Source organism: Anomaloglossus baeobatrachus, chromosome 10, assembly GCF_048569485.1.
Source record: "Anomaloglossus baeobatrachus isolate aAnoBae1 chromosome 10, aAnoBae1.hap1, whole genome shotgun sequence".
NCBI lineage: Eukaryota > Metazoa > Chordata > Amphibia > Anura > Aromobatidae > Anomaloglossus > Anomaloglossus baeobatrachus.
In genome coordinates this window covers 46,970,968-47,090,381 of record NC_134362.1, presented here as the reverse complement: position 1 = coordinate 47,090,381, position 119,414 = coordinate 46,970,968, and the positions used below count along the sequence as shown (strand labels likewise).

Sequence of the window (119,414 nt, the reverse complement as noted above, 5' to 3'; positions counted from 1 at the left end):
GATATATATATATATATATATATGTAACAAATTCACTACCTTGGTAGGTGGTCCAGTGATTCTGCACGCTGCGAAACCCAACGCGCGTTTCGTGCGTATTCTCCCTTAGGGGGTTCTAATAGGGGATAAGGTGTTGGGGTCTTTGTACCATAAAGTGCCGTGTGGAATGCGGACGCTGCCGGAACCGGTAGTAGCGGCGCATGAGTCACATGACTGCTACTGCATCATGTGACTTCCGGTCGCTGTTCATAGGGCGCAAAACAAGCCCCGCCGTCATGGAAACACGCAACGCCGACTGTTTACGGTACATTTTATATATAAAAGGATCCAACAGCTTATCCCCTATTTGCACCCCCTGAGGAAGACTACGCATGAAACGCGCGTTGGTGTTGACAGCTCACAGGATCACCTACCAAGGTAGTGAATTTGTTACACACATACATATATATATATATATATTAGTCATGGGGTTGGAGGTGAGCTGCTAGGTATAGTGAAATTCTGCCAAGACTTGGAGATTCGATTTTTCGTAATGATGATTATTACAGATTCATGAATATAATAGGAGCCGGGCCTCTTCCTACAGCTTTTATTTTGCAACTTTTATTTGACATCATGACCTATATGTCCCTCCACCCCATTGCTGTATACTTGTAATGCCTGCCTGAAGCCACAGACTCAGACTGGCTGTAAAGAGAGGCTAGAGGAAAGCCGCTCGCAAAGCAGGACCCTGAGAACTCTGCAACCCTTTAACCCCTATACAGGGATTTGGAATTACACAGAGCCCCAGAGATCACCACCTGTGGTAGGCTGTAGTCCATGGTAGTCAGGGAGGGTCAAAAACCAGGAAATACAATACAGGAACAGAATCGGCAGGCAAGGACGTAATCAGAAAACAAAGCAGAGGTCAAATCTGGATCGGGCAGCGAGCTACATAAACAGCAGGCAGGAGGGTAGTCAGGAAACAAGCAGAAGTCAGAACACTAGAATCACTAAACAGAACAGGGTGGGACAGGAACCAAGAATACAGGACTATCTCTGGCAGTGGTCAGCAGACAGAAGGGGAAATAAGAAGGGTGTGGTGTCTTCCCATTTGTTGTAGCTGAATGATGCTACTTCAGCTGGAAGACACACGCCACCCACAGACAGCCAGTGGTACTTAAGATCCCAAGGAAAAGGAAACCCAGCCCAGTGGATGAGCAGAGCCTGCGCCCACCAGCGCTGCTGGCATCGACTCCTCTCCCATCACCAGCACTATCCACGGCAGGAACACAGCGTCGCCTGGTGATCGAAGTACTGTAGAAGTCGCTGGTGGTGACGTAACAATACCCCCTGAAAGCTGTGTGTCCCCCAACCCCAGTGCTGTATAACCTCAAGAGCTGTATGTTTCCCCACCCCAGTGCTGTATACCCCCCTGAGCTGTATGTTCCCCCACTCTTGTGCTATATACCCCCAGAGCTGTATGTTCCCCCCAGAGCTGTATGTTCCCCCCAGAGCTGTATGTTCCCCCCAGAGCTGTATGTTCCCCCCAGAACTGTATATTCCCCCCCCCACAGAGCTGTATGCCCCCTCTAGTGCTATATGCCCCCCCAATAATGTGTACGCCCCCCCCCCCAGTGATAATATGTACCCAGCCTCTCCTGGGATGTATATACAGCAGTGTCAGTGTGCGCGGCCATGTCTGTTAGATGGCGACCGGACAGAGCTGGACGGGAGAAAAACAGGGGAGGTGAATGAGGCTTGCTGCTGGCTTCCCCATATTAAAAATACCTCTAATGTGTCTGTGTGTGCATGTATGGTGTGCATATCTGTTTCTCATTGTGTATGATTGTGTATAGATTTATGTCTATTTATATGCGCTTTTGCAAATTTGTCTTTAAATATGTATATGTATGTATGCCTGTATGTGTACGTATCTGTGTAGGTGCGTGTCTGCGTGTGAATGTGGCCCACTTAGATTCTTTCGTCCTGGGCTCACAAAATCCACACATGTACTGTACTACTCTAAAAGGGGCCCACCAGAGGATTCTCCAGTCCCCCGGTGGGCCAGTCTGAGCCTGGTGACATGTGCCTAATTCACGTTTCATCTGAATTCTGGGACAGCTTTTATACACAGAAACTTCTTAGGGATCTTATTCCATTGTATTATCGGGTTTAACAGGCCTACACATTATAGTCAGGTTAGGTACATTGTTGTATCAATGAATCATATAGTCTTCCCAGAGTGACTGTCCCGGTAAAGTACAGCAGTGAAAGTGACAGAGGAAATGGCAATCACAGGGTGTGGTAGTTATGGGAGTGCATTAGCAAGTTGCTAACAGGGTCATTATGGTATTAGAGAGCTGGCATCTGTTAACAAGATTGTGTCCCTGGTAATCAGGGAGGAGATACCTGTCAGACAAGCTGGATGGTTATAATAGGATGACTATGGGATGAAAGGCCTAATAACTGCATGTATGCACAGTAAGGTCTAATGCAAATAATATACTTCCCTGCAATATGAAAGCATTTATTTAGACCTTTGTCATTAGTGGTGCCATCATTCCTCACGGCGCAAAGAAACAAACAGTGCAGGTCGTCACAGACATAAAATAAATGTCAGCCCAATGCTTAATTGCAACTTTTTTTTCCTATTTATCATTCAAGATAGAAGGAAAAAGCCGAGCACAACTTCCAGCATTTATCGCGCCTCATTCACCTGTCACGATGAGCAGACTTTTCACTCCTAAGTATGGATCTGCAACTGGCGGTGCAACTTCATAGAGTAAGCATATAATAATCAGAACAAAAAACGCGAGAATGGAAGGCACTCACCAGTTTTTTCTTGCAGAAAAAATCTTATTTATTCTTTATAAAAGGACCAACATCCTAGGAAGGAGGGGGAGTGGGAGACACGGACCACACATAGACGACAGCTATTTCGCACCGGCAGTCGGCGCTTTAACAAGTCTTTTCTGCAAGAATAAAATGGTGAGTGCCTTCCATTCTCACTTTTTTTTCCCCTATTTAGTTTATTATTTTCTGACAATACCAAACAATATCAAAGTTTGATCCATAGTGTTGAAATAGTTGATGGCGGATTGTAGCACAACGTTCCATCTATGGTAACTAATTGGACGTCCATCCATTCGTCAGCTGAAATGTCATCTCTATGGCCTGATAACCAAAATACTGTGATTCTCTTGCCTTATAAATTGTCACGATTCTCTGTGCAGAGCATCTCACAGACCTGAACATGCTCTGTGGCGCTTACAGATCTGGCAGTGTGTCCATTCCTTGTGCAGAGCATCTTGCCCTTGGAGATGCTCTGCGGCGCTGTCCTTGATAATGAGCTAGCAGCTTGGTCACTATACTGGATTCCAGGTTGGTTCTGGGAGGTGCTGGTTAGGCTATGTTCACACATCAGTTTTTTTCCCTCAGGCACAATCCGGAAAAAAACGGATAAAACGGATCCGGCGCCGGATCCGTTTTATCCCCATTGATTTGTATTAGTGCCGGATTGTGCCTGATGGCCTTGCGTTGCATCCGGCTTTTGACGGATCAGGCGTAATTACTCAATGTGGCGGCCGGATGGAACGTCTCATTGAACGTTTTTTGTCTCTGAAAAAAAATGCATTGCACCGGATCTGGAGCGATACGGCATAATTTACAATAAAAGCCTATGGACGCCGGATCCGTTTTTTTTAAACTGAGCATGCTCCAATTTATTGTGAAAAACGAATCCAGCAAAAAAAACAGATGAAACAGATGCAAAAACGGATGCGCCGGATCCCATTTTTGACGGATCAGGTATACCGGATGCGTAAAAAAAGGATCCGGCGCATCCGTTTTTGCATATTGTGCGCCGGATCCGTAGCACCAGGCACACGCCAGATTGTACCTGATGCCAAAAAACTGATGTGTGAACATAGCCTTACTCAGCTGTTCCATCCTCCGGGTAATTGCTCAAGCTTCTTTACTGAGCATGCTCCCCCAGAACTCTGCCAGTTGTATTCTCTGGCTCTGTGGTGTTGCCATAGGTTGTGTGTCTGCTAGTATTCTGACCCCGGACTGTTACTGGACTTCCCTCTGCCCGCTCCCTATTCCTGCTGTGAATTCCTGTCTTGGACCCTGGACCGTTATCTCACCATGTCTTTGCTTGCTCTCTTTATCTATTATGTGCTCTTCTGGTATTGTGACCCTCGGATTGTGCCCTGACTATGTCTCTGTTTACCCTTTATGATTATACGTGACCTCCTGTTACCAGACCCCGGCTCTCCTGACTACCCTTCGGTTCACGCCACCCCTTAAGGTAGTGACAAGTGTTACATAAATGATGGTTGTTGCTGAATCAATCCCGTACTTTCCAAGAAATAATGGTTATTTGAAGTGTATGAACGTTTGATGGAAACATGCACAGGACACTGAGGTTAACAAAGAGACAGGAGGGCAGGAGGGGAGCGCTCTAAGAAGTGATTGTCAGAAGAAACAGCTGAGTGCTGGATTATGGACTGGCTAATCCGATTTTCTTTCCACCTCGAACTCTCCCTGCTCCCTTGTTTTACATTAGGATCCTACGGGTGACTTTCTCTATCACCCCCCCCCCATATTCAACCCCTCTAGGGGTAACACACAGGGGTCCTTTTCCAGAACCCATTTCCAGGATGGCCCTCTTCAAGACCAAATTTACTTTCCAGAAGCGGGTGAAGCTAGCTCAAACTCTATGGCTTCTATCGTGGGCCAGTGTTTTTATAGGGTGTGTGAGCTTCGGATTGGGGATCTTCCTAAAGGTACAGCTATGGATACACAACGAGGTGATGGACAACACTGTGGCCCATGCCGTTCCCAACACAGTAATAACAGCTGGACTTGTGGGAGCCATTCTTGGCGTGCTGGCAGGCAAAATTAGTCAAGATTCACTCGATATGGCCAAATACCCACGCTGGAAGACATTCTTGCTTCCTTATATTTTTATATCCGTGCTGAGTTGTTTGCTTTGTCTGGCGGCATTATTACTTAGTATTATATTGAGAGGAAGTCTGGAGGAATCTCTGAAAATCGGTTTGAGAAATGGGATCAGGTTCTACAAGGACACGGACACTCCAGGTCGCTGCTATCAGAAGAGGACAATGGACAAATTACAAATAGACTTCCAATGCTGCGGAAACAACCACTATAAAGACTGGTTCGAGGTGCAATGGATCAGCAATCGCTACCTGGACTTCTCCTCCAAAGAAGTAAAAGAGTGAGTCACAATTTTAATAAATTAATCTTGTAATTTGGTAAATGTGACTGCATTTGCCCCAAAATACTGACTTTTGGAACTATTAGCATAGTAGGAGTTATTGGCTAGGCTTAAACTTTTAGCTCCTATTTATGTATTATATTATGTATTATTATTATATATTTTATATTCTATATTTTCTGTTGAGAAAAGAACAATATGAATAGTTATTGATAAAACATTAGAAAAAGTTATAAAATATTGTAATTAATATAAATGTTGAGTCGAACTTGCATTTAGGCCTCATTCTGACACCCTTTTTATTTTTTTTTCTCGTAAGTAAAAAAAAAATAGCAATTTTCATCAGTGTTTGTCCATTTTTACCTTCAGTGATTCTTCTCATCTTAAGAAAACTGTATAAAAAAAATGGCAAAGCTTCTCCTACCCGTTACTGTGCTGTCATTAATTTTCACAGACCCATAGACTTGAAGGGTGACTTTTGATCTGCATTTCTGATAAAAATTGGATATTCCTCTTATGATCTTTTGAGGACACACAGTATGCGGTATAATAGTTACATGTTCACGTACAGTTGCATGTAAACGGTTGAACACCCCTGGTCAAAATTACTGTTATTGTGAACAGTTAAGCAAATTAAAAATGAAATGATCTCTAAAAGGCATAAAAGTTAAAGATGAAATATTTCCTTTGTATTTTAGGCAAAAAAACAAACATTTTTTTTTTTACATTTTAAAATTAACAAAAAAACGAAAATGGCCCGATGTAAAAATTTGGGCACCCTGCATGGTTAGTACCTAGTGGCACCCCCTTTAGTAAGTATCACAGCTTGTAAACACTTTTTGTAGCAGCCAAGAGTCTTTCAATTATTGTTTGAGGAATTTTCATCCATTCTGGCTTGGAAAAGTCTGAGATTCCTGGCTCGTCTTCCAGTTCTTTGAGATTCCTGGCTCGTCTTCCAGTTCTGTGAGATTCCTGACTGGTCTTCCATTTCTGTGAGATTCCTGACTCATCTTCCAGTTCTGTGAGATTCCTGGCTCATCTTCCAGTTCTGTGATTTTCCTGGCTCGTCTTCCAGTTCTGTGAGATTCCTGGATCGTCTTCCAGTTCTGTAAGATTCTTGGCTCGTCTTCCAGTTCTGTGAGATTCCTGGCTCGTCTTCCAGTTCTGTGAGATTCCTGACTGGTCTTCCATTTCTGTGAGATTCCTGGCTCGTCTTCCAGTTCTGTGAGATTCCTGGCTCGTCTTCCAGTTATGTGTGATTCCTGGCTCGTCTTCCAGTTCTGTGAGATTCCTGGCTCGTCTTCCAGTTCTGTGAGATTCCTGGCTCGTCTTCCAGTTCTGTGAGATTCCTGGCTCGTCTTCCAGTTCTGTGAGATTCCTGGCTCGTCTTCCAGTTCTGTGAGATTCCTGGCTCGTCTTCCAGTTCTGTGAGATTCCTGGCTCGTCTTCCAGTTCTGTGAGATTCCTGGCTCGTCTTCCAGTTCTGTGAGATTCCTGGCTCGTCTTCCAGTTCTGTGAGATTCCTGGCTCGTCAGCTAGTTCTGTAAGATTCCTGGCTCGTCTTCCAGTTCTGTGAGATTCCTGGCTCGTATTCCAGTTCTGTGAGATTCCTGGCTCCTCATCCAGTTCTGTGATTTTCCTGGCTCCTCATCCAGTTCTGTGATTTTCCTGGCTCATCTTCCAGTTCTGTGAGACTCCTGGCTCATCTTCCATGCACTGCTCTTCTGAGGTCTAGCCACAGATTTTCAATGATATTCAGATCAGGGGACTGTGAGGGACATTGTAAAACCTTCAACTTGCACCTTATGAGGTCATCTATTGTGGATTTTGACTTTGTTTAGGATCATTATTCATTTGTAGAAGCCATCTTCTCATCAACTTCCCGCTATTTAACAGATGGAGTTATGTTTGCATCAAGAAGTTGTTGAAATTTGTAGATAAGTTGTATCATTTATTCAAAATATCAACAACACCCATAAAATAATCAGCACTTATCAGGTATTGTAATTCCTTTTATTACTATTAGGATACAAACATCTCACCCTAGTCTATAATAGACTCCTAAATTACCCCCCCCCTTTTTTTTGTTATCTTTTCTTTCTCCAGACAGATTCTTGTAAAAGTCTCTATCATTAACCCACTAAAGGCAGTTTCCTCTTAAATCAGATAGGACACGTTTTCCTACAGGCAAATACCCCATTATTGCTAGCAACCTTGTTAGCTTTCATCTTAGAAGCGTGGTAGACCCTTAATATTTATAATTTTAATTTGCATCCATTCTTCCCTCTATCCATTAACTGTTCTTCATGCCATTGGCTGCAACACAACCCTAAAGCATGATAGATCCACCCCCATGCCTAATGGTTGGTGAGATGTTCCTGAAATTCTGTGCCCTTTTTTCTCCACACATACCTTTGATCATTGTGACCAATCATTGTGACCAACGAATTCTATTTTAACCTCATTGGTCCACAGGACTTGTTTCCAAAATGTTCAGCCTTGTTAAGATGTTATTTTCCATATTTCTTCTGATGCTGAATTTTATGGTGAGGATGCATGAGAGGTTTTCTTGTCAGGACTCTTCCATGAAGGCCATATTTATGCAGGTGTCTCTGAACTGTAGAACAATGTACCACAACTCCAGAGTCTGCTAAATATTCCTGAAGGTCTTTTGCACTCAAGCAGGGGTTCTGATTTGCCTTTCTAGCAATCATGAGCAACACTTATAGAAATTTTGCTTGGTCTTCCAGGCCTTATTTTGACCTGCACTGTTCCTGTTAACTGCCATTTCTTAATTACATTTCAAACTAAGGAAAGGACAGCTTTAAAATGCTTCGCTATCTTCTTGTAGCCTTCTCCTGCTTTGTGGGCCTCCACCATTTTTATTTTCAGAGTGCTAGGCAGCTGCTTAGAAAAATTTTATGCTGCTGTTTTTGTGGCACAAAGCTGTGAAATTTGCATCACCTGGGCTTTCCAAACTATGATAATAAACATGGCATAACCCTAACAGGCTAATTAAGGCTTAAAACCCTAGTCAAAGGTATGTGAGCACAGAAATCTTCAAGGGTGCCCAAACTTTTCCATCGGCCCAATTTTCCTTTTTGTCATTTTTAAAATGCAAAAGATGAATATATATATATATATATGTATATATATAAAATATACAGTACAGACCAAAAGTTTGGACACACCTTCTCATCTCTAGAACAACTGTTAAGAGGAGACTCTTTGTACAGCAGGCCTTCATGGTAAAATAGAACCTAAAATGTGTAGCCCCAAAATACCAATAGGTTGTATAAAGGGGGGGATACAAAGAGAAGGACCACAAATAATCAAGGTGAAATACAAAAGTTTTTATTAAATATGAAATGGTGATACAGGGTGCACAGTAGTTGCAGGCTAGATGGAAAAAGCCTGCCAGAAACAACCCACAGCAGTTCCAGGACAATCCACCAGATGGCAATAACCTGATGACAGGCAGCAATGTAAGTAAAAATTTACAAGGTGTAATAGCCCGTAAAAGATCAAATGGGGACAGTGTGAAGTTAATTATGTACAGAGGAGATCTGTAGAATCTCACCTAAGTCCCAGTGGCTAAAGGGCATAACGGTTAGGAGATATTACCTTGCGTCATGTCAGAGCAGGAATGGTGGATATGTCCAGGCGTGGGGGCGGGGCCTCGACGCGCGTTTCACCAAAGGCTTCGTCAGGAGGCGTGTACATCTACGTCTTCATGGTAAAATAGCTGCTAGGAAACCACTGCTAACGACAGGCAACAAGCAGAAGAGACTTGTTTGGGCTAAAGAACACAAGGAATGGACATTAGAGCAGTGGAAATCTGTGCTTTGGTCTGATGAGGCCAAATTTGAGATCTTTGGATCCAACCACCATGTCTTTGTAGAAAAGGTGAATGGATGGACTCTACATGGCTGGTTCCCACCGTGAAGCATGGAGGAGGTGTGATGGTGTGGGGGGGCTTTGCTGGTGACACTGTTGGGGATTTATTCAAAATTGAAGGCATACAGAACCAGCATGGCTACCACAGCATCTTGCAGCGGCGTGCTATTCCATCCGTTTTGCGTTTAGTTGGACCATCATTTATTTTTCAACAGGACAATGACCCCAAACACCCCTCCAGGATGTGTAAGGGCTATTTGACTAAGAAGGAGAGTGATGGGGTGCTACGCCAGATGACCTGGCCTCCACAGTCACCAGACCTGAACCCAATTGAGATGGTTTGGGGTGAGCTGGACCGCAGAGTGAAGGCAAAAGGGCCAACAAGTGCTAAGCATCTCTGCGAACTCCTTCAAGGCTGTTGGAAAACCATTTCCGGTGACTACCTCTTGAAGCTCATCAAGAGAATGCCAAGAGTGTGCAAAGCAGTAATCAAAGCAAAAGGTGGCTACTTTGAAGAACCTAGAATATAAGACATATTTTCAGTTGTTTCACACTTTTTTGTTAAGTATTTCATTCCATATGTGTTAATTCATAGTTTTGATGCCTTCAATGTGAATCTACAATTTTTAGAGTCATGAAAATAAAGAAAATTCTTTGAATGAGGTGTGTCCAAACTTTTGGTCTGTACTGTATATATATATATATATATATATATTTATATTTATTTATTTTTTATTCTATTTTTTTTTTTGCTTAAAATACAAAGGAAATGTGTCATCTTTAACTTTAAGCCTTTTAGTTATCATTTCATCTAACTGTTCACAATAGCAGTAATGTTGACCAGGGGTGCCCAAACTTTTACATGACGCTGTAACCGAAAAGTGGACGCCTGAAATAGCCCTTAGGATTTATATGAGCAAAGTTAATGGATCAAATATATCTGAATTATTTTCTGAAACATTTGCCTGATTTATCTACATTTTACAATGTTTTCAAAATAAAATAGAGCGTTTGTAGCACAAGCCTTTATTTCCAAACTAACGGAATTCACGGAGTACATTCTAAAAAGTGTAATTTTTCACGATAGGTGAGATTTGAGGTCTTATCCAATGACTTCCTACTATTGATTAGTAACTGTATCTGCTCCATTTATGAAACATGTAACCACATTGACTTTCAGGTTCCTCATTTTACTGTTAATCCCATTAGGAGGGCCGGTTGCCAGAAACACCAGGTCTGCTTTGTCTGGCAGCCCTGGGAATGTAAATTCAGCCCTGTTATTTCAATAGACGTTAGACGTGCTATACTATGACATTTGACTGCATGTCAATAATATAACTATGTCTGTTACTAAAATTTGCAAATGAGGAAGTGGAAAAATGGCTATCTCCGCTATGTGGCAGAGAAACCCTATTGTGCAATTTGTCAATATTTGTAGACTGTTACTATAGGAACTAAAGCAGATTTTGAAGCCTCTTACATCATTTGCTTCCATTTAACATTGTCCCCTAATTTCTACCTTTTATTGTTCAGCCGCATTAAGAGCAATGTGGACGGCAGATACCTGATGGACGGCGTCCCATTTAGCTGTTGTAACCCAAGCTCTCCCAGACCTTGTATCCAAATGCAAATCACCAATAATTCAGCCCATTACAGCTACAACTACCAGTCTGATGAACTGAACATTTGGGTGAAAGGCTGCCGGGAAGTCCTGTTAAGCTACTACACTGGAATTATGGCCACAAATGGGGCGGCTGTAACCTTATATTTCCTTATTCAGGTAAGAAATGCATTATCAGCCCCTGATAACAATGTAGACAAAAACCCCAAACTTCTCATAGTTAAAGGGGCTCTCCAAGAATAGCGAAAATCTAAATAACGAAAAGGAAATGTCCAAAATACTTTTAATTAGAAAATCACGCTCATTTTGTCTATATACCTATAATTATATAATACTATAAAATAAAAATGGACCCCGTCTTGCTACACTGACAAACACCAGTCCTAGAATGTTATGACAGAAGCCTGTGAGCATGTGCAGTAGTAAGCTCTACCCCCATCCTTCATGTGCTGTGATCCCAGTGGCTATTCTGATCACCTTGTCAATCTGATCTAATACTGAAGATATCAAGCGTGCTGAGGTAAAAAAAAAGGCCATTCACACTGCTGTCCATTCCAGTCTAATACTGATATCTCCATTATTAGATCAGATAGACAAGGTGGACAGCAGTGTGAGCAGCCTCTTCTTACCTCAGCATTACCAGTATCTAGAGTGTTATATCAAATAGTGTGGAAAGAAATGTGAGCAGCTCCTTTTTAACTCAGCATCACTGATATCTCCAGTATTAGATCACTTAGAGAGGGTTGACAGCAGTGTGAACAGACTTCTATTACCTTGGTCCCCCTGGTATCTCCAGAAATTAGATTACACAGACAGGGAGGACAGTAGTGTGAGCTGCCTCTTCTTATCTCAGTGCCCCTGGTATCTCCAGCATTAGGCCAGATATACAGCAGTGTGATCAGCCTCTTCTTACCTCAGCATACATGGTATCTACAGTATTAGATCAATTAGACAGGGTGGACAGCAGTGTGAGCAGTCTCTTCTTACATCAGGACACCTGGTATCTTCACGAATAGAACATATAGACTGAGTGAACAGCAGTGTGAACAGCCTCTTCTTACCTCAGCACACCTGGTATCTCCAGTATTAGATCATATAGACAGAGTGGACAGCAGTGTGAGCAGCCTCTTCTAATATCAGTACATCTGGTATCTCCAGTATAAGATCAGATAGGCAGGGTGGACATCAGTGTGAGCAACCTCTTCCTACTTATCCACCCCTGGAATCTCTAGTATTAGATCAGATAGACACAATGTGGAGAGCAGTGTGAGCATTCGCTTCTTACTTCAGCACTCCTGGTATCTCAACTATTTGATCAGAAACAGGGTGGTCGACAGTGTAAGCAGCCTCTTCTTTCCTCAGCATCCCTGATATATCAAGTATTTGATCAGATACTGGGTGGACAGCAGTGTGAGCAATCTCTTCATGCCTCGGCACTAAATTCAGAATCTCCACTGGGATGACATCTTCCTACAAATGGGAAATTATTGCCTCCACAGAAAAAATAAGTCTGAGTTTCAAATTGTCAGAAATGTATTTACACTGACATTTCCTTTTTATTTTATTTTTTTTTCTATTTCTGGAGAACTCATGTAAATAAATTCCCAAAGGTTTATATACAATTTCAGATTATGATGTAAACAAGATGTTGCTGCATGAAACAGTAAATTAAAAGCAGAATAATCTTTTTTTTTTTTTTTTTTTTTTACCTTTTTTGCTTTTCCCGAATAAAGTATCGCTATCTAGCTTTAAAGTTTTCACCACTTATAGGTAACACTGATTTAACTCTTTAGCTGACGCTAGACTGCGACCTCAGACTCCACACATGTCGCACCGTCGCATATTACAGGATCGCAATGTTACATTCTTAGCATAATGAGAGCAGGCTGCAAGTTGCCACAGCTGCAATGTGCAAATAAAAATCTGCTAGGAGCTAACAGAGGCGCTGCAGACTGCAAATAAAGGAATAATAATTTATTTTATTTCGCCACGTGTTTCGAGGACTGTGCTGTCCTCTTCCTCAGGTGCTCTTATAGCAGCCTGAGGAGGATGCACACCTTCCCTGTCACACGTGCAGACACTGTGCTCCACCAGCATCTGCAGATCTCTGTGTGCCAGTGTCTGAGTCCAGGCGATCACTGTAGTTGTGCAGGGGTGCACAACCATTGGGGTGAGTAGTACTTCTCATTTAATTTATGCTCACCACTTTTAGCAGGTTCACACAGGAAGACACCCTGTTTTTTTATTTTATTGCTACATGCAATAAAAATCTACTGGATTTCTCTTGACTTCGCTTTCATTATGTTGCAATTGTAGCATCACCATACTTTGGCCACGACATGTTTAAGGCCTCTTTCACACGTCCGTGTCTCCGGGACGTGTTTGGTCCGTTTCCTCACGTACCGAAGACACGGGCACACGTAGACCCATTAAAATCAATGGGTCTGCACTCAGGTGCACATTCTGCCATGGACCGTGTGTACGTGTGGAGCATACGTGTGCACGTGTGCTACACACGTAGACATGTCAGTTTTTCTCTGGCATCTTGGGTGTCATACAGAACACAAACGGGTCACACGTAACGCAAACGGACCACACGGATGTGTTCCGTGTGACACGCACCGGAGACAACACATGTGTCTGTGAGAAAAAACCCCCCAAAACTTTACTCACCTTCTCCTGCCCTGCTGTCACTGCCACTGCTGTCACTTGCGTCCGACCCCCGCTCATTATGCTCATTGCATATTCACTTCACTGCGGGCCGGAAGCAGCAGTAGCGGGGAGTCGGCAGGACCGGAGACCGAAGATCAGCACCACGGACAGCGACGTCAGGGGCTGGTGAGCAGAAAGTTCCCATTCTCCGTGATAACACACAGAGAACACACGTGTGCCATAAACACGGCTCACAGAGGGCAAAACGCACCTTTTGACACGTCCGTGAAAAACGTGCGTGGTTTTTCATGGACGTGTGAAAGAGGCCTAAGATAAGGACGCTGTGCAGTACCAGCAGTGAAAGGGTCAGGCTGGTTTCAGACGTCCGTGTTTTAGGTTCGTGTGACATCAGTTTTTAAAACAGATGCCACATGTACCCATGTTATTACTTTCTGTTACTCACATGGACCGTGTGACCTCTCATGACCCTGCGCACACACACGTGGAGACATGTCCGTTTTTTCTCCGACAGCACGGGTGTCACACGGATCGCACACTGATGTGATCCATGTGACATCAGTGTGACACGTACCGGAGAAAACAAGGGTCTTTTTAATAAAAAGATTTTCTTTATTTACCTCTCTCCAGCGATGCTGTCTCCAGGTGGCTTTACACACTGCAACATCGCAAACGACATCGCTGTAACGTCACCGGTTTTGTCACGTAATAGCGACCTCCCCAGCGACATTGCAGTGTGTGAAACACATCAGCGACCTGGCCCCTGCTGTGAAGTTGCTGATCGCTACAAATCGTTCAGGACCATTCTTTGGTCCTTTGTTTCCCGCTGTGCAGCATGATCGCTAGAAAGTCTCAGTGTGTAAAGGGGACTTAAATGTGCAGGCAGCAGGAGCCGGCTTCTGCGGACACTGGTAACAACGGTAAACATCGGGTAACCAAGAAGCCCTGTCCTTGGTTACCCGATATTTGCCTTCGTTACCAGCCTCCGCTGCTCTCACTGTCAGTGCCGGCTCCTGCTCCTTGCACGTGTAGCAGAGTACACATCGGGTAATTAACCCGATGTGTGCTGTAATTGGAGAGCAGGTAGCCAGCGCTAAGCGGTGTGCGCGGCTCCCTGCTCTCTGCACGTGTAGTGTGGCGCCCTGGACAAGCCAGGGGCCACAGAGAACAACACCCACGCACCCCACACTCCCGGTCAGGCACACCTAAGTCAGACACAAAACCCTTGTTGCCTTCCTCCAGGGGCTGATGTTCACACCAGGGGGGTGGGCCAGGCGGTTGGCCCCGCCCACCGAGGAGTACACAGTCCTGGAGGCAGGAAAAGTAAGACAGTTTAGTTTAGTTGTGGAGTTTGAAGTTGGAGGAAGGAAAGTGTGGTAGTGGAGCAACTATCTGACAGCGTCCGGGTGTGTGGCCCGGGCGGTACAGCAAGGTTGGCAGACGGTGGTGACCGTCTGCAGGAGTGGCCTATCGGAGTCTACCGCAAGGACCGTGGATGGGCAGTGGCCTGGCGGTACCGGACCGGTACACAAAGAGAAGTCAGCACCATCTGGCAGGGGCTTACGGACCCCGGCAAGGCTAGGAGTCGCCGTGAATTTGCCAAATCCGTCAGCGAAGGGAACCTCCTGGGTTTCCCAGCAGCCAAGTCCCGACAGAAGGCAACAGTCCAACCGTGAGAGGGAAACACAGCCACCGCCAAGGCTACCGTTCCCAGGGCCAGAGCCTGCGGGCAAAAGGGGCTCCTCCAGCCCATATCCAAGCTGGGGAGCGGGTTACCGGTGGGAACCCATTGGAACCATCTACCGTACATAGGTGCAGGGAAAGGCAGTCACCATCAACCTGCCGGGAGAAACAACACCGCAGCCGTCTGTGGGACCCGTCCATCCAGCCGTGTGTTTTAACGAGAACTGTGTCCTCATCATTGGCTGAGTGAGTACCACCGTGCCGTGCGGCACAGCGCTGCTCCCGCGACCCTGCACCTCACCAGGCCCCGTAACCCACCTGCCATCCATCCCTACCCCATCACCGGGCCCCGGGACAACCAACCCCCCTACCCACGGAGGGGAGAACCAACATCCAAGCTGCTCCCTGTCACCGCTCCCAGGATCCCCGTCCAGAGCAGCGGTGGTGTCACCAATCTCACCACAACCGTGGGTGGCGTCACGGACAATTACCAAATCCCCCACCATCCAAACAATCTCCCTTTTCACTCACGGGCGAGGAGCGCCGCTCGAGTCCCCAGGATCCGGCCCACCGCTCGAGCCACCACCGAGTAGCGGCAGCCGCAGCAGCGTCCGGACCCGAGCAGTGGGAGAGCGTAGCGTCCCCTCCTCCGCCCGCGACATGTAGCTGCAGTACACATCGGGTAATTAACCCGATGTGTACTGTAGCTAGGAGAGCAGGGAGCTAGCGCTAAGCAGTGTGCGCTGCTCCCTGCTCTCTGCATGTGTAGCTGCGTGTGCTGGTAACCAAGGTAAATATCGGGTTGGTTACCCAATATTTACCTTAGTTACCAAGCGCAGCATCGCTTCAGTGCGTCACTGCTGGCTGGGGGCTGGTCACTGGTTGCTGGTGACAGCTCACCAGCAACCCGTGTAGCGATGCTCCAGCGATCCCTGCCAGGTCAGGTTGCTGGTGGGATCACTGGAGCGTCTGACTGTGTGACCTCTCACCAGCAACCTCCTAGCAACTTACCAGCGATCCCTATCAGGTTGGGATCGCTGGTGGGATCGCTGAAAGTCTCAGTGTGTAAAGGGGCCTTCCATCTCTGCTGCCTCCCGCTCCTTATCGCCTCTCATTATACTCACCGATTATTCAGTGCCCTGTGGAGCTGGAAGCGGGAGCAGCGCTGGGGACTTCAGTTCCGGGGACCGCATCGCTGGGTGAGTATACAGCAGAGTGTGTGTGCGTGTGTGTGTGTGTGTGTGCGCGTGTATATACATGCATGTGCGCTATGTGTGTGTATGTGCATGGTGTATCCATGTGTCTCTGCTATGTGTGTATACATATGTGTGTATATGTGCTCAGTGTATACTTGTGTCTGTGTGCTGGGTGTGTGTGTAGTGAGAACCTGGAAGCCGGAACATCGCGGGGACAGCAGCGGGGACTCATCACAGTTCCCAATGAACTCTGATGAACTCGTGAAGCTGTAGCGTGGGTGTCGCGGGGGTCATCAGGATGTCATCAGAGTTCATTGGCAACTCCGATGACCTCCTGGATGTCACTGTGCTGGAAGAATACTCACCTGTCCCCGCGGTACTGTCCTCAGCGGTGCTGTCCCCAGCGCTGCTCCGGCTTCCAGGTCCTGAGTGCTGTGAATAATCGATGAATATAATGAGCGGCGGTCAGGAGCGGGAGGCAGCAGAACCGGAGACAGCAGGTGAAATCTTTTTATTTCACAGACCCGTGTTTTCTCCTGTACCTGTCACACGTATGCTAACATGGGTGTCATATGTGTGCCACATGTATGACCATAACCATGCGTGTGACCGGTACCTGATTAAACACGGATGTCTGAAACCAGCCTCAAAGGGGATTTAATATGGGAGTATATATGAGGGTCCTCACACTAAAGGATTAGGAAATCTAGATATTTACTGCACCCGACCAAAAAGGTAGCGTACTGGGAGGTAATCACAATTGGTGCCTACTAAGGATGTGTTCACATTTGCACTGAAAGCTCATATGGATGATTCCATCAGATTTGAGGTGGGGTTTGTCTTATTGTCAGTATACAGCATTGAGTCGTGGTTTTAAACAAACAGCACTATAGAATTGAATTGATCCATACACACATCTGGATCCGTGAGACTCAGAGCAAGTCCCATTTTCATCTATTTTTTGTTCTGGTATTAAGCCATTAAAGTCTATGGCAATCTGTTAAAAATGCTGTATTTCAGAAATTAATCCAAGTTTCATTTGTTTTTTTTTGTTTTTTTAATGTTCTATTGTTAAAGAGTTTGGCCACAACTTTTACACTGATGACCTATAAAAAAGAAATCTTTATTTTTATATAGCGCTAACATATTCCACAGCGCTTTACATACATCAGGAACATTGTCCCCATTGGGGCTCACAATCTAGAGTCCCTATCTGTATGTCTTTGGAAAGTGGGAGGAAACCGGAGGAAACCCATGCAAACATGGGGAGAACATACAAACGTCTTGCAGATGGTGTCCTTGATGGGATTGGAACCCAGGACCCCAGCGCTGCAAGACTGCAGTGCTAACCACTGAGCCACCGTGCCACCCACAAGGATATGTCATCAATGTCTGATCGGTCGGGATCGTCCCAGCACCCCCACCAATCAGATGTTGCTGCAGCAGGCAGCCGGAAATGCTCAGTCCCAGAGCTATCCGTTTTATGATAGCGTCCACGGACAGTTACCGTACATCTGTCCCCTATTGATTTGAATGGGAGGCGGATGTGCAGTACCTGGCCATGGCCACTATCAGTTAACGGAGCAGCTCCGGAACTGAGCATTTCCAACTGTTTGCTGCTGCCGCCGGTACTGAGAACAGCTGATTGTCAGGGGCACAGGGTGATCAGACATTGCCTATCCTTGGGATAGTTTATCAATCAATGTAAAAGTAGTGGACAACCTCTTTAACCCCTTCACGACCATGGGCGGATCTTTCCGTCATGGATCGTGTCCCGGTAAGCCCCGCCCCCTGCCGCGGGCAGGTGGCGTGGATCGGCACACATAGCTGTTTTCAACAGCTGACATGTGTGCCTACATGTTCCGAGTGGAATCGCATTCCACCCGGAACATTAACCCCTTAGATCTCGCTGCCAAAGTCTGGCAGCGAGATCTATATGCGCGCGGCCATGTTTTCTACTTACCGCCGCCCCCTCCGGACGTCATGTGAGTGATCACGTGACGTTCGGTGGTTGCCACCGTAGCACAGGGTCATGTGATGACGCCTGCTGCTAAGAAGTTTCACTTTCCTTTTTCCTCGGCACGGAGCAGAGGAAAAAAGAAAGTGACTATTTCTGCTGTTTACAGCGGTATAGCTGTGATCAGCAGATAGCGATCAGCGATCGGATTGCTGATCGCTATAGCCCCCTAGGGGGACTAGTAAAATAAAATAAAAAAAGTAAAAAAAAAGTTTTAAAAAATTAAAAAAAAACAAAAAACCTAAAAGTTCAAATCACCCTCCTTTCCCCCCATTGAAAATTAAAGGGTTAAAAAAAAAATAAATATACACATATTTGGTATCGCCGCGTTCAGAAATGCCGATCTATCAAAATATAAAATCAATTAATCTGACTGGTAAACGGCGTAGTGGCAAAAAAATTCCAAACGCCAAAATTACGTTTTTTGGTCGCCGCAAGTTTTACGCAAAATGCAATAACAGGTGATCAAAACGTAGCATCTGCGCAAAAATGCTACCATTAGAAACATCAGCTCGAGACGCAAAAAATAAGCCGTCACTGAGCCATAGATCCCAAAAAATGAGAACTCTACGGGTTTCGGAAAATGGCGCAAAACGTACGCCACTTTTATTGGACAAGCTTGTAAATTTTTTTTAACCCCTTAGATACAAGTAAACCTATACATGTTTGGTGTCTACAAACTCGCACCGACCTCAGGCATCATACCCACACATCAGTTTTACCATATAGTGAACACCGTGAATAAAAGATCCCAAAAACTATTGTGCCATCACACTTTTTTTGCAATTTTTCCACACTTGGAATTTTTTTGCTGCTTTCCAGTACACCATATGGTAAAACTTATGGTTTAATTTAAAAGTACAACTTGTCCTGCAAAAAACAAGCCCTCATATGGCAAGATTGATGGAAAAATAAAAAGTTATGGCTCTCGGAAGGAGGGGAGCAAAAAACAAAAACGCAAAAACGGAAAGTGCCCCGGGGCTGAAGGGGTTAAGTCACTGTGTAAAAAAGGTTCAGACATTCTGCCTTCTTCAGTTTTGAAAACAAATGAGAAGGAGTGGATGACGGGAGAAAAATTTTCAGTTTTAGGCCCCTTTCACACGTCAGTGATTCTGGTACGTTTGTGCTTTTTTTTAAACGTACCAGAATCACTGACATACGCAGACCCATTATAATGAATGGGTCTGCTCACACGTCAGTGATTTTTCACTGCACGTGTCTCCATGCGGCGTACCCGCGTGTGCGTGTTTGCCGCACGGAGATATGTCCATTTTTTTCTGGCATCACTGATGTTCCACGGACCACGCAGTGGTGTGGTCCGTGAAACACGTGCCAGAAAAAAACGTGCTTTTAAAATAAAAATCATTTTTACTCACCCGGCGTCCAGCGATGTCCTCTGCAGCCCGTTCTCCCTGCTGCTTCTGAGCCGGCTCATTACTGTCGCGCATATTCATTATGCGCGACACAGCCGACCCGGAAGCAGCTGCTGCGGGGGTCAGCACCGGCCGGATGCTGCGTTGCGGGAGGATTCAGCACCATGGACAGTGGGAGCGGGCACAGGTGAGTTGAATTCTAAGTGCAATCATGGGCCACGAACGGAGCCCGGATTGCACTTAGACAACCCACGTGTGCCGTGAATCACGGCACACGAAGGGACATGTGCGTGTTTTACACGCCAGTGAAAAACGTCAGTGTTTTTCACTGACGTGTGAAACGGGCCTTAAGCTGTATAGGAATAGACACGGATGTGTGGATGGGACCTAATTGGAAGCCACAACATAAATGTGAACAAAGGGATCCACCCATCGAAAATCAGCCTCTCAAGCCACCAGGACAGTTACAGATTCCCTATTATAATGTTCCTTTACATCTGTAGCATCAAACAGAAAAAGAATTTTAAAGGCTCTTCCGTCATCTCCAGAAAGTAACGCATGAAGCTTGATGAAGTTCCCGGGTCTGTGTGATGTCAATCAAGCCAGTATGGCTCCTTCCCGGTAACAGCTGTAGACAGGTTTAGGATCATAGCCTTCAAAGTCCTTTTTTTTTCCTGATGAAAGTGAAAGGTCTCTGGGAACCAGTTACCATCCTGCATAATTCATGGTGGGTTGTTGGGAGCGTAACGCGTGATGACAGGTCACCTTCATACATGCAGAATCGCTGTTTTGTTAGTCAGGCAAGGCCAATCATCAAGGATCACCATCTGTCTAGTGTGAGGTTCCTGACAACAACTCCCCATATGTCAACTTTTCCCCCGCACCTCGGTCAACATGGTTTTTTTAAGTTACCAGTGGAGTTAGATATCGATTACCTGTGTGTCGCTAAATATCGCAATCATCATAAAAGGGCTGACTTTATAGTGCTTGGCTTAGATCACACACTCAGGGTTACTTGGCAGCATTGATAAAAAAAAACCTTACTACGATTGAGCAATCACCCCCCGACTGTAACGTCTACACAAACCACATCCTGTATATTTAGGACTTTATCCTCAAAGCCTCTTTATCAGTAAAAAAAAAATGGACTGAAAAACACTGTTTATTAATTATATTGCTGTGTGTAAACCAGAGGAAAAAAAGATTTGTTCATGTAATTCACGTGTCCTATTATATTTTATGGGGTGATCCTGTCTGTTTGTTGTTTTTTTTCAGACTAATGCGGGCTTTACACGAGACGATCTATCGTGCGATGCATCGTCGGGGGTCACGGTTTTCGTGACGCACATCCGGCATCGTTCACGACGTCGTCTCGTGTGACACCTCCGAGCGACGCTGAATCGCTCACAAATCGTGAGTCGTGTACTCATCGGTAAGTTTTAAAATATTGTTTATTTTACATGGCGTCAGTTGTTCATCGTACCCGGGGTAGCACACATTGCTCTGTGTGACACCCCGGGAATGATGAACACAGCTTACCTGCGTTCCAGCTATGCGGAAGGAAGGAGGTGGGCGGGATGTTTACGTCCCGCTCATCTCCGCCCCTCCGCTTCTATTGACCGGCGGCTGTGTGACTTCACTGTGACACCGAACGTCCCTCCCCCTTCAGGAAGTGGAAGTTCGCCGCCCACAGCGAGGTCGCTCAGCAGGTAAGTACGTGTGACGGCGGTTTAATGACTTTGTGCGACATGGGCAGCGATTTGCCCGTGACGCACAAACGCCGGGGGCGGGTACAATCGCTCGTGCAATCGCACAATAGATCGTACCGTGTAAAGCCCGCATTAGGCCTTGTTCTGAAATCGGTGATTTTTCTGTTAGGCTACTTTCACACTTCAGTCTTTTCCCATCAGTCACAATCCATCGCCTTGAGAAAATACGTTTTTTTTTCCCATAGATTCAGTTTTTTCCCCATAGACTTGTATTAACGACGGATTGCGACTGATGGGCTTGCGTTGCATCCGCCGCGTGACGGATCAGTCGTGGAATGACTGACCGTTGGGCGGAAGGAACTGACACTGTAGGGCCATGTGCGCACGTTGCGTTTTTTCATGCGTTTCCGCAGCGTTTTGAGCTGCGGCGTTTTAATGCAAAATTGCATGCGTTTTGATTTTCAGGCAAAGTCTATGGAAAATAGGGCTTTCTTGTGCGCATGATGCTGTTAAAAACGCTGCGTTTTAGTCGCCTAAAATTTGTCAAAATCTCTGCGTTTGAAGAAGCAACATGTCAATTGTTTTTGCCATTTTGGCAGCGTTTTGCTAACATTTAAGTCAATGAGAATCACCAAAACGCATCCTTAAAGAAATTTGTAGCGTTTGACATGCTTTTTTTATGCTAAATGCATGCTTTTTGGACAAAATCAAAGCATGCGTTTTTGGCATTATAGTGAGGTCAAGAGGTTTCCATTTGCCCACAAATCCATTCCGACTTCAAAACATGAGTCAAACAATACTTTTACTTAATTATGAACATAATTAATAAATCTCATTAATCATTTTCGGTAAAATGTCATTATAGTGTATGAATTAATGGTTATTATTTATTTATTTATTTTTTTTACATTTTTTCATACTGTTTGAATTGTCAAACTTTATTTAGTAGTGTCTTTGTATTGAAAACGCATCTCAATTTAAGCACTGAAAATGCATGTAAAACGCGGTCAAAACGCGGAAAAAACGCTATAAAAATGCTTGCGTATTTCCAGCGTTTATATGGTCAAAACCAAATTTGACAATGACAAATTCTGCCAGAGGATGCATTCATTTCTGCAAGATACTGAACGCAACGTGCGCACATGGCCATAGGCTTTGCTGGGGAAGCAAAGTCATGCAGTTTTGAGCCCAAAAACGCACAAAAACGCACCCGAAAAACGCACTGTGCGCACAAAGCTTTAGGCCCCCTTCACATGTTAGTAATTCTGGCACGACTGACATCCGTTTTCACATGTACCGGAGACACAGACATATGCAGACCCATTAATATCAATGGGTCTGCGCACACATCAGTTTGTTCACAAGGATCATGTGTCCGAATGGAGAACACACGTGTCCAAGTATTCCTTTTTCTCTGATCGTGCTGACTTCACACACTGATGTGATCTGTGTGACACGTACCAGAAAAAAACATGTATCTTTTAAATAAAATGATTTTCTATACTCACCTGTCTCCAGTGCTGCTGTCACCTGCTTCTGGGTCCCACTCATTATGCTCATACATATTCAGTGCACTGCAGACACGGAAGCAGCAGCGCCGGAGACATCAGCACCAGTGACAAGTAAGTATAGAAGTACATGCAGTCTGTGTGCTAAAATGATTTTCTATACTCACCTGTCTCCAGCGCTGCTGTCACCTGCTTCTGGGTCCCACTCATTATGCTCATACATATTCAGTGCACTGCAGACATGGAAGCAGCAGCGCCGGAGACATCAGCACCAGTGACAAGTAAGTATAGAAGTACATGCAGTCTGTGTGCTAAAATGATTTTCTATACTCACCTGTCTCCAGCGCTGCTGTCACCTGCTTCTGGGTCCCGCTCATTGTGCTCATACATATTCACTGCACTGCAGACCCGGAAGCAGCAGCAGCACCGAAGACATCAGCACCAGGGACAGTTAAGTATAGAAGTACATGCTGCCCTTGTGATAAAATAATTTTCTATACTCACCTGTCTCCAGCACTGCTGCCACCTGCTTCTGGGTCCCACTCATTATGCCCATGCATATTCACTGCATCGCAGACCCGGAGACAGCAGCACAAAGGACAGGTAAGTATAAAAGTACATGCTGTCCATGTGCTATCTGGATGTGACACAGATAGCACAGGGATGGCACACAGATGGGCCACACGCACCTTCAACACGGCCGTGCAAAACATGAACGTTTTTCATGGACGTGTGAAGGTGGCCTAAATAAGTGTCCATTTTTATTCCCGTCACGGATCAAACTCAGCAATGCAAGTCAATGGTTCAGTGAAAAAGACAGCACCCTGATGGCATTTGTGCATTATGTGTGTGCTGTCTGTTTTTCTCTGACTGATAGAAGTTTGAGAACGTTGCACCAATTTTTTTTTGTTTTTTTTTTGCAGACAAGAAAAATTATTTAAATACTAATGGTAAAAAAAAAATGCCCTTTTTTTGCAATACAAGAAAAATCACCGAATTCTGAATGAGGCTTTACAAGTGATTTCCAACACAAATCTTATCCATCGTCCCATTTCATGTAGCTATCGGGAGTTTTCCCTCTATGGTTTCTCCAAAGTAAGATTCCCTACTGTGAAAGAGTGCCTATTAAATAAATGACTTGCTATATATGACCTCTTTAGGGTGCATCCATACGCTGCTGCTGACTACGTGGTCAAAACCGTACCCCACCTGCAATGAGCCAATGACTGTTTTGGTTTTTACACATTTGAAGGGATAAGCAGGGGTATGAACACATGGCCAGCTGCAGCATTCACTACAGATCAAGTCCTCTTCCTATCTCTAGAAAGGCAATATGCATATTTATTTTCACAGAGGAACATTGCATGGCCTATAAGGCCAGTTTCAGACGTCCATGTTTAATCAGGTACAAGCCACACACATGGTTATGGTCATACGGGTGTCATCTGTGTTTGCATATGTGTGACACGTACCGAAGAAAACACGGGTCTGTGAAATAAAAAGATTTTCTATATTCACCTGTATCCAGCGCTGTTTTCTTTGACTCTTCTGCCTCCCAATCCTGACCGCCGCTCTTTATATTCATTGATTATTCACCGCACAAGGAACTGAAAGCTGAAGCAGCGCGGGGACAGCATCACGGTGACAGGTGAGTATTCAGCAAGCCGTGTGTGCGCAATGACGTCCAGGAGGTCATCAGAGTTCCCAATGAACTCTGATGACCTCCTGATGACACCCCCACGACACCCGTGCTACAGCGAGTGTCAGGACGGTTACTTCACGGGTTCATCAGAGTTCACTGGGAACTCCAATGACCTCCTGGACGTCACTGCACACACACTGCTTGCTGGATACTCACCTGTCACCGGCGATGCTGTCCCTGGCGATGCTGTCCCTGCGATGCTCCGGCTTCTAGCTCCTCAGTGCAGTGAATAATCAATGAAAATAATGAGCGGCGGTCAGAAGCGGGAGGCAGCAGAGCCAAAGACATCAGTGCTGGATACATGTGAATATAGAAAATCTTTTTATTTAAAAGACCCGTGTTTTCTCCAGTACATGTCACACTGATGTCACACGGATCACATCAGTGTGTGGTGCGTGTGACACTTGTGCTGCCGCAGAAAAAACGGACATGTCTCCATGTGTGTGTGTGGAGCCACGAGGGGTCACACGGTCTGTGTGAAAACGTGTGTGTAACTTTATAGAATAACATGGGTACACGTGTTAAAAATGGATATCACACGTACCTGAAACATGGACGTCTGAAACCGGCCTAAGTCTCCTTACACTGGCAGGTCATTGTCCACAAAGTGAGCTGTTTCCCCTTACACCCTAGTCACAAACCTCTCAAACAGCCAGGTAAGGATTCTTGCTTTGCACTGATGATTGGGAAGAAGGGAATTTTGTTTACTTACCGTAAATTCCTTTTCTTCTAGCTCCTATTGGGAGACCTAGACAATTGGGTGTATAGCTTCTGCCTCCGGAGGCCACACAAAGTATTACACTGAAAAGTGTAACCCCTCCCCTCTGCCTATACACCCTCCCGTGCATCACGGGCTCCTCAGTTTTGGTGCAAAAGCAGGAAGGAGGAAACCTATAAATTGGTCTAAGGTAAATTCAATCCGAAGGATGTTCGGAGAACTGAAGACCATGAACCAAAGAACAATTCAACATGAACAACATGTGTACACAAAAGAACAACCAGCCCGAAGGGAACAGGGGCGGGAGCTGGGTCTCCCAATAGGAGCTAGAAGAAAAGGAATTTACGGTAAGTAAACAAAATTCCCTTCTTCTTTGTCGCTCCATTGGGAGACCCAGACAATTGGGACGTCCAAAAGCAGTCCCTGGGTGGGTAAAAGAATACCTCAATAAAAGAGAGCCGAAAACGGCCCCTTCCTACAGGTGGGCAATCGCCGCCTGAAGGACTCGCCTACCTAGACTGGCATCTGCCGAAGCATAGGTATGCACTTGATAGTGTTTTGTGAAGGTGTGCAGACTAAACCAGGTAGCTGCCTGACACACCTGCTGAGCCGTAGCCCGGTGTCGCAATGCCCAGGACGCACCCACGGCTCTGGTAGAATGGGCTTTCAGCCCCGAAGGAAGAGGAAGCCCCGAAGAACGGTAGGCTTCAAGAATCGGTTCCTTGATCCACCGAGCCAGAGTTGACTTGGAAGCCTGCGAACCCTTACGCTGGCCAGCGACCAGGACAAAGAGCGCATCTGAATGGCGCAGGGGCGCCGTGCGAGACACGTAGAGCCGGAGTGCTCTCACTAGATCTAATGAGTGCAAATCCTTTTCACATTGGTGAACTGGATGAGGGCAAAATGACGGTAAGGAGATATCCTGATTGAGATGAAAAGGAGATACCACCTTAGGAAGAAATTCCGGAACAGGACGCAGAACCACCTTATCCTGGTGAAAAACCAGGAAGGGGGATTTGCATGACAGCGCTGCAAGCTCCGACACTCTTCGGAGTGAGGTAATTGCCACAAGAAATGCCACCTTCTGCGAAAGACGTGATAAAGAGACATCCCTCAGCGGCTCGAAAGGTGGTTTTTGAAGAGCCATTAGCACCCTGTTAAGGTCCCAGGGTTCCAGCGGACGCTTGTAGGGTGGAACTATGTGGCAAACTCCCTGCAGGAACGTGCGGACCTGCGGAAGCCTTGCCAGGCGCTTTTGAAAAAATACTGAGAGCGCCGATACTTGTCCCTTGAGAGAGCCGAGTGACAAACCCTTGTCCATTCCGGATTGAAGGAATGAAAGAAAAATGGGTAAGGCAAAAGGCCAGGGAGTAAAACCCTTATCAGAGCACCAGGACAAAAAGATCCGCCACGACCTGTAATAGATCTTGGCGGACGTTGGTTTCCTGGCCTGTCTCATAGTGGCAATGACATCCTGAGATACCCCCGACGACGCTAGGAGCCAGGACTCAATGGCCACACAGTCAGGTTGAGGGCCGCAGAATTCAGATGGAAAAACGCCCCTTGTGACAGCAGGTCTGTGCGGTCTGGAAGCACCCACGGCTGACCCACCGTGAGATGCCACAGATCCGGGTACCACGACCGCCTCGGCCAATCTGGAGCGACGAGAATGGCGCGACGACAGTCGGATCTGATCTTGCGTAACACTCTGGGCAACATCGCCAGAGGAGGAAACACATAAGGGAGTCGAAACTGCGACCAATCCTGAACTAACGCGTCCGCCGCCAGAGCTCTGTGATCTTGAGACCGTGCCATGAAGGCCGGGACCTTGTGGTTGTGCCGTGACGCCATGAGATCGACGTCCGGCGTTCCCCAGCGGCGACAGATCTCTTGAAACACGTCTGGGTGAAGGGACCATTCCCCCGCATCCATGCCCTGACGACTGAGAAAATCTGCTTCCCAGTTTTCTACGCCCGGGATGTGAACTGCGGAGATGGTGGAGGCTGTGGCTTCCACCCACAGCAGAATCCGCCGGACTTCCTGGAAGGCTTGACGGCTGCGCGTGCTGCCCTGGTGGTTGATGTACGCGACCGCCGTGGCGTTGTCCGACTGTTTGCGGATCTGCCTGCCCTCTAGCCACCGATGGAAAGCCAATAGGGCTAGATACACTGCCCTTCTCTCCAGAACATTGATCTGAAGGGAAGACTCTATCGGAGTCCAGGTTCCCTGAGCCCTGTGGTGGAGAAAAACCGCTCCCCACCCTGACAGGCTCGCGTCCGTCGTGACCACAGCCCAGGATGGGGGCAGGAAGGATTTTCCCTGCGATAGAGAAGTGGGAAGAAACCACCACTGAAGAGAGGTTTTGGCTGCAAGGGAAAGAGAGACGTTCCTGTCGAGGGACGTCGACCTCCTGTCCCATTTACGGAGAATGTCCCATTGGAGTCGGCGCAGATGCAACTGCGCGAAGGGCACTGCCTCCATTGCTGCCACCATCTTCCCCAGGAAGTGCATGAGTCGCCTCAAGGGGTGTGACTGACCCCGAAGAAGAGTTTGAACCCCTGTCTGCAGCGAAAGCTGTTTGTCCAGCAGTAGCTTGACTAACGCTGACTGTGTATGAAACTCCATCCCGAGGTAAGTCAGTGATTGGGTCGGTGTCAACTTGGACTTTGGGAAGTTGATGAGCCACCCGAACTGCTGGAGAGTCGCCAGAGCGACGGTCAGGCTGTGTTGACACGCCACCCGGGAGGGTGCCCTGACTAGGAGATCGTCTAAGTAAGGGATCACCGAGTGGCCCTGAGAGTGTAGGACCGCCACAACGGATGCCATGACTTTGGTGAAGACCTGTGGGGCTGTCGCCAGGCCGAAAGGCAGTGCCACGAACTGAAGGTGTTCGTCCCCGATGGCGAAACGCAGGAAGCGTTGATGTTCGGGTGCGATCGGCACATGGAGATAAGCATCCTTGATGTCGATTGATGCTAGGAAGTCTCCTTGTGACATCGAAGCGATGACCGAGCGGAGAGATTCCATCCGAAACCTTCTGGTGCTCACATGCCTGTTGAGCAGTTTGAGGTCCAGAACGGGACGGAATGATCCGCCCTTCTTTGGCACCACGAACAAGTTGGAGTAGAAGCCGTGACCATGTTCCTGAGGGGGAACGGGAATCACCACTCCTTCTGTCTTCAGAACGCCCACAGCCTGAAAAAGTGCGCCGGCCCGAGAGGGGGGCGGAGATGTTCTGAAGAAGCGAGTCGGAGGACGAGAGCTGAACTCTATCCTGTAACCGTGAGACAGAATGTCTCTCACCCATCGGTCTTGGACATGTGGCCACCAGGCGTCGCAAAAGCGGGAGAGCCTGCCACCGACCGAGGATGCGGTTCGGGGAGGCCGAAAGTCATGAGGAGGCCGCCTTGGAGGCAGTGCCTCCGGCGGTTTTTTGGGGGCGTGACTTAGACCGCCACGCATAGGAGTTTCTCTGGCCTTTCTCTGGCCTGTTGGACGAAGAGGATTGGGACTTGGCTGAGGGCCGAAAGGACCGAAACCTCGGTTGTACTTTCCGTTGCTGAGGTCTCTTCGGTTTGGACTGGGGTAAGGACAAGTCATTTCCCTTGGATTCCTTAATAATCTCATCCAATCGTTCGCCAAACAATCGGTCGCCAGAAAACGGCAAACCGGTTAAGAACTTCTTGGAAGCAGAATCTGCCTTCCATTCGCTTAGCCACATGGCCCTGCGGACTGCCACAGAATTAGCGGATGCCACCGCTGTACGGCTAGCAGAGTCCAGGACGGCGTTCATGGCGTAGGACGAAAAAGCCGACGCCTGAGAAGTCAAGGACGCAACTTGCGGAGCAGAGGTACGTGTGACCGCATTAATCTCAGACAGACAAGCTGAGATAGCTTGGAGTGCCCACACGGCTGCAAAGGCCGGGGCAAAGGACGCGCCTGTGGCTTCATAGATGGATTTCACCAGGAGCTCTATCTGCCTGTCAGTAGCATCCTTGAGCGATGAGCCATCCGCAACCGATACTACAGATCTAGCCGCCAGTCTAGAGACTGGAGGATCCACCTTGGGACATTGAGCCCAACCCTTAACTACGTCAGAGGGGAAGGGGTAACGTGTGTCATTAAGGCGCTTAGTAAAGCGCTTGTCCGGAAATGCTCTGTGCTTCTGGACAGCATCTCTGAAGTTAGAGTGATCGAAAAACGCACTGCGTGTACGTTTGGGAAACCTAAACTGGTGTTTCTCCTGCTGCGAAGCCGACTCCTCTATAGGTGGAGGTGGGGGAGAAAGATCTAGCACCTGGTTGATGGACGATATAAGATCATTTACTAAGGCGTCCCCCTCAGGTGTATCAAGATTGAGGGCAACGTCAGGGTCAGAGCCCTGAGCTGCGACGTCCGCCTCGTCCTCCAGAGAGTCCTCAAGCTGAGACCCCGAGCAGCGTGAGGAAGTCGGGGAAGATTCCCAGCGAGCCCGCTTAGCCGGTCTGGGACTGTGGTCCGTGCAGGAGTCCTCCACGTGAGACCTAGAGGCCACCCCGGGAGCGCGCTGCGGCGCAGACCGAGAGGGGCCTGGAGGCGATGATCCAACAGTGCCCGGGGCCTGTGTAAGGACCGGTCTGGACTGCAAGGCTTCTAGTAGCTTGGCAGACCATTTGTCCATAGACTGAGCCATGGATTGTGAAAGTGACTCAGAGAGTTTCTCAGCAAAAACTGCAAACTCTGTCCCTGCCGCCTGGACAGTGGAAGCAGGAGGGTCTGCCTGAGCCGAGGGGCCCACTAGTGACCGAGGCTCCGGCTGAGCAAGTGCAACAGGGGTCGAGCATTGCTCACAGTGAGGGTAGGTGGAACCCGCAGGTAACATAGCCCCACAAGAGGTACAGGTTGCAAAAAAACCCTTTGCCTTAGCGCCCTTGCTCCTTGTGGACGACATGCTGTTGTCTCCTAGGAGAGAGATCACTGAGGGTATATAGCCAAAGGTAAACAACCCGGCCGAACAGAAAGAAATATATACATATATATATATATTCCGGCACCCTAGGGGGACCAGCACCGGGTGACCGGTGTGGCTTACCGATCGCCCAAAGCGGAGTGTGTGTCCACCAGATTCCCTGCCTTAGGTCTCCCAGAGCTGCAGAGCTCATTCCTGAAAATCCTCCACCGGCAGAATGTGTGTAAAAATGGCTGCTGGAGCTCTCAGGGGAGGAGGGAGCCATGGGCGGCGACTAGAAAAGTGCGGGAATCTGGGGCCCCACAGTGATCAGTGAGGGGGGGAGGAAACATAAAGTATGCTCCAGCCCTCACTGCCGACGTCAGGTCGGCCGTCCCGCCCTTACCCCTGACTGGCAGGCCCGGGGGCGGGAGTTATGGTACTAGGCCGCAATGAAGCCGGGGACTAAATTTAATACCGCGGCCGACAAACAGGCTCGGTCGGCGCGGAAGTCCCGGTCTTCACAAACCAGCAGCTGCTGCAGCGTCCGTGAAACAAGCGCTCCATGCACAGTCCCCATGGGGACACAGAGTACCTTATAGATGCAGGGCCCTGTCCCTGAGGATACATAGACTCCTGTCCGGCAGATTCCCACAGGGGCTGCGGAGGGAGCCCGGTCCCAGTAAATGGACGACCGGTCAGGATCCCACTTCTCCCAGAGCCTCTAAGGGATGGTGAAGGAAAACGGCATGTGGCTCCAGCCTCTGTACCCGCAATGGGTACCTCAACCTTAACAGCACCGCCGACGTAGTGGGGTGAGAAGGGAGCATGCCGGGGGCCCCGTGGGGGCCCTCTTTTCTTCCAACCGATAAAATCAGCAGCTGCTGCTGACTAAAATGGGAATGCATGAGTGGATGTGTGCCTCCTTCCACACAAAGCATAAAACTGAGGAGCCCGTGATGCACGGGAGGGTGTATAGGCAGAGGGGAGGGGTTACACTTTTTCAGTGTAATACTTTGTGTGGCCTCCGGAGGCAGCACCCAATTGTCTGGGTCTCCCAATGGAGCGACAAAGAAAAACCCTGAAACATGTGTCCGTAAATAGAGATTCTGACACTGAGTGGACACAAATAAATAAGGAATTTAGTTCAGCTCACAACTCCAAAGCAGGTATCTCCAACTTCTGGTCCGGTGCACGGAACAAGTGGTGTGGCTTCCACAGCTGAAAGATCAGTCACATCAAGAGGAGGACGGGAGAAGAGAAGATCCAGCGCCGACGTAATAAAAAAATTCTTTATTCAAAATTCATAAAAAAGGTAATTCCAACCAAGTGCAGAATATACCGTATTTACGCTTGACGCGTTTCGGAGAAAGTAGACTCCTTATTCATAAGTTGCTTATGAATAAGGAGTCTACTTTCTCCGAAAAGCGTCAAGCGTAAATACATTCTGCACTTGGTTGGAATTACCTTTTTTATGAATTTTGAATAAAGAATTTTTTTATTACGTCGGCGCTGGATCTTCTCTCCTCCCCTCCTCCTCTTGATGTGACTGACACTGAGTGGCACGGTGGCTCAGTGGTTAGCATTGCAGTCTTGCAGCGCTGGGGTCCTGAGTTCAAATCCCACCAAGGACAACATCTGCAAGGAGTTTGTATGTTCTCCTTGTGTTTGTGTGGGTTTCCTCCCACACTCCAAAAAGACATAGATATGGAAATTAGATTGTGAGCCCCAATGGGGACAGAGTTGCCAATGTATGTAAAGTGCTGTGGAATTAATATAAGTGAATAAATATATTATTATATTGACATGTAGCAAGGAATATTAGTCAATATTGACTTTTAGGATTGCTACTTCCAATAGATGGCACTAGAGTCCAAATCCTCTTCTTCGAGGCTATTTATATAGAAAAAATAGATTCCATGATGCAAAAAAAAGCCAAATAGCAATAATGATTCTCTGTTATCAGTTTCACAAGTCTCACAATGCTGCAGAAGTGAATGATCCAGCGAGAGGAGACCACGTGGGATGGTGTATTAGTACATGGGTGGAGTGTGGCTTTAAATTGGAAAGGCATTATAAATAAAGCACAGACCACTTGGCCTTCCCAGGCCTTGGAGACTTCACCCGCCAAGTATCATTTTTACTTTTCCCGTATAATAATAATGTGGCACATATCCAGACTACAGATATTTTCATGGCGCTGCATTGTGAGTACATGTTGTACAAATCGATATACGATTGCTGTGTTTGGCCGCTGACAGACAAACGTGCAGTACAAGTTCCAACAGTTTATTACAATTAGTCATGGCTGTACAGGGATACTGGGACGAGTGCGCGAGCTCCGAGCTAGAAATCTCACTAGAGCCACTTTTGAAAATAAATACGGTAGTACGTTACCACGATGGTGTAAATGCAAAATACCAAACTTCTGAATTGGTGCCTAGTGGACACTGAATATTATTGTATGGAAAGTATCTTGTTGAAGGGGTAACTAAAATGTTTGTAAATAAATAAAAAAAAAAATATATGTATTTTTTTTTAGACGTGATGAGCGAGCACTACCATGCTCAGCACCTGTAACTAGTGATGAGCAGGCACTACCATGCTCAGTACTCGTAACTAGTGATGAGCGGGCACTACCATGCTCAGTACTCGTAACTAGTGATGAGCGGGCACTACCATGCTCGGGTGCTCAGTACTCGTAACTAGTGATGAGCGGGCACTACCATGCTCGGGTGCTCAGTACTCGTAACTAGTGAGGAGCGGGCACTACCATGTTCGGGTGCTCAGTACTCGTAACTAGTGATGAGTGAGCACTACCATGCTCGGGTGCTCGGTACTCGTAACTAGTGATGGGCGGGCACTACCATGCTCGGGTGCTCAGTACTGGTAACTAGTGATGAGTGAGCACTACCATGCTCGGGTGCTCAGTACTCGTAACTAGTGATGAGCGGGCACTACCATGCTCGGGTGCTCTGTACTCGTAACTAGTGATGAGCGAGCACTACTGTGACGCCCCTGGACTATTCAGGGTGTCACAGGGTACTGCACTATCTGCTCTTTGGTGCAATATTCAACCCCTCATGGTTCTGGGTTCCCAACATGTGGTACTGCCTCCATCAGCATCCAAAATCCCAACTACACCTCACACCACACCCTGTCAGGCACACCAGTGGGCTGCTGAGCTGGAATAGGGCCACCCACCTAGGGTTCAGGCAGACTGGTGGGAGGGAAGTAGAGCAGTTGAGCGTTAGCCCTCGAGCAGTGAGGAGCTGGGGAGTGTGTGGCTCCCTGTTTTGTGGCAAGTTGGGTCACAGACAGTGGTCTGGGCCCGGAGGAGTCGGAGACCCGGTCACAGGGTATTGAGGCTATGTGCCTACACCTGGTCTTGGAGACGGGAGGCATCGGAGTCTAATAACCAGTCCGGGACCGAAAGCACAGCGGGGTACTGGACCCTACGTTGGGAAGTAGCTTCAGGCAACCCGGCAATTAACTTGTGGATGATAGTGACTTTATGGACTGTCCCCAAGAAGCTGAGAGATCAGGGGCACTGACGCAATGAGAGGGATAGGGCTTTCCAACCCAAGCAGCCCACGGAAATCCCAAGCGTGAGCCCTTGAGAGCACAGCTCCACTACCAAAAAAGAGGGAGCGGGGCCCAGACAGCTTTACGCCAACAGGCCACTAGGACACTTTCAAAATTTGTGCACGGAGGCAGGCTCCGGACCACCCAGCAGTACTATAGGGGACGGATACCCGGATGGGCTCCCCCAAGAGGGCAGCGGCACCCAGAGACTTGGTTTACCTTGTTGTCAGAGTCTGCTTTGCAGTTGCACCATCACCGATACTGCCTGAGTACGTCGTCCTCCCTTACTTCCAACTGGCCCTGCGCACCCCCATCATCCAGAGTCCCGGGGCCTCCCCTACCCGTGGAGGGAACATCATCTGGCTGCCCCACTCCATCTCCCCCGAGTACTCCCATCGGCAGCGGCGGTACTCCTTTACCGCGAACCACGGGTGGCGTCACGAACTCCCCTGTAAATAGCCCACTTTTTACATTTCAGTGCCTGTAAGCCCCCGGGTCTGGAGACCCTCGAGCCACAGCAGCGATCCCTGGATCCGAGCGGTTCGCCTGCTGCAGGTACGGCACACTACAATGCTCAGTACTCATAACTAGTGATGAGCGAGCACTACCATGCTCTGTTTCTTATAACTAGTGATGGGTGAGTACAACCTGGAGTGCTCGGTACTCGTAACAAGCAGTTAGCCGCTCAGATGGGCTTGACTTGAGTATAATGGAAGTACATTTTTTTGGTGTGTACATGTTAAAGGGAATTTATCAACAGGTTTTTATCACTTAATCTGAGAGCAGCATAATGTAGGGGCCGAGATCCTGATTCCAGCAATGTGTCACTTACTGGGCTGCTTAGTATAGGTTTGATAAATTCAGTTTAATCAGCAGTAGATTATCATTACAGGACTACTTGATGTGCTGCAAGGAGTCCAGCACATTCATAAGCTCTGTATAACTGCTAGATCTGCAGCAGAGAAAACAGTGATTTTATCAAAATGACAGAAAACAGCCCAGTAAGTGACACATCACTGGAATCAGGGTCTCTGTCTCTACATTAAATTTCTGCATCTAATGCGAAGTAAAATAGACGTGTTTTTGGTGAGGATTCTTCCCCACTCATGAGTTAAATCTGCACCAAAAAAAAACAAACAACTAAAAGAATTGGAGATTTAAATAGGCAGCATCTCAAGTAAAAAAAACATTGCATACATTGTTTTGTGACAAATCTGCGCAGGAAAAAAAAAAATGTGACAAATATGCAACATGTGCACTGGCTCTAACTGTATGGATTATTTCTCTTTCCAGGGATCTGTCCTGGTGAGCATGCGGTTCCTCCAGACGTCCATGGATAAGATCACTAGCGCCGAGGATGTGGAGACAGATTCGGAAGGATTTCTTCTGGAGAAGGGATTAGGGGACACAATCAATAGTAGTCTGGAGAAAACGAAAGCCCTCTTCAAGTCCAGTTCTGCAGAGGCAGGTGGCGGTGGAGAGGCCGCAGCCACCTAAATGGAGAGTCGAGGTGTAGACGGGCCAGAGGTTGTATAGGCTGTAGAGATGACGCAAGCCTGATTGTATAATTACTTACCCTATATACAAAAGGCCCAACTCCCTTTATGGAGGAGGCATGTACAATCTTAAAAAAAGGAGAGTTGGGGGGAGACCTCCACTTAAAGGGAACCTTTCAGCAGATTTGGCCCCTATAAGCTACGGCCACCACCAGTGGGCTCTTATATACAGGATTCTAACATACTGTATATAAGAGCCCAGGCCGCTGTGTAGAACGTAAAAATCACTTTATAATACTCACCTAAACGGTCTCCATTCTCCGGTGGCGACGCCTCCTCTTTCGGCCATCTTCTTCCTCCTTCTGAAGCCTGTGTGCATGACGCGTCCTACGTCATACACACTCGCCGGTCCCGCGCATGCACACTACAATAGTTCTGCTCAGGACAGATCAAAGTGCGCCTGCGCAGGACCTCAATGGCGGCGAGTGTGGATGACGTAGGATGCGTCATGCACCTAGGTTTCAGAAGGACGACAAAGATGGCCGAAAGAGGAGGCGCCGGCACTGGAGAGAGGAAACACCCATATAACCCAACTCCCCCGCAGCAACTGTGGAGGGGAGTATTAGGCCGGTTTCACACATCTGGCTTTTTGCCGTTTTACCGGATCCGGCGCTCTCCCGTACAGATAATACAGTACAATGACAGCGCTGTAACCTCCGGGTCACATGCGCCGGTCACATGACAGCATGTGACCGGCGCTTGTTGCTCTGTCATTGTACTGTATTAACTGTACGGGAGAGCGCCGGATCCGGTAAAACGGCAAAAAGCCGGATGTGTGAAACCGGCCTTATAAAGCGATTTTTACTTTCTACACAGCGGCCTGGGATCTTATATAGCGCATTCTAACATTGTATATAAGATCCCAGTGGTGGTGACTGCAGCTTATAGGCCCCAAATCTGCTGACAGGTTCCCTTTAAGTTCTAGATGCTGAAATGTAGATAAGAAAAATATATTTTTTTCTTCTTTATCATTCTTATTAATTATTATTATTATTATTAATAATAAAAAACAAAACTAATATAGTGTTTTATGTACCGTGGAGTGTGAGGAGGGTCCAACCACACATCAGGATAATGATGGAGGTTTTCTCAGTGAATCTTTATCATTATCCCATCTATAGAATATATTAATATAGTGAAAAAAGTGAATACTGAAAACCATGTAAACTGTAATGTGTGCACCTGACCTTAAACGCATAGCATGCACAATACAAATAAAAAGCCACAAGATTATATATGTTGTAAAATGTTTATTCACCGAGTGCACCCACAAATGACGGCAAAAATAATAAGGCTTTTGGAATAAATTATTAAAGTATATTGGAAAAAATGGCAGTCGCATAAATCATCTTCTATGTATTGTATAGCAGGATGTTTATGCCTTAAAGGGAACCGGTCACTAGATTTTGGCGACTATAAGCTGCGGCCACCACCACCGGGCTCTTATATACAGGATTCTAACCTTCTGTATATAAGAGCCCAGGCTGCTGTTTAGAATGTAAAAACATCTTTATGATACTCACGTAAGGGGCGGTGCAGACTGGTCAGATGGGTGTCTCCGGTACTGGCGCCTCCACTTTCAGCCATATTTGTCATCCTTCTTCTGAAGCCTGGGTGCATGACGCGTCCTACGTCATCCACACTAGCCGACATTAAGGTCCTGTGCAGGCCAGTGAATTTATAGCAAAAACAGTCTTAAAAAGGAACCTAAGGTTCTGCGCAGGCGCACTTTGATCAAAAGTATTGTAGTGCGCCTGCGCAGGACCTCAATGCTGACTAGTGTGGATGACGTAGGACGCGTCATGCACCCAGGCTTCGGAAGAAGGACAATAAAGATGGCCGAAAGAGGAGGCACCTGTACCAGACACACCCATCCGACCAGTCTGCACCGCCCCTTAGGTGAGTATTATAAAGGTGTTTTTTACGTACTACGCAGGGGCCAGGGCTCTTATATACAGCATGTTAGAATGTGTATATAAGAGCCCACTGGTGGTAGCCGTAGCTTAGTCACCAAATCTGGTGACAGGTTCCCTTTTAATGAAGTCCACTTGTGAACAATGAGCTGGGACACAACCATACATCTATGTAAACCATTCTATGGGATTTATTTGCACGCACTATTTGAGAAAATCTTGAGCATACAAGCCGAAACGCGTCATTGATGACCACTCTGTATAGAACTATGAAAATAAAAATCTAAAAAAGTAAAATGATGATTTATGCAAGAGTCAGTTTTGGCAATATACTTTGATAATTGGGTATGCCAACCCATGACATGAGCACCACTTCTTAAAAAAAGGAGTGCCCGCCTGAACACTTCTGTATATGAATAAATTATTAACAGACATTTATACAAAAGTAACATGGAACAACGTGTTTAAATAACATTAATATTACATGCACAGCAGATGTCCTCATTTTACTCTGAATTATAATGGACATACCCACTAAAAAGGGGTCTATGGAAATGATCCACTGGATAAATGATTAGACCAGTGTGGGGGTAATACTGCTGGGACCGCACCGATATCGCACGGCCGTAAGACTGGGGACAACAGAAGAGGAATGGAGCAGTTGGTCACACATGTGCCTGTAATACTGGGAAAGTGAAGAGAGTGCAGCAGTGCAGGGGACGATACAGTAATTGGTGGGAAAGATCAAACGCTAGGTGAGAAATTATAATTTTAATTCTCTGGCAGAATTACGCACACGTGGCAAAAACCGCACCACAAACGCACCCAAATCCACATGTGGTTTTGCCGTGGTTTGTTGCGTTTTTGTTGTGGATTTGCTGCGTTTTTTTCACGGGTTGGTCCCTTTGGTTTTTTTACCATTATCCATGGCAAAAACGCAGGTACCTGCGGAAAAGAAGTGACATGCTACTTTTTGCTGCACAAAACCTGCAGAAATTCTGCAGAAAAACCTGTAGGGGAAAAAAAGCGCAGTGTGTGCACAGCATTTTGGATTTCCATAGATTTTGCTGGAGAAGGACTGGAGAAAGATTATTAACAAAAACCGCACCTTTTCTGCAGCAAAAAGAACGCAGAGCCTTAAGCTATGTGCGCACACTGCGGACTTACCACAGAAAATGTGTCTAACATTGCTGCAGTCAATTCCCCAGCAAATCCTATGGGTTTTAAAAAATGCACACTGCGTTTTTTTATACCCGCGGATTTTCCGCTGCTGAATTAATGAGCAGGTCACTTCTTTTCTGCAGGTACTGCTGTTTTGGCCATAGATCATGGTAAAAATTTACAGGGACCAACTTGCGGAAAATCCACGGCAAACTGTGGTAAAACCGCATGCGGATTTCATTGCGGTTTTGGTGCAGTTTTTTTTACCGCGGGATTCTTTCAGAAGGTCCAGATTTTCGTTAAGAAAGTCATTTTCTAGTGCGCACATCGCCTTACTGTGTTTTAGCTTGCATTTTTTTATTTATTTTTTTTAACATTGTCAATGGCAAAACACAGGGGAAAAATGCAGAAAAGAAGTCACATGTGGCTTCTTTTTGCTGCAGAAAATCTGCACCAAAACCTGTAAAGAAAAAAGAAGCAACGTGCAGACAGGATTTTGGATTTCTCATAGACTTTGCTGGGGAAGGACTGGCTGCATGAAGCTTATGAACACAAACCACACCAATTCCGCACCTAAAACCGCAGCAAATCCGTGGCAAAAAACGCATTGTGCGCACAGGGCCTGAATGTAGACAGATGGGGGTTTGGAACATTTTTTATTTTTTTACAGATGGGGCTGGAAAATCCACAGTAGTGAACTGAAATTGGTCTGGGATGAGAGATATATATATATATATATATATATCTCTCATCCCAGACCAATTTCAGTTCACTACTGTGGATTTTCCAGCCCCATCTGTAAAAAAAAAAAAAAAAAATATGGTCCAATTTATTTTTAATTTATTTAATTTTATTATTTAATTTATTTTTATCTTAGAAAAAATATATATATCCAAAAGATTAAGAAAAAAAAAGTGGAAATAGAATGGCGGACCAGATGGACCTTGTGGTCTTTTTCTGTTGTCATCTTCAATTTCTATGTGCAATTTAATCCACCACTTTAGGTAAATTGTGACATTGTAGAGATGCCCTAATTTCCAGCAGGAGCGGTCGATCTACCTACACACACTCCTACGAGTTTAGTCTCTATAGACCGGTCCTCATTTTCTCCCGTCAGCAGCACATTAGAGACAGTATGTGACATCACATTGCTGCCAACAGGATAAGAAGAAGGGAAACCAGGAGAAAGGATTCCCGGTACAAGAGGAACAGTGATTCTGACTCCAATAAAACACAGATTTAATAAAAAAAAAAAAATAAATAAAATTCACTCATGTAAAATAGCAAGCGACATTTATGAAAACTGCTGAGTCAATGGAGTATGTCCACATCAACAAAAAACATACTTGCTTTTTTATTTCCCAACAATTAAATATTATTTAATATTAAAATTAAATATGATGGAACAGCCATGGGCATCAATCTGCGGAGGTGACTGGCTAAGTTTTAGTATGGATGTCTGAACTCAGCCTTAAAAAGTAACCGTCATTTTCATTTTTATTTTATAAATCAATAGTACACATGAAAATAAGCAACTTTGTTATATAACTTATCATGCAAATCTACTTCTTTTTCTGCAGACTGGATCAATCAGATGGCAGTGGTTACTGATGAGATTCTATGATGGGAGGAGCTAAGCACAGAGCTCCGCCCCTCTTTTTTCATAGAATCTCATCAGCACCAGCTGACATCTATCTCAGTAAGGGAAAAGTCTTCTCTGAATACAGATTTTACCTTTAGAATTGAGAATTTTGATAATGACTGATCAACTCTGACAGAGAAAGAAGCTAATGTATCAAATAAGATATAGTACAAAGTTGCTTATTTTCATATGTACTACTGACTAATGAAGTAAAAATTTAAACGACAATTACTAAGGAGCAATGAGACATCCGTATAAATTGGACAGAGATCGGAGTGCAGGCACACACTGGCCGGCGGCTCTCCCGATCTGACACCTGCGTATAAATGCATGAAGGTATCCCGCTCAGGTCGGGAGAGCCACCGGCCAGTGTGTGCACTGCATTACGATCTCAGCCTTATTTATACAGACGTCTGACTGTGCCCTTTAAAGGGGTTTGCAGGAACTGAAAAATAGAAGGAAAAGGATTACAGTAAAAAGAGAAAGCTATACTCCACTCCAGTAAGGAATTACCCCAGTAGTGGAAGCAACAACGTGACGAACATCGTTCATGTGACTGCTGCAGTCAATCACTGATCACAGCAGGATTGCTGCCCTGCGAGCACGTGACCGCTGAGACCGGTGAATGAATGACTCCTGAAATAAGCAAAGAACAGCAAAAATTGGAGACAATAATCAGTATCATTTTATAATTAACCCATTTTCTGCCCTGATATCAATTTGCATAGATACACGCTGTATTGCGGTCACTGGTTTTAGTTCATTGTCCCACTCTCAATCACAGGAGTGCAGGCTGCTTCCATTCTATGAACGAACAATGGGGGAAAAGAAGGGAATTTTGTTTACTTACCGTAAATTCCTTTTCTTCTAGCTCCAATTGGGAGACCCAGACAATTGGGTGTATAGCTATTGCCTCCGGAGGCCACACAAAGTATTACACTTAAAAGTGTAAGGCCCCTCCCCTTCTGGCTATACACCCCCAGTGGGATCACTGGCTCACCAGTTTTAGTGCCAAAGCAAGAAGGAGGAAAGCCAATAACTGGTTTAAAGACCAATTCAATCCGAGGAAACATCGGAGAACTGAACCATACCACATGAACAACATGTGTACCCGAAAAAACAGAAAAACCCCGAGAAAACAGGGCGGGTGCTGGGTCTCCCAATTGGAGCTAGAAGAAAAGGAATTTATGGTAAGTAAACAAAATTCCCTTCTTCTTTTTCGCTCCTAATTGGGAGACCCAGACAATTGGGACGTCCAAAAGCAGTCCCTGGGTGGGTAAAAGAATACCTCGTGATAGGGCCGTCAAACAGCCCTTTCCTACAGGTGGGCAATCGCCGCCTGAAGGACTTATCTACCTAGGCTGGCGTCTGCCGAAGCGTAGGTATGCACCTGAAAATGCTTGGTAAAAGTATGCAGACTCAATCAGGTAGGTGCCTGACACACCTGCTGAGCCGTAGCCTGGTGCCGTAATGCCCAGGATGCACCCACGGCTCTGGTAGAATGGGCCTTCAGCCTTGAGAGAACCAGAAGCCCAGTAGAACTGTAGGTTTCAAGAATTGGTTCCTCGATCCCCCGAGCCAGGGTGGATTCAGAAGCTTGCGACTGTTTACGCCGACCAGCGACAAGGACAAAGAGTGCATCCGGGTGGCGCAGGAGCGCCATGCGGGAAGTAGAACCTGAGTGCTCTCACCAGAACCAACAGATGCAAATCCTTCTGAAATTGATGGACTGGACGAGGACACAAAGAAGGTGAGGTGATATCCTGATTGATATGAAAGTGGGATACCACCTTAGGGAGAAATTCCGGAATCGGACGCAGAACTACCCTGTCCTGGTGAAGGACCAGGAAGGGAGATTTGTATGAGAGCGTTGCTAGCTCGGAAACTCTCCTAGGAGACGAGACCGTTACTAGAAGGCCACTTCCCGAGAAAAGCGGGAAGGGAGACCTCTTTCAAAGGCTCGAAAGGCGGCATCTGGAGAGCAATTAGAACCTTGTTCAGATCCCAGGGCTCTAACGGCCGCTTGTACGGAGTGCTGAGACGACAAACTCCCCGTAGGAACGTGCGTACCTGAGGAAGTCGTTTCTGAAAAAATACAGATAGCGCTGAGACTTGTCCCTAAAGGGAACTGAGCGACAACCCTTTTTCCAACCTAGATTGCAGGAAGGAAGGAAACATAGACGATGCAACCGGCCAGGGAGAAACACCCTGCGCCGAGCACCGAGATAAGAATATCTTCCACGTCCTGTGGTCAATCTTGGCGGACATTGGTATGCTAGCCTGTCTCATGGTGGCAACCACGTCCTGAGGTAATCCTGACGACACTAGGTTCCAGGACTCAATGCCACACCATCAGGTTGAGGGCCGTAGAATTCAAATGGAAGAATGGCCCTTGAGACAGCCAGTCTGATTGGTCTGGTAGTGCCCCCGGTTAGCCTACCGTGAGGCACCATAGAACCGGGAACCACAACATCCTCGGCCAATCTGTAGCGACGAGGATGGCGCGGCCGCAGTCGGTCCTGATCTAGCGCAGCACTCTGGGCAACAATGCCAGAGGTGGCACATAAGGTAGCTGGAACTGCGACCAATGCTGAACTAAGGCGTCTGCCGCCAGAGCTCGTGATTGTGAAACCGTGCCATGAAGCTGGCACAGTTGTTGTTGTGCCGTGACGCCATTAGATCGACGTCCGGCCTCTGTCAGCGGCGCCAGATCTCCCGAAACCCGTCCGGGTGAAGAGACCATACCCTTTCGGCCACACCCCGGCGACTTAGGAAGTCAGCTTCCTAGTTTTCCACGCCTGGGATGTGAACTGTGGATATGGTGGATGCCGTGTCTTCCACCCACATCAGAACCTGCCGGACTTCCTGGAAGGTTTGCCGGTTGCGCGTTCTTCCTTGGTGGTTGATGTATGCCACCGCTGTGGAGTTGTCCGACTGAAGTCGGATTTGCTTGCTGTCCAGCTGCTGTTGGAAGGTTTGTAGGGCAAGATACACTGCTCTGTGTTCAAGAACATTGATCTGAAGGGTGGACTCTTGCTGAGTCCACGTACCCTTAGCGCTGTGGTGGAGAAAAACTGCTCCCCACCCTGATAGACTCGCGTCTGTCGTAACTATCGCCCAGGATGGGGATAGGAAGGACCTTCTTTTTGACCATGAGGTGGGAAGAAGCCACCACCGTAGAGATTCCTTGGCCGCCTGAGAAAGAAAGACGACTCTGTTGAGGGAGGTCGACTCCCCGTCCCATTGGCGGAGAATGTCACATTGTAGTGGACGCAGATGAAACTGCGCGAAAAGAACTGCCTCCATTGCTACCATCTTACGTAGGAAGTGCATGAGGCGTCTCAATGTGTGCGATTGGTTCTTAAAGAAGAGATTGCAGCCCGTAGTGAATGCTGTTTGTCTAGCGGAAGCTTCACTATCGCTGAGAGAGTATGAAACTCCATGCCTAGATATGTTAGCGATAGGGTCGGGGTCGGATCTGACTTCAAAAAGTTGATGATCCACCCAAAACTCTAGAGAGTCTCCAGCGCAACGTTCGGGCAGTGTCGGCATGTTTCCTAAGAGAGTGCCTTGACAAGTAGATCGTCTAAATATGGGATCACAGAGTGACCCTGAGAGTGCAGGACTGTGACTACTGCTGCCCTGACCTTGGCGAAGACCAGTGGGACTGTCGCTAGTCGGAAGGTAGAGCTACGAACAGAAGGTGTTCGTCTCCTATAACGAAGCGTAGAAACGCTAGTGCTCTGGATCAATCGGCACGTGTGGATAAGCATCCTTGATGCCTAATGATGCTAGGAAATCTCCTTGGGACATTGAGGCGATGACATGGCGGAGGGATTCCATCCGGAACCGCCTGGTGTCCACGAGCTTGCTGAGCAGTTTTAGATCCAGAACGGGACGGAACGGCCCGTTCTTATAGGCACCGCAAATAATTTGGGGTAAAAACCGTGACCTTGTTCCTGAAGAGGAACGGGGGTCATCACTCTTTCTGCCTATAGAGTGCACCCTGTTTGCAGAAGAGCAGCGGCTCGGCCGGGAGGTGGAGAAGTTCTGAAGAATCGAGTTGGAGGAATGAGAAGTGAGCTCTATCCTGTACCCGTGAGACAGAATGTCTCACACCCAACGGTCATTGACCTATGTCAGCTAAATATCGCCAAGGCGGGTGAGCCTGCTACCGACCGAGGATGCGGAGAGAGGAGGCCGCAAGTCATGAGGAAGCCGCCTTGGAAGCGGGTTTTCAGACTGTCTCTTTTTTGGGCGTGACTGAGCCCGCCAAGAATCTGAGCTCCTCTGATCCTTTTGAGTCCACATTGGACGAGGAAAAATGGGACCTGCCCGAGCCTCGAAAAGACCGAAACCACGACTGCCTCCTGCTCTGTTGGGGTTTGTTGTGTCCGGGCTGAGGAAAGGATGAATCCTTACCCCTGGACTGTTTAATGGTTACATCCAAACGCTCACGAAACAGTCGGTCAGCAGAAAAAGGCAACTGGTTAAGCAACCTTTTTTGGAAGCAGAATCTGCCTTCCATTCACTTAACGAGCAGACCAGGCTCTGCTTAAAAACACGGAGCAGCGGAGGCTACTGCCGTACGGTTCGCAGAGTCTAGGGCAACCTGAATCGCGTAAGAAACAAATGCAAACATTTGAGAGGTTAAGGATGCCACCTGCGGCACAGATGTACGTGTAACCGTGTCAATCTGTGTAAGACAAGCTGAAATAGCTTGGAGTGCCCCAAGGGTGAGAATGCTGGAGCCAACGGTGCGCCGACAGTCTCATAGATGGATTTAGACCAGAGATCCATCTGTCTGTCAGTGGCATCTTTAAGTGCAGCTCCATCTCCCACTGCAACTATGGATCTAGCTACAAGCCTGGAGATTGGAGGATGCCGCTTGGGACACTGGGTCCAGTCCTTGACCACGTCAGGGGGCAGGGATAACGTGTATCCTAAGCCGTTTGGAGAAGCGCATATCTGGATAAGTGTGGTGTTCCTGGACTGCCTCTCTGAAGGCAGAGTGGTCCAGAAAAATACGTGAAGCTGACTCCTCCACTGGAGGAGCTGGGTGAGAAATAACCAACATTCTATTGATGGACGCTATAAGATTATTCACTATGGCGTCACCATTAGGTGTATCCAGATTGAGAGCGGTCTCAGGATCAGAATCCTGAGCCGCTACTTCCGCCTCATTACACAGAGAGTCCTTCCGCTAGGACCCTGATGAAACCGAGGGCCGCTCATAGTGAGCCCGCTTAGGCTGTCTGGGACTGACGTCTGTGCAGAGCCGTGACTCTGGGATGCGTGTGACATTCCCGGAGCTGTTAGTTGTTCACACTGAGGAGGGCCATGGATCAATGATTCAACAGTGCCCAAGTTGTGAGAGACATGTCCGGACTGCTAGGCTTCTAGTATCATAGCCATAGTCTCAGAAAATCTGTCAGTAAATACTGCAGACACCGTCCTCATCCTCTGGCCATTAGCAGAGACTCCGGCTGAGTTGGATATAATGGGGGTCTATGTAACCTGCCGGCCGTATAGCCGTACATGCTGTACCGGCTGCATAGAAAAACATGTGGTTCTGCACCTTTGTTTTACACAGAGAATATGCTGATAACTCCTCCGCACAATCCAGGAGGGTATATACAACGTGCGACCAAACAGTGCAATGTATATAGTACAAGCATATCTATAAGTGCACTTCTGCACTAGTGGGGTTAGCACCACAGGTGCTGCTTAACGCCTGTTGCAGCGATTGTGTGACTATCAGAATGCCAGGGTCTTCCACACTTGTCTCTGTATCGTACAGAAACTGACACTAATGGCTGCCGGCGTCCTTGTAGAGAAGGAAGCCGTGGGCGTGCCTGAGAAAGTGCGGGAATCCGGTTTCACAGTGCACACAGTGAGAGGGGTGGAGTATGCAAAACATACTCCAGCTCTCAGCGCTGCTGTGCTATGCAGCGTCACGCCCCTACCCTGACTGTCAGGCCTGTGGGCGGTAACGAAGGGAGACTAGGCCCAGAAGCCGGGGACTCGAGTTAATAAGCGCGGCCGGCATATCAGTGCTGGCCGGCGCGGAAGTCCCCGGCGCACCACAAATCCCAGCGGCGCCTTAAATAAAAATGGCAGCGGCGGTTAGCGCAGTAGTCACCCAATACACTAACACACCCAGCAACGCTGTGGTGTGCGATGGCACTAGTGCGGACAGCGCCGCTGTCCCTGGCGCACTAACACACCCAGCAGTGCTGCCGTGTGTCTGCGCGGTCCCCACAGGGACACAGAGTACCTCCATGTAGCAGGGCCATGTCCCTGAAGATACTCCGCTCCATGTCCAGCAGATACCAGGGGCTGTGGATGGAGCACGGTCTCAGTGCCTGGAGACCGATAGAATCCCACTTCACCCAGAGCCCTGTAAAAAGGGATGGGGAAGGAAGCAGCATGTGGGCTCCAGCCTCCGTACCCGCAATGGGTACCTCAACCTTAACAAACACCTCCGACATGAAGTGGGGTGAGAAGGGAGCATGCTGGGAGCCCTGTATGGGCCCTCTTTTCTTCCATCCGACATAGTCAGCAGCTGCTGCTGACTAAACAGTGGAGCTATGCGTGGATGTGTTGCCTCCTTCGCACAAAGCACAAAACTGGTGAGCCAGTGATCCCACTGGGGGTGTATAGCCAGAAGGGGAGGGGCCTTACACTTTTAAGTGTAATACTTTGTGTGGCCTCCGGAGGCAATAGCTATACACCCAATTGTCTGGGTCTCCCAATTAGGAGCGAAAAAGAAAAGGGTTATTCCTATCATGGATGGATATTGACCTATCGGAAGGGTAGGTCATCAATGTAAAAGTAGGGGACAACCTCTTAAGAGTAAAATCCGCTGGTCTAAGGGATGATGTGTAATGCACAGAGATCCTTGCAGGAAAGGCCCCGCAATGCCACTCACATAGGATTTCTATACACGAATACAGATATTAGGGCACCTGGAAGAAAAGATCAATCGCAGAAGGGTCCAGAAAGAATTGACCCCCCCCCCCCCCAAATGTGGTATAAAACAGTCACAATTGTGTTCACATTACACGAGGATTTTGGGGTTCGATCCTTTCCCCTGCTTCTCCAGTAAGTCTTCTTGCTTGAGTTTAGGTTTTTCAGTCCTCGTGTGCCACACCCAGATCTGTAAGGACAAAAAGTATATACAGGATATCAGGAGTGACAGGTGGTAAGGCTGTAATGTGCTTTATGTCAATACCCATATAGAGCACAGATAGGAACGTAATATGGCACCGTCGTATGCCGGCCAGACATACCAGGGACCGCATCTGAGCTCCGGCAAGCATGCCATCATTGTTCTACAGGACGCTCTCATGTCTGGTGTAAAATCTGTGGGGAGACGCCCATCCCTCCAATCACAATCACATGCTGCATTGCCATTTGAAATAAATGGGCAAAACCTTAACTATATGGTTTTATAAAAATCTCTGAACTTCCATGCATTGTGCTGAATGACACGTACACTTAGGGCTCAGATTCATCACTTGTGATGCATTGAAGGGGCACTTTTTTTTGTGAATTGGGTGCAAAATCTAAATACTCTTTAGTTTTGTATTTAACCAATTTTTGCAACTTTAGCACCAAAAAGCCCTAAAAAATGCTCCAGATTGAAAACATGACATTTGGTGAAAGTCACTCTTCAAATATAATATTATATATATATATATATATATATATATATATATATATATATATATATATATATATATATATATATATATATATATATATATATATATATATATATATATATATATATATATATATATATATATATATATATATATATATATATATATATACTGTTGCCCAGGATAGTCAGTCAGTCAGTCAGTCAGTCAGTCAGTCAGTCAGTCAGTCAGTCAGTCAGTCAGTCAGTCAGTCAGTCAGTCAGTCAGTCAGTCAGTCAGTCAGTCAGTCAGTCAGTCAGTCAGTCAGTCAGTCAGTCAGTCAGTCAGTCAGTCAGTCAGTCAGTCAGTCTCTCTCTGTCAGGGTCTATATCTCCTCCTCCAGTCTGCCTCTTTTGCTGTCTTTTGACTAAAATTTCATTGTTAGTCTACCGTGAACAGTTGAAATTTTCCGCGGTTGAGCGTATGCGTGGATCGAGATGAGTGGACCGAAACACTTGCAGGGCTCGGGAGGACATTGTGTCAAAATTTCATAACAATTAGTTGGGAACTTTCTGAGATAAGAGGATCTTTACAAACGCACGTAAGATTTTTTTATTTACCGTATTTTTCGGACTATAAGACGCACCGGACTAAGACGCACCCTGGTTTTAGAGGAGGAAAGTTGGAAAATAAAATTTTAAGCAAAAAATGTGGTCATGACACACTATTATGGGGTGAGGATCTGCTGCTGACACTGTTATGGGGGTAATGTCCCCAAATTCTCTACTAAGGTGCCGCATCCTGGTAATGATCCTCCTGCCTTGTATATACAGTATATGTCCCTCATCCTGCTATATACCGTCATCCTGCCATATGGCCGCATCCTGCTATATACTGGCATATGGCCGCATCCTGCTATATAACCAATCATGGCATATGGCCCCATCCTGCTATATACCCCCATCCTGCTCATAATATACCCCCAGCCTGCTCATAATATACCCCCAGCCTGCTCATATGACCCCAGCCTGCTCATATGACCCCAGCCTGCTCATATGACCCCCATCCTGCTCATATGACCCCCATCCTGCTCATATGACCCCCATCCTGCTCATATGACCCCCATCCTGCTCATATGACCCCCATCCTGCTCATATGACCCCCATCCTGCTCATATGACCCCCATCCTGCTCATATGACCCCCATCCTGCTCACATGACCCCCATCCTGCTCACATGACCCCCATCCTGCTCACATGACCCCCATCCTGCTCACATGACCCCCATCCTGCTCACATGACCCCCATCCTGCTCACATGACCCCCATCCTGCTCACATGACCCCCATCCTGCTCACATGACCCCCATCCTGCTCACATGACCCCATCATGCTCATAATATATCCCCAAATAAGGAATAACGTTTGGAACTCCATTCTATGTCTGAACTGGGTGCAAAAACCTAAAAAACATCACTATGGGGAGATAAGGTATGCACACCAGTGACTATGCAAGGGGAATACATGTAAAAGTATTCACACAGCAGTTTCTGCTGACATGAAAAATTCAATAGCTATATGTAAGAATGAAATGTGAAAAATGGAATCTGCATTACTGCCATGAATATATGAATCAAGAGAAATTTAGCTACTGAATTGATCAATGCACTAGAGCCCTAACACTACGCCAAAGTATTTCTCTACGTTGGGGTCCCTAGCTTGTGTGTGTCCTCTCATGCAGTTAAAAAAACTTACCGTGTATGGGAAGCTGAGACCCAGGCTATATATACGATGTGGATTGGCAATAGGTGTGTATGGGGAGGGTTCACAAACGAAAAACTACTAACATTAAGGAATAACATTTGGAACTCCATTCTATGTCTGAACTGGGTGCAAAAACCTAAAAAACATCACTATGGGGAGATAACGTTATTCCATTTTTCACATTTCATTCTGACATATAGCTATTGAATTTTTCATGTCAGTATTCACACAGCAGTTTCTGCTATTACATGTATTCCCCTTGCATAGTCACTGGTGTGCATACCTTATCTCCCCATAATCATAATATATCCCCATCCTGGTGTATGGCCGCATCCCGTGGCACATAAAAAAAAAAAAAATAAACGTTCATACTCACCTCACCTCACTCCCTGCAGCACCGCTCCTCTTACCGTCTATGTCAGCGGCAGCGACGCTGAGTGGAGCCGTCCCCGTTCCCTTGTAGCATCGCGATCATCTCCTGTGTCTGTGCCGGCAGCTGCGTGTGGACACGTGTGCACAGCGATGACGTCACCGCTGTGCGCGCAGCTAGTCTCCACCCAGCCGCCGGCACAGACAGGAGATGATCGCGATTCAACAGGGTAACGGGGACGGCTCCACTCAGCGGCGCTGACACAGACGGGAGGACAAGCGATGCTGCAAGGGAACGTGAGTACTGTACACCGATTCACTGCCCCCCGCACTAATGATGATGCGCGGGGAGCAGTGAATACAGCCGCACATGATCACTCCAGGCCGTAGTTGCCAGGGGTGATATGCGGCCGGCTTTTTATCCCCCACCCATCATCCCGCCCACCTGTAAGTGCCAGGTTCAGCGCTGAGGGATGATAGGCGGGGGATGGGCGTGCATATTAAATGAGCGGGTCCACGTGGTCACGGCAGGCTGCTACAGCCTGCTCGTGCCCCCGATGACCCGCTCCACCTCATTCCCCGCAGCCACATTGAGACCATAAGACGCACCCCCTACTTTCCCCCAAAATTTGGGGGGAAACAAAGTGCGTCTTATGGTCCGAAAAATACGGTATATAGATATTTAAAGTATTAAATTGCAAAAATGTTTTTAGAGAAATAGGGAATAAAGGCACCAATATTAAAGTCACTAAAAAAAAAAGAAGAGGAAAATACTCTAGAAAAGCAAAAAAAAAAAAAAAACCAAACAAACCCAAAACAACAACAAAAAAACAAACAAAATTGATGAATTAGAGCCATACTACACAGCTTCAGTGAGACTTCTGTCCACCTAACACACTCCTACCACTACTTCTGACATCTTAAAGGGAATCATCTGACCTACTGCTTAGTTTCTTGTGTTAGACCCGCAACACACATCCGTGTAATTTGTACGTGTGCGGTACGTATTTACACGTACCGGAGACACGTACACACGGAGACCCATGTTATTCAATGGAAGATGGCACACGTATGTAAAATCACACAGAACGTGTGTCCGTGTCGCAAGTACGTGTGTGCGCTTTTCTACATGGACGACATGTCAGTTTTTGGCAGGCAGCACGCAGGCACGGACCCGCTTTAGTCTATGGGTCCGTGCCTGCACATACCACACACAGAGTATGTCCGTGTTCAGCACGTATCGTCCGTGTCCGTGTTTCATCACAAAATCTGAAACACTTGTTTCCAATCTATCAGGTCAATAGAAAGCAAACAACAACACCAGGATCTCATGATGAATGATTAACAACGTGAATTGGGTAAGAATGCGGGCCTTTAAAAACGGACAGCACACGTACGTATTTTATGTCAATACGGACATTCCACACGCACACACGGCTCGCATACGCCATCACACGGATACCATACGTACCGGAGAAACGCCCCTAAAAAACGGAACACTGACCCGAAAAACGGACCGTAAGACACGTACGTTTTTTTTGCCGAAGTGTGTTTTAGGCCTTAATGGGTTTTTTCCCCTCACATGTTACAATCTGCACTAAGTGATATTGAAGAAAAAAAAAGTAGTTTAATCTGCGCTGCTGCTAGAAAGGATCAAAGTACACAGATGTGGATAATGGTCAAAATATTTATGCACACGCTACGAAATTATCATTCTACCTCCAAGACCACCAATGACCTACTCCAGATCTAGTGCTTCCTACATGCATTGTGTTGGACTGGAAGCAGTATGGTTTCAAGATAATCTGCAAGGCTTCATTTTTTGACAATGTGGATACCAGGGATCAGGTCCCTATTAATGGGGCACTGATGGAATATTTATTACAATTCTGATGTCTATACAGGGGTTACACCAGGTTCCCACAATCAGGATTAACAGCGTTTTGAACGCAACATCTTTTTGCTGTGTTGTATAGTACAAGCACAGTAGATGGATTTATAGAAATCTCCTTCCCACTGTGCTTCCTTTCTCCACAGTGTAAACTTCCCGAGCCGCAGCATGTTGATTTATGCTTGGGGAGAACACAACGAAAGTCAGCAGCAGCCAGAACCCTGATCATGGGCAGCTGCCTTCTTCAACGGAGGACGCCCTCATATCTCTGTGCAGGAAGGAGGACACTGCAACTAGGATGCAGCATCTACGGACCGTTATACCTCCAAGAGATACATGCATGATCCAAGTAGGGGGCCGCCATGTAAGATCTAGCTGTGGGTCTCATAACTTTAAATAAAAGCCTTTATATGTATATAACACGGAGCTCAGAGCAGGAGATCTTCAGGCAGTTTGTACTCGGACCGAGAAATTCGGACGTGTAACCAGCTTATGGGTGCGGATTTCCCAAATTCATCTCTGCCTGGTACTCACTGTATGAATAAACTCCATGCGCAGACCCTTAGGGAGGCTTTACACGCTGCGACATTGCTACCGATATATCGTCAGGGTCACGTCGTTAGTGACGCACATCCGGCGCCGGTAGCTACATCGCAACGTGCAAATCCTAGGTGCGACAATGAACGAGCACAGAATCGTACAATCTCGCTGATCTGTATAACATCGTTCATTTTCATAATGTCGGGTCGACCGCAGGTACGATGTTGTTCCTCGTTCCTGCAGCTCCACACATCGCTGTGTGTGAAGCCACAGGAACGACAAACCTCTCCTTACCTGCGTCCACCGTCAATGCGGAAGGGAGAAGGTGGGCGGGATGTTATGTCCCGCTCATCTCCGCCCCTCCGCTTCTATTGGCCGGCCGCTTAGTGACGTCGCTGGGACGCCGAAAGCACCTCCCCCTTGAAGGAGGGATTGTTCGGCATTCACAGCGACGTTGCCGAGCAGGTATGTGCGTGTGAAGCTGCAGTAGCGATAATGTTCGCTACGACACCAACCACCACATATCGCATGTGCGACGGGGGCGGGTGCTATCGCGCTGGACATCGCTAGCAATTGCTAGCGATGTCGCAACGTGTAAAGCCCGCCTAACAGTCAATCACTTCTATTGAACATCTATATTAAAAGGGACTCACCACTTTATCTGCTGAAGACAAAGTCACTTACTAATAGAACATCATTTGGAGATCTTCACAAGTGTTTTTTTTACACTGCTGACCCTTTTTTATAGTCCAATCTTAGAATCATAGAATGGTAGAGTTGGAAGGGACCTCAAGGTCCAACCCCCTGCAAGTGCAGGCTTTCCTAAATCATCCCAGCTATATGTTTATCCAGTTTCTGCTTGAAGATTTCCATTGATGGAGAGCTCACTATCTCCTGTGGTCGCCTGTTCCACTCCCTGACTGCCCTCACCCCCTCCCGTGGTCGCCTGTTCCACTCCCTAATTGCCCTCATTGTCAGAAAGTTTTTCCTACTGTCTAATCGGAATCTCCTTCCTTTAAGTTTCATCCCATCGCTTCTTGTACTTCCTTGTGCTAATGACAATAGGGTAGTTCCCTCTGCACGGTGACCTTTCAGATATTTGTAGACCACTATTAAGTCTCCTCTCAGCCTTCTTTTTTGCAAACTAAACATTCCTAGTTCTTTTAGCCGGTCTTCATATGACATGGTTTGCAGACCTTCTACCATCTTGGTTGCTCTTCTCTGGACTTGCTTCAATATATCGATGTCTTTCTTGAATTGGGCCGCCCAGAACTGTACACAGTATTCCAGGTGGGGTGTGACCAGGGCAGAGTATAGGGGAATAATCACCTCTCCTGATCTAGATTCAATGCTTGTCTTGATACATCCCAGACTTTTGTTGGCCTTTTTGGCTGCAGCTCCGCACTCTTGGCTCATGTTGAATATGGGATCCACTATTATGCCCAAATCCTTTTCCCCGGTGCTATCACCTAGTTCTATTCCTCCCATACTATATATGCTTTTTACATTTCCTTTACCCAGATGTAGGACTTTGCATCACATTGTGATCCCAAATAGCCAATAATGGAGGAGCGCGAAACCAGACCTGTCCGTCAGGGGCCTCCATGGAATAACACTGCATATGCACTAGTTTTTCCTGCTGTGCTCCGTATTATTCGATGGAGGCTGTTGATAGATGGATCAGGTCACTGGTCCCTCCATGAGTGGCCATGTTAGCACAGATCTTCTAATAACATTATGTCAATAAGTGACTATATGCATATTTGGGGGGAAACTGACCTAGTAAGACAATTTTAATCACCGGGCGTTCCAACCATATCAGATCATCATATCTGGAGCACAGAATTGTATGCAGAGATACAAACCTTAGTGCAATTATCCGCTTTGGGCTCCAATTCCCCAATCGTCACCATTGGTCCTAGAAGGCTGCTCTCCAAAAATCCTCTCTCTGCATTTGGATCAAACTGTGCCTTTGGATGATTCAGAAGTAGTGCCAAGGAAACCGCAAATCCAGCCATGTCTATGGGAAACGGTCTGTGCGTCTTCCAGGCTGTATGGAAGCCGACTACTTTGCCTGCAGTGACCAAAGGACCTTCAAAACGGAGGCCTCCAACAAGCCCGACCGGCCAGACCGACACTTTTTGTGTGTTACGCATCTACAGAAGAGAAAAAAGGTCACGACAGAAAAAAAAGGTTACAAAACAAATCCAAAAATGTTGAAAAAGTCCATATGTAGTAGAGATGACAAAGAACATGATCCAGTGATCACATCGCAGTCTGTACAGTGCCTACAAGTAGTATTCAACCCCCTGCAGATTTAGCAGGTTTGATAAGATGCAAATAAGTTAGAGCCTGCAAACTTCAAACAAGAGCAGGATTTATTAACAGATGCATAAATCTTACAAACCAACAAGTTATGTTGCTCAGTTAAATTTTAATAAATTTTCAACATAAAAGTGTGGGTCAATTATTATTCAACCTCTAGGTTTAATATTTTGTGGAATAACCCTTGTTTGCAATTACAGCTAATAATCGTCTTTTATAAGACCTGATCAGGCCGGCACAGGTCTCTGGAGTTATCTTGGCCCACTCCTCCATGCAGATCTTCTCCAAGTTATCTAGGTTCTTTGGGTGTCTCATGTGGACTTTAATCTTGAGCTCCTTCCACAAGTTTTCAATTGGGTTAAGGTCAGGAGACTGACTAGGCCACTGCCACACCTTGATTTTTTCCCTCTTGAACCAGGCCTTGGTTTTCTTGGCTGTGTGCTTTGGGTCGTTGTCTTGTTGGAAGATGAAATGACGACCCATCTTAAGATCCTTGATGGAGGAGCGGAGGTTCTTGGCCAAAATCTCCAGGTAGGCCGTGCTATCCATCTTCCCATAGATGCGGACCAGATGGCCAGGCCCCTTGGCTGAGAAACAGCCCCACAGCATGATGCTGCCACCACCATGCTTGGCTGTAGGGATGGTATTCTTGGGGTCGTATGCAGTGCCATCCAGTCTCCAAACGTCACGTGTGTGGTTGGCACCAAAGATCTCGATCTTGGTCTCATCAGACCAGAGAACCTTGAACCAGTCTGTCTCAGAGTCCTCCAAGTGATCATGAGCAAACTGTAGACGAGCCTTGACATGACGCTTTGAAAGTAAAAGGTACCTTACGGGCTGGTCTGGAACGGAGACCATTGCAGTGGAGTACGTTACTTATGGTATTGACTGAAACCAATGTCTCCACTGACATGAGATCTTCCCGGAGCTCCTTCCTTGTTGTCCTTGGGTTAGCCTTGACTCTTCGGACAAGCCTGCCCTCGGCACGGGTGGAAACTTTCAAAGGCTGTCCAGGCCGTGGAAGGCTAACAGTAGTTCCATAAGCCTTCCACTTCCGGATGATGCTCCCAACAGTGGAGACAGGTAGGCCCAACTCCTTGGAAAGGGTTTTGTACCCCTTGCCAGCCTTGTGACCCTCCACGATCTTGTCTCTGATGGCCTTGGAATGCTCCTTTTGTCTTTCCCATGTTGACCAAGTATGAGTGCTGTTCACAAGTTTGGGGAGGGTCTTAATTAGTCAGAAAAGGCTGGAAAAAGAGATAATTAATCCAAACATGTGAAGCTCATTGTTCTTTGTGCCTGAAATACTTCTTAATACTTTAGGGGAACCAAACAGAATTCTTGTGGTTTGAGGGGTTGAATAATAAATGACCCTCTGAATAAACTTTTCACCATTTAAAAAAAATAAAAAATAAAAAGAGAAATAACATTCTTTTTTGCTGCAGAGCATTTCACACTTCCAGGCTGATCTACAGTCCAAATGTCACAATGCCAAGTTATTCCGAATGTGTAAACCTGCTAAATCTGCAGGGGGTTGAATACTACTTGTAGGCACTGTAGCTGTCGGACAGGAACCCTGCAACCCTCCTCCTACTCAACAGCAACCTTGGTGCCTCGCCTAGTCCTTGGTGCCTCTCCTAGTTAGCTGGCCTGATAGAACATCATGTGCATAATGCCACAATGAGGACATTGTGCCGGCACAGAGGTTTGCAGGACCCCTTACGACAGCCATGAACTACGGACGTGGCCGCTAGATCAGCGATCGGTCTTCTCAACCTTTAGTGTGAAGCTTCTGGTCACTGAGTACAGTGGTCATACTAGCTTAGAGGGGTTGGCACACAGCCTATCAAGACCTCAAAATAACAAAACTGATTAGATATGTATAACATAGAAGAAGAAGTAAGAGATAAAAGAAGAGCCACTGATCGAACAGACTTTTACCAAGTTGAGGACATGTCTCGGCCTGGTATATACAGTACATTTGTGCTGGAATCTACAGATATATATCCCGTGTTTATCTTCCATCAGGAGATACGTGCTGTATACTCATGCCTAGGAATCCTGAATGTAACCAGTCCTCTATGAGTCACTAAGGTGGATAAGATTACAAATTTTCTTTTTACCATTAAATTTATTTCTCTTACACAGGATATTAACATGATCCATTGCATCATCGATCCCAAGAAAAGGGACCCCAAAGCGCACCATGTGAGTGACACAGTGGTGCGCATATGTGACCATCGCTTTATTCGCTTCTCTGGGATTGAGGACGACAGCTATTTTGTCCCATATAAATGAATCAAGGGGTGATCATTTATGAGAACGACTGCTCCATTCACACGTGACTTCGGGCACCCTGTTCTCTGGATTGAAGGAGTTGCGAACAAAGAAGGGAATTTTGTTTACTTACCGTAAATTCCTTTTCTTCTAGCTCCAATTGGGAGACCCAGACAATTGGGTGTATAGCTTCTGCCTCCGGAGGCCACACAAAGTATTACACTTAAAAGTGTAAAGCCCCTCCCCTTCTGCCTATACACCCCCCGTGCATCACGGGCTTCTCAGTTTTGGTGCAAAAGCAAGAAGGAGGAAAAGTTATAAATTGGTTTAAAGTAAATTCAATTCGAAGGAATTTCGGAGAACTGAAACCATTCAACATGAACAACATGTGTACACAAAGAACAACAGCCCGAAGGGAACAGGGGCGGGTGCTGGGTCTCCCAATTGGAGCTAGAAGAAAAGGAATTTACGGTAAGTAAACAAAATTCCCTTCTTCTTTGTCGCTCCATTGGGAGACCCAGACAATTGGGATGTGCAAAAGCAGTCCCTGGGTGGGTAAAATAATACCTCGTAATAGAGCCGTACCACGGCCCTTTCCTACAGGTGGGCAACCGCCGCCTGAAGGACTTGCCTACCTAGGCTGGCATCCGCCGAAGCATAGGTATGCACCTGATAGTGTTTCGTGAAAGTGTGCAGGCTCGACCAGGTAGCCGCCTGACACACCTGCTGAGCCGTAGCCTGGTGCCGCAAAGCCCAGGACGCACCCACGGCTCTGGTAGAATGGGCTTTCAGCCCAGAGGGAACCGGAAGCCCAGAAGATCGATAAGCTTCGAGAATTGGTTCCTTGATCCACCGAGCCAGGGTTGATTTCGAAGCCTGTGACCCTTTACGCTGGCCAGCGACAAGGACAAAGAGTGCATCCGAACGGCGCAGGGGCGCCGTACGAGAAATGTAGAGTCTGAGTGCTCTCACCAGATCTAACAAGTGCAGATCCTTTTCACACTGGTGAACTGGATGAGGACAAAAAGAGGGTAAGGAGATATCCTGATTGAGATGAAAGGGGGATACCACCTTAGGGAGAAATTCCGGAACCGGACGCAGAACCACCTTGTCCTGGTGAAACACCAGGAAAGGGGCTTTGCATGACAGCGCTGCTAGCTCAGACACTCTCCGAAGTGATGTGACTGCTACTAGGAAAACCACTTTCTGTGAAAGGCGTGAAAGAGAAATATCCTTCATTGGCTCGAAAGGTGGTTTCTGAAGAGCCATCAGTACCCTGTTCAGATCCCAGGGTTCTAACGGCCGCTTGTAAGGAGGGACTATGTGACAAACCCCCTGCAGGAACGTGCGTACCTGTGGAAGTCTGGCTAGGCGCTTCTGAAAAAACACAGAGAGCGCTGAGACTTGTCCCTTAAGAGAGCCGAGCGACAACCCTTTTTCCAATCCTGATTGAAGGAAGGAAAGAAAAGTGGGCAAGGCAAATGGCCAGGGAGAAAAACCCTGATCAGAGCACCAAGATAGGAATATCCTCCACGTCCTGTGGTAGATCTTGGCGGACGTTGGTTTCCTAGCCTGTCTCATAGTGGCAATGACCTCTTGAGATAACCCTGAAGACGCTAGGATCCAGGACTCAATGGCCACACAGTCAAGTTGAGGGCCGCAGAATTCAGATGGAAAAACGGCCCTTGAGACAGCAAGTCTGGTCGGTCTGGTAGTGGCCACGGTTGACCCACCGTGAGATGCCACAGATCTGGGTACCACGACCTCCTCGGCCAGTCTGGCGCGACGAGGATGGCGCGGCGACAGTCGGACCTGATCTTGCGTAACACTCTGGGCAACAGTGCCAGAGGAGGAAACACATAAGGGAGCTGAAACTGCGACCAATCCTGAACTAAGGCGCCTGCCGCCAGAGCTCTGTGATCTTGAGACCGTGCCATGAATGTTGGGACCTTGTTGTTGTGCCGTGACGCCATTAGGTCGACGTCCGGCATCCCCCAGCGGCAACAGATCTCCTGAAACACGTCCGGGTGAAGGGACCATTCCCCTGCGTCCATGCCCTGGCGACTGAGAAAGTCTGCTTCCCAGTTTTCTACGCCCGGGATGTGAACTGCGGATATGGTGGAGGCCGTGGCTTCCACCCACATCAGAATCCGCCGGACTTCCTGGAAGGCTTGCCGACTGCGTGTTCCCCCTTGGTGGTTGATGTATGCCACCGCTGTGGAGTTGTCCGACTGAATTCGGATTTGCTGGCCTTCCAGCCACGGCTGGAACGCCTTTAGGGCAAGATACACTGCCCTTATCTCCAGAACATTGATCTGAAGGGAGGACTCTGTCGGAGTCCAGGTTCCCTGAGCCCTGTGGTGGAGAAAAACCGCTCCCCACCCTGACAGGCTCGCGTCCGTCGTGACCACAGCCCATGATGGGGGAAGGAAGGATTTCCCCCCCGACAGAGAAGTGGGGAGAAGCCACCACTGAAGGGAAGCCTTGGCTGCCCGTGAAAGGGAGACTTTCCTGTCGAGGGACGTCGACTTCCTGTCCCATTTTCGGAGAATGTCCCATTGAAGAGGACGCAGATGAAACTGCGCAAAAGGAACTGCCTCCATTGCTGCTACCATCTTCCCTAGGAAGTGCATGAGGCGCCTCAGAGGGTGTGACTGGCCTTGAAGGAGAGATCGCACCCCTGTCTGTAGTGAACGCTGTTTGTCCAGCGGAAGCTTCACTATCGCTGGAAGAGTATGAAACTCCATGCCAAGATATGTCAGATTGGACCGGTGTCAGATTTGACTTTGGAAAATTGATGATCCACCCGAAACTCTGGAGAGTCTCCAGAGCAATGTTCAGGCTGTGTTGGCATGCCACTTGAGTGGGTGCCTTGACAAGCAGATCGTCTAAGTAAGGGATCACCGAGTGTCCCTGAGAGTGTAGGACTGCTACCACTGCTGCCATGACCTTGGTGAAGACCCGTGGGGCTGTCGCCAGGCCGAAAGGTAGTGCCACGAACTGAAGATGTTCGTCTCCTATGGCGAAACGCAGGAAGCGCTGATGCTCTGGAGCAATGGGTACGTGGAGATAAGCATCTTTGATGTCGATTGATGCTAGGAAATCTCCTTTGGACATTGAGGCGATGACGGAGCGGAGCGATTCCATCCGGAACCGCCTGGTTTTTACGTGTTTGTTGAGCAGTTTTAGGTCCAGAACAGGACGGAAGGATCCGTCCTTTTTCGGTACCACAAACAAGTTGGAGTAAAAACCGTGACCCTGTTGCTGAAGAGGCACAGGGATCACCACCCCTTCCGCCTTCAGAGTGCACACCGCCTGAAGAAGAGCATCGGCTCTCTCGGGGGGCGGGGATGTTCTGAAAAAAACGAGTCGGAGGACGAGAGCTGAGCTCTATCCTGTAACCGTGGGATAGAATGTCTCTCACCCATCGGTCTTTTACCTGTGGCAGCCAGGCGTCGCAAAAGCGGGAAAGCCTGCCACCGACCGAGGATGCGGTGTGAGGAGGCCGAAAGTCATGAGGAGGCCGCCTTGGGAGCGGTTCCTCCGGCGGTCTTTTTAGGACGTGACTTAGACCGCCATGCATCGGAGTTCCTCTGATCCTTTTGAGGCCTTTTGGACGAGGAGAACTGAGACCTTCCCGTGGGCCGAAAGGACCGAAACCTCGATTGTACCTTCCGTGGTTGAGGTCTGTTTGGTTTGGACTGGGGTAAGGAAGAGTCTTTTCCCTTGGATTGTTTAATGATTTCATCCAATCGTTCACCAAACAGGCGGTCGCCAGAAAATGGCAAACCGGTTAAGAACTTTTTGGAAGCGGAGTCTGCCTTCCATTCACGTAACCACATGGCCCTGCGGACTGCCACCGAATTGGCGGATGCTACCGCTGTACGGCTCGTAGAGTCCAGGACCGCATTAATGGCGTAGGACGCAAACGCCGACGCCTGAGAGGTTAAGGACACCACTTGCGGAGCAGATGTACGTGTGACTGCATTAATCTGCGCATGACAAGCTGAGATAGCTTGGAGTGCCCATACGGCTGCGAATGCTGGAGCAAAAGACGCGCCGATAGCTTCATAGATGGATTTCAACCAGAGCTCCATCTGTCTGTCAGTGGCATCTTTGAGTGAAGCCCCATCTTCCACTGCAACTATGGATCTAGCCGCCAGTCTGGAGACTGGAGGATCCACCTTAGGACACTGAGCCCAGCCCTTGACAACGTCAGGGGGGAAGGGATCACGTGTATCCTTAAGGCGCTTGGAAAAACGCTTATCTGGACAAGCTCGGTGTTTCTGGACTGCCTCTCTGAAGTCAGAGTGATCCAGAAACATACTCAATGGACGCTTGGGAGACCTGAAACGGAATTTCTCCTGCTGAGAAGCTGACTCCTCAATTGTAGGAGCTGGTGGAGAAATATCCAACACCTGATTGATGGTTGCTATAAGGTCATTCACTATGGCGTCACCATCAGGTGTATCCAGGTTAAGCACGGTCTCAGGATCAGAATCCTGATCTGCTACCTCCGCTTCATCATCCAGAGAGTCTTCCTGCTGTCACCTGGACAGTGGTAGCAGGTGGTTCCCACCAGTAGCAGAGGCTCCGGCTGAGTAAGTGCCACAGGGGCCGAGCATTGCACACAATGAGGGTCCGTGGAACCAGCCGGTAGTATAGCCGCACATGAGGTACAGGTTGCAAAGTAAGCCTGTGCTTTGGCACCCTTGCTATTTGCAGACAACATGCTGTTGTCTCCTCTGAGTACAATCCAGGAGGGTATATAGCCAAAAATCAACAGTGCGACAGTACAGTGTAAATGTATAGCATATAAGCATATATATATATATATATGTACACTTCTGCACTCAGTGGGGCCAGCACCTCAGGTGCTGCTTACCGACCGCTCAAAGCGGTTGTGTGATCACCAGAATCCCTGCATGGGCCTCCCAGAGCCTGTTGTCTCTCCTCTCCAGCGTTAGAAGTGCTGACAGGAATGGCTGCAGGCGTTCTGTGGAGAGGAGGGGGCTGTGGGCGTGCCCTAGAAAGTGCGGGAATCTGGAGCCCCAGTGTGCTGTATGAGGGGGGAGGAGGATACAAAGTATGCTCCAACCCTCAGCACTAACGTCCTGTGCAGCGTCCCGCCCTTCCCCTGACTGGCAGGCCTGGGGGCAGGAATATGCGATACTAGGCCGCAAAAGCCGGGGACTAAAGTAATAAGCGCGGCCGGCATATAAGCGCGGTCGGCGCGGTAGTCCCCGGCGCACAAACACACCCAGCAGTGCTGAAGTGTATATGGCCACCAGCGCTCCATGCGCGGTTCCCACGGGGACACAGAGTACCTCACAGCGCGGCCGGCGCGGCTGTCAGTGGCATTAGTCCCCGGCGCACTAACACACCCAGCAGTGCTGCAGTGTGTGTGGCATCAGCGCTCTATGCGCGGTCCCCACGGGGACACAGAGTACCTCACAGTAGCAGGGCCTTGTCCCTGTCGATACTCGGCTCCTGTCAGCAGATTCCCCAGGGGCTGCGGAGGGAGCACGGTCTCATGTGCCTGGAGACCGATTAGGATCCCACTTCACCCAGAGCCCCTAAGGGATGGGGAAGGAAAACAGCATGTGGGCTCCAGCCTCTGTACCCGCAATGGGTACCTCAACCTTAACAACACCGCCGACAAGAGTGGGGTGAGAAGGGAGCATGCCGGGGGCCCTGTTATGGGCCCTCTTTTCTTCCATCCGACATAGTCAGCAGCTGCTGCTGACTAAGATGTGGAGCTATGCGTGCATGTGTGCCTCCTTCGCACAAAGCATAAAAACTGAGGAGCCCGTGATGCACGGGGGGTGTATAGGCAGAAGGGGAGGGGCTTTACACTTTTAAGTGTAATACTTTGTGTGGCCTCCGGAGGCAGAAGCTATACACCCAATTGTCTGGGTCTCCCAATGGAGCGACAAAGAAAGCACGATCATACATGTGCACCCATCCTGTGCATAATGATAGATGTGTTTAGTGGGAAAACCTTACAATAATCACCTAGTAATCTGAAATAAACGCATGTATTTTATAACTGCTCGCTTGCCGTTTAATGTATCCCCTCCATTAAAGTGAGACTATCAGCACAAAATGACTGTTCAAACCAGTGTTTCCCAAACTCCAGTCATTACAGCCCCCAACAGGTCATGTTTTCAGGATTTCCTTACTATTGAACAGGTGATGGAATCATTATCAAGGCATCACCTGTGCTATATTAAGGAAATCCTGAAAATATGACCTGTTGGGGGGTCGTGAGGACTGGAGTTTGGGAAACACTGGCGTTAGGAGCACCGTTGGTGTGTGGTTGAGCAGCTTCCCATCAACTTGCTTTGCATTAAAGGGAATCTGTCACCAGATTTTTGCTCCTCCAACTGAGAGCAGCATACTGTAGAGACAGAGACCCTGATTCCAGTGATGTGTCACTTGCTGAGCTGTTTGATTTTATTAAAATGGCAGCAATGTTTTCTCTGCTGCAGATCTAGCAGTTATACTGAGCTCATAAATATGCCGGACTACCTGCAGCACGCCAAGTAGTCCTGTAATGATAATCTACTGCTGATTAAACTGTGATTTTATCAAAACTACACTAAAAGGTACTTTTCACACATAACGAGATCGCTAGCGAGATCGCAGCGGAGTCACGGTTTCCGTGACGCAGTAGCAATCCCGTTAGCGATCTCGTTATGTGTGACACCTACCAGCGATCAGGCCCCTGCTCTGAGATCTCTAGTCGTTGCCGAATGGTCCAGGCCATTTTCTCCAAAGGCGATGTCCTGCTGTGCAGGACACATCGCTGTGTTTGACACTGTGTGACAGGGTCACAGCGACTGCTGAGATCGTTATACAGGTTGCTACTGCGACCTGTATCGTTCCTGCATCGTTGGTAAGATCTGACTGTGACCTCTCACCTGCGACCTCCCAGCGACTTACCTGTGATCCCTATCAGGTCGCATCATTTTCGGGATCGCTGGTAAGTCGTTGTGTGTGACTGGGCCTTTGCATTACAGGGAATCTGTCACCAGATTTTTGCTCCTCCAACTGAGAGCAGCATAATGTAGAGACAGATACCCTGATTCCAGCGACGTGTCACTTACTGAGCTGTTTGCTGCCATTTTGATAAAATCACTGTTTTCTCTGCTGCAGATCTAGCAGTTATACAGAGCTCATAAATATGCCGGACTACGTGCAGCACGCCAAGTAGTCCTGTAATGATAATCTACTGCTGATTAAACTGTGATTTTATCAAAACTACACTAAGCAGCCCAGTAAGTGACACATTGTTGGAATCAGGGTCTCTGCCCCTATGTTCTCCGGATCTCAAATTAGATGGCAGAAATCTGGTGACAGATTTGCGATAACCACTCTACTTCCTTGATTGACAGCTCTGGTTTTACAGGAGGCAAGAGAGAGTGACGATAAAGGGAAACAAATAGGATGGAGAGTGCACTGATCTGTCAGTCATGTCTATGCTTAGTTTGAACAGTCATTTTGGGCTGACAGACTTGATATAAGGGTACATTCAGATGTCTGATTTTCTCACGTATGAGAATAATGGACTGCGTATCACCAGTGTTTTTGATGAAAGCTTTATCAGTTTATAAAAATAAAAAAAAAAAAAAAAAAAAAAAAAAAAAAAAAAATTCTTAAATCTTCTCTATCTAGCAGTCCATAAAAAAAAAAATGGACGGCACTCAGCTGGAGCACATCTCACCTCCTTAAAGATCCTAATACTGTATGTGTTGTCATCATCAGCGAAGTAAACAACCCCATGGTCCTTGGCTGATCTGTTCTCACGCAGCCAACGCAGAGCTTCATTTCGCTGTTCAACTCCACGTGGTTTCAACCAGTTGGGGTCCGAGTCCTTTAGTTTCATTGCTGGAGGGGTCAGCACATTCAGGTGGGTGTACTGCAACTCGCTCTGGGCCAGCAGATCGGCCACTGAAGTAGTGCGGGCCGCAGAGTCTTCCACCACGATCCAGTGAAGAGCAGGGACGAGGAGTAAGGTTTGGGACAGACGAGTAAGTTCGGCCCGCTGATGAGGTCTGATCAGGACAAACGAAGAAAGTAACTTATTATGTATCCGGTGTTGGGCAAATGTCATTTTATGTGCAGGTAACGCTTTGTCTGGCAGATTAAAATGGGAATAACACTTATGAAAACTGCGCTGATGTCCCATTTTAAGCCCCCCCCGTTCTAGTCTTGGAAGTGCTAAATCTGCAGTCATCAAGACGTTTCTTAAAGGGAACCTGTCATGTGCAATATGGACCTAGAACCACGAGCAGTTCTGGGCACATATTACTAATCCCTGCCTAACCGTCCCTGTATACACTAGCATAGATAAAGAGATCTATAGAAAAAGGATTTATAAAGATCCTTTATGATATGCTAATGAGCGCAGGGACTAGTTGCAAGGGCGTGAGTTCCCTTGGCTAGTCAGCCTCCTTATGTTAGCACACACCTGTTGGCGTACTAACAAACTAATGAATGCGCACCTTTGCCGCACATACCTTAGTCTTGATGGCGGAGGATGGATGTGAACTGCGCATAATCTAGAGTCTTCAGCACTTCCAGTCATGCATACCTCAATGAAGCCAGGAAGCTAATACCCGGCATCAGTTTAGTGCGCATGATCAGAAGTCTCGGGGACTTCGGATCATACGCAGTGCGCATCCATCCTCCACCGGCTGCCATCAAGACTGAGGTCTGTGCGGTGAAGGTGCACATTCATTAGTATGTTAGTACGCCCACAGGGGTGTGCTAACATAAGGGGGCCGACTAGCCAAAAAAACTACACTAAATTACGCATTCACGGCACTTCTGGGGGTTATGATAGGTGCTCAGATACGGTCCAACCCTGTCTTCATATAGAAAGATAATCTGGCACTCAATTGAATTGAAAGCAAAAGATCCCTTTAATTGGGTAATTCAAGTAGCTGTATTTAATTTCACACTGCTATTAAATTTTGCTTGAGCGAGGGAAACTTTATGCTCAGCCCCGCGATAGGGGCACAGCGAAAAACGCCTGCGCGAGACTCCAGCAGCATGGACGATGAAGGGGACGGCGTCATCCATGTAAATCATGACTGGGGGACGGCGAACAGCGGCAGGAGGGGGGACAGGAGCCGAATTAGAGCCCGCCCATCTGCCCAACCAAACTCATTTGCATAAGAAATGGTAAGATTTTATAAAGTTCTTTTAGGGGTCTGCAAGGGGGGCCAGCAACAAGGCGCACCTTCCTAGAATGCAGCCCAGGAGCTGCAGAAGGTGATATTTTTGGTTTAATAGGGAAAAAACTGGTGACAGGTTCCCTTTAACAAACCCTGGAGAGAACATGAAAAGCCAAACATTGTGCCGCCATGTCTAATGTGCAATAATCTGAAAACCAAAACTCTCTAAATCATAAATTGCAAAATTTCCCAGCTTACCTTGTATGAGTCGGGGTTACTACATATATGACAGGCAAGTTTTCCCCACTAGCACGGTGCGGGGTTTCCCTCCTGTGAATATTATTAGCTGGGTTTATCTGATGCTTACAGTCACATTGCTGACCTGCAAAGAATCACAGTGAGCAGATGTGAAGACGACAACCTTGGTATATCTAGAAGACTAATTGCACTATTCAATCTCACCCGTAAAAAATAATAAATAATCTTCTAAAAACGTGACCCAAAATAATGATGAAAGGGAACCTGCCAGGAGCTTCAGGGTCTTCAGACCAGTTACATTAAGGCAGTAAGTGCGGATTCCAGCCAAGTGCACCGATCTTCTGCCAGCGCAGCCTGTGTACTTCACTGACGTCAGTTCAGTATTGCTATGCCACCGTTATCCATAGGACAGACGTCAATCAAGCTCATGGAGCAGGCCTGCTTTTAATAGCTTGTCCATAGGATAGGTCATCAATCTGAGATCGCTGCCTCCATACATCAGCTAATATTTGCTCCGGCAGCGGCTGGATATCAGCAAAAAAAATGGAGTGAAGCACAGCAGCGCTGCACTTTGTTTAGTGGCCGCTGCCAGGTACTGCAGTTTCTCCTATTCACTTCTATCTTGTATGTGTAGGATTAAATTTCAGCTGATGAAAGGGAGTGTCGGGTACAATACCCCCACAATCTCATGCTGATAACCTATCCGAAAGATACACAGGTCAAGGCAGCCACTTTAAGGCTATGTGCCCACGCTAGAATGTCCCTGCGGATTTTTTTGCCTGAAAATCCGCGACTTTCGCGGCAAATCCGCACCCGCGGATTTGCCGCGGATTTTTTTTTTTTTTTTCCCCATTCAAAGCCAAAAATCCGCACCAAATCTGCACCAAACAATTGACATGCTGCAGATTTTTCCGGATCAAAATCCGCGGCAAATCCGCCGCGGAAAAATCCGCAGCATGGGCACAGCATTTCCAAAATGCCATTGAAATGGCTTGGAAGTGCTGCTGCTGCAGATTTTCGGCAAATCCGCGGTAAATCCGCGGTAAATCCTGTAGTGTGGGCACATAGCCTAAAGGGATTTTCTGGTTTCAGAAAACAAGGCCACCCCCACTCTAGCAGCAACTGTTTTAAACAAACTAGCTTTTACTTATATCCTCCCCAGTCCAGCAGTGAGTATCCACAGTTACTCCAGGTATCTGTTATTGCATGCAGCCCTGAAGTACTTCAAAAGCACTGCAGCCTATCAGGGAGCTCAGCCTGTCAACTTGGACCACCGATCAAAGCATTGCAGCCGATCAGTGAGCTCAGCCTGTCAACTTGGACCACCGACCAAAGCATTGCAGCCGATCAGTGAGCTCAGCCTGTCAACTTGGACCACCGATCAAAGCATTGCAGCCGATCAGTGAGCTCAGCTTGTCAACTCGGATCAAAAGCACTGCAGCCAATCAGCGAGCTCAGCTTGTTGACTCATATCAACAGATCAATAAGCTCAGTCTGTCAACCTAGATCAGTGATCAACAGCACTGCAGCCGATCAGTGAACGCAGCCAGTCAACTTGGATCACTGATCAACAGCACTGCAGCCGATCAGTGAACGCAGCCAGTCAACTTGGATCACTGATCAACAGCACTGCAGTCGATCAGTTAGCTCAGGCTGTCAACTCGGACCACTGATCGGCTGCAGTGCTGTTGTGACATTAGGGCTGCAAGGAAAGCATCAGAGGAGACTCCATGCTGGACTTGGGAAAGTAATAAAGCTCACACAGTTGTTTTGGTTTTTTTTTAAACAAACTGCACCTAGGGGAGAAGAGTTTTCTGCAGATGAGAAACCCCTTTAAAGTGATCTACCGACACAAACTTATTTTTTCGCTCTTGCAAACCTATGGCCTGTGAGGTGAGGGGGTTTTGCAGGACGTTGGCGACCATTGTCCTGGAGTATAACATGTAGGTCGGGGGATTACGCACCGAGTTGCAGTAGCGCGTACAGGAGACCGGTGCTGGACACCACAAAGTACACCAGGAAGATGTTCCTCAGCTTCAGCCTCATGGTAAAAAAAACAAGGCAGACGTGAGGTCAGACATGAACATCTGCAGGGAAAACAGACAGAACAGTGGTCAGCCGTAATGTCTAATATTAACATATGAACACATGGGGTATAAAGAGGAACTACAACTCCCAGAGGACAATGAGAACTAGAACAATCAGTGACTGGGGGGTAAATGCCATCTAATAAACGATTGCATGCTGGGAGTTGTAGTTTACACTGCTGTATAATAGGGATAATATAGTCTATGCCATAAATAGCTCCTTACCCACATTACACGAGCTGCCGACAAAGCCAGAGCTGAACCCGACGAGTAATATTGCCACCTCGCTGCATGGCTCCCCGGCCAACACTGAGCACTGCCAGGAAGGTAGAGGCTAGATCAGAGTTGATTTTTTGAGGTGGGAGGAGTGATTTCATGAAATCATGATGTCACCGGAAGGGGCGGGGCCTCCTCAGGTCCGTGCAGATCTGTGGGCGGGAAGCGGCAGTGCTTGGGCTCCTCTGTGCAGAGCGGAGGATCCTGACCCTGAGGTGGAGAAGAGTCAGCGTTTCCTCATTAGTTATAGCTCTGGGGTCTCAGCCTGGATGTTGGGGGCACAGAGCAGTGTCTCCTGTCTGTGTTGGGGGCTGCAGCTCGTGTATGTCTCAGGCTTCAATAAGGTAAGTGTCTTATGGGGGGTTACACGGAGCAGGGGATGATACTGTACGTTTGGGGGGGCTTGCACTGGCCGGGGTGCGACGCTGCATGTTAGGGGGGGGATGGCACTGGCCGGGTTGGTGACGCTGCACGTTTGGGGGGGCTCGCACTGGCCGGGGGGCGATGCTGCACGTTTGGGGGGGTTCGCACTGGCCGGGGGGCGATGCTGCACGTTTGGGGGGGCTCGCACTGGCCGCGGTGCGACGCTGCACGTTTGGGGGGGATCGCACTGGCCGCGGTGCGACGCTGCACGTTTGGGGGGGCTCGCACTGGCCGGGGGGCGACGCTGCACGTTTGGGGGGATGGCACTGGCCGGGTTGGTGACGCTGCACGTTTGGGGGGGCTCGCACTGGCCGCGGTGCGACGCTGCACGTTTGGGGGGCTCGCACTGGCCGCGGTGCGACGCTGCACGTTTGGGGGGCTCGCACTGGCCGCGGTGCGACGCTGCACGTTTGGGGGGCTCGCACTGGCCGCGGTGCGACGCTGCACGTTTGGGGGGGCTCACACTGGCCGGGGGATGATGCTGTACGTTTAGGGGGGCTCGCACTGGCTGGGGGGCGACGCTGCACGTTTGGGGGGGCTCGCACTGGCCGGGGGGCGACGCACGTTTGGGGGGATGGCACTGGCCGGGTTGGTGATGCTGCACGTTTGGGGGGGCTCGCACTGGCCGGGGGGCGACGCTGCACGTTTGGGGGGGGCTCGCACTGGCCGGGGGGCGATGCTGCACGTTTGGGGGGGCTCGCACTGGCCGCGGTGCGACGCTGCACGTTTGGGGAGCTCGCACTGGCCGGGGGGATGATGCTGTACGTTTGGGGGGGCTCGCACTGGCCGGGGGGCGACGCTGCACGTTTGGGGGGGGCTCACACTGGCCGGGGGGATGATGCTGTACGTTTGGGGGGGCTCGCACTGGCCGGGTGGATGACGCTGTACGTTTGGAGGGGTTCGCACTGGCCGGGGGGCGACTCTGCACGTTTGGGGGGGCTCGTACTGGCCGGGGGGGCGACGCTGCACGTTTGGGGGGGCTCGCACTGGCCGGGGGGCGATGCTGCACGTTTGGGGGGGCTCGCACTGGCCGGGGGGATGACGCTGTACGTTTTGGGGGGGCTCGCACTGGCCGGGGGGAAGACACTGTACATTTGGGGAGGCTCGCACTGGCCGGGGGGATGATGCTGCACGTTTGGGGGGGCTCGCACTGGCCGGGGGGCGACGCTGCACGTTTGGGGGGATGGCACTGGCCGGGTTGGTGACGCTGCACGTTTGGGGGGGCTCGCACTGGCCGGGGGGCGATGCTGCACGTTTGGGGGGGTTCGCACTGGCCGGGGGCGATGCTGCACGTTTGGGGGGGCTCGCACTGGCCGCGGTGCGACGCTGCACGTTTGGGGGGGATCGCACTGGCCGCGGTGCGACGCTGCACGTTTGGGGGGGCTCGCACTGGCCGGGGGGCGACGCTGCACGTTTGGGGGGATGGCACTGGCCGGGTTGGTGACGCTGCACGTTTGGGGGGGCTCGCACTGGCCGCGGTGCGACGCTGCACGTTTGGGGGGCTTGCACTGGCCGCGGTGCGACGCTGCACGTTTGGGGGGGCTCACACTGGCCGGGGGATGATGCTGTACGTTTAGGGGGGCTCGCACTGGCTGGGGGGCGACGCTGCACGTTTGGGGGGGCTCGCACTGGCCGGGGGGCGACGCACGTTTGGGGGGATGGCACTGGCCGGGTTGGTGATGCTGCACGTTTGGGGGGGCTCGCACTGGCCGGGGGGCGACGCTGCACGTTTGGGGGGGGCTCGCACTGGCCGGGGGGCGATGCTGCACGTTTGGGGGGGCTCGCACTGGCCGCGGTGCGACGCTGCACGTTTGGGGAGCTCGCACTGGCCGGGGGGATGATGCTGTACGTTTGGGGGGGCTCGCACTGGCCGGGGGGCGACGCTGCACGTTTGGGGGGGGCTCACACTGGCCGGGGGGATGATGCTGTACGTTTGGGGGGGCTCGCACTGGCCGGGTGGATGACGCTGTACGTTTGGAGGGGTTCGCACTAGCCGGGGGGCGACTCTGCACGTTTGGGGGGGATGGCACTGGCCGGGGGGGCGACGCTGCACGTTTGGGGGGGCTCGCACTGGCCGGGGGGCGATGCTGCACGTTTGGGGGGGCTCGCACTGGCCGGGGGGATGACGCTGTACGTTTTGGGGGGGCTCGCACTGGCCGGGGGGAAGACACTGTACATTTGGGGAGGCTCGCACTGGCCGGGGGGATGATGCTGCACGTTTGGGGGGGGCTCGCACTGGCCGGGGGGCGACGCTGCACGTTTGGGGTGGCTCGCACTGGCCGGGGGGCGACGCTGCACGTTTGGGGGGATGGCACTGGCCGGGTTGGTGACGCTGCACGTTTGGGGGGGCTCGCACTGGCCGGGGGGCGACGCTGCACGTTTGGGGGGGCTCGCACTGGCCGGGGGGCGACGCTGCACGTTTGGGGGGGGCTCTCACTGGCCGCGGTGCGACGCTGCACGTTTGGGGGGGATCGCACTGGCCGCGGTGCGACGCTGCACGTTTGGGGGGGCTCGCACTGGCCGGGGGGCGACGCTGCACGTTTGGGGGGATGGCACTGGCCGGGTTGGTGACGCTGCACGTTTGGGGGGGCTCGCACTGGCCGCGGTGCGACGCTGCACGTTTGGGGGGCTCGCACTGGCCGCGGTGCGACGCTGCACGTTTGGGGGGCTCACACTGGCCGGGGGGATGATGCTGTACGTTTAGGGGGGCTCGCACTGGCCGGGGGGTGACGCTGCACGTTTGGGGGGGCTCGCATTGGCCGGGGGGCGACGCTGCACGTTTGGGGGGATGGCACCGGCCGGGTTGGTGATGCTGCACGTTTTGGGGGGGCTCGCACTGGCCGGGGGGCGACGCTGCACGTTTGGGGGGGGCTCGCACTGGCCGGGGGGCGATGCTGCACGTTCGGGGGGGCTCGCACTGGCCGCGGTGCGACGCTGCACGTTTGGGGAGCTCGCACTGGCCGGGGGGATGATGCTGTACGTTTGGGGGGGCTCGCACTGGCCGGGGGGATGACGCTGTACATTTGGGGAGGCTCGCACTGGCCGGGGGGATGATGCTGCACGTTTGGGGGGGCTCGCACTGGCCGGGGGGCGACGCTGCACGTTTGGGGGGGGCTCGCACTGGCCGGGGGGCGATGCTGCACGTTTGGGGGGATGGCACTGGCCGGGTTGGTGATGCTGCACGTTTGGGGGGCTCGCACTGGCCGGGGGGCGACGCTGCACGTTTGGGGGGGGGCTCGCACTGACCGCTGTGCGACGCTGCACGTTTGGGGGGGCTCGCACTGGCCGGGGGGCGACGCTGCACGTTTGGGGGGATGGCACTGGCCGGGTTGGTGACGCTGCACGTTTGGGGGGGCTCGCACTGGCTGGGGGCGATGCTGCACGTTTGGGGGGGGGGATCGCAGGGGACGAAGCTGCAGGTTTTGGGGGGGTTCGCACTGAGCACAGGACGACGCTGAATGTTTGGGGGCTCGCACTGGGCAGGGGGTGACGCTGCACGTTTGGGGGGGCTCGTACTGGGCAGGGGGCGACGCTGCACGTTTGGGGGGGATCGCACTGGGCAGGGGGCGACGCTGCACGTTTTGGGGGGGATCGCACTGGGCAGGGGGATGATGCTGCACGTTTGGGGGGGCTCGCACTGGCCGGGGGGCGATGCTGCACGTTTGGGGGGGCTCGCACTGGCCTGGGGGCGACGCTGCACGTTTGGGGGGGCTCGCACTGGCCGCGGTGCGACGCTGCACGTTTGGGGGGATGGCACTGGCCGGGTTGGTGACGCTGCACGTTTGGGGGGGCTCGCACTGGCCGGGGGGCGACGCTGCACGTTTGGGGGGGCACGCACTGGCCGGGGGGGCGACGCTGCACGTTTGGGGGGGCTCGCACTGGCCGCGGTGCGACGCTGCACGTTTGGGGGGGCTCGCAGTGGCCAGGGGGTGACGCTGCATGTTTGGTGGGCTTGCAGTGGCCAGGGGGCGACGCTTCACGTTTGGGGGGGGGGGGGGGGCTGGCACTGGGCAGGGGGCGACGCTTCACGTTTGGGGGGGCTGGCACTGGGCAGGGGGCGACGCTGCACGTTTGGGGGGGCTGGCACTGGGCAGGGTGCGACGCTGCACGTTTGGGGGGGCTGGCACTGGGCAGGGGGCGACGCTGCACGCTTGGGGGGCTCGCAGTGGCCAGGGGGTGACGCTGCATGTTTGGGGGGCTCGCAGTGGCCAGGGGGTGACGCTGCATGTTTGGGGGGGCTCGCAGTGGCCAGGGGGTGACGCTGCATGTTTGGGGGGCTCGCAGTGGCCAGGGGGTGACGCTGCACGTTTGGGGGTCTCGCAGTGGCCAGGGGGTGACGCTGCACGTTTGGGGGGCTCGCAGTGGCCAGGGGGTGACGCTGCATGTTTGGGGGGCTCGCAGTGGCCAGGGGGTGACGCTGCATGTTTGGGGGGCTCGCAGTGGCTAGGGGGTGACGCTTCATGTTTGGGGGAATCGCAGTGGCCAGGGGGGTGACGCTGCATGTTTAAGGGGGGGGGGGCTCGCGGAGGGCGACGCTGCACGTTTGGGGGGTTCTCGCTGGGCAGTGGTGCGTGTTGTTGTGGGCTCTCGCGGGGCAGTGGTGCGTGTTGTTGTGGGCTCTCGCGGGGCAGTGGTGCTTGTTGTTGTGGGCTCTCGCGGGGCAGTGGTGCTTGTTGTTGTGCGCTCTCGCGGGGCATTGGTGTGTGTTGTTGTGCGCTCTCGCGGGGCAGTGGTGCGTGTTGTGGGGGCTCTCGCGGGGCAGTGGTGCGTGTTGTGGGGGCTCTCGCGGGGCAGTGGTGCGTGTTGTGGGGGCTCTCGCGGGGCAGTGGTGCGTGTTGTGGGGGCTCTCGCGGGGCAGTGGTGCGTGTTGTGGGGGCTCTCGCGGGGCCTCTCTCCCTGCGAGCCCCCCCCCCGACGTGCAGCCTCTCTCTCCCTGCGAGCCACCCCCCCGACGTGCAGCCTCTCTCTCCCTGCGAGCCACCCCCCCGACGTGCAGCCTCTCTCTCCCTGCGAGCCACCCCCCCGACGTGCAGCCTCTCTCTCCCTGCGAGCCACCCCCCCGACGTGCAGCCTCTCTCCCTGCGAGCCACCCCCCCTACGTGCAGCCTCTCTCTCCCTGCAAGCCCCCCCCCCCCGACGTGCAGCCTCTCTCTCCCTGCGAGCCCCCCCCGACGTGCAGCCTCTCTCTCCCTGCGAGCCCCCCCCGACGTGCAGCCTCTCTCTCCCTGCGAGCCCCCCCCCCCCCGACGTGCAGCCTCTCTCTCCCTGCGAGCCCCCCCCCCGACGTGCAGCCTCTCTCTCCCTGCGAGCCCCCCCCCCCGACGTGCAGTCTCTCTCTTGGGGGCGCACTGGGCAGGGGGTGACGCTGCACGTTTGGTGGGGGCAAAGGGGGCCCTGTGTGTGTGTGGGGCCGTGTGTGTGTGTGTGTGGGGCCGTGTGTGTGTGTGTGTGTGTGTGTGGGGCCGTGTGTGTGTGTGTGTGTGTGTGGGGCCGTGTGTGTGTGTGTGTGTGTGTGTGGGGCCGTGTGTGTGTGTGTGGCCGTGTGTGTGTGTGTGTGTGGGGCCGTGTGTGTGTGTGTGTGTGGGGCCGTGTGTGTGTGTGTGTGGGGCCGTGTGTGTGTGTGGGGCCGTGTGTGTGTGTGGGGCCGTGTGTGTGTGTGTGTGTGGGGCCGTGTGTGTGTGTGGGGCCGTGTGTGTGTGTGTGTGTGGGGCCGTGTGTGTGTGTGTGTGTGTGGGGCCGTGTGTGTGTGTGTGTGTGGGGCCGTGTGTGTGTGTGTGTGTGGGGCCGTGTGTGTGTGTGTGTGTGGGGCCGTGTGTGTGTGTGTGTGTGTGTGGGGCCGTGTGTGTGTGTGTGGGGCCGTGTGTGTGTGTGTGGGGCCGTGTGTGTGTGTGTGGCCGTGTGGGGCCGTGTGTGTGTGTGTGTGTGGGGCCGTGTGTGTGTGGGGCCGTGTGTGTGTGTGTGGGGCCGTGTGTGTGTGTGTGGCCGTGTGGGGCCGTGTGTGTGTGTGTGTGTGGGGCCGTGTGTGTGTGGGGCCGTGTGTGTGTGGGGCCGTGTGTGTGTGGGGCCGTGTGTGTGTGTGTGTGTGTGTGTGGGGCCGTGTGTGTGTGTGGGGCCGTGTGTGTGTGTGTGTGTGGGGCCGTGTGTGTGTGTGTGTGTGTGTGTGTGGGGCCGTGTGTGTGTGTGTGTGTGGGGCCGTGTGTGTGTGTGTGTGTGTGGGGCCGTGTGTGTGTGGGGCCGTGTGTGTGTGTGGGGCCGTGTGTGTGTGTGGGGCCGTGTGTGTGTGTGGGGCCGTGTGTGTGTGTGTGGGGCCGTGTGTGTGTGTGGGGCCGTGTGTGTGTGTGGGGCCGTGTGTGTGTGTGTGGGGCCGTGTGTGTGTGTGTGGGGCCGTGTGTGTGTGTGTGGGGCCGTGTGTGTGTGTGTGTGTGTGTGGGGCCGTGTGTGTGTGTGGGGCCGTGTGTGTGTGTGTGTGTGTGTGTGTGGGGCCGTGTGTGTGTGTGTGTGTGTGTGTGTGGGGCCGTGTGTGTGTGTGTGTGTGTGTGTGTGTGTGTGGGGGCCGTGTGTGTGTGTGTGTGTGTGTGTGTGTGTGTGTGTGTGTGGGGCCGTGTGTGTGTGTGGGGCCGTGTGTGTGTGTGGGGCCGTGTGTGTGTGTGTGTGGGGCCGTGTGTGTGTGTGTGTGTGTGGGGCCGTGTGTGTGTGTGTGTGTGTGGGGCCGTGTGTGTGTGTGTGTGTGTGTGTGTGTGTGGGGCCGTGTGTGTGTGTGTGTGTGGGGCCGTGTGTGTGTGTGTGGCCGTGTGTGTGTGTGTGTGTGGGGCCGTGTGTGTGTGTGTGTGTGGGGCCGTGTGTGTGTGTGTGTGGGGCCGTGTGTGTGTGTGTGTGGGGCCGTGTGTGTGTGTGGGGCCGTGTGTGTGTGTGTGTGTGGGGCCGTGTGTGTGTGGGGCCGTGTGTGTGTGTGCGTGTGGGGCCGTGTGTGTGTGCGTGTGGGGCCGTGTGTGTGTGTGTGTGGGGCCGTGTGTGTGTGTGCGTGTGGGGCCGTGTGTGTGTGTGCGTGTGGGGCCGTGTGTGGGGCCGTGTGTGGGGCCGTGTGTGTGGGGCCGTGTGTGTGGGGCCGTGTGTGTGGGGCCGTGTGTGTGTGGGGCCGTGTGTGTGTGTGTGGGGCCGTGTGTGTGTGTGTGGGGCCGTGTGTGTGTGTGTGGGGCCGTGTGTGTGTGTGTGGGGCCGTGTGTGTGTGTGGGGCCGTGTGTGTGTGGGGCCGTGTGTGTGTGTGTGGGGCCGTGTGTGTGTGGGTGTGGGGCCGTGTGTGTGTGGGTGTGGGGCCGTGTGTGTGGGGCCGTGTGTGTGGGGCCGTGTGTGTGGGGCCGTGTGTGTGGGGCCGTGTGTGTGTGGGGCCGTGTGTGTGTGTGTGGGGCCGTGTGTGTGTGTGTGGGGCCGTGTGTGTGTGTGTGGGGCCGTGTGTGTGTGTGTGGGGCCGTGTGTGTGTGTGTGGGGCCGTGTGTGTGTGTGTGTGTGTGGGGCCGTGTGTGTGTGGGGCCGTGTGTGTGTGTGTGGGGCCGTGTGTGTGTGGGTGTGGGGCCGTGTGTGTGTGGCCGTGTGTGTGTGTGTGTGTGTGTGGCCGTGTGTGTGTGTGGCCGTGTGTGTGTGTGTGTGTGTGGCCGTGTGTGTGTGTGTGTGTGGGGCCGTGTGTGTGTGTGTGTGTGGGGCCGTGTGTGTGTGTGTGGGGCCGTGTGTGTGTGTGTGTGTGGGGCCGTGTGTGTGTGTGGGGCCGTGTGTGTGTGTGTGTGTGGGGCCGTGTGTGTGTGTGGGGCCGTGTGTGTGTGTGTGTGTGGGGCCGTGTGTGTGTGTGTGTGTGGGGCCGTGTGTGTGTGTGTGTGTGGGGCCGTGTGTGTGTGTGTGTGTGGGGCCGTGTGTGTGTGTGTGTGTGGGGCCGTGTGTGTGTGTGTGTGTGTGTGGGGCCGTGTGTGTGTGGGGCCGTGTGTGTGTGTGTGGGGCCGTGTGTGTGTGTGTGGCCGTGTGGGGCCGTGTGTGTGTGTGTGTGTGGGGCCGTGTGTGTGTGGGGCCGTGTGTGTGTGGGGCCGTGTGTGTGTGGGGCCGTGTGTGTGTGTGTGTGTGTGTGTGGGGCCGTGTGTGTGTGTGGGGCCGTGTGTGTGTGTGTGTGTGGGGCCGTGTGTGTGTGTGTGTGTGTGTGTGTGGGGCCGTGTGTGTGTGTGTGTGTGGGGCCGTGTGTGTGTGTGTGTGTGTGGGGCCGTGTGTGTGTGGGGCCGTGTGTGTGTGTGGGGCCGTGTGTGTGTGTGGGGCCGTGTGTGTGTGGGGCCGTGTGTGTGTGTGGGGCCGTGTGTGTGTGTGGGGCCGTGTGTGTGTGTGGGGCCGTGTGTGTGTGTGGGGCCGTGTGTGTGTGTGTGGGGCCGTGTGTGTGTGTGGGGCCGTGTGTGTGTGTGGGGCCGTGTGTGTGTGTGTGGGGCCGTGTGTGTGTGTGTGGGGCCGTGTGTGTGTGTGTGGGGCCGTGTGTGTGTGTGTGTGTGTGTGGGGCCGTGTGTGTGTGTGGGGCCGTGTGTGTGTGTGTGTGTGTGTGTGTGGGGCCGTGTGTGTGTGTGTGTGTGTGTGTGTGGGGCCGTGTGTGTGTGTGTGTGTGTGTGTGTGTGTGTGGGGCCGTGTGTGTGTGTGTGTGTGTGTGTGTGTGTGTGTGTGTGTGTGTGTGTGTGTGGGGCCGTGTGTGTGTGTGGGGCCGTGTGTGTGTGTGGGGCCGTGTGTGTGTGTGTGTGTGGGGCCGTGTGTGTGTGTGTGTGTGTGGGGCCGTGTGTGTGTGTGTGTGTGTGTGTGTGTGTGGGGCCGTGTGTGTGTGTGTGTGTGGGGCCGTGTGTGTGTGTGTGGCCGTGTGTGTGTGTGTGTGTGGGGCCGTGTGTGTGTGTGTGTGTGGGGCCGTGTGTGTGTGTGTGTGGGGCCGTGTGTGTGTGTGTGTGGGGCCGTGTGTGTGTGTGGGGCCGTGTGTGTGTGTGTGTGTGGGGCCGTGTGTGTGTGGGGCCGTGGTGTGTGTGTGCGTGTGGGGCCGTGTGTGTGTGCGTGTGGGGCCGTGTGTGTGTGTGCGTGTGGGGCCGTGTGGTGTGTGTGCGTGTGGGGCCGTGTGTGGGGCCGTGTGTGGGGCCGTGTGTGTGGGGGCCGTGTGTGTGGGGCCGTGTGTGTGGGGCCGTGTGTGTGTGGGGCCGTGTGTGTGTGTGTGGGGCCGTGTGTGTGTGTGTGGGGCCGTGTGTGTGTGTGTGGGGCCGTGTGTGTGTGTGTGGGGCCGTGTGTGTGTGTGGGGCCGTGTGTGTGTGGGGCCGTGTGTGTGTGTGTGGGGCCGTGTGTGTGTGGGTGTGGGGCCGTGTGTGTGTGGGTGTGGGGCCGTGTGTGTGGGGCCGTGTGTGTGGGGCCGTGTGTGTGGGGCCGTGTGTGTGGGGCCGTGTGTGTGTGGGGCCGTGTGTGTGTGTGTGGGGCCGTGTGTGTGTGTGTGGGGCCGTGTGTGTGTGTGTGGGGCCGTGTGTGTGTGTGTGGGGCCGTGTGTGTGTGTGTGGGGCCGTGTGTGTGTGTGTGTGTGTGGGGCCGTGTGTGTGTGGGGCCGTGTGTGTGTGTGTGGGGCCGTGTGTGTGTGGGTGTGGGGCCGTGTGTGTGTGGCCGTGTGTGTGTGTGTGTGTGTGGCCGTGTGTGTGTGTGGCCGTGTGTGTGTGTGTGTGTGGGGCCGTGTGTGTGTGTGTGGGGCCGTGTGTGTGTGTGTGGGGCCGTGTGTGTGTGTGTGTGTGGGGCCGTGTGTGTGTGTGTGTGTGGGGCCGTGTGTGTGTGGGGCAGTGTGTGTGTGGGGCAGTGTGTGTGTGTGTGGGGCTGTGTGTGTGTGTGGGGCTGTGTGTGTGTGTGGGGCAGTGTGTGTGTGTGTGGGGGGCCGTGCGTGTGGGGCCGTGTGTGTGTTGGGTGGGGCTCGCAGGGAGAGAGGCTGCACGTTGGGTGGGGGGGGAGAGGCTGCATGTTGGGGGGGGGAGGATGCAGGGGGAGAGAGGCTGCACGTTGGGGGGGGGGAGCTTGCAGGGGGGAAGAGGCTGCATGTTGGGGGGGGAGCTTGCAGGGGGGAAGAGGCTGCACGTTGGGGGGGGAGCTTGCAGGGGGAAAGAGGCTGCATGTTGGGGGGGGAGGATGCAGGGGGAGAGAGGCTGCACGTTGGGGGGGGGAGCTTGCAGGGGGGAAGAGGCTGCATGTTGGGGGGGGGAGCTTGCAGGGGGCAAGAGGCTGCACGTTGGGGGGGGGGAGCTTGCAGGGGGAAAGAGGCTGCACGTTGGGGGGGGGGGGAGCTTGCAGGGGGAGAGAGGCTGCACGTTGGGGGGTGGAGTTTGCAGGGGGAGAGAGGCTGCACGTTGGGGGGGGAGCTTGCAGGGGGAGAGAGGCTGCACGTTGGGGGGGGGGGGAGCTTGCAGGGGGAAAGAGGCTGCACGTTGGGGGGGGGGGGGGAGCTTGCAGGGGGAGAGAGGCTGCACTTTGGGGGAGAGAGGCTACACGTTGGGGGGGGGGGGAGCTTGCAGGGGGAGAGAGGCTGCACGTTGGGGGGGGGGAGGCTGCACGTTGGGGGTGGAGCTTGCAGGGGGAAAGAGCTTGCAGGGGGAGGGAGGCTGCACGTGGGGGGGCTCGTGCTGGGCAGGGGGCCGTGTTGCACTTTGTGGGAGGTGTGCTATTAATCTTCTCCCTTTGTTTTTCTAACACAGTTTGTGACTACTGGCATCTGGGTGTAATTGCCCCCCGTCGTCCCACCTTAGAGACTGAGAGAACAGTGTGGTCTAATGCACATCATCCTCCGGTGTCCTCCAATGTATTCAACAAGAGGATTTTTATGGTAAATGGAGAAATACAATTTTTACACCTAAAACGCACGGGACTCCGATACAAAAGATTTTTTTTCTTTCATTGTTGCCAATGTCCAACATGGCTTTATTCTACGTATTAATTTGTAAAGTTGATTGTTACAGTGTATATTTGTATCCCCGACCTTCTGTCTCCCCCTCCCTAATTACCCTGTAGACTGTAACCCCCCCCGAGAGCAGGGTCTGCGCCCCTCTGTACCAGTCTGTCAGTGTTATATATTTGTATCCCCGACCTTCTGTCTCCTCCCCATTACCCTGTAGACTGTAAGCCCCTGAGGGCAGGGTCCGCTCCCCTCTGTACCCGTCTGTCAGTGTTATATATTTGTATCCCCGACCTTCTGTCTCCTCCCCTTTACCCTGTAGACTGTAAGCCCCTGAGGGCAGGGTCCGCTCCCCACTGTACCCGTCTGTCAGGATTGGTTTATTCACTGTAATTTATATCTGTATTTTGGGTGTTACCCGTTCCCATGTACAGCATGGAATAAATGTTCTCTATAAAAATAAAACTGTATAAATATATTTCTCCTTTTTTTTTTTTTTTTTTATTGATATACTTATTTTAATAAAACTGTTCTAGAAGTTTGGGCTGAATGTTCATTTCTATAATGATAAAGCTCGGTGTGACATTAGTGAGCAGTCACTGCCGGTCGGGCTGCGGTCACAGTGTTGTAGGTAGTTTCCAAAACATCTGTCCTCACATGTAGACCCACAGTAAACTGATCAGATCTCGCTGACAATTTATTTTCTGTCTTTAGCAGACCCCTGATCCTCTCTCACGCCCCCCATTTATTAGGCCCCAGTCCTGTTTCACCGTGTTTCCCTCCTTTGGTGGCAACATAACTCCATGAGGCTCACACCGCCTGATTCCGGTCATATGGGGCGAAACGTTTTTTTTTTTTTTTTCTTTAAATTTAAAGGGACGTAAGTTGCTTTTTGCTGAGCGTCTGAAGCTGTTGCCACCACTGTTCCATATGACGGGCTCTGGCAGAGGTGACACTACATATTTTACAGAGGGGTAACAATACTTCTTAGAAATTTTGAGAAGTATTTTTAGCCGCTGAGGAGAACATCATAATTTGCAGCAACTCAAAATGATAGTACATACAGTAGATGGGTATCTATAAGGCCCCTTTCAGATGTCCGTGTTTAAACAGGTGCAAGCCACACGTACCAGTATGGTTGTCCGTGTGGTACCGGTAAAAAAAAAAGTAAGATACTGAAATGAATGTTTTTTGGTTTTGTTTTTTTTTTTTGTTTTTTTTTTTGTTTAATGTGGAAAGCCTGAAAAATTAAAGATATAGGAAGATAAATAGAGCTTATAGAATAGTGTTCTAGAGATAGTTAGCTTGACCAGCATTTTTACACCATTTTTATTTTTTAATTTAAAAAAAAAAAGTGGGGTCCCCCCAACTTTCATATCCAGCACAGGAACAGCAGCAGCTGTAGGCTGAAATCCTCAGCTCTTTGCAGTACCTTGGCTGGTTATGAAAAATAGAGGGGATCCCACGCTTATTCTTTACATTTTTAGATTAAAAAAAATTACGTGTGGTCCCTTCTTTTTTTTACTAAAAAAACAGCCATGGTACAGCAGACAACTGGTGGATGATATTCTTAGGGTGGAAAGGGCCATGGTTATTTGGCCCTTTCCAGCCTAACAATAGCAGCCCACAGACGCCCGAGAAGTGGCACATCAATTAGATGCAGCAATTGTGGTGCTGGACCTGGCTTTTCCCGTTGCTTTGGTGCAATGGCAAATTGGGTAATATTTGTGGGGTTGACGCCAGCTCCAGCATACACCCCTACTACTAATCCAGTAGATGAAAGGAGAATAACAAACTTTATTTGAACAAAAAACCTTCGACTCAGACCTCATTCACCAATTTATTTGATTTTTATAAATAAAAAACAGTTCTACCGTAATCTATGGTGAGGTCCCACGACATTCCCCAAAAGCAAACCTGGAAAGACATAAAAGAGAAAATCATTCAATAAATAAAGACAAAAGACACCCTCTTTTCCAATTTATTTCTCTATCAAAGCCCTAATCCTGGTCTGCCGAAAGCCAATTGGGGGCGGTCACGTCAATACTGCTGTCACACTCAATGGAGAACCGAACATTCCTCATTGGTTGTGAGAGTACACACACACACACACACACACACACACACACACACTGCTGTGGATGCTTCTGTTTGATGACCTTCATCTCATAAGGTGAGCTCAGGTTATTCAGGTCAGCAGTATGTGTGCGGGCGCGGCAGTGATGTCACAGGTTAATCAGAGTTCACAATGAACTCAGATGACATCCTGATGACACCCGCGCTACTGTGGGGGTCGCGGCAGTAACGTCATGGGTTCATCGGAGTTCTCAATAAACTTTGAAGAACCCGTGAAGTCACTGTCGCTACACCCGCGGTGGCGTAGGCGTTGTCAGGATATCAGAGTTCCTTGGATACTCACCTGTCCCCAGCGATGCTGTCCCTGGCACTGATGTCTATGGTGCTGCTGCTTCCAGGTCCTCCGTTGAGTGCATATTCATTGAGTATAATGAGCGGGGATCGGAAGCAAGTGACAGCAGGGCTGGAGACAAGTAAGTATAAAAATTCATTTTATTTCAGAGACACGTGTTTTCTCTGGTTCTTGTCACACGGATTACATCAGTGTGTCACACCCGTGCTGCCTGAGAAAAAAAACCAATGTCTGCGTGCAGGGAAATGTGGGGCAACACGGTCCATGTAAAAACATGCATGTGTGAGGAACACTATAGAATAACATGAGTACGTGTGGCATCCGTGTTAAAAATGGATGTCACACATACCTGAAACATATGGATAAAAATTCCCCGTTTTCCCAATCGGTGCGGGTTCCAGTGATCGGACACTGATCAGCAGGTGATCACCTTGCCCATGGATAGGTGATAACTTGTTTTCACTAAACCATCCCTTTAAGGCGTGTAAACAATCCCTACAATTATTTGTCCGACAGCTCTCTCTTGACTATCACATACAGGAGTGCTCGGCCAAATGTTCTTGTGTTCTCTCTCTGAGAGCTGATGTCGCCTCCTCTGGGGGTGGATTATCTTTCAAGAGATCAAAAGCATCAACAAGTGGAATTCAAACACGCAGGTTCCTTCCCTCCCTTTAAGCTGGGTTCACACTAAGGGTATGTGCGCACGTTGCTTTTTACCTGCTTTTTTGCTGCTTTTTCTTCTGCGCTGTTTAATGCCAAAATGGATGTGTTCTTCTATTCAAGCAAAGTCTATGGGAATTTGGGTTTCTTGTTCACACTATGTTGTTCAAAATGCTGCCTTTTTGTGGCAGAACTTTGGTCAAAAACTCAGCTTTGCAGTGCAAAACCCAAATGGCAAAAACAATTGACATGTTGCTTCTTTGAAAAGCTGAGTTTTTGACCAAAGTTCTGCCACAAAAAGGCAACATTTTGAACAACATAGTGTGAACAAGAAACCCAAATTCCCATAGACTTTGCTTGAATAGAAGAACACATCCATTTTGGCATTAAACAGCGCAGAAGAAAAAGCAGGTAAAAAGCAACGTGCGCACATACCCTTAGCGACAGCGACAACGACGTCGCTGTTACGTCACCATTTTCTGTGACGTAACAGCGACCTTGTAAGTCGCTGTTATGATCGCTGCTTAGCTGTCAAACACAGCGACGCAGCAGCGATCATAACGTCGCTGTGCTACATGTGCAGAGAGCAGGGAACCGCGCTTAGCGCTGGCTCCTTGCTCTCCTAGGTACAGTACACATCGGGTTAATTAACCCGATGTGTGCTGCAGCTACATGTCACAGTGCAGAGAGCAGGGAGCTGCGCACACTGCTTAGCGCTGGCTCCTTGCTCTCCTTGCTACAGTATACATTGGGTTAATTACCCGATGCGTACTGCAGCCACATGTGCACAGAGCAGGAGCCGGCACTGGCAGCAAGGGCGGAGGCTGGTAACGAAGGTAAATATCGGGTAACCAGGGAAAGGTCTTCCCTTGGTTACCCGATGTTTACGCTGGTTACAGCTTAACGCAGCTGCCAGACGCCGGCTCCTGCTCCCTGCTCGCTTCATTTCGTCGCTCTCTCGCTGTCACACACAATAAAGATATTGGTGGACAAAAGAAAAACGGGTATATGCCGCGCTTAAAAACCACTGAGTTGGAAGTGATATATTTCTTTTTTATTTACAGCATTCCTACGCGTTTCAGAGACAACAGACCGTCTCCTTCTTCAGGGAAAAAAGAAATCATCATTGTTGATTTCTTTTTTCCCTGAAGAAGGAGACGGTCTGTTGTCTCTGAAACGCGTAGGAATGCTGTAAATAAAAAAGAAATATTATATCACTTCCAACTCAGTGGTTTTTAAGCGCGGCATATACCCGTTTTTCTTTTGTCCACCAATATCTTTATATCGTGCCTACGGGGCCGCTGCTTGAACCACGCGGACACTCACATGCCTTTGAAGGAGTTGTGACTGGCACAACCCCACCAGGTGAGTGTTACTGTACCTTCTCTAACATCATATGTTATATCGGGTAAGACCCTATTGCGCCCTTTTGTCTCCCCATTATTAGTTCAGCTGTCACACACAGTGATGTGTGTGTCACAGCGGGAGAGTGACGACCAAAAAATTAAGCTGGACATTCAGCAACGACCGGCGACCTCACAGCAGGGGCCAGGTCGTTGCTGGATGTCACACACAGCGACAGCGACTGGACGTCGCTGCAACGTCACAGAAAATGGTGACGTAGCAGCGACCTCGTTGTTGTTGTCGCTGTGTGTGACACCAGCTTTACATCCATTCTCGAGGTAAGTCAGATAGCCCCCATACACATCATATTGTTGTCTGATCCGGGCAATTTTAGCCCTATGTTTATGGGAGCTTTCATGTAATCTGTATAAGGGCTTATTCACACATCTATGAACGTCAGTACAATCTCTGAACACAATGCATGGACTGGCTGAGGCCGTCCTTATAGACAGTGCTGTGAGCTCAGAAATCATGAACCTCAGTGCAGCAACTCCGCTCTAGTCACCTCTAGTGAGATAGAATAGAGTTACTGTACAGGGGACGTTCCTTACAGACAGTGCTGTGAGATAAATCATGAACCTCAGTGCAGCAACTCCGCTCTAGTCACCTCTAGTGAGATAGAATAGAGTTACTGTACAGGGGACGTTCCTTACAGACAGTGCTGTGAGATAAGAAATCATGAACCTCAGTGCAGCAACTCCGCTCTAGTCACCTCTAGTGAGATAGAATAGAGTTACTGTACAGGGGACGTTCCTTACAGACAGTGCTGTGAGATAAGAAATCATGAACCTCAGTGCAGCAACTCCGCTCTAGTCACCTCTAGTGAGATAGAATGGAGTTACTGTACAGGGGATGTTCCTTACAGACAGTGCTGTGAGATCAGAAATCATGAACCTTAGTGCAACAACTGTGATCTAGTCATCTCTGTGCTGGGCAGTGTTGTAACTAGAATTTGATGGGCCCCAATGCAAAATTAGGACCTGCCCCCCCCAACACAGATACACTGGGTACAGGATAATGACACCGACACTCGGGGCATGGGATAATGACGCTGACACTCAGGGTGCGGGATAATGAAGTTAACACTTGGCTCTTTCCCTCAGCACTCAGGTTTCCCATGATCTGAAATCCCTCTTTCTATCATCATCCAGCTTTCCTATGTTCTGATATCCATCTTGTCCTCAGCACCCAGCTTCCCTAGGCTCTGCTATACATCTTTCCCTCAGCACCCAGCTTTCCCATATCATAGCATCGTAAAGCTGGGTGCTGCGGGTAAGAGCCTCTTTCCATCAGCACAAAACGTTCCCATCCCAAGCTTATGTCTTTGTCCCCCCTCGTATATATAGTTCTCCAAATACTATAATGGCCCCCACATAGCCTTCCATATAGCATATTGGGTCCCACGTAACCCTTCATTTTACTAGAATGCGCCCCATAGTCCTCCTTGTATTATAATGCATTTCCCATAGTCCTCTATGTATAAGGTAACTCTTATAGCCCTCCAATTATTATACTACAACTCCCATAGTCCTCCATGTATTATAATTCACTCCATAGTCCTCCATATATTATACTGCACCCCATAGTCCTCCATATATTATAATGCACCCCCATAGTCCTCCATGTTTTATAATGCACCCCCATAGTCCATGGATAAGGTAGCCCTCATAGGCCTTCATATATTATAATGTAGCCCCCATAGTCATGCATGTATTATAATGCACCCCACAGCTCACCATGTATTATAATGCAGACCTCATAGGCCTCCATGTATAATAATGCAGCCCCCATAATCCTCCATATATTATAATAGTAGCTGTCATATACCGTCCCCCAGGCCCACCCACCCAGTTCCTTGACCACTTTTCAGCCTGGCTGCCGCACTTCATGCCCTCAGAATTACCAACCCTCATCCGAGGAGACTTTAACATACCCATGACCAGCCCCTCCTCCCCATCTCCATCCCAGCTTCTATCTCTCACCACCTCCCTTGGCCTCTCACAGCTCTCATCTTCTGAGACACATGAAGATGGTAACACTCTTGACCTGGTCTTTATCCGCCTCTGCTCAATCTCTGACTTTGACAACTCACCTCTTCCCCTCTCTGACCACAACATCCTCTCCTTCAAGCTCACAAACCCTCGTCCACCCCAGTACACTCCCACCTATCACACATTCAGAAACCTACAGGCCATTGACTTTTAGACCCTTACAGACTCTTTACACTCATCACTGTCCCCTATCTCCTCACTTTCCTGTCCTGATCTGGCTGTAAACCATTACAATGACACACTCAGAAATACCCTAGACCAAGTAGCACCCCTCACCCTCAGAACCTCCAAACACAGAGTAAAACAGCCTTGGCTCACTTCCCAAACTCGATTTCTCCAGTGATGCTCTAGGAGTGCCAAACGCATATGGAGGAAAACCCGCACACCAGAAAACGTCATCCACTACAAGTTCATCTTAAGGACCTACAACTCTTCACCTCGCCAAACAGACCTACTTCACCACCCTTATTTCCTCACTATCCAACAATCCAAAAAAGCTCTTTGACACCTTTCACTCCCTCCTCAGTCCCAAAGTACATACCCCCATCACAGACCTTCATGCTGATGACCTGGCCTCATATTTCACAGATAAAATAGAAAACATCCGCCAGGAGATCAGCTCCCAGCTACCAAGCGTTGTGAATCCCATCCCTCCATATATCCCATCAAGCTCACTTTCCACATTTGACCCAGTCACAGAGGAGGAAGTCTCCAGGCTCCTCTCTTCTTCTCATCCTACCACTTGCCCTACTGATCCCTTTCCCTCACACCTACTCTGGTTGTCACCACTCACCTAACTAAAATCTTCAATCTCTCTCTCTCTTCGGGTATCTTCCCCTCCTCCCTCAAACACTCTATTATTACTCCATTATTAAAAAAAACCCTTCCCTTGATCCGTCCTGCACAAGCAACTACAGACCAGTCTCCAATCTCCCCTTCATCTTCAAACTCTTGGAGCGCCTGGTCTACTCTCGCCTCACCCGCTACCTGTCCTCTCACTCTCCTCTAGATCCTTTACAGTCTGGCTTCCGCCCTTTACACTCAACAGAAACTGCCCTTGTCAAAGTGACCAATGACCTATTGACTGCAAAACATAATGGTGACCACTCTCTGCTTATCCTTCTTGACCTCTCTGCCGCCTTCGACACTGTTGACCACCATCTCCTTCTCTCTATGCTCCATTCTATCGGCCTAAAGGACACTGTGCTCTCGTGGTTCTCTAACTATCTTTCTCGCCGTTCATTCAATGTATCATTTGCTGGCTCCACATCTTCTCCTCTTCCTCTCACTGTTGGGGTCCCTCAAGGTTCAGTCCTCGGCCCTCTTCTTTTCTCCCTCTACACTGCCCCAATTGGAATGACCATTAGCAGATTTGGTTTTCAGTACCATCTTTATGCTGATGACACACAGCTATACACCTCATCCCCTGAGCTCACCCCCGCTGTACTACAGAACAGAAGTGACTGCCTGACTGCAGTTTGCAATGTCATGTCTGCTCTCTATCTCAAACTTAACCTTTCCAAAACTGCCCGCTCCTGCCGCTTGCACCTCAAGAAAATCTCTAGAATCCGCCCTTTTCTCACAATGGAAATGACAAAAACACTCACCGTGGCCCTGATCCACTCTCGCCTTGACTACTGTAACTCTCTATTAATTGGTCTCCCCCTAACTAGACTCTCTCCTCTACAGTCCATCCTTAATGCAGCAGCTAGGGTCATCTATCTGGCTAATCGCTACTCGGATGCCTCTGCTCTGTGCCAGTCATTGCACTGGCTGCCCATATATCACAGGATCCAATTCAAACTGCTTGTTCTCACCCACAAAGCTCTCCACAGTACAGCACCCCCTACATCTCCACCCTCCTCTCTGTCTATCACCACAAAGCTCTCCACAGTGCGGCACCCCCCTACATCTCCACCCTCCTCTCTGTCTGTCTCTGTCTCACCCCACCCGGTCTCTACGCTCTGAAAACGACTTTCGACTAACATCAACACTAATCCGAACCTCCCACTCCCAGATCCAAGACTTCTTCCGAGCTGCACCAATCCTCTGGAACGCTCTACTGTTAGGGCCAGGTGGACGGGCAGACCCAGGAGGCGGATCCACTGGGCCGAACTCCTTGATGAAGGCAAGGGGTCCGGTAGCCGGAGCACTACGGGTAGCAGGACAGTCCGTATACAAGAGTAGAATGGAGAAGTCCCTGGGACCACGGAGTCACTGATGGTAGTCCGGGTGACGGAGCTCAGGTTCGGAGGCCGAGATGTTGTCAGGCGGAGTCCGGAACCGATGGAGCGAGAGGACGGGTCACCTCAGGGATCAGAGATGGTACGGACTGACAGGATGGCAGATAGTCAGCGTTCTGGGTTCGGGAATCGGCAGGACCGGATGGCGAGGCAGGAGCGGCTCTAGAAGAGAGATAGGTAAGTATGGCACAGAGACACAAGGAGACCTGACTCCTAGCTTGGGAAACACGAAGAACAGGCCCCGCCCACTTGGACACTAAACCCCTTTATACCCTGTACCTGTGTGCTCAATTTCCTGTCAGTGGACGCTGGCCCTTTAAGAAAGGGTCAATGACCGCGCGCGCGCCCTAATGCGCATGCGCGAGGCCCGGGTGCCAGAAGCCAGGGCAGGGAGCGGTGAGCAGGAAGCAGGAGAGCCGGGCTGGGGCTGAGCAGCCGACGGGCGCCGGGAGCGGGGACCGGACCGCCTGGAGACCGCAGGCAATGGAGGCTGGGGACCGGGGAGAGAAGCAGGGAAGCCGGGGAGCGTGGCAGGTGAGCCGGGGAGCAGAGCAGGGGAGCCGGAGAGCGTGACATCTACCCCAAGAAGTTATAATGAATCATAACTTACTCTGCTTCAGACGCTCCCTAAAAACGCATCTTTTTAGGGCGGCCTACCACACTCCCTAATCTAATCCAATTCACACAGTGCCTCTACAACTTCTCACAACATAACCTCACGTCAAACTCCATGCCACCCAAATGCATCTCAAGATTCAGGCCCACTGGTCCAGGAAGCCATTATCTATCCCCCATTTCCTTGAAATTGCTGGATTATCATTGTAAATAAGCACTTGTACCTTGCCCCCCCCCCACCCCACCCATATCTCATTGTAGATTGTAAGCTCTCACGAGCAGGGTTGTCTTTTTTTTCCCCTCTAAATATTGGATTTTCTATTACTGTTATTACTGTTACTTTTTTGTATATGATCCTCCTGAATTGTAAAGCGCTGCGGAATATGTTGGCGCTATAGAAATAAAGATTATTATTATTATTATTATTAATATTATTAATACAGCTCACATAGTACTCCATGTATTACTGTATAATGCACTCCCCATAGTCATTCATGTATTATAATGCAGCCATCAAAGTCCTCTGTATATTATACTGAACCCCATTGTCCTACATATACTGCACCCCATAGCTATCTATGTAAAATTCACCCCATAGTACTCCATATATTATACTGCACCACATAGTTCTCCATGTATTATACTGCACCCCAAAGTACTACATACAGTTAGGTCCAGAAATCTTTGGCCAGTGACACAATTTTGGCGAGTTGGGCTCTGCATGCCACCACATTGGATTTGAAATGAAACCTCTACAACAGAATTCAAGTGCAGATTGTAACGTTTAATTTGAAGGTTTGAACAAAAATATCTGATAGAAATTGTAGGAATTGTACACATTTCTTTACAAACACTCCACATTTTAGGAGGTCAAAAGTAATTGGACAAATAAACCAAACCCAAACAAAATATTTTTAATTTCAATATTTTGTTGCCAATCCTTTGGAGGCAATCACTGCCTTAAGTCTGGAACCCATGGACATCACCAAACGCTGGGTTTCCTGCTTCTTAATGCTTTGCCAGGCCTTTACAGCCGCAGCCTTCAGGTCTTGCTTGTTTGTGGGTCTTTCCGTCTTAAGTCTGGATTTGAGCAAGTGAAATGCATGCTCAATTGGGTTAAGATCTGGTGATTGACTTGGCCATTGCAGAATGTTCCACTTTTTTGCACTCATGAACTCCTGGGTAGCTTTGGCTGTATGTTTGGGGTCATTGTCCATCTGTACTATGAAGCGCCGTCCGATCAACTTTGCGGCATTTGGCTGAATCTGGGCTGAAAGTATATCCTGGTACACTTCAGAATTCATCCGGCTACTCTTGTCTGCTGTTATGTCATCAATAAACACAAGTGACCACGTGATCACGTTGCCTCCACCATGTTTTACAGAGGATGTGGTGTGCCTTGGATCATGTGCCGTTCCCTTTCTTCTCCAAACTTTTTTCTTCCCATCATTCTGGTACAGGTTGATCTTTGTCTCATCTGTCCATAGAATACTTTTCCAGAACTGAGCTGGCTTCATGAGGTGTTTTTCAGCAAATTTAACTCTGGCCTGTCTATTTTTGGAATTGATGAATGGTTTCCATCTAGATGTGAACCCTTTGTATTTACTTTCATGGAGTCTTCTCTTTACTGTTGACTTAGAGACAGATACACCTACTTCACTGAGAGTGTTCTGGACTTCAGTTGATGTTGTGAACGGGTTCTTTTTCACCAAAGAAAGTATGCGGCGATCATCCACCACTGTTGTCATCCGTGGACGCCCAGGCCTTTTTGAGTTCCCAAGCTTACCAGTCAATTCCTTTTTTCTCAGAATGTACCCGACTGTTGATTTTGCTACTCCAAGCATGTCTGCTATCTCTCTGATGGATTTTTTCTTTTTTTTTCAGCCTCAGGATGTTCTGCTTCACCTCAATTGAGAGTTCCTTAGACCGCATGTTGTCTGGTCACAGCAACAGCTTCCAAATGCAAAACCACACACCTGTAATCAACCCCAGACCTTTTAACTACTTCATTGATTACAGGTTAACGAGGGAGACGCCTCCAGAGTTAATTGCAGCCCTTAGAGTCCCTTGTCCAATTACTTTTGGTCCCTTGAAAAAGAGGAGGCTATGCATTACAGAGCTATGATTCCTAAACCCTTTCTCCGATTTGGATGTGAAAACTCTCATATTGCAGCTGGGAGTGTGCACTTTCAGCCCATATTATATATATAATTGTATTTCTGAACATGTTTTTGTAAACAGCTAAAATAACAAAACTTGTGTCACTGTCCAAATATTTCTGGACCTAACTGTATATTATACTGCACCCCACAGTCCTGCGTATATTATACTGCACCCCATAGTTTTCCATATATTATAATGCACCCCCATAGTCCTATATGTATTATAATGCAGTCACCATAGTCCTTCATACACTGTGTGCAGAATTATTAGGCAAGTTGTATTTCAGAGGATTTTTTTCTATTATTGATCAACAACTATGTTCTCAATCACCCAAAAGACTCATAAATATCAAAGCTTAATATTTTTGGCAGTTGGAGTGGGGTTTTTTAGATTTGGCTATCTTAGGCTAGATTTGGCTATCTTAGGTCCACGCAGCGGAAAATGCACGGATTTTGCCGCGGATTTCTCGCAGAAAAGCCGCGGATTTCACGAAAATCTGCAGCACCGGCACTTCCCAGCCATTTCTATGGCATTTTGGAAATGCTGTGTCCATGCTGTGGATTTTTCCGCAGCGGATTTCGTGCGGATTTTGGTCCGGAAAAATCTGCAACATGTCAATTATTGTTGCGGATTTTCATCCGGATTTTGGCTTTAAAATTGGGAAAAAAAAATCCGCATCAAATCCGCGGCAATTACGCGGTAAATCCACGGCAAATCCGCACCTTTGAAAAGGTGCGGATTTTGCGGGAAAGCTGCGGATTTTGATGCAGAAAAATCCGCAGCTACATTCTCTCGTGGACACATAGCCTTAGGAGGATATCTGTCTGTGCGGGTAACTATTACTGTGCAGAATTATTAGGCAACTTAATAAAAACCAAATCTATTCCCATCTCACTTGTTTATTTTCACCAGGTAAACCAATATAACTGCACAAAATTTAGAAATAAACATTTCTGACATGCAAAAAAAACCACAAAAAATTAGTGACCAATATAGCCCCCTTTCTTTATGATGACACTTAACAGCCGACTATCCATAGATTCTGTCATTGCTTGATCTGTTTACACTCAGCATTGCGTGCAGCAGCCGCCACAGCCTCCAGACACCACAGCCTCCAGACACCACAGCCTCCAGTCACCACAGCCTCCAGCCACCACAGCCTCCAGACACTGCTCCCAGAGGTGGACTGTTTTCTTTCCCTGTAGATCTCACATTTTATGAGGGACCACAGATTCTCTATGGGGTTCAGATCAGGTGAACAAGGGGGCCATGTCATTATTTTTTCATCTTTTAGACCTTTACTGGCCACCCACGCTGTGGAGTAGTTGGATGCATGTGATGGAGCATTGTCCTGCATGAAAATCATGTTTTTCTTGAACGATACTGATTTCTTCCTGTACCACTGCTTGAAGAAGTTGTCTTCCAGAAACTGGCAGTAGGTCTGGGAGTTGAGCTTCACTCCATTCTCAACCCGAAAAGGTCACACAAGTTGATCTTTGATGATCCCAGCCCATACCAGTACCCACCTCCACCTTGCTGGTGTCTGAGTCGGAGCGGAGCTCTCTGCCCTTTACTGATCCAGCCTCTGGCCCATCCATCTGCCCATCAAGAGTCACTCTCATTTCATCAGTCCATAAAACCTTTGAAAAATCAGTCTTAAGATATTTCTTGGCCCAGCCTTGACGTTTTATCTTATGTTTCTTGGTCAGAGGTGGTGGTTTATCAGCCTTCCTTACCTTGGCCATGTCCCTGAGTATGGCACACCTTGTGCTTTTTGATACTCCAGTAACGTTGCAGCTGTGAAATATGGCCAAACTGGTGGCAAATGGCATCTTGATTTTCCTCAATTCATGGGCAGTTATTTTGTGCCTTTTTGTCCCGGAACGCTTCTTGCGACCCTGTTGGCTATTTGACATGAAACGCTTGATTGTTAGGTGATCACGCTTCAAAGGTTTGGCAATTTCAAGACTGCTGCATCCCTCTGCAAGACATCTCACAATTTTAGACTTTTCAGAGCCCGTCAAATCTCTCTTCTGACCCATTTTGTCAAAGGAAAGGAAGTTGCCTAATAATTAAGCACACCTTATATAGGGTGTTGATGTCATTACACCGCACCCCTCCTCATTACAGAGATGCACATCACCTGATTTACTTAATTGGCAGTTGGCTTTCACTATACAGCTTGGAGTAGGACAACATGTAGAAAAAGTATCATGTGATCAAAATACTAATTTGCCTAATAATTCTGCACACAGTGTATTGTATTATTCACCCCATAGTCCTTAATGTATTCTAATGCAGCCCTATTGTCCATGTATAAGGTAACGCCATTAGTCCTCATATAATGCAGCCCCCATAATCCTATATGTATTATAACGCATCCCCATAGTCCTTCATATTGTATTATGCAGCCCTATAATCCTCCATATACAGTGCCTACAAGTTGTATTCAACCCCCTGCAGATTTAGCAGGTTTACACATTCGGAATTAACTTGGCATTGTGACATTTGGACTGTAGATCAGCCTGGAAGTGTGAAATGCACTGCAGCAAAAAAGAATGTTATTTCTTTTTTTATTTTTTTTTTAAATTGTGAAAAGTTTATTCAGAGGGTCATTTATTATTCAACCCCTCAAACCACCAGAACTGTTTGGTTCCCCTAAAGTATTAAGAAGTATTTCAGGCACAAAGAACAATGAGCTTCACATGTTTGGATTAATTATCTCTTTTTCCAGCCTTTTCTGACTAATTAAGACCCTCCCCAAACTTGTGAACAGCACTCATACATAGTCAACATGGGAAAGACAAAGGAGCATTCCAAGGCCATCAGAGACAAGATCGTGGAGGGTCACAAGGCTGGCAAGGGGTACTAAACCCTTTCCAAGGAGTTGGGCCTACCTGTCTCCACTGTTGGGAGCATCATCCGGAAGTGGAAGGCTTATGGAACTACTGTTAGCCTTCCACGGCCTGGACAGCCTTTGAAAGTTTCCACCCGTGCCGAGGCCAGGCTTGTCCGAAGAGTCAAGGCTAACCCAAGGGCAACAAGGAAGGAGCTCCGGGAAGATCTCATGGCAGTGGGGACATTGGTTTCAGTCAATACCATAAGTAACGTACTCCACCGCAATGGTCTCCATTCCAGACGAGCCCGTAAGGTACCTTTACTTTCAAAGCGTCATGTCAAGGCTCGTCTACAGTTTGCTCATGATCACTTGGAGGACTCTGAGACAGACTGGTTCAAGGTTCTCTGGTCTGATGAGACCAAGATCGAGATCTTTGGTGCCAACCACATACGTGACGTTTGGAGACTGGATGGCACTGCATACGACCCCAAGAATACCATCCCTACAGTCAAGCATGGTGATGGCAGCATCATGCTGTGGGGCTGTTTCTCAGCCAAGGGGCCTGGCCATCTGGTCCGCATCCATGGGAAGATGGATAGCACGGCCTACCTGGAGATTTTGGCCAAGAACCTCCGCTCCTCCATCAAGGATCTTAAGATGGGTCGTCATTTCATCTTCCAACAAGACAACGACCCAAAGCTCACAGCCATGAAAACCAAGGCCTGGTTCAAGAGGGAAAAATCAAGGTGTTGCAGTGGCCTAGTCAGTCTCCTGACCTTAACCCAATTGAAAACTTGTGGAAGGAGCTCAAGATTAAAGTCCACATGAGACACCCAAAGAACCTAGATAACTTGGAGAAGATCTGCATGGAGGAGTGGGCCAAGATAACTCCAGAGACCTGTGCTGGCCTGATCAGGTCTTATAAAAGACGATTATTAGCTGTAATTGCAAACAAGGGTTATTCCACAAAATATTAAACCTAGGGGTTGAATAATAATTGACCCACACTTTTATGTTGAAAATTTATTAAAATTTAACTGAGCAACATAACTTGTTGGTTTGTAGGATTTATGCATCTGTTAATAAATCCTGCTCTTGTTTGAGGTTTGCAGGCTCTAACTTATTTGCATCTTATCAAACCTGCTAAATCTGCAGGGGGTTGAATACTACTTGTAGGCACTGTATAATGCACCCCTAAAGTCCATGTATAAGGTAACCCAATTAGTCCTCCATATAATGCAACCCCCTAAGTCCTATATGTATTAAAATGCACCCCATAGTTCTTCATATTGGATTATGCAGCTCCATAGTCCTCCATGTATAATGCACCCCTATATTCCATGTAAAAGGGATCCTTCATATAGTATTATGCACCCCTTATATTCCTGCATATAGTATTATGCACCCCTTATATTCCTCCATATAGTATTATGCTCCCCTTATATTCCTTCATATAGTTTAGTACACGCCTTATATTCCTCCATATAGTAGTATGCACCCCTTATATTCTGCCATATACTAGTATGCAGCCCCCATATAGTGCACCACCATATTGTGTGCCCCAATATAATATTGTGCGCCAACATATAGTTATATGTGTCACGCTCCCCGGTGCCCGTGCCATGCTCCCCGGTGCCCGTGCCACGCTCCCCGGTTCCCCTGCCACGCTCCCCGGCTCCCCTGCCACGCTCCCCGGCTCCTCTGCCACGCTCCCCGGCTCCTCTGCCACGCTCCCCCGCTCCCGGACCTCGCTTCCCCACTCCCGTGCCACGCTCCCCGGTCCCCTGCTCCTCAGCCTCCATGCTCCCTCACCTGCGTCCTCCAGGCAACCCGGTCCCCGGTCCCGGCGCCCGTCTGCTGTCCTGAGCCGGCCCGGCACTCCTGCCTCCTGTACACCGCATCCTGCTCTGGCTTCTGGCACCCGGGCCTCGCGCATGCGCATTAGGGCGTGCGCGCGGTCATTGACCTTTTCTTAAAGGGCCAGCGTCCTCCAACAGGATATTGAAGATGCAGGTACAGGGTATATAGGGGGTCCCTTTCCAAGTGGGCGGGGCCTGTTCTTCGTGTTTGCTAAGCTAGGAGTCAGGTCTCCCTGTGCCATTGTCTCGTACTCACCTATCTCTCTTGTAGAGCCGCTCCTGTCCCGCCAACCGGTCCTGACGGTTCCAGAACCCCGAACGGACTGTCCGCCATCTTCTCAGTCCCTACCGTCTCCGATTCCTGGATCTGTGCGGTGACCGATCTCCCCGTTCCGCTGGTTGTGGACCCTGCCTGACATCATCTCGGCCTCCGAACCTGCGCTCCGTCACCCGGACTACCTTCAGAGACTCCGTGATCCCAGGGACTTCTACACCCACTCCTCTGAACGGACTGTCCTGCTACCCGTAGTGCTTCGGCTACCGGGCACCTTGCCCTCGGTTGGGTGCTCAGTCCAGTGGATACACCTCCTGGGCCTACCCGTCATCCTGGTCCTAACAATATGCAGCCCCATATACTATTTTGCAACCCCAATAAATGCTTCCCCATAGTCCTCTGGAATTCCTGATTAAATACACAAATATACTCACTTCTCCTCATTCAGCCACTGCCCCAGTCTCCTCAGCGTGTGTCCACTGTTATGCCACTCTGACATTTTAGCACATCAGTGCGCAGTAGTGACGTCACTGCTAGAGATGAGCGATGTTCGAGGTTCGCCAATTTCATGTTCGAGTGATTTTTGCTAAAAGCTCGACAGTTCGAGTTACGTTCGAGAACAGTTCGATCACCAAAAAGCCTAGCTAGTTACTAGCTGGCTTTTCACTGTAATAGTGTGAGTCACTCTGTGATTCACACTATTATCAAATTTCAGCTTATAGTGTGCGGGGGGGACGGGGTTTAGATCTGTGCTACTGCAAAGTGCTGAGAGAATGCCGATCACTATTTATTAATTTTTTTTTCCCCTAACCGCGCGTGCAGTGGAGCGTTCCAAGCTGTCAGCAAATCACAGACACAAACACAGCTAAGTTGATTTTTGCCAGACAAGCAAGGGCATGTGTCATAGGCTGTGCATGTCACATGTCCTTAACCTATAAGATACGGCCATTTTCCCCTTCGCCGCTATTATCTGTCTTCTGCGTGTGGGTGACAGTCACCGCTCACGCTGCTGCTGCTGCTGCTGTGTGCGCTATAGAGATACAGTGCAATCTACACAGCGCTTTAGGGATTAGGGACTTCTGGTTATTTCAGCCCTTTTCAGGGCTGATTTACAGGCATTCATAGCCATAGCTGCTAAGCATGTCCGTGCAAATGCGGTGTAGGGATTTAGATAACAGCGTCTGGCTACCTCAGCTCAGGCAATTCCTTACTGCATTTTTTCATTAGCAGGGATAGAAAGTGAGGCTTCCTTTGCTGTCCTGCTCCCCAGAGCACCCGTGCATTCTACCCACATGCACATTTTTGCCACGCTATTTTATTTGCCCAAGGAGCTGACACTTTTTGTGCCATCCTAAAAGTGTCTGGAATACTACCTTAGTGTTCCTTTGCTGTCTTGCTACCTACAGCACCCGTGCATTATACCCACCTGCCCATTTTTGCCATGCTATTTTATTTGCCCTAAGAGCTGACACTTTTTGTGACATCCTAAAAGTGTCTGAGATAGTACCTTAGGGCGGCTTTGCACACTACGACATCGCAGGTGCGATGTCGGTGGGGTCAAATTGAAAGTGACGCACATCCGGCATCGCATGCGACATCGTAGTGTGTAAAGCCTAGATGATACGATTAACGAGCGCAAAATCGTCGTAATCGTATCATCGGTGCAGCGTCGGCGTAATCCATAATTACACTGACGCGACGGTCCGATGTTGTTCCTCGTTCCTGCGGCAGCACACATCACTGTGTGTGAAGCCGCAGGAGCGAGGAACATCTCCTACCGGTGTCACCGCGGCTTCCGTAGGATATGCGGAAGGAAGGAGGTGGGCAGGATGTTCACATCCTGCTCATCTCCGCCCCTCCGCCGCTATTGGCCGCCTGCCGTGTGACGTCGCTATGACGCCGCACGACCCGCCCCCTTAGGAAGGAGGCGGGTCGCCGGCCAGAGCGACGGTCGCAGGGCAGGTGAGTGCGCGTGAAGCTGGCGTAGCGATAATTTTTGCTACGCCAGCTATCACACGATATCGTACCTGCGACAGGGGCGGGGACTATCGCGTGCGACATCGCAGCATCGGCTTGCGATGTCGCAACGTGCAAAGCCCGCCTTAGTGTTCCTTTGCTGTCCTGCTACCCACAGCACCCGTGCATTATACCCACCTGCCCATTTTTGCCATGCTATTTTATTTGACCAAAGAGCTGACACTTTTTGTGCCATCCTAAAAGTGTCTGGAATACTATGTTAGTGTCCCTTTGCTGTCCTGCTACCCACAGCACCCGGGCATTCTACCCAACTGCCCATTTTTCCCACACAATTCTATTTGCAAACTGTGCTGCCACTGTTAGGGGCATATTAAAATTGTCTGGGATAGTCAGTGTTGGTTCTTCAGCTGTCAATAAAGCTAGACCACCGCTGCAATCTACAGCACCTCTCCATTTTTGCTACCACATTTTAAGTGTCCAATCTTTTCGCTAACAAAATGAGTGGCAAAAGGACAGATGCTGGTGGAAAGGGGAACAGGCGTGTTGGAAAAGGAAAAAAAGTTTGTGTCCGTGAGGTAGCTGGGAAAGCTATATTAACATCTGCTGAAGAAATGCCATCTTCCAGCAAAAGTAAGATGTCTACTACTTTCCGTGGACAATCCGATGTGCTTCCTTTTTTACGGAACCGAACAACTGTAACAAAGGTAGATGATGCACAAAAAAAAACAAGCTTGAATGGATCTCAAGTGCTCCAACAAGTGGCCTCTCCTCCACCTCAACTTCAACATCCAAAAAACAACAGTCCTCTGAGTTGTCATCCCAATCGCACTTGCTTTCTCCCAGCTCTCAAGTCTCCACCCGCCCTGAAGAGTATGGTGTAACAGAGATGGCTGAGTCTGCAGAGCTGTTCAGTCACACTATAGCCTCTGGGAATCAGAGGTCTGTTGCCAAGCTACAGTGAGTACAGACCAGGAAATGGTCTGCAGTGATGCCCAGAAGCTTTGTGAGTCTGATTCAGGCCTTGATGACCAAGTTTGTGAGCATAATGTAGACCCTCATTCCCAAACTGTAACACCTGTTGGTAGAGACAATGAGGAACATACTGATGACGATGAGACGCAGATACCAGATTGGGATGACAACTTAACTTGATAATGAAGTTCTAGATCCCACTTACTGTCAACCCACAGTCAGGCACTCGAGGAGGACACCAGAGGCGGTGGAGGAGGATGCAACTGATGACGAAGTTACCTTGCGCCTTCCTGGACAGAGTCGGAGAACTGGAAGCACGTCAACAACTGCATCCTCAGCCACAACTCTGCCTCTGAGCACAAGTCGGGGTGGCTCTGCAGGTCGCATGGCCTCTAAGCCTTGCCTAGCCGGGTCCTTTTTTGACCTTGCAAAGGATCTCCCAAATCATGTGATCTGTAAAATTTGTCACCAATCTATAAGTAAAGGCCAAAACCTCACCAGTTTGACAACTTCTTCCATGAATCGTCACATGAATAACAAGCATAAGTCCCAGTGGGAAGCTCACCGTGCTGCAATGCGGCCTAGCGGAGCGAGCCAACCACCGCCTGCCCCTTCAAATTCCTCCGCGCGCCCTTCATCTTCTATGATTGTGGGGACAGCTGTCACACATGTTTTTCCACGCAGATCTTCCACCTCTTTAACCGCAACAGCCAGTTTGCTTGGCAGGTTGTCAGTTGGTTTGGAAGGGGAAACAAGTGCTGGTGTAGAGCTCTCTCAGACATCGAGAGCATCAACTTTGGATGAAGGCAACATCATGTCTCCGCCTGCACTTTCCTCACAGATCTGCAGTTTTCCAGGGACACCCTACTCACCACCGTCTCCACACAGCAGCCAGATCTCGGTCCCTCAGATGTGGACAAATAAAAGGCCATTTCCTCCGAGCCATGACAAAGCTAAGAGGTTGACTTTCACCCTCTGTAAGCTCTTGGCTACCGAAATGCTGCCTTTCCACCTGGTGGACACAGAGGATTTTCAAGACCTTATATCAGTCGCAGTGCCACAGTGCCAGATGCCCAGTCGCCACTACTTCTCCAAGAAAGGTATGCCTGCGCTACACCAGCATGTCGCACACAACATCGCCGCTTCCTTGAGAAACTCTGTGTGTGACAGGGTGCATTTCCCCACCGATACTTGGACCAGTAAGCATGGACATGGGCGTTACATGTCGCTGACTGGGCACTGGGTAACTATGGTGAGAGATGGTGAGGGGTCTGCTGAACAAGTCTTGCCGTCCCCACGACTTGTGCGTCAATCCTCTGTATGTCGAAGTTCCTCCACTGCTTCTGCCTCCTCAACCTCATCTGGGTCCTCCACCTCCGCCCAAAGCCTGTGTGGTCAGGCCACCCGCGTTGTAACTGTGCACAAGGAATCCCACACACCTCCTTACTATGCTGGCAGTAGAGCTCAACGGCATCAGGCGGTCTTTACGTTGAAATGTCTGGGAAATAAGAGTCACACAGCTGAGGAGTTGTGGTCAGCTCTGCACTCAGAGTTTCGTAAATGGTTGTCTCCACTCAACCTGCAGCCAGGTAAGGCCGTGTGCGACAATGCTGCAAACCTGGGTGCGGCCCCTCGCCGGGGCAAGGTGACACACGTGCCTTGTATGGCTCACATTTTGAACCTTGTTGTCCAGCAATTTTTCACCCACTATCCCGACCTAGATGGGCTTCTGCACAGGGCACGGTCACTCTCTGCTCACTTCCGCCGTTCAACCGCCGCAGCTGACCGACTTGCATCGCTGCAGAGGTCTTTCGGCCTGCTGGTTCATCGCCTGAAATGCGATGTGACGACACGCTGGAATTCGACTCTCCACATGTTACAGCGACTGTGGCAGCACCGCCGAGCCCTGGTGCAATACGTTATGACGTATAGCCTGGGCCAACGAGATGCAGAGGTGGGGCAGATCACGCTGATGGAGTGGTCTCAGATCAAGGACCTATGCACCCTTCTGCACAGCTTCGACATGGCGACGAATATGTTTAGCGCTGACAATGCCATTATTAGCATGACAACGGAAGGGTTAACAAGATCTACAAGGACCAGACGTTCATCATCACCAAGGCGGCAGGCATGGGACAGTGGGGGAGAGGGATTAACAAGGGCGCATGGTAGCAGCCAAACTGTTTAGGAAGGGGCAGGAGCCCATGAAGAAATGGAGGACGAACTGTCGATGGGCATGGAAGACTCAGCTGATGAGGGAGACCTTGGTCAAATTTCGGTTGTTCGAGGTTGGGAGGATATGTCAGAGGAAGGCAGCATGGTTATCACCTCGCCGCCACCAACACAGCAAGGACTTGGTCCGCAGGGATGCGCAAGACACATGAGTGCCTTCTTGCTGCACTACCTTCAACATGACCCTCGGATTGTCCGAATTAGAAGTAATGATGACTACTGGCTTGCCACACTCTTAGATCCCCGGTACAAGTCCAAGTTTTGCAAAATAATTCCAGCCATAGAAAGGGACGCACGTATGCAGGAGTATCAGCAGAAGCTGTTACTCGATCTTAGCTCGGCTTTTCCACCAAACAACCGTGCAGGTGCAGGGAGTGAATCTCCCAGTTGTAACTTGACAAACAGGGGACTGTCTCGTCATCAACAGTCAAACCGTACCAGCAGCACCGTATCTGGTGGTAACAGCAGTTTTATTGAATCGTTTCATAATTTTTTAGACCCTCCTTTGCAAGGCCACCAGAGACAAGAAGTCTGACACATAGTCAACGGCTGGAGAGGATGATACAGGAGTATCTCCAAATGAACATCGATGCCATGACTTTGCAAATGGAGCCTTGCTCATTTTGGGCTTCAAATCTTGAAAAATGGCCAGAGCTATCCACTTACGCCTTGGAGATCTTGTCATGTCCCGCGGCCAGCGTTGTCTCTGAATGTGTCTTCAGTGCTGCTGGGTGTGTGCTGACAGATAAGCGCACGCGTCTGTTCAGTGACAATGTGGACAGACTAACGTTCATCAAGATGAACAAGTCATGGATCAGCAAGGACTTTGCTACCCCGGTGTCATCCTGGGGAGAGTAAAGTCTTGTGGATTTGGATTGTGCTTGATGCAAGTCAACATGTGAAGTTTACAACTAGGGCACAAGTGATGCCACTGAAGTGGTGTGTGTGGGGCCCAATTTTTGGAAAAAAGGGAGACTCCGCTTGGAGTCCCCTTGCTGTGTTTTTAAAAATGATCCAAGATGAACAAGTCATAGTTCAGCAAGGACTTTGCTACCTACCCAGGTGTCATCCTGAAGACAGTTAAGGCTGGCGTATTTTTGAATGTGCTTGATGCAAATCAACAGGTCAAGTTTGCAACTGGGGCACAAGTGATGCCACTGAAGGGGTGTGTGTGGCCCAATTTTTGGAAAAAAGGGAGACTCTGCTTAGAGTCCCTTTGCTGTGTTTTACATGATTTTAGAAGGGCGTGCCATGCCTATATCTGTGTCTCCTCCTCTTTTTCCTCGTCCAGCTGTTTCGTTTTCGCATGAGTATATGTCCTTGTCACTTTCCCATGTGTTTGTGGTATGTTGTGAGTTGTTTGTCACCTTTTGGACACCTTTGAAGGTGTTTTCTATGTGTTTTTAGGTGTTTGCCTCCCATTGTTTTCAATGGGGTTCGAGAGGTTCGTCAAACGGTTCGTCGAACGGCACCTCGAACGGAGCCTTCAGAGGCTCGCTCATCTCTAGTAACCGCAGTCCTCCATGCTGAAACATCAGTGTCTCACAGACACATAGTAGTAGAATGATTAGAAATAGAGTGTTCTGCTCCTCCTCGCATTGTTCCTTTCAATTGTATTGGCATCTGTGATGGTGATGCCGATATAAATGAAAGTACGATCGTCGTCAGGAGGTCCACGGGGCCACAGTGACTCACGGGCCCAATCTAGACAGCTCACTAGTGAATCATCTAGAATAGAGTGGCAAAAATGAGGTGCTCAAAATATCCACTCTGATCTAGACGGCTCACTGCTCAATCACCTAAAACAGACTGGCTAAAATGAGGTCCTCAAAAAATCCACTCTGATATAGACGGCTCACTACTGAAGCAGCTAGAACGGAGTGGCTTTTTTGAGGTCCTCAAAAAATCCACTACGACACAATGTGGATATTATGAGGACTTTCAGCTGCGCACTGTTACGCTTTTTGCTTTGAGGCTCCTCCCACTCTTCGAAAAAATCCATTGCAGTCACCTCAGTACCAAATGTACATAATGTAGTGGCTAAAATGAGGTCCTCAAAAAATCCACTCTGATATAGACGGCTCACTACTGAAGCAGCTAGAACGGAGTGGCTTTTTTGAGGTCCTCAAAAAATCCACTACGACACAATGTGGATATTATGAGGACTTTCAGCTGCGCTCTGTTACGCTTTTTGCTTTGAGGCTCCTCCCACTCTTCGAAAAAATCCATTGCAGTCACCTCAGTACCAAATGTACATAATGTAGTGGCTAAAATGAGGTCCTCAAAAAATCCACTCTGATATAGACGGCTCACTACTGAAGCAGCTAGAACGGAGTGGCTTTTTTGAGGTCCTCAAAAAATCCACTACGACACAATGTGGATATTATGAGGACTTTCAGCTGCGCACTGTTACGCTTTTTGCTTTGAGGCTCCTCCCACTCTTCGAAAAAATCCATTGCAGTCACCTCAGTACCAAATGTACATAATGTAGTGGCTAAAATGAGGTCCTCAAAAAATCCACTCTGATATAGACGGCTCACTACTGAAGCAGCTAGAACGGAGTGGCTTTTTTGAGGTCCTCAAAAAATCCACTACGACACAATGTGGATATTATGAGGACTTTCAGCTGCGCTCTGTTACGGTTTTTGCTTTGAGGCTCCTCCCACTCTTCGAAAAAATCCATTGCAGTCACCTCAGTACCAAATGTACCTAATGTAGTGGCTAAAATGAGGTCCTCAAAAAATCCACTCTGATATAGACGGCTCACTACTGAAGCAGCTAGAACGGAGTGGCTTTTTTGAGGTCCTCAAAAAATCCACTACGACACAATGTGGATATTATGAGGACTTTCAGCTGCGCTCTGTTACGCTTTTTGCTTTGAGGCTCCTCCCACTCTTCGAAAAAATCCATTGCAGTCACCTCAGTACCAAATGTACATAATGTAGTGGCTAAAATGAGGTCCTCAAAAAATCCACTCTGATATAGACGGCTCACTACTGAAGCAGCTAGAACGGAGTGGCTTTTTTGAGGTCCTCAAAAAATCCACTACGACACAATGTGGATATTATGAGGACTTTCAGCTGCGCTCTGTTACGCTTTTTGCTTTGAGGCTCCTCCCACTCTTCGAAAAAATCCATTGCAGTCACCTCAGTACCAAATGTACATAATGTAGTGGCTAAAATGAGGTCCTCAAAAAATCCACTCTGATATAGACGGCTCACTACTGAAGCAGCTAGAACGGAGTGGCTTTTTGAGGTCCTCAAAAAATCCACTACGACACAATGTGGATATTATGAGGACTTTCAGCTGCGCACTGTTACGCTTTTTGCTTTGAGGCTCCTCCCACTCTTCGAAAAAATCCATTGCAGTCACCTCAGTACCAAATGTACATAATGTAGTGGCTAAAATGAGGTCCTCAAAAAATCCACTCTGATATAGACGGCTCACTACTGAAGCAGCTAGAACGGAGTGGCTAAAATGAGGTCCTCAAAAAATCCACTACGACACAATGTGGATATTATGAGGACTTTCAGCTGCGCACTGTTACGCTTTTTGCTTTGAGGCTCCTCCCACTCTTCGGAAAAATCCATTGCAGTCACCTCAGTACCAAATGTACATAATGTAGTGGCTAAAATGAGGTCCTCAAAAAATCCACTACGACACAATGTGTGAAATTATAAGCACTTTCTCGGTTGCGCTCTGTTACGTTTTTCGCCGTGAGGCTCCTCCCACTCTTCAAAAAACTGAATTTCAGTCACTTCAGTACCAAATGTACATAATGAAGGCTACAGAGAGATCCTCAAAAAATCCACTCTGATCCAATATGGTAAGTTATGAAGATTGTCAGCTGCGCGGTTCCGTTTTTCCTTCTGAGGCTCCGCCCACTCTTTCAATGTCAGTCATGCGGCCACGACTTGTGGAAATACGGTAAAATTAAAATTCCAGCAAAACTGAACAATCAGCGCTGTGTGGAATTATTTATATTGTAAAAAATAATAATAAAATGTAAGTTATAATAATAATGAAAATAAAAATTTGCCCTTTGGAAAAAAATAACAAATATAACAGTGTGAGCATCTAATAAATAAAAACATGAAGTCATTCCAATTATAAATCTGATTCCAGTTCCTGCTGTAGAAACTGAACTGTGTTGTATGGAGAAAAGATCACAGAGATCATCAAAAAATCAACTCTGATCTAGACACCTCACTGGTGAAGCAGCTAGAACGGAGTGGATAAAATGAGGTGACCAAAAACATGTGACTACAGCGAGGCCTCAAGAAATCAACTCTGATCTAGTCACTTCAGCAGTGAACCGGCTAGATCAGAGTGGAAAAAATGAGGACCACAAAAAACCCACTCTGATCTAGACACTTCAGCAGTGAGCCGGCTAGATCAGAGTGGAAAAAATGAGGCCTCCAAAAATCAACTCCGATATAGCCGGCTCACTACTGAAGCAGCTAGATCAGAGTTGATTTTTTGAGGACCACAAAAAATCAACTCTGATCTAGACGCAACCCTGCCAGGAAGGTACAGGAGGAGAGAGTGGAGAGAGGCGCAGTCTGATGACGTCACCACTCTGCCAGGGAGCGCCACGTGGTACAGGTGTTGTGAGGGGGAAGACGCTGCGGGGTCACGTGACCAGGGACGTGTGGCAGCAAGGAGGGGGACGGGGATTCCTGTAGGCACAGTGCACACTGCACACAGACAGGGAAGAAGGGAATGGCCGCATATACAAATACCACGCGATATATCGATTTACAAGTGTCCTTTTGTAGGTTCATGTGGGTTGAGAAACATTGACTGACAGAAAGGATAAAGGAAATCAGAAAACAATGCAATTAAAAAAATAAAATAACATGCAATGAAGAAAAATGGGTCTGTTAACATGGCAGTGAGCCTTGCATCACAACTCTGACAACCTCTGAAAACCGTTTATACTAAAGTGACACTGAAAATCTACGGCTCAGTCGCACCGCAGTGTAGCAACCGTTTTGTGTTCACAGCTCCTATGCAAAGCAGTGTGTCTCCATGGTAACAAACTACAAGAATAACGCCGTGTCTGGACTGGAAACACCAATTGGTGAATCCGGGGTCTAAAGAATCTGGGGGAGGCCCACTGTTCATGTGCCGCCCCTGCAGCGGGTCGAACCGCTCAGATCCGGGGGTTGCTGCTGTGGCTCGAGGGTCTCCGGACCCAGGGGCTTGCGGCCACTTCAAATGAAAAGGGGGGCTATTTACAGGGGATAATAGTTTGTGACGCCACCCTTGGTACATGGTAAGGGGAGTACCGCCGTTGCCGATGGGAGTACACGGGGGAGATGGAGTGGGCCAGATGACGTTTCCCTCCACAAGTAGGGGAGACCCCGGGACTCTGGATGGTGGGGTTGGGGAGCGTGGTGCAGATTGGAAGCAGGGGGGGGGGACCATGTACTCACTCAGGCAGTGTTGGTGATGATGCGACCACAAAGCAGACTCTGACAACAAGGTGAACCAAGTCTCTGGGTGCCGCTGCGCTCTTGGGGGAGCTCGTCCGGGTATCCGAACCCTATAGTACTGCTGGGTGGTCCAGAGCCTGCCTCCGTGCACAAATTAGAAGTGTTCTGGTGGCCCGTTGGCATAAAGCTGTCCGGGCCCCGCTCCCTACTTGTTGGTAGTGGAGCTGTGCTCTAAAGGGCTCACGTTTGAGATTTCTGTGGGCTGCTTGGGTTGGAAAGCCCTATCCCCCTCATTGTGCTGGTGCCCCTGATCTCTGAGCTTCTTGGGGACAGTCCATAAAGTCACTATCCTCCGCAGGTTAATTGCCGGGTTGCCTGAAGCTACTCCCCGACCTAGGGTTCAGTACCCCGCTGTGCTTTCGGTCCCGGACCGGTTATTAGACTCAGATGCCTCCCATCCTCCAAGATTGGGTCAAGGCACCCAGCCTCAATACCCTGCGACTGGGTCTCCGACTCCTCCGGTCCCAGATCACCGTCTGCGACCCAATCTGACACTCCCCTAGCTCCTCACTCCTCGAGGGCTACCACTGTTCTCCGGCTTCCTCTCCCTTTGCTCCCCTGGAGCCGACTACTCTGTCACCTCCCACTAGTCTGCCTGACTCCTAGGTGGGCGGCCCTATTCTAGCTTAGCAGCCCACTGGTGTGTCTGACAGGGTGTGGTGTGATTGGGATTTGGATGCGGATGGAGGCAGTACTATAGGTTGGGAACCCAGAACCATGGAGGGTTGAGTCCTGCACTAAGAGATAAAGAGCGTGCAGTACCCTGTGACGACCTGACGAGTCCAGGGGCGTCACATCCACAGATCACTATTGGTGGCAGCCTCCGTAGGAGAATACCCAGGCCTACCCAGATCACTATTGGTGGCAGAATTGGTAGAACACTGGTGTCTACAGAATCTAGGGGAAGCCCACTGTGCTCATATCACTATTGCTGGCAGCTTCCATAGGAGAATACTGCGTCCACAGAATCTAGGGCAGACCTGGGCAAGGGGCGGCCCGCGGGCCACATCCGGCCCGCCTGCTCTCTGTGACCGGCCCGCCCGTCTTCAGCCGGTGCAGTGGAGCCGGGCTGCAGCGTGCCGAGCAAGGAGAGATCCTGTGCAGGTCCGCACAGTCAGTGCAGGCAGCGGAACGCAGGAGTCTTTCCTCTGTTCCCTGCCGGCACTAATTGTCAGTGACACACGCGCGCGCTCTGACGTTGTCAGTGCTGCGCTGCGTGTGTCATTTCAAAAGTTCCCGCCGGGCAGGAGAAGAAGCAGCACAGCAGACGGAATAATTCATCCTGCACTGTAGGACCTGCGATGATGTCACGCCCATGTGACTGTGTGGGAGGAGACACAGGAGGCCGGGCAGAAAGCAAAGATACTGAATCCTGAAGGAGATATGGACACATGATGACTGGTAATAAGAAAAGAGGGGACATGAGGGGGAGGGGGGCTGCAGGGTGAGTGCATATGTGGGAACATGGAGCTGCAGGGTGAGTGGCATATGTGGGAAGATGGAGTTGCAGGGTGAGTGCATATGTGGGAACATGGAGCTGCAGGGTGAGTGGCATATGTGGGAACATGGAGCTGCAGGGTGAGTGGCATATGTGGGAACATGGAGCTGCAGGGTGAGTGGCATATGAGGGAAGATGGAGCTGCAGGGTGAGTGCATATGTGGGAACATGGAGCTGCAGGGTGAGTGGCATATGTGGGAACATGGAGCTGCAGGGTGAGTGCATATGTGGGAAGATGGAGCTGCAGGGTGAGTGCATATGTGGGAACATGGAGCTGCAGGGTGAGTGGCATATGTGGGAACATGGAGCTGCAGGGTGAGTGGCATATGTGGGAACATGGAGCTGCAGGGTGAGTGCATATGTGGGAACACGGAGCTGCAGGGTGAGTGCATATGTGGGAACATGGAGCTGCAGGGTGAGTGCATATGTGGGAACACGGAGCTGCAGGGTGAGTGCATATGTGGGAACATGGAGCTGCAGGGTGAGTGCATATGTGGGAACATGGAGCTGCAGGGTGATTGGCATATGTGGGAACATGGAGCTGCAGGGTGAGTGCATATGTGGGAACATGGAGCTGCAGGGTGAGTGGCATATGAGGGAAGATGGAGTTGCAGGGTGAGTGGCATATGTGGGAAGATGGAGCTGCAGGGTGAGTGCATATGTGGGAACATGGAGCTGCAGGGTGAGTGGCATATGTGGGAACATGGAGCTGCAGGGTGAGTGGCATATGTGGGAACATGGAGCTGCAGGGTGAGTGCATATGTGGGAACATGGAGCTGCAGGGTGAGTGCATATGTGGGAACATGGAGCTGCAGGGTGAGTGGCATATGAGGGAAGATGGAGTTGCAGGGTGAGTGGCATATGTGGGAAGATGGAGTTGCAGGGTGAGTGGCATATGAGGGAACACGGAGCTGCAGGGTGAGTGCATATGTGGGAACACGGAGCTGCAGGGTGAGTGCATATGTGGGAACACGGAGCTGCAGGGTGAGTGCATATGTGGGAACATGGAGCTGCAGGGTGATTGGCATATGAGGGAACATGGAGCTGCAGGGTGAGTGCATATGTGGGAACATGGAGGTGCAGGGTGAGTGCATATGTGGGAACATGGAGCTGCAGGGTGAGTGCATATGAGGGAAGATGGAGCTGCAGGGTGAGTGCATATGTGGGAACATGGAGCTTCAGGTTGAGTGGCATATGTGGGAACATGGAGCTGCAGGGTGAGTGGCATAAGTGGGAACATGGAGCTGCAGGGTGAGTGGCATATGTGGGAACATGGAGTTGCAGGGTGAGTGGCATATGTGGGAACATGGAGTTGCAGGGTGAGTGGCATATGAGAGCTGCAGACTGACAGAAGGATGTGAAGGGGTGCAGAGTGTTTGAGAGGGGTAAGTTGGGGTACAGGCAGGGTGAAATATGTGGGCAGGGTGTGTGACATATGGGGGTGTAGTGTGTGTGATATGGGGGTGTAGTGTGTGTGATATGGGGGTGCAGGCTGTATGGGAAGCAGGGTGTGTGACATATGGGGGTGTAGTATAATACAGGTGTGCTATATAGGGGGTGTAGTGATGTAGTATATTACAGGTGTGCTATATGGAGGTGTAGTATATTACAGGTGTGCTATATGGAGGTGTAGTATATTACAGGTGTGCTATATGGAGGTGTAGTATATTACAGGTGTGCTATATGGAGGTGTAGTATATTACAGGTGTACTATATGGAGGTGTAGTATATTACAGGTGTGCTATATGGAGGTGTAGTATATTACAGGTGTGCTATATAGGGGGTGTAGTGATGTAGTATATTACAGGTGTGCTATCTGGAGGTGTAGTATATTACAGGTGTAGTATATTGTAGTATATGGGGTGTAGTGATGTAGTATATTACAGGTGTATATAGGGGTGTAGTGATGTAGTATATTACAGGTGTACTATATGGAGTTGTAGTATATTACAGGTGTGCTATATGGAGGGGTAGTATATTACAGGTGTACTATATGGAGGTGTAGTATATTACAGGTGTGCTATATGGAGGGGTAGTATATTACAGGTGTGCTATATGGAGGTGTAGTATATTACAGGTGTGCTATATGGAGGGGTAGTATATTACAGGTGTACTATATGGAGGTGTAGTATATTACAGGTGTGCTATATGGAGGTGTAGTATATTACAGGTGTGCTATATGGAGGTGTAGTATATTACAGGTGTACTATATGGAGGTGTAGTATATTACAGGTGTGCTATATGGAGGTGTATATTACAGGTGTATATAGGGGTGTAGTGATGTAGTATATTACAGGTGTACTATATGGAGTTGTAGTATATTACAGGTGTGCTATATGGGGGTGTACTATATTACAGGTGTAGTATATGGGGTGTAGTGATGTAGTATATTACAGGTGTGCTATATGGAGGTGTAGTATATTACAGGTGTGCTATATGGAGGTGTAGTATATTACAGGTGTGCTATATGGAGATGTAGTATATTACAGGTGTAGTATATGGGGTGTAGTGATGTAGTATATTACAGGTGTATATAGGGGTGTAGTGATGTAGTATATTACAGGTGTACTATGTGGAGGTGTAGTATATTACAGGTGTGCTATATGGAGGTGTAGTATATTACAGGTGTACTATGTGGAGGTGTAGTATATTACAGGTGTGCTATATGGGGGTGTAGTATATTACAGGTGTAGTATATGGGGTGTAGTGATGTAGTATATTACAGGTGTAGTATATAGGGGTGTAATGATGTAGTATATCGGAGGTGTATTATATAGTGGTGTAGTATAATACAGGTGTATATGGGGGTGTAGTATATTACAGGTATATGGAGGGAGTGTAGTATAATACAGGTGTATATGGGGGGTGTAGTATAATACAGGTGTAGTATATAGGGGTGTAATGATGTAGTATATCGGAGGTGTATTATATAGTGGTGTAGTATAATACAGGTGTATATGGGGGTGTAGTATATTACAGGTATATGGAGGGAGTGTAGTATAATACAGGTGTATATGGGGGGTGTAGTATAATACAGGTGTAGTATATAGGGGTGTAGTGGTGTAGTTTATTACAGGTGTAGTATATGGAGGGGGTGTAGTGATGTAATATATTGGGTAGAACTAAGGTAATTATATTAGTCCGGCCCTCTAAACCAATCCCAATTTCTCATGCGGCCCCATGGGAAAATTAATTGCCCACCCCTGATCTAGGGGGAGGCCCACTGTGCCCAGATTACTATAGGCAGCCTCCGTAGGAGAACAGATGGATGGAGCGAGCTCAGGAGCCCCCAAATTGAAGTACAGTGCAAAATACCTTGAAAATGAAATGTTACAAAAAAAATGTCTTTCCGCTTGCACAAAAATGTTGTGAATTTTAGTGTTTTTACACCAGTCCCCCAACAGAGTGGGCATAGCTGGGACAGGAGTTGGCGAAACCCAGACGGCAAATTCATCAAAATTTGCATCAATTTAGGAACCTGAATTACACCAGAAATATACTGCAACCTCTGGATGGAGTAACATTTCTGATGGAGACGTATGGCAGTTGTAAGTTGCCTCTATGGGCTCATGCAGATGTCTAAACCAGCTGGGACCCTATATAACAAGAAAAAACAGCATAAAAACAACCTCCACTCAAAAATATTATGTATTGCAAAGTGTGCACAGTACCAACATTCCAAGCTGTACTATTGAAAAAATGAGATGTCTAAACCAGTTCGATTTTGGATCACATGGTACAAACTGGTCACAGCTCCTCTGACCTGACCACACAGCCTCATAGAAATATACAGTATGTCCACTGCCATTAACTTGAGAACGGCGGTAGCTATAGGCATAGAAGTGGTGTCTAGGTATAGTAAAGTATCCATGCACTACGCAATGAAGCCACCTATAGCGCCACCTGGTGGAAAACAACAGAGTTAGCATTTTTATCTCGAAAACAGAACGAGATAGAGAAAAAAAGTGAATTACAAAATTGTAGGACATCATCAATTCAATACGAATCGACACCTTGCATACAGCAATGCTATGATATAAAACCCATGACCCCCTAAAACATTGAATGCTGGTCACGCATATGGCGCTCATTTAGCTTTGATGCTCAAAGTGGCCCCCGTCAGCTGCAATGCACATCTGGACTCTGCACAGCATACTGTATCTTGCTGCACGTTGTGCAATATGGTAGGTGACACGTTTGCACAAGCATCTGTAATACGTCATCGTAGGTTCTGCAATGTTGGTGGAGGGGTCGCATACACCTGCTGTTTGATGTGATCTCACAGAAAGAAGTCCAATGGGGTGAGGTCAGGTGAGCGTGGATGCCACTCCACACAGCCACCATGAGGTATGGCTTCACGTCCGCAGCCTTGTTTGTTTTACACGTTCTAATCATAGCATTTCGGTATGCAAGGTGTCAATTCATATTGAATTGATGATGCCCTACAACTTTGTACTTCACTTTTTTTCTCTGTCTCGTTCCATTTTCGAGATAAAAATGCTAACTTCGTTTTCCACCAGGTGGCGCTAGTTATTATTTTTTATTATTATTTATTTATGGAGCACCATTAATTCCATGGTGCTGTACATGAGAAGGGGTTACATACAGAATACATATACAAGTTACAGTAGACAGACTAGTACAGAGGGAAGAGGACCCTGCCCTTGTGGACTTACATTCTATAGGATTTTGGGGAGGAGACAGGTGGTGGGGTGAATATTGGGTGGCAGCTTTGGTTGATGGTCGGGCGGCAGGTTTGGTCGATGGTCGGGCGGCAGCTTCGGTCGATGGTCGGGCGGCAGCTTTGGTCGATGGTCGGGCGGCAGCTTTGGTCGATGGTCGGGCGGCAGCTTTGGTCGATGGTTGGGCGGCAGCTCCGCACGGTGGTCGGGCGGCAGCTCCGCACGGTGGTGAAGCAGTGAGGTCATTGTAGATTATAGGCATTTCTGAACAAATGAGTTTTCAGGTTCCGTTTGAAGCTTGCAAGGGTAGCAGATAGTCTGAGGTGTTGAGGTAGTGAGTTCCAGAAGACTGGGGATGCTCGGGAGAAGTCTTGGAGTCGGTTGCGTGAGGAGCGAATGAGATCTTGGGAGGACCGGAGGTGATGTGTTGGAGTGTAGCGAGAGATTAGTTCAGAGATATACGGAGGAGACAGATTATGCACGGCTTTGTAGGTCAGTGTTAGTAGCTTGAATTGGATACGGTGGAAGAGTGGGAGCCAAAGGAGGGACTTGCAGAGAGGAGAAGCGGGGTGGTATTGAGGAGAGAGGTGGATCATTCGTGCAGCACAATTAAGGATGGACTGGAGAGGGGCGAGCGTGTTAGCAGGAAGGCCACAGAGGAGGATGTTGCAGTAGTCGAGGTGGGAGATTATGAGAGCATGCACTAGGATTTTTGTAGATTGCGAGTTGAGGAAAGGACGGATTCTGGAAATATTTTTGAGTTGAAGACGGCAGGAGGTGGTGAGGGATTAGATGTCTGGTATAAAGGACAAGGCAGAGTCAAAGGTCACTCCGAGGCAGCGAACTTTGGGTGCTGGGGAGAACGTGATGTTATTTATTGTAATAGATAGATAGATCAGGTGGAGAGTGTAGGTGAGATGGAGGAAATATGATTAGTTCAGTTTTGGCCACATTGAGCTTTAGGAAGCGAGAGCAGAAAAAGGAGGATATAGCAGATAGGCACTCTGGGATTCTGGACAGCAGAGATGCGACATCTGGGCCAGAGAGGAAGATCTGAGTGTCATCGGCATATAGGTGGTACTGGAAGCCATGGGACTTTATCAGTTGTCCCAGGCCAAATGTATAGATAGAAAAAAGTAAGGGTCCCAGGACAGAGCCTTGAGAAACGCCAACAGAGAGATGGCGGGATGAAGAGGTTGTGTGGGAGTGGAAGACACTAAAAGTGCGGTTGGAAAGGTATGAAGAAATCCAAGAGAGGGCGAGATCTCTGACACCAAGGGAAGAGAGGATAGCAGGAAGCGGTCGACAGTGTCGAAGGCTGAGGACAGGTCTAGAAGTAGGAGTATGGAGAAGTGACTGTTAGCTTTGGCAGTAAGTCATTCGTGATTTTAGTCAGGGCAGTTTCGGTAGAATGATGAGGACGGAAGCCGGACTATAGGTTGTCAAAGAGAGAGAGGAGAAGTGGGAAGAAAGTTCAGCATGGACGTGCTGTTCCAGGAGTTTTGAGGTGAACGGGAGTAGTGATATGGGGCGATAGCTGTTAGTAGAGGTTGGGTCGAGGGAAGGTTTCTTTAGGATAGGTGTGACTGATGCATGTTTAAAGGCAGAAGGGAAGGTACCAGTCATTAAAGATAGGTTGAAAAGATGGGCTAAGGCTATGTGCGCACTGGGAAATGGAATTTTCTTGAGAAAATTCCGCATGCTCTCAAAGATTACCGCACCCGCGGTAAAAAACCGCGGGAAACCGCACCCGAAAACCGCATGCGGTTTGCCGCGGTTTGCTGCGGTTTTACCGCGGTATTATTCGCGGTATTGCCGCGGTTTTGCCGCGTGCGGGTTGGGATGTGCTTTATTGCATTCAATGCAATAAAGCACATTGAAAAAAAAAAAAAAAAGTAATTTAATTCTGAAATAGTAGATAGATAGATAGATAGATAGATAGATAAAGAGACAGAAGAATAGATAGAGGGATAGATAGATAGAGGGATAGATAGATGATAGATAGATAGAGGACAGATCGCTGCATTTCCCACGGTCGGCAGTGAGTTCACATTACCGGCCGTGGGAAATGACCGGTAATTACCTCTGCTGTCTGCTGCATTCAGCCTGTGTCTGTGACAGTCGCGGCTGGATGTGAGCAGCGCAGGACACCGGAGCTGTGGATTATGTCGGAGCTGTGGATTACGCCAGAGTTTTGTTGCGGGAGGGGTTAATAAAATGGTGAACGAGGCTTGTTGGTTTTATTTAAAATAAAGGATTTTTCGGTGTCTGTGTTTTATTCACTTTACTTACGGGTTGATCATGTCAGCTGTCACATAGATGCTGCCATGATCAAGCCTGGGGTTAATGGCGGTGATCCACCACCATTAACCCCTTGTTATATTACCCTGACCGCCACTGCTACACGGCGGCAGGAAGAGCCGAGGACACTCCCGATGCTGCCGCATAATGGATGCGACAGTGCCGGGGCAGCTGCGGCTGATATTCTCGGCTGCGGGAGGGGGAGTGAGGCGGGGGACATTAACCCTGCCCCTCTCCCTACCCAGCCTGAGAATACCGGGCCGCCGCTGTGTGCTTACCTCGGCTGGATGGTAAATATACAGCGGAGCCCACGTTCTTTGTTTTCTATATGTCCGTTTTCTTTCTATGTGTGTTCTATGTGTCTGTGTCTGTGATGTCTGTGTTCTATGTCTGTGTGTGTGTGTGATCTGTGTGTTTGTTTACTCTCTGCTCCGCTTCCTCTTCCTGTAATGACATCACTTCCCTGCAAAACCGCAGACAGGCGATGTACATTACTGCAGGTAAACCGCGAAATACCGCAGTGAACCGCACAGAATTTGCTGCCTGCGTTATTCCCTGCGGGATTTCACGATTACATTGGAGTCAATGGAGTGAAATCCCGCAGCGATGTGCGGAAAAGAAGTGACATGCACTTGTTTTTGCTGCGGGATTCCCGCAGCAAAACATGCAGCTGTCAAATTCCGCCTAGTGTGCACAGGATTTTTTTTCTCCATAGGATTTGCTGGTGATTCACTGCAGAGATGTTATGAACATTTTCTGCAGCGAAACATGCAGCAAATCCGCGGCAAAATCCGGTAAGTGCGCACATGGCCTAAGGCTGGAATAAGGATAGGGGCGAGGTTGGGGAGGAGGTGGGATGGGATGGGATGGGGTCAAGTGCGCAGGTGGTGAGGTGCGCTTTTGAGAGAAGACATGCAAGCTCTTCTTCGGTGATGGTGGGGAGGAAGTTTATGGGGGAGGGGCAGTGGTTGTTATGTGAAGGGGTTGTGGTGGTTGAGCAGAGAAGACTTGCCTTATTTGGTCGATTTTTTTCTTTGAAATAAGTGGCAAAGTCTTCTGCAGAAATGAGGGAGGTTGGAGGGGGCAGCGGTGGGCGAAGGAGGGAGTTGAAAGTATTGAATAACTGTTTGGAGTTGTGTGTTAAAGAGGATATGAGGTTTCTGAAGTAATCCCGTTTAGCGGAGGTGTAGGGTGAACGAAATGTGTGAATTGCATTTTTGAATGTGGTGAAGTCTTCCTGGGAGTACGTTTTCTTCCACCGCCGCTCTGCAGCCCTAGACACTTGCTGCAGTTTTTTAGTGAGGCTGTTGTGCCAGGGCTGTCTATTGATTCGTCTCACTCTGCCATGCACAAGGGGAGCGACAATCAATAGCTAATGTGAGAGTGGTGTTGTAGAAAGTGGTGGCACTGTCTGTGTCGTGGAGTGACGATATGGAGGACAGCGGAAGGATAGAGTCAGAGAGGGTGTGCATGTTGAGGTGTGCAAGGTTTCTGCGGGGATGTGCTAGGTGCTGGACAGGGGGGGCAGGTGAGGAGGACAGGGCTGAAAAAGTCAGCAGATGGTGGTCAGATAGGGGGAGGGGGGAAGTTGTGAGGTCAGAAAGGGAACATAGGCGGGTGAACATAAGGTCTAGTGTGTGTCCATCTTTATGGGTGGCAGAGGCAGACCACTGAGTTAGACCAAAAGAAGCAAGGGACAGGAGTTTGGAGACTGCCGACTGGCAGTTGTCTGTGGGGATGTTGAAGTCACCCATGATGATGGTGGGAATGTCAGCAGAGAGAAAGTGTAGAAGCCAGGCAGAGAAGTGGTCGAAGAAGGCAGTGGTAGCGCCCGGGGGTCTGTATATGACGGCCACTTGGAGGTTAGAGGGAGAATAGATTCAGACAGAGTGCACTTCAAAGAAAGGCAGGACGAGGGAGGGTAGAGGTGGGATTGTGGTGAAGCTGCAGTTGTTAGAAAGAAGGAGACACACTCCTCCACCCTGTCTATTGCCAGGGCGAGGAGTGTGGGTAAAGTGCAGGCCACCGTAGCATAGTGCAGCAGGGGAGGCAGTGTCAGCCATGTTTCAGTGAGGCCCAGAAAGGATAGATTGCTGGAGGTAAAGAGATCGTGAATGATGTGCAGTTTATTACAGACAGAACGGGCATTCCAGAGTGCTCTAGAGAGAGGGAGCGTTGGAGTAGGTGAGAGGGGAATGAATTTTGTATTGGAGAGATTGCGGTAGTTACTAGTATGTGGGGAGTGATAAATGGGTGATAAAGAAGGGTGTACCATCTGTGGGGGGCCAGGGTTGGGGGATATGTCACCAGCAGTGAGAAGAAGTAGAGAAAGGGAGAGCAGGTGGGAAAAGGAGAGTGGACGGCCTGGTCTGCGTGATATAAGGAGCGATCTGAGATTTAGGAGCAGGTCAGCAGAGGAGGACAGATGAGAAGGCAGGAGGGAAGGGTAGATGAATATTTTTTTGGAGAATCCTGGGGTGTGGGGATAGCGAAGGAGAGTAAGGCTAAGTTCACATTTCCGTTGTTTTGTATCAGTCACATGCGTCGCTTGACGCATGTGACTGATGCGCTGTACAACGGATGACAAAGAACATAATTCTTTGTCGGATTCCGTTGTGTGCGGGGGGCGGAGTTCGGGGGGGGGGGAGCCGAGCGGGGCCGTGGCACTGAGGACGTCCGTGCCGCAGGGACTGCAGGACAGGTGAGTGTGTGTGTGTGTGTGTGTGTGTGTGTGCATACACATGCTGAATGCGGGAGGGGGCGGAGCCGAGTGGGGGAGGGGCCAGGCGCTGAGGATGTCAGTGGCAGTGCTGCGGTCTTCATGGCTGGGGACAGGTGAGTGTATGTACATGCGGGGGGCGGGGCCAGACGAGGGTGTCAGTGGCAGTGCTTGTCTGCATGGCTGGGGACAGGTGTGTGTGTGTGTGTGTGTACATACATGTGCGGAGTGCGGGAGGGGGTAGGGCCGAGCGGGGAAGTGTCGGCCTCCCTGCACACGCAACCAGACTAATTATCGGGTAACAGCAAAGCACCCTATATTTACCTTGGTTATGGGCCTATGTCGCGGGCGGGGAGGAGGGTGTCAGCACACCGCGCTCACCCCTTCTGCTCGGGTCCGGCAGCGGCTCAGTGGTGGCTCGAGCGGTGGACCGGATCCCGGGGGTTTCTCGAGCGGCGCTCCTCGCCCGTGAGTGAAAGGGGGGTTGTTTGGGGTGTTGGGATAATGTCCGTGACGCCACCCATGGTTGTGGTGATTGGTAGTGTGAAGCCCCACAAGTGCAGTGTCGGTGCATTACCTTCAGGGACTCCACGCAGCTGGATCTTGTCACAGGTAGGAGATCTTCTATTTAGGATTGTCGTGACGCCACTCTCAGAATTGCGGTCAGTGGGGACCACCACTGCAGATTAAGGGATGCCTGGGGCTGATGGTGGGTGCAGTCAGTTGTAATAGCCTCCTGAGAGTGAGGCAAGCCCCAGGGCCCTGTGTAGGTGTGAAGAACCACAAGGCGCAGAATAACTCAACACAAGCAGAATGTCTTTCAGGGGTTTTACTCACTGAAGATGGCAGGGTGAGTAACCCGGGCGTAGCTGGGATGAACCAGGCTGGAACCAGGTATCCTTCAGGCTGACTGATGAGGGTGGCTACCGACTCGCCTTCCTTAGCCCTTTA

The 119,414-nt window shown here is 49.4% G+C and overlaps 2 protein-coding genes and 1 long non-coding RNA gene across 3 annotated transcripts; 2 read left to right on the top strand and 1 right to left on the bottom strand.

Moving 5' to 3' along the window:
• The first annotated feature begins 4,643 nt into the window (after window positions 1-4,643).
• Window positions 4,644-35,791, top strand: ROM1 (retinal outer segment membrane protein 1). The gene is made up of 3 exons (XM_075325735.1): window positions 4,644-5,224; window positions 10,655-10,901; window positions 35,124-35,791. Exons 1-3 carry the CDS (start codon window positions 4,644-4,646, stop codon window positions 35,325-35,327), a joined length of 1,032 nt encoding a protein of 343 aa, XP_075181850.1. The 3' UTR covers window positions 35,328-35,791.
• Window positions 35,792-46,614: 10,823 nt separating this feature from the next.
• On the bottom strand, window positions 46,615-68,802 carry B3GAT3 (beta-1,3-glucuronyltransferase 3). Its single transcript, XM_075326547.1, has 6 exons — window positions 68,663-68,802; window positions 68,315-68,437; window positions 66,351-66,474; window positions 64,637-64,967; window positions 54,174-54,464; window positions 46,615-47,261 (listed from the first exon to the last, which is right to left on the bottom strand). The coding sequence occupies exons 2-6, from the start codon at window positions 68,394-68,396 to the stop codon at window positions 47,163-47,165; spliced, it is 927 nt and encodes a 308-aa protein (XP_075182662.1). The 5' UTR covers window positions 68,397-68,437; window positions 68,663-68,802; the 3' UTR covers window positions 46,615-47,162.
• Window positions 68,695-80,586, top strand: LOC142255098 (uncharacterized). The gene is made up of 2 exons (XR_012727345.1): window positions 68,695-69,057; window positions 79,852-80,586. It is a non-coding gene; the product is annotated as an uncharacterized LOC142255098 (long non-coding RNA).
• The last annotated feature ends 38,828 nt before the right edge of the window (window positions 80,587-119,414 follow it).

Excerpts from the sequence above, each read along its gene's own strand:
- ROM1 (XM_075325735.1), top strand. The coding sequence starts at position 4,644 with ATGGCCCTCTTCAAGACCAAATTTACTTTCCAGAAGCGGGTGAAGCTA. Across the intron at positions 5,225-10,654 it reads TCCTCCAAAGAAGTAAAAGA|CCGCATTAAGAGCAATGTGG; the intron begins GTGAGTCACAAT and ends TTTATTGTTCAG. Across the intron at positions 10,902-35,123 it reads CCTTATATTTCCTTATTCAG|GGATCTGTCCTGGTGAGCAT; the intron begins GTAAGAAATGCA and ends TTCTCTTTCCAG.
- B3GAT3 (XM_075326547.1), bottom strand. The coding sequence starts at position 68,396 with ATGAGGCTGAAGCTGAGGAACATCTTCCTGGTGTACTTTGTGGTGTCC. Across the intron at positions 54,465-64,636 it reads GTATTAGGATCTTTAAGGAG|ATGCGTAACACACAAAAAGT; the intron begins GTGAGATGTGCT and ends TCTCTTCTGTAG. Across the intron at positions 47,262-54,173 it reads AAGCGGATAATTGCACTAAG|ATCTGGGTGTGGCACACGAG; the intron begins GTTTGTATCTCT and ends TTGTCCTTACAG.